This window comes from Neodiprion pinetum, chromosome 2 (assembly GCF_021155775.2).
Source record: "Neodiprion pinetum isolate iyNeoPine1 chromosome 2, iyNeoPine1.2, whole genome shotgun sequence".
NCBI classification, from domain to species: Eukaryota; Metazoa; Arthropoda; class Insecta; order Hymenoptera; family Diprionidae; genus Neodiprion; species Neodiprion pinetum.
In genome coordinates, this window is record NC_060233.1 from 12,285,013 (window position 1) to 12,390,694 (window position 105,682).

Below are 105,682 nucleotides of genomic sequence, written 5' to 3' on the forward strand. Positions count from 1 at the left end.
TGGAACCCCGGGGAAAAACGGAATCCGGGAATAAAATAAGTTCTTGGGGCAAAATGGGACTTAGGGACGAAACAGACCCCCGAAACAAAGTTATAAAAAACGAGTTGTGTGTGAATTTTTTTGAGCGTAAAGCGAGGATTCGCCGTTTTTCTCCGGTTCTACCTACATTCCTTCTGGTGTTTATTCATACAGAGTCTGATTCATTCCACTCAAACATGTTCTGCCCAATACCACCATCGTTTTCAACGCCTGTAGTACAATTTGGAAATGATATTTTCAATTCTTCTGTTTCACACCACAGAAAAAAAATTATTTATCTATTTTTCATTTCTTACGAACAGTATTTTATAGTGTGCTGTCTAACCGCCTGTTTTGGATGTTTAGATATCCTCAAAGGTATCCGAGTCCCAGAAATTATCCCGACGGAGTGGATCCGTATTACGGTATATCGTTATTCAGTCCCAACCCCTACATTTCCAATATCGAACATTTTTCTCGACCTGAACAACCTCTGCAATACGCGCCGGAACCGAGGATGGATACAACTTGCAGTGAAGAGATCGATCAATGGCACAGCTTGCCGCAGTCCCAGTCTTATGAGCACCCAGTGGCTGAAGATACACGCAAGACTGAATGGGAAGGTCCGAATAACAATAACCGAAGGGGTTTTATGGGGTTACCAATTTTGAGAAGGTTCCTGCCCATCTCCAAAAAGCCGGAACTGACATTCGAGCTCAAAGAACACAATAGGATCAGGTTGATCCGAGAGAGAGAAGCCACGGGTCGATCTGTCGAAAACACACAACTTTCCGAAACTTCTGTGCCCTCCACTTGTGGTCGATCACAACGAAGCGGAGACAACCCTACGGAAAATGTGAGTAACGTGGTCATTTTTTTTAAAAACCTGAAATACAGTCTCTCAATCTCTAAACTGTTATAAACTTTAGCATTAAGGTGATCGCAAGTGAGATGGTTCGATATTGGTACATATAACGAAAAATTTTGATATTCTACTTGGTCATTATCATATGAAATTTAGAACATTATTTTTTCACAATTTTTGAAAAAAGCTAATTCAAACTCAAAATTTTATGCATATGCCCTGTTGGAAAATGGCGTTCTTAACGCAAAAAGAGGTTGAAAGGTTAGGATTGAACAGAAAACTATCTGCACTATGAAATGGTCATCAATAAGCCGTGTTCTTCGCTTGGCAGGGCTCTTGTCTGTGTCCAAATAAGAATTCTAGCCGTAACAATAATTTTTCACAGTCGAATAATAAACTGCCACATCAAACAACAGAGGTTTTCAACCAAGTCTTGAACGAGTACGGACAACGCAGACTATCGAAAGGACCAAAGAAGGTCAAGAAAAGAATTTGTGGTCAACGAAACACGAATGTTGCCTCACAGCAGACCGACTCATTAGTTGATGTGATTGAGCTTCACCCTCCCAGAAGACGAAAAAGTGATGCTATTGCAAAAATGACGAGAAATCTCGCTAACAACTTCGGTTCAAAAGTAGGTGGTTAAAAAAATTCGCCACTCGGTATCAGTCATCAGTATTTGAATTATACTAATAAGTGAAGTTGTTTCAGATCTTGCGTTTGTTTTATACGTATTAAAAAATTTTAGTGAACCCCTGCTTGAGGTGTCTCACGGCTTTGATATTTCCGAATGCATTTTTAATAGACCGTTTTATTAGTCAACCAGATCTTAGCTACGCTGCATCGTTTTTACTTTGCGACTGAAGATCTTGAACGCTAAGCATTAAACGTACGTTTCTTGTCAGCCAAAGAAGAATAAGTCTAAAGCAAGTTCTGCTCCACGGGCCAGCGGACATTCACAGATATGGGTAGAACCATGTAAAAATCCAATTTGCGACAATGTTAAAAAGAAAAGGACGAAGCAAGGTCGTAAGCGAAGGGACGATATTATAGTACCGAAATCGAGTCGAAATCAGAGAACACAACCTCAAAATTCTCAGACCGAAATGTCCTCTGTCGATTCAAATCGTTATCGAAGAAAAAATCGACGCCGTAAATTCATCGCTAGTGAAGAAGACGAGGAAGATACCACGGATAATAACGAAACATCACACTGAAGGAGGTAGAGTAGGTAAAAACTGATCTGTTATAGTGCCAGTGAATATATAAGTTAATGACTGAGTCTCGTATTTGATTTTGAAAATGTTTTCATCGCATATTTTACACTACACCAAGTCAATGTCATAAAATGGACATCCAACAGCTTACACGAAGTTTTCTATGCTGTGGTATGCATAAAATAGACCTAAAACTATCAGCCGGGTGCCCAAGGCAACGCCATGTTGTCCCAATCCCAATCGCGGAGAAAAACTGTACAGTATTTACGTTTTCACGCCGCTTTAATCTGAAATTTATTCTCGTTTTAGGCGTGGCTATCATGCCGAATCTCGCTGAGCGCCGTAAGATGAAAAAACACCAATACTTCACCACTCCTCCACAAGTCTACAATATTTACTGCACCGAATCACTTCCTGTACAGCAGGTTCCCATCCTAGTTGAAAACTTGTCGAAATCCATTCCGCAACTCAGCTTACCAGTTTATTCACCGACGAAATTATTGCGAACCCCTCGAAGCAGCGCGGGACTTTTTCGAAGAAATCGTAACCCGAGGGAAAATCGATTAGCTGACTCCTACTTGCCTTATTTCCCAGAAGAGTATCACCGCAAACAGATTGCAAAGCAAGTCAAGCTAGCCCAAAGTCTGGAATATAAGTTGTGTAACTCATAGGTGACGTTGAATTATTACGCTCTTTCAGTTTAAACGCCAATCAATTCAAGATCCAGTCATCTGAATCGCAGAACCAGAACAACAACAATCAAATCGAAAATAACCAGCGTCAAATTTCTGGCTCCGAGTATAGACAGAATTTTTTAACACCTCACGGTTGTATGGACGCTGATTTTCGAATCAACTGTGATGGAAAGCCAATCCATTTAATCGATCATGTTCAAGACGAAGGTCCATTTCAAGACTTTCAGAATGATCTGAAAAATGCGAATATGGATTCCAACTCTCGGTTACAAAGTCAAATTTCTGTTAATTTGACTACAGATCCACTAAAAATAAACAAGAAAAAGAAGAAGAGACTCTCATTTTTAGTTGACATTGTGAGGAGGATAAGACGTAACAGCTCTCTGCAACCCACCGTCAGTGTGTATCCAACATCACAAATCTCTGTCAGTGCAAATGTAGAAGCTAAAGAATCCACCAATTTGAAGGAATGTCCAGAAAATTCAGCTGCCGCTGTAACAGACTCTGCAAGAGAAGAACAAGAGTCAAACAGAAGAATGGCTTATAGTGCTCAGGAAATATTAAGTCCCAGACAGCTAATTTCATCGACAACGAATATGTGTTCTATTAGGAAAGATGAACAGCGCACAGGTGAAACAGAATCTAAGGACAAAATAACTGATTGTACAGTTAAAGAGAAAACTTCACTACCAGTCAATAAAAGTTTCAATAGTACGCCGAGCTTTGACGAAGTTTTGGCCAAGCTTGAAGAAACTTTGCTAAGGTACAGCGAAAACAGTTTCACTCGTTTCTCTCTGTGACATAAAGTGCTATGAAGTACTATTCGATATTATTTTCAGATATCGATTTGAGACGGACGTTGATTGCAAGCTCTTTACAAATATGATAGTAAAACAATTGAAGCAACACAGCACAAAGTTGAGTTTTAATGACCAAATTATAGCTGAAATGGTGAAAAGAGAGGAAGAGAAAGAGGATTCCAATATTGTCGGAGAATCAAGTGAGCGGGAATTATCTTCTGTCAAACCGAGCACAAGGGAAAAAGTTCCCCATCTTAAATTAGATCAACGTGATAAGAGTCAGAATCTGTTGGAATTACATACCGTAAATGCAAGATCCCACGTGACCGAAGCCATGTATGGGTCAGCAGCTTCTTCCGCATCAAACATCTGCAAAAACTGCAAATGTGCAAGACAGAAAGAAAATTCGTCCTTCAGGAATGAAGAATTTGTCCAAAATACAATGAAAGAAAACGACGTCGACAGTTGCAGTCGCAAAACATTCTACGAGCGTGAATTCTTGGACCACAGCCGCTATTTTGGGTCCGAAGCAGGTAATATTTTAAAACAGTACGGAGAAGACGAGAAGAAGCGATATCAGCGGAAGTCGAAGGCCCAAAATGTAGACCGTCAGCGAAGTTGGAATCAGGAATGCTTCAGCAATGCTTGTACGATCGTCGAATAGCATTGAGAAATTTTAAATCTGAAACGTGCTGTTTTTACTCTCAAGGTACATCTTCCAGAAGCTTGAAAAGCACCACTTGGTTTGATGGGAATTTGGAGGGTTTTGTGGGCCGGGATTCACCTACCCGTCAATGCTCAAATCGAGAACATTCGCCGCCAGAGAGAGACCTTTCTGCTAGGCTGTCATTCGAGGCTAACACGAGTCGTTGCAGCTTCATGAGCCCGTCATTCCGAGGAGTTGATCACGTTTATCACGACCAAGACATAGAGCAATGTTTGTATCCACATGCAAATCTCGCTTGTTGTGGCCTTGTCATGTACGGACAAAATGGATCCACGCTAAGGTGAAACTCAATCCAGCTGATAATATATTTTCACGATACATCGTTCAATGCTCGTTATTCTTGATGATTGCAGTTTGGCCCAGGGACAATACTGTCACAGGACAATTCCAGTCTGTGGCACCGTCAGCCAGGGAATCTCACCTAGGTTCGACATCTTAACTTTTCTGTTTTTAAATATTTTCATTAGGTTCCAAACTGGGTAGAGCAATATGGCGTCGAGTTCCGCGATCAGCTGATTGCATTAGCCTCGGTTTTAGTTAGATCGCATGTATATCAAGAAGTGGAAAACTCCGTCCAACGCTTACATTCTGTTTGTAGTCTGCTGAGATGACATGAAAGATAAATAGGGCAAAAAACTTCTTTCAGGCTTATATCAAACAGGTTACGTTTTCTGACACCAGGTAAAGTCTTCGGGAAAATATTTAATCGTATATCGTGCAATGTACCATAACAGCTTCAAGCTGAATTGAACTATCAGTCAAAATCGACTTTTGAAATTAAATACGGCCCTGTTAGTTCAGGTTAATTTTACATCTCCATTTTACGATAAGTTTATTAATCTTATTTCGGGATTCACGAATAATTGATCAAGGTGCCTACCATATAATAGACAGTCACATCTCATTCACGATTTAAAGCTTTATATATACTGATTATTGTGGAGTTACCAGATTGTGCAATTTTTTACGATACTCATGTAGAAAGCAGTAATTCTCAGATTACGCCGAGAGCGTCGTTCACGAATAATAGCAGCCATCTTACGCAGAAAGTATAACAAGAAACAATAATAATTCAAATAATTTGAATTCATATACGCGATATTTGGATCCAAAATTTTGGCGTGTATAATACGGTGTCCTATTACGCGATCAGTTAATCGTCTTGGCCTGGATTTCACCCGAATTGGACTATTAAAAAGTGACGGAAAATTCCGTGCAAGTAGTTACAGTTTACCGTTTACTATTTTGTTATATTAAGTTGACGAAGAGTGGAATATGGGTCTGAAGAAAAACGCTTTTGCAATTGAAAATGAGCTGGTTGGTGTTGTACACGTTCTATTGCGTCTTTTAATGTCTTGGATTTTTGCAATAGCAATCCCGAAAGACAATTCTTAACCTCAAGTTTGACCTCCTTGATTTATCTCAGCTTGCGCCATGTTTTCGTTATCTGTCCAGGTCAGATCACTTACAGTGGATCTAGAAATAATTTATTATTAAAGTCGTATCATGTAGCGTTGATTTTTGTTTTTCATGTCACTTCTAGATACGAACCAAATTTACTTCAATCAACTCCATATCAGGAACGAGATCCATGCTCTCTACAGCGCAATCGTCACAGGAAGAAAAGTAAATGTGACTGCTGCAATCGGTTGCAGAGTACTGAGAGAGTGAATAGAAGACATCAGCATCACATTTGTGTAGGAAAATTTTATGCACTTTATAATTGTCGATGTAGGCATTTACGTTCTTGTTGCATTGTGTTTGGTGCAGAAAGCCGAAAGGAAAAGCGAGCCGGAAACAAATCGTGAAAACAGAACGGATGCGGGAATTTCACCACCTCCGGTCCTGAGGAACTTCGCTAAAGCGGCGAACACCGTTTTGGCCACAATATTTCGACGCTCCACTAATCGCGAGGTAATTAGACTCTCTGATCCGGTTAATATTAGTTGATTGTGAAATGAAATTCGTGGAATACCTACTGCAAAGCATTCGAACGCGCACCGAAATACGTCTAACGCGTAATATTCTGTGTCAATTTTATTATTCGATCTAGTTTTCAGCCATCGTGGAGTCGTTTGCCTGATAAAAGACGCTTTTCTGGGTCAGCATGGTAAAATACGGTTACAGTATACTCTAAAAAATCCTTATCAAACTTGTTGCATGTATTCTTCAGCGCCGACAAATTTTCTCGAGTCATTCCATTAATGGGGAGAACATTTTTGGAAAAATCCAACGCTAAAATTGGTGCGAAATTTATACCTAAAAACAAAGTACACACATTATATAATTGCCAATTTCTTACCGCGAAGAAATTCTAATAGTACCATAAGTAAACAGTCGTTTGTCGTTGTTTCGATACCGTTTTGTAAAGATGGCCGATCTCTAACGTAAAAAAATTATTAAACACACAAAAAAAAAGTCAACTTGCTTTTGATCAAAATTGTATAAGTAAGATTGACTCAATACCTACATTGAGGTTACACTTATCTACCGTTTGAAAAGTAAATCACGATTATTATTTGCGGTAATGAAATCCAGAAGAACGTAACATAGCCTGAAAGTCAATGTGTCGTCGTTTCATTCCAACCCACAAAAGAGTACCAAACACGAACCTTGTAATATATCGCAAACGGCGCGAAGAACGAAACGGATGACAACATTGAGTGAAGTCGTCGATCAAAATCTCCTTCAATTTTGCCATATTTACAACCTGTTATGAATTCACGAAGGTTTGACAACTTATCATTTATACATTTTCATTTCTTTTTAGTTATTATTTTTTGTTTTTGGGTTTATTGGTGTAAAATGCAACCAACTTGACTTTTGCGTGAGGTTCAATGTTTTACGAAGTAGAAGAATGTGCTCAAGTACCCAGCGATTGTTAAAATTGGTTGCATTACTGAATTAACAAATAAATGCTGAATAAAAAGAATTTGTAAAACATTTTGGTGTATAAAGAATTTAATTTATTCAATTAACTACGTATATTGATAGTTAAGCATACGTACATTCAATTGGTAGCAACAATTAGGTCACATCATATCGTTCTCTACGATCCGTATTTTTCATTGTAGCGAAAACAAGTGTCTAAACATGGTGGACGAAAACGTCACGTAGCTGGAAAATCCTAAGAGTATCGTCAATAAGCTCATAAGCCTAGAAGCAACGGGATAAAATGTCTGCCAACTTAGCGCCGAGGCAATTGAGATTGGACAAGCTGTTCAAGTGTTGCAAAAGTTTCTGTCGCCAAAGTACCAACAGCAAACAAGTATGTGGAGAAAAATCAAAGCAAGATAAGACCTCGGGAGAATTGGCTAACTCGCCACTTTCCGAATCGTTGGTAAAGTGCGATCGAGAAATAAAATCAAAGGTGTCGAGCAACGAAAATTTGTGCTGCCCGCAAAAATCACCAAAAAGAAGCATCGCCAGCAGTTCCAGCGATGTTTTATCGCAATGTGCCGGAACTCGTGGCGACAAAATCGAGAACCAAGAGGGTGTGACATTGCAGCTGTGCAGCTGTTCGCAGACTGATTCCACAGTCCAATGCAAGGATCACGCTTTTCCGGATCCCGACAAACTGACCGAAATGATAAGCAAGTCAATAAAAGCGGTCGTACAAAATTTGGCCATTGTAAAGCAGCAGGAAAATCAAAAACCTCCTGAACCCTTGGCAACGAATAAAGAGATCCTTACCAGCTCGACTCAATACTCTGAACAGGCGATGCCTTCCGTTAAGCCTGTGAATGGTTCCGGAAGTGTCTGCCGCCCTTGTGGAGACAACGCAAGTCTGAAAAATTGGAAGAGAAGCTGCGATTCCCAGCAAAGATCAACGCTGCATAAATTGCAAGAAACGTATCCGTGGTAAAAAAAAAATTATTTTTCATGTTTTCACAAATGTACCATATTTTCGGATAGTTTTGGGAAATATTCAGTACCATTTTTGGAAAAATTTGGATTAATCTGATAATGTTCGAGAAATAGAACTTATATTCTTCCGTTTCTATCTTTCTTACTTTTTCTAACCAAATTGAGTCAGAAGTGAAAATCGTATAAATTTCTATTGAAAACTTATATTTTCTCAGAACTTCATTTTTTATCACAAAACTGACGATAACTTTGAATTTTGGTATTTATGCGTATTTTCTTACGGTAACACGTTATGAAAAACTGTGATGGACTTTTCATAGAAATTCGAAATTTGTAAATTGAACTTTATTTGTATAAAAAACAACGAAAAAAATATGGGCACATTATCTGTGACGAAAATAAATATCAAATTTTTACCTCAAATCTGCGGAAATTAATTTTCTGCGTTGAAATAACCATATTTCTACAAAGTTCTCGGAAGTTATTAGATTTTTTCGGAAATTCGTACGAATATTTCAAAGATTTTGAAAATAATTTTCACCAGGGGTCGCATGCCTCTTTCGGAGTCTAGCACGGTCAGTTCGGTAATCTGCAAAGGTGAAAAGGATGTTATGTGGCCTCGAATTGTTCATGCGGCTGATAATCAGTCGGAAAAGCCTCGGAGAGCGAAGAAGACAAGCAAGCCTCGAAAACCTAGCAAGCATCTGAACACCGATAATCGAAGAATGACGGGCAATGTCAACATCTACATTTGCTCTGAGGGAAACGAGGTCAGTGGCCAAAAGAAGAAAACCTCCGAATCGAGCGCAGACAATTCAACCGTAGTAACGAACACCAGCTACGCGTATTCGTCAAGTGACGAGTCTTCTAAAACGATCCAGGACTTGTTACCAGAGAAAAAAAATCCAATAAATGTCAGCTTGAAACGGGCCTTTAGTGAAGAAGAACTGCCGCTGGATTGCGAGTGCCTCCAAGCACCTTCCAACAACGATGACAGCGATGCTTTCTGTCTCTGCAGCATCTCTAGTCTGAATCCACCTAACGAAACTCAGCCAAAATACAACACACAAGCTTGGACTGAGAATAATAATCGTAATTCACAACCCCAATTCCGTCATACTCGACGAAAGTTTGACACTGACAACGGGTCACCTGGCATCGAAAAAAATCCAACTGGCAATGGCGACGCGTCTTTTTCGAGTTACGGCGAAAGTAAATACAGCTGTTGTGAGGTTAGCAGCAAATCTTACGCACCGCAAAGTAGCAGAGACAAGGAGGGTTGCACTTGTTACGAGTACAAAAAGGAGAGCTTGAACTTCGGCAACCGGCAGAGTGACGTCTGCTGCGAAAATAACTGTCAGCCTCTGAAGAAGGACCATTCTATCAAAGCCAGCGACAGTATCAGAAGTTCAATGTGCGGCGGCAAGAAGCAACAGCCTTCGAGGTGTTCGAATTTCTGCATCGTAGAAGAAGATGAGGAGCGCGTTGGCAACGTTTGCGGGAGAGAGAGTACCGATCGTGAAATAAACAAATGTGGCCGAACTCCGACGGTTCGATCTGTTGCCACAAGAATCTCGGTCGTCGAGGTTGTGAAATCACTTTCGACTGACGTTGAAACTTGCTGCAACGTTGAGTCGCTTGTTTCCTGTGCCAAAACAAGTGTGGAACCGATAGAGTGTCCCAAAAAGGAAGCCACTACAGAATCTCGTCTAAGATGGTCATTGAACAAGGCTAAAAGCCTTCTCAGGCGAAGAAGCACGTCTGCCGAATCTAAGAAGAGTAAAAGTCCAGTATGCGTTTCGAAGAGAGATTTGTCGAGTGCAAACAACGAGTTACTTGCGAAGACCACTAAAAATGGAACCCTTTCAACCCACGGAGAAAGTAATGGCGATAAAGAGTTGCAATCTACCATATTTAAAGACTGTGCAGTTGACTGTACAAACAGTTTGGTGTTGATAAAGAGCTCAGTTGTCGATCAGGACAGGTTCAAGAAATCAGCTGACGGGAATAACAGGACCCAACCGTCCTGTTCAAAGATAGGCAGCTTAATTATGGAGACAAAGAATTCATTGCAGTCTCACTGTAACAAAACCCAAGATGACTGTGAGTGTGAGAATCGGAAACTAGGGATTCGAGAAGCGATTCAGCTGTGCAATTGCACCAGTTCAAAAAATGAGCAAAAACTGTACCAACCATCACCAGAAGATGGCGGATTTCGAGTCTGCACGCTGTGCTGCAGAGCAGAGAATGATTGCCGGTGCAATTCCGAAAGAGAAAATTGTCGACAGTCGAAATTTCCATCAAACATATCGTACAGCGAGGATAGGAAATCGCAAATTTGTGTTTATTGTGAAAAACGCCGAGAAAATTGCGTCTGCCAAGCAGCAATGAAGAAGTGCAGCTGTTGCCGGATGCCGGTTGACATCTGCAACTGCCAACGCGTCTACACCGCGACGTGCGATGATTCCAGTTACGGCGAAAACGCGTGTCAATGCGTCGGTCATGTCATTCAGAACCCCGACGGTGGCGATCAGAGCATCAGCGTCACCGCCTGGAAGCCGAAACGAGACGCGAGAAAGTATTTTTCAAAAAATCCGCGGGAAGGTGGCTACGCCGATTGTTCTTGCTGCGACAATATCCGTCCTTATGGATCTGACAATCTGCCCTATCAGAGGTTAAGCGTCTTTTCTGACGTGATGACCGAGCTGCAACAAAAAATGAACGAACTCCCGGGCTGTAATCGGTGCGGGAAAATACCCTGCCGCTGTTATATACAAGAACTTAACAATCACTCAAGGTTCGATGTACACTTTTACAGTTATGGGCTTTTACTTTAAGTATAGCTGCTGCTGCGTGGCTTGAAGGGTAAAGAAACAGTAAAATTATTTTCTTTATTCGGTTTTCAAAGAGAAAGACATCGCTGAAATTTGGTTAAAGAAGTGGAAAAATCACTCGGAATGGAAAGAAAAAGTAATTAATACGGCTGATCTTCATGGGTCACTTTACAATCTTTCCGCTCGGATGCATTTCGAGTTTAGAAAATGTTAAAAGAAATTTTGTTATCATTAATTATTGCTATCTAAATAACACAAGAACGATTAAAAAACCGGAAAGTTAAAACGGATTGAATTAAAAAATTCCTTCAAAAAAATTTAGAAACATTAATTTTCAATCATGCCTTGACCTTTAATATTTATTAGCTCAGCAACCGAAGATAAGCTAACATACCAATCGAAGCACAGAAAATCCCGGAGCAGATCGCCGCTCTGTCGTGATTACCTCGACGTTGGGCCGTGTAAATGCGGCGGGCGGAAAACACCTCTGTTAAAAATTTGCGACCGATGTAGAACAACACCGTGTAGATGCAGGAGAAGTAGATCGACTCAGAGAAAACCACAAGCGAAATGCTACTACTGCAAATCTTCGCCGTGTAGGTAAATCACTTCAATCATTTGTTGTTGCAACTAATGCAGCTACGACCAAGGGTGTAGAAGCAGAAAATTAATACACAAACTGAACTTGATTTGGGTGTATTCAAGGTGCCATAGAAATCGAACTATATACAGAGTTGTTGTGGTACAAGAGTAATTACTCTGACGATACTCATATCACGACTGACCTCCTAATTCCTCAGCTCATTCTTACACCTCTATGACACACTCACAAACATACATGCATACATTATACATGGCATCATATTGCTTGTAACATTTGTATTCCTGATTAGGGCAACATGGCGATGTTTCGGACAATCAGCTGATTATTTTAGATGAATTTCAGAAACACCAAGGCACCAAACATGCCGTGCAAGCTGTTGTACTGTTATTTTGTGACACTGAATCGATTCAGAGTGAAATATGCAGAGGAAAGACACTTTCATTATCAAATACAACGGCCATGACAGTTTGCATGATACCTATATTTACTACCAGCAGATGGCTCCCTCGAAAACAATCTCGTGGCAATCGTTTAACTCCAAAGCAGGCATTGAAAAATCGTAATTGACTACTTAATCTGAAAAAAACTTATTTTAAATCGTACGATTTGCTCCATAGATGCGAATTAAGCAAGACGAAACTACCCAAAGTCTGTAAATGCAGCGGCTCTCCATCCCGATTTCTATCAAAAACCGCTGCCCAAGCGTCCGCAAGAAGTCCCGGTAGAATTTCTCGGGGTTGTCGATGCTGCAGTTGTGGCAAGCCCAGCTGTGAATCAGCACTGCCTAACAAAAGTCAAGAGAGGCGACGCGGCTAGTATATCTCGTTTCATGAAGTACTTGCAGTTCTAAATCACGTGCCGAAAGGTTTTCGAGTTATTATTGTTATCTGTACAGCACACGAAAACTGCCAGTGTCTTCGTCGTTTAGAACCTTAAAAAGTTACGTTATCGAAAAAACAATTCCAATTTAAATAAAAGTCCTTTGTTTCTAGTGCATTTTATTTCCTATTAATTTTTTTTATCTTGTACATAATGCGTGATTAATAAAAAACAAAATAAAGTCAAAAAAATCGAAGTGGGAGCTTGCAGATTATAAAATACATATATTCATAATCCATGAATAAATATTGTTTCTCAACGACTAGAAATTATCATCATGTGATTTGATTAATTAATTACGTAACTGTATCATACACTGTGCGCATTATCAAACGCTCACACAAATTCAGCACAACGAAAGCGAATTACGAAACGTCTACGGCGCATCAAAACAATCGTACCACATGGCCTTGCGTTCTGCTTAAACATATTGTTATTTTTCTATAATTGTTGAAGTTACTCTAAGAATTTATTATTTGTCGGCGAATCTCGAGTGATTTTATACTTAACAGTTTTATCATGTTTTTTTCTCTGGATATATCTTGTTTATGATAAATGTTTTCTTAAATTTTTGTGCGACAATGCCCTCTGACATAGAATGTTGAAATTTTATTCGGTGAAATTCATATTGACACAAGTGGAATAGATATTTAGTTGTAGACTAGAAAAGTGAAAAATTTATAAAGATAAGATTGCTATAAAGAAAGTCTTGCAGGAAAATCCCAAGCCAGGTCAATGTTGTCTAGAAAACGCGAGAGTTCCACATCTGGCAAGAAAACACCGCGCTGAAGAAACTACGAATATGATAGTACATTATGTAACAAGCGAATAATCAGCTTTTGTTCCTGCGTTACATATATTATATCCGACTCAACTTTGGCCACATTATTGACTTGAAAAGAAAAGAAGGGAAAATCTAAGAACCGCATACAAGTAGTACATGGATATAGGTCGGCGGGAGTGAAAGTGCGCGAGTGGGTCCAGGGCTACAGGCTTTGGAGGGGCTGTAGGGGACGAAGACCCCCACTTAAAAAATATACTTTTTAAAAATAAAATAAAATTTGAAAAAATCTTGAATATACAATAAATATTATTCTGTGGCATTTATTCTATATCCGCAACATCAACAATTCACATGATGATCAATTACAATACCGAGAGATATAGTTCAAAATGGAAAAGACAAAGAGAAAACCAGAAAACTTGAGCAGGAAGTCTTAAAGTTGCCGCCGATTTAGTGCAACATGTAACCTCGGTAACGACCAAAATTTTTGTGAAAATATTAGAGTCGTACAGGTCCCTGGCATTCCTGTATGTTTCATATCTAATAGGGAACTATGTTCGTTTATGATCGCCCCATTTAATTGGTACCGCGTGGCGCAGGAATGATCTCCCCCTCTCCCTTTCACGGCCCAACATCCCTTGCCGGCGACGCGGAATACTGTCAGCGCCACGTAGTGGCTGGCTTCACTAATGGACAAGATTTTGGGCCGAGTACCAGGGAGCTGGAGTCGTGCATGGCAATGCTTACGTTGTTCAAGACTAAGGTTATCAGAACCACGAGCAGAACGAACGGTTGACAGCTGTCTTCTTTTTCTTTCTCCCTTTCTCTTGCTCTCTCTCTCTCTCTCTCTCTCTCTCTCTCTCTCTCTCTCTCTCTCTCTTGCACTCTCTCTCTCTCTTTTCAAACCTTATGGAAAGAAAATTTAGTGGTCACTCTGCTCGCCAACACACTGCAGCACAAATGCCAACTGTAGGCCGCACCGAAGAATCATATTATAGTAAATTAAATAAATTGAATAAATTGAATATCGTGTGCCTCTCCCAACTTCCTGTTACACATTTTCGTCGCATTTACGAAATGAGTCCCACCAAATGTCACATACCGAGAGCTAAGATGTTACACATCAATATTCGAGACATATGACCACATATTTCTCTCGCAAATGCGGGAGAAAAGTGGTACGTTTTTCCCTGCAGATGAGGGAAAAAAGTTAAGAGGGAATAATATGCCACTTTCGTCCCGCTTTTCAGTTCAACAAAGTTAACATTATGGTTGAGTTGGGAATAAACAAGAAAATCACGCCAAACAAATAACTAAATAGTCAAAGGTCGTACATGTCCTTCAACGCGGCTTGTTTCTCTTTATTATCCATGGGTTTTACCCATTTACAATTCTCAGTTAATTGCCAGATGTGAACGCTGGCCTACCTGGACTGTAGGTACGCGAAAGCGCGGAAGGGTCGCGTATTTAACTTTTACAGAAGTACCTGCATATATGTTCCCATTTTCCTCCTATGTATAAAATTTCCATTCCTGCAAACGTCATTTCCGACATAAATTCTTGACCCATCCTAAATCTTAACCAATCACAATAATCGACCAATACGAAGAATCGATCAATCAAAAAAACTCCTAGACCCTCCGCTTTTCCAAAATCTTTTAAATTCTGTTTTCGATCATCATCAAAAGGTCAAATCCTCAAACCAATAACAACTGTCTGACAAATTCAAGTATCAACCAAGTATATAAACCAAACTAACTATCAAGTCAACGAACTTGAATTATGAATCTACCTAATAAACAACTACTTCGAATTATCACGAATTCAACAAATAAATTAATAGACAATATCGGCATCGCTACTCTAACGACTCAATTTTATAAACTACTACGAACAATATTACTTGCAATCTTGTAACCGAATTTCTTATACCCAACATGTAAATATATAGTTAGTTTTTCCAATTCCTCAATTAAATACCCCCGTTCTGCTAAAGTGTCGTGCGAGACAATACAAACTTCAAAGATTCTCTGTTTCGGATAACATTTAATATTGTCACAGACGTTTTCTGGCATTTTGTAATCGTTACCTTTTTTCTCCTGAACTGCTATTATCGAAAATCTTTAACTATTCCGAAGTTTCTACTTTATGGATAACATGCCAGGGTACTTCGCTGTGTTTTCATAGCATTTAAAAAAAAAATATCAACAATGATTTCCACAACTGGTGAACGAAAAATGAAGAAAAATATAACTAAATTTTAAACAAACGTCTAAATCAAATGATAGGAAATGTCTGAGAATATTTTTCACCATGATTTTCAGCCCCACCTACAGGCGCAGTCTTCAGTCCACCTTGTTGGCCTAGACGGCGTGGCTGTTTTTCCACATGACGAACTTAGCATTAGGTTTACAAAAGTCTCAAGTTCGGATCAGACGCGTGGCGAGTGACCGAGGGGAAGGGGGCCCTCAACGCGTATAAGATGCCGTTGTGCCGCAGTTCTTGAGCTAATGTGTCTTGAAGCTTCTGGTGTGTCAGTTGTCGGTGCGTTTGACAGTATAACCAGACCGATTTTGCACGCAGAGTGAAGCCCCGTGTTAAGTGCAAAGTGAATCTGACCGTGATTAGCACCTCGGAAAATATCATTATTCGATATTACTTTTCACTTAAGTTCTTAAAATGCAAGCGGTGCAGGAACCTTTGAGAATCGGCGTTGCCGCTGTGGAGATCAACAATAACCAGCAACTGCAGATCGCCAAAGGCAGGGCGAATCAGGAGTCGCACTTTTCAATGTTTACAAAATCACCGAAACACCAAGTTTTGACTCTTCAAGAACTCATCGGCGAGTTGCATCAAGCCTTCGCCACCGATCTTGTGGACATCGATCATGTCCAGGAACTGATGGCTTCGTACAAAAGCAATCCTGCGGACTGGCGGAGATATGCTAAATTCGATAGACACAGGTAAAGGTTTCTGGATGAAATTTAGCTATTCCTAGGAATTCTTTCGTCTCCTAAAAAAAGTCTACGACTTTTGGGATGAATCAGGGTACTTTTATCGATAGATGTACTTACTTTAAAATTACACAACGTAACCATAGAAAGAAAAATTATTCTCCCAAATTTATACACCTAGAATAATTTCTAAATTATCTGAAAAAAATCTGGAATTCTCAGGGCATTTCTCGTCTCATGGAAAAACTTGGAATTTTCGGGGTCAGTTGCGGAATTTCTTCGGAAAGTATTGTAATTGAGAAAAAACACCATTGGCATGACTACCGCAAATGAAATTTTCTTCAAATTTTGAACAAGATCTTCTCAAAAAAAAAAAAAAAACCACGCGCTGCATCGAGATGTTTTATAAAATACCCGCAAAAATTTCTCAGGAAATTTTGACTTCGAATTACATGCAGTAGACAACCCGATTAGAATTCATTATTGACGAAACAGGCGAGCATCGGTAATTTCACTTGAAATTCACGTATTTCAACCATCAACACGGTTTTTTCTTCTTCTATACCTAAAATAAGAAGATACGTAGTTTTTTGTGTAGCGATTTGCTCGCTTGGTTCCGTTTAACGGCAGGTTCAAGTTCGTGGTTTTGCCGTCTGGAATTCACTCGTTCGAACAGACGTGGTAACTTGAAAATGACTGAGTTAACGGTCAAAATGAACGGGAGTAAACCTGTTGCAAATTTCACGGTTGTCACGAAAAAATAGTCCAAATTTTTTCGGTGCCTTCGAACACTCGTTTGAAAAATACAACTTTTGAGAAGATAAAAATTCGCAATTTCTTTTTAAGTCGATGAAAAAAAATCTTTTTTGCTCCAAGTGTGTGAAATTCTCAAAATAACTTCTCATTTATTTTTGCTACATCCCTTTATAATAATATGTGTAATTCAATGTAGTATTTATAATTATGTGATGAATCGTACGGAAGCAAAATTGGTGAACCTGTGAACGATTCCTATCGAGTTATTAATTTAAAAATTTCTGACTTGACTTTTGATGTGAGGTAGGCACAAAATTTCACCCTCGCAAGTTGAATTCAAGTACCGAATTTTTCGTTTTTCGTAACATCAATTATTGTATTTCATCAACATATTCGAGAGGTTGGGTGAAAATCACTACACGAAGGCATATCAACACAGGTCAATGAGGTTATCGGCCGGTTTATCATCTTCACTTTTCTATATACGTCCGTCATTATTATGCCGCCGCGAAGTAGATCAAACAGTCGAGATGTTGTCAGAAAAGATTGCAGAAGAGCAAGCGAATCATGTGGAAAATAATTTTTCCCAAATCCGATAAAAATCTTGAAACTTTTCTCCGGAATGCATCGTTAAACCGGGAAGAATTCTGTCAATTAAGGAGATCGGTAAAATTTTTCTGAAATATTAAATTTCAGAGTCTCGAAATCATTTTCGGAGAGGTCAAAAGTGTCTGTATATTTGGAGTTGCGGCACAGTCTCTATTTCTTATACTGTTATGCAAACTTGTTCAACTAGTCGGAGAAAAACTATGATTACATTCGAACAATGAATATTTCTTAATATTCCCGAAAAAAATTTCGATACATCTTAAATAGTTTGAAAAATACTGAAAATGTCTAATAAATTCTCTTTATATTTATTCTCAGTACTCTTAGGTGATATGAAATGCACTTTCAGAGATTCGATGTTGAGATTGTATCAAAAAAAATTTCGAAAGGAAACCGGTAACTTTTTAAATGCCGTAGAAGTTTTTCACAATACGTTTTCAAAATTTTTTGTAAAATTTTTGAAAGATTGTTAGCATTGATCTATTGGTGTCTTGTAATCGATTTCAAAAAAATGTTTATACACTTCTCGCAAAAATTAAGGGAACAACGAAATTTTCGAAATTTTTTGGTGATTTTCAACAGGCTGTATTTCAGTGAAAAATGGTCGTACAAAAAATAAAAAAAAAAAGCTTTTGAAGCTTGAAGACTCTAGTTTTTGAATTTTTTGGTTTAAAATTTTTCGAAGCACTATTAGCCATGCAATCCTTGGATAAAGCACGAAGAAAAAATTTTCAAAATTTTTTACGTTTTTTCTTTCGCTCTACGGGCATGGAAAAATTTTTCCGAGCTGAACCAATGCATAGGTCGCATAGCCTGTTTATTCAGCTTCAAGATGCTTTTTTTTAAACCTCGATACGACCATTTGTCTTCGAGATATCGAATTTTGAATGCCAAAGCATCCTTTTTCACTCAACTGCTGATATCTCTGGAACTACTGGTCGCACAGCGAACCGAAGGGCAGTTTCTTTTTCTGCAGAAAATTTCCTACAAAAATCTGTCAAGGTTGATGTCAAAAAAAATTTTTTTCCACCTGTAGCGTTAACGTGAAAAAAGAGCAAAAAAATGCCATTTTGCCTTTTTTTGGATAATTGACTGTATCTTCGTCAATATTGGGGGGAAAGCTTAGGTTAGAAGAAAATTTTACAGCCTAATGTACCCCAAAGGTCCCCCCAAATCGGTAGATCGATCGGTTCAGCGGTTTTCCTGGACCGATTGATTGAAATTTTGACAAAATTAAGAGAACAAGATTCCTTAAGAAACAAAAACCTTGTTCCCTTGATTTTTTTAAAATTTCAATCAATCGGTCCAGGAAAACCGCTGAACCGATCAATCTACCGATTTAGGGGGACCTTTGGGGTACATTAGGCTGCAAAATTTTCTTCTAACCTAAGCTTTCCCCCCAATATTGACGAAGATACAGTCGATTATCCAAAAATTCTTTAAGAACCAAAAACCTTGTTCCCTTAATTTTTTCAAAATTTCAATCAATCGGTCCAGGAAAACCGCTGAACCGATCGATCTACCGATTTAGGGGGACCTTTGGGGTACATTAGGCTGTAAAATTTTCTTCTAACCTAAGCTTTCCCCCCAATATTGACGAAGATACAGTCAATTATCCAAAAAAAGGCAAAATGGCATTTTTTTGCTCTTTTTTCACGTTAACGCTACAGGTGGAAAAAAAATTTTTTTGACATTAACCTTGACAGATTTTTGTAGGAAATTTTCTGCAGAAAAAGAAACTGCCCTTCGGCTCGCTGTGCGACCAGTAGTTCAAGAGATATCGGCAGTTGAGTGAAAAAGGATCCTTTGGCATTCAAAATTCGATATCTCGAAAACAAATGGTCGTATCGAGGTTTAAAAAAAAGCATCTTGAAGCTGAATAAACAGGCTATGCGACCTATGCATTGGTTCAGCTCGGAAAAATTTTTCCATGCCCGTAGAGCGAAAGAAAAAACGTAAAAAATTTTGAAAATTTTTTCTTCGTGCTTTATCCAAGGATTGCATGGCTAATAGTGCTTCGAAAAATTTTTAACCAAAAAATTCAAAAACTAGAGTCTTCAAGCTTCAAAAGCTTTGTTTTTTCATTTCTTCCACGACCATTTTTCACTGAAATACAGCCTGTTGAAAATCACCAAAAAATTGCGAAAATTTTGTTGTTCCCTTAATTTTTGCGAGAAGTATATAAAATTCCAAATTCAATTCCTCTATAAAATGGACATTGAGTTTTACTTTCTTACGAATCCAACCTCTAAATATACCTAAAAAATTTTGTAAAATCTCAAAAAGTGCTAAAATTACGTGTAAATAGTAACAATAAATTCGAATGTTCGTTTTTATCCACAACAGTAAATAATATTTTTACTTTGACATTTTTACCGCTAGTACGACTAAAACCTTCGAGCACAGTGAAATGGTGGACTAAAGCAAAGTAGCGGGAAGTGACAAATGACTGTCTACCTGTCGCACAACTGTATGCGTACTTAAACGTGTAATTGACACCGTTGCCTCGACTTTCCGCACGTTAAAATAGTTACGTACAGCGCATTCCTTGTAATGTGAATGTGAAATAATAACGAGACCGTTAGAACAAGAAAACAGGCAATTGGTTAATGGCCGGCGACAATTATCGAAATAGAAATCACTTGAATGGTGAAAATTCGTGTTTGTGAACGATGTACAATTTTATCGAAAAGCTTAATATCGGTGAAACTTTCTATGTACCTGTATTCTTGTGACGTATGAGCACCGGTTCCAGGTTTGACAAGTTTTGAAGTATTCATAAAAAGATAAAAGTAAGTTTACAGTATGGAAATTTTGAGAAAACCAAGTAAACAAATTATTATGTTATTAACAATTCAAAGCAGATCTGATATCAGGGGCGTATAAGTCGCGGTATCAAACAGAATTTGCGCAAATTTAATATAATGATAAATTTCTCAATGCAAACAGCAACAAACAAAACAAAACACTATCTGAGATGGTATGGTGGCAAGCTGTGGATTTTTATATTATATGTGTGCGTGAATTGTGAAACTGTATAATATTTACGGGCCATGAGTGTAAAGTTCAGACTTATTGTGTACCCGATAAAGTAATAACGCAGCTTGATTATTAAACTGGGTTTGGTATTTGTGAATGAAAGTTCTAGCTAACCGACAATAATAATTGCTGTAACAGTCGTACTCTTATTTCTGAATCATGGGCAAGTGCGGTTCTAGCTCAACGACTCATTGCAGGTGTTGTTATAATTCCTAGTTGCAAGGCTTTTTGACCAATCTCGGCTACATGCAATTATACCTGCAAGACCGTTCGAGGTCGCGTTCATTCGTCATGCAAATATCTGTTAAACGCAACCGATTACGGCTTTTAGATGCCTGTTTTTCTTTCAAACATCGCAAGCCTTTGGCGAAAGTTCTGAGACATTCTTAATGCTTTTATTAGCGGAGCGTCGAGAAAAATCGAAGGTAAGGACAGCTCTCGATTTATTCAACTTGCGATTGGAATATTTCCTATCATGCTATATTATTGCAACGTTGACCCCTGTTTCCAACTAAACAATTATAGATAAGGAAGCCTTGCTACAACAAACATATTAGTTTACTTTACGTGAATATCTGTTTTTTTACTTATTTTTTGTGCAGCTTCCTCCAAAAAGACAACTTAGATCATTTTAATTCATTATTTCAATTCATTTGGAAATATTTTTCTGTAAATATCATGGTGAAAAGTCAATTCAGTCTGTTATGAGAAGAAGTTAATTAGCGTCAGTATATATCTGTTCCGAAATTCCGAAAATTGAGGCCCGGCTATTAGACTGAAATCAAGATCGGTTACCATTTTTACAGAATAAGCAACAACTTTCTTATCCAATGTTCCATGTAAATGAAAATTGATAAAGTTTGATATTCCAACCAGAACCATCACTCCAAATTTTAATGATTTATGTCTAGCTGTTCGGATGTGATCGTGGTAGATATGATATAAAAAAAATCAGTAATACCTTGCTTATCCATTGCTCGTTTTTTATCATAATTGATGTGAATCGAAATTTCGTTACCAAAAACGTACTTTCCATCTTTCAAAAATTTAGGTCCAACTGTTCGACTAAAATCGTGGTCGTTACCATGTTTACAAAATTATTCATAGCTTTCTTTCCTGTTGTCGGTTTTTAACAAAAATTTATGGAGACCGAGATTTTGAGTACAAGTAATTTCCTTCCGAATTTCAAGCCAATACGTTTATCGGAACAGCTGAAATCTTGGTTGAAAAGGAAAACGAAAAAGTTGAAGATGAATTTTTTTACCTTTGGCTCTTAATAATTCAGAAACACTTCGGTCAAGCTCATTCTAATTTTACGGGTAGGATTTGATTGTTAAGCTTCGTGGTCGCGAACACTTTATCAAGAAGAAATGGGTGGTTTCGGAACTATTGTTTACGCATTATTTACGTGTAGAAATAAGTGGGATCCAATTCTCAGCCCCATCTTTCGCCATAAATCTCCGATATTGTATCAAACAGAACTTGAAATACAACTTGACATTTTTAAGGTATACAAGAAACTTAGTTGACGCAGGAAATGGGAAATTCAACCTCATCGTCCTCTGTTGGGGCGAAGGCCATGGATCCGCCATTCACGACCACGCGAATGCTCATTGTGTGATGAAAGTTCTTCAGGGCGAACTAGCCGAGGTAACTAATGAAGATTGGTTGTTTACATTCAGTTTACCTCAGTACAAAAATGAACGATCCGTCGTTATGAGATCTATAAAGCAAAATGTAACGAAATATTTTATTTCAGGTACGATACGCCTGGCCGCACGAAAAGCAACTCGATGCTAACAACCCGACCAAAGAGCCATCGGCTATTTATGAGATCGAAAGAAACACATTTGGCCAAAACTCTATCTGTTACATTAACGGTACGTATTCCATTATGATTTCCACTTTTGGATGATTGGGTTACTTATGGTTTGGGTTATCGGGTCCTTAGTGCAGGTGTCCTAAAGCCAATATGGCGTCGCAGTCGGTGATCAGCTGATCGAACATTGCCGATGTATTTCTCAAATATCAAGGCACAGAAGAGGTTGTATAAGCTGTTGAGCTGTGATTTTGTGCCATCAAGTTGATACAGACCAAAATAAATTAGCGGTGAACAATTACTTGTATAATTAAATACAACCACTATATTAGAAATCATATCATACGCGTCAGATATTGCCTATCTGCACGTGTAACACACGCTGGTTTTTGTAACACCTGTGAAGGAAAGTTTGGTTTGAGAAGTACCCAAGGTGCCACGTAATATGATGTATAAAATCGTTGTCGATCTAACTCGGAAGATTTATGGGGAATTCATCTATAAATAAAATAAGGCATTGTTCATCAGAATTGGATGAACAATATAGATTTTATCGTGAACGGAATGGCGGAACAAGACGATTTCTCCGTATTCTGTTCACAATGATTATGTGTATATAGTTCGAATTTAAAGTAGAAACTTTTTTCTTGCATCGAAGAATTTTTTTGGAAATAGATGTGACTTCATGACTTTCAGTTAGACTTTTTTCACCTGTGTTACTCATATTCTTAAAAAATACTTTCAGATTCTCTTGGATTACATCGTGTCGAAAATCCCAGTACCGTGAATCCTGCGGTATCCCTCCACTTATACTCACCACCGTTTACGACGTGTTCGGTGTTCAACAAGCAAACAGGACAGCGAACGGCCTGCAAAGTAACCTTCTGGTCAAAATTCGGAGAACGTCGCAACCGGGTAGGTCAATTGCACAGCTGCAATATCGCGAATTGGACTTGCAAGAAAGCAAAAATACATTTTTTCTTATACCTATATTAACATGGATTCACACAACGATTCACACAACGAAAATAAACGTTTGATATTGTTAATTTACTGCTAAAAGTCATTAACAGTACCTAGAAAGCCACAAACAGTAAAACGCAGTTTGAATGCGTCCCGTTATTGTGACGTCATAACATGGTGTCGAATATGGATTTCAGAGTTAGATATGAACAGTGACGTCACGCATATCGAATCATTCAAAAATGTACAACTTCAGAAAATATCATTTTCAACGCGTGATCATATTTGCGTTGTGCACTTTATTCAATCATCATGACTCATTTCACTGTTTTCTGTCGGCAGGTAATTCAAGAAGAGAGGGATCCCGAAGACAATTGAAAAACGTGCACTTCCCGTCAAAAAGAAAAGCACAACTACGGGGAGAAGGTTTCATTCGTTACGAGATATTCTACGAATCCGCGCGCTACGATTATTTATATACCTATGTTAATTTCTAGTTTTGGACGCTTCACCATTTTAGTTTTGGGTCACTGGACGTTTACTTCAAATCTATGTATAGTTCGTATGTTTAAGGCATTACAATATTCTGATAGTAAATAGTAAGTATATATAGGTTCAACTTCAAGTACCAATTTAATCCGATAACTTATAACATAAATAGTTCTCTCAAGCACTGTTACATTAGGTATAGTTTTTGTAAAACAAATGACGTTTTTGAAATGATATTTTTTTACGCCAAGTTGTAGAGCATTTTTTTTTTTTTTATTTTAAACACCCATTCCTAGCAACAATCATCGTTAAATACTTTAACTGAATGGCGAGTTATCCCATTATTGAGAAATTAAACCCAATGCACGAGATCCTGCAGGATGTGGGCCGCAAGTTATTTATCAGAGGGTGAGTCGGGTTACCAGAGCTGAATTACCTAAATATATATGCGAACAGTAAACTTTTGAACTGGTTTTAAATGAATCTACGAAATAAAGTCTACGGTTCCGAAGGAAGTATGACAAGTCTTATACAGAGATTTAGGAGTTCGCCCTTCACATCTATTATTACAATATCGTGAATTATCGAACACCTGATTTTCATCAAGTCTAGTCCCGACACTTCAGGAATTTCTTGCGGCCTGACTATAATTACATAATTATTGGTTACTTTTCTACTGATATTTGGTGCCTGAAAAATATCCATCTCGTAATCGATTTGAAGAATTCTTTTCTGACTAATTGGACTCTCAGGAATACAAAAAAGACATCAAAAAGAGCGTAAGACCAAGAGCAGAGGATTTATGGACGGAATCTTACGTTTTTCCGCTATAACGCTTGATACGTTGCTCGCAGCGTATTCCACGAAGTTCACCTATAAGCTCTATGAGTAGCTGTTCGAGATATAAGAAAATAATCTAATGCATTCTCATTATTCTAGAATCGTCATACATGTACTGCATTGAAACGAGCATTGAAATGAATCAAGTATTGATATGATTTTTATTTTCGTTAATTGTTCAGAAAAAAGGCGCTGGACACACCGCAATATTTTCAGTACGGACTATGCGGTAATAAACGTACGAAAAGGTATCTCAATTAGGCACGAGTGCACGATTCTCGATTACTGAGAATGAATTATATTATTTTTTTACCTCGAAAAAATTCTATCGTTTTCGATTTCTTTCTCATTTTTTTATTTTCACCATTTGTTCATACTTCCGATTAACAATCCTATTTTTTTTCAATTCCTAGGATGAAAACGCTACTGAGAATTACTGACTCAACTACGTAGCTCAGACTCGCGGCCTTTTGCCGTTCCATCGGTACCAATTTTCATGAGCGTCTTTTTGGCGCCGATGGTGTAGCGCTGCTGCATCAATTTGACCCGTGAAAATCCAGCCATTTACATGGTGAAAATTCAATCTCAATGGGCTAAATATTAAGTTACCATAGCAACATGCTTTTATTGATCAAATTTCCTAGATAGTATGAGAGTTTTATTCAGCTCGTCACATAGAACGGCTCGCAAGTCAACATCTTAATAAAGGCTTACACGATGGACGGCTGCTTCTCTTTTAACGACATCAAGTCCTTACAACAACTCATTGCACCCCCCACAAACAATGACTCCGATTCAGAAGACGATTTACCACAAGCTGGTGCTCGGAAATTGGGTAATTAGGGTGAATTTTAATTGTCACAAGAGCTTATAGATACGATTTCGAACCGTTGATATATCCTGCATGGAATTCCGAAACAGCTAATCGGTGCACAGTATCAATTTTAACGTACTCTAGAATACATTTTTTGCACCGAGATTGCAAGATTTTTTCATCAATCGTCTGACCATGGGCTGTTTATCGATAGAAGATACGCGAGCAGCCTGACAAAAATCCATCGATATCTTCCAAGTATTATCAAGTCGACTTAAAATTCTCGGCTTTTACACGCGTTAAATTTTATTCAAACAATGCACGAATCGTTCATCACCCGCAGTGGAATAATTTTTAGTCTTACGGTAAAAAGGGAATTCGATCCGCCCGATGAGAAGATAAAACTGCGGAACAATAAAAATAACTACGGATTTACAGGGCCCGGAGATATTGGTAAAAGAGAATCGGGGAACCTCGAACATAGTGGGCCTCATGCCGCGCTAAAGGGGGAAGGTGATAATATCTGGCATTCCTCAGAAGTTGCCGCAGCCCCAGCTGCCGCTGAAATTTTCGATCCTCGCGAAGTTCCAGAGTACGAAATGAAGTTCAAGCAGGCTGTATCCACGGAAGACGTTTTTCTCGGGGTAAGTGTCTCGCAACAAAATAAGATAGAGTTCATTCCATGATTTTGGTATTGGTGTATAAGGGGGTGATCTTGGAATATGATCTGTACAACGTTATACTCCCTCCACTGTTATCGGTGCATACGGACCACCAGTAATATCTTATTTCAGACAGCTATTTGTTTACATGGAGTTCAATCCCCTTATAGTCTTCATGCTATATGGGGTCGCGCTGGACGATCAACCTTTATTTCTATCACGTCAAGTTGTTAAAACGTAAAATATGCGGGAAAAAGAACTTTTTTTTCAACATGACTCAGTTAGCGTGGTATATTTTCGGCCGCTAAACAGCATTTTTTAATCTGTTGGATCACATAACACGTAATTCTAGAATTTTATCGAAGAAGTAATAACGAATCTATTTATCTTTCAGATGAACGGCAAGACTCCGGGAACGGCTTCTTGTGAATGGTTAACGGTCATCGTCAAACTACCCGGCGAACCGCGAGAAAAGGTAGAATTGAGCGTCGAATCAGAGCTCATTGACATCCGGAGCCCAAGGTGAAAGACAGGGCTGATTCCTCAATAAGACTTCAATATGCGTGCATGAACTAATTGTGCGCATAAAATGAACAAATCTATTCATGAAACGTGAAATTAAAATATGAACATTCGTTCAACTTCGTTTGCTCTTTTCTTTCAAGGTATCGTCTACATTTGCCAACTCCGCATACGACTGATCCGCACAATTCTACCGCCAAATGGCACACCGACTCGTCGACTCTAGAAATAACTCTAAAACTGACCAGAGAAATGGACCTAATCAATTTCTAGAGCCTACGAATATCTCAAGAAATAATCATTTCTGTTTATGATATGTGTATATAGTTATGTGTAATTATAATAACGCTACAATATTACGAAATAAATTAATTTCGATGTAAATTATTTACTCGAATAAAATACATACTCGGGGTTTTGTCGAACTTGGTGATACAAAGTCTACAATTTTTCTAGCTTAGGATTATATCCGTATGAAATGGCCATATATAAAAGATGGTCCACAGTAGTTTCTCATGTACTTTACTGTATTGAACTATACTGCAGGCCATTTCATACCTATGGCCATCTCACCCGGAATTACCCTACATGAACAATCACTTTTCTCTTCAGTCACGTTTTCAAGCAGTGTGGAGTATAGGGACAGTTCTAATAACAACGAAATAATTTTCCATTCGTTAAGTTTATCATAATTTTATACATGCATAAAGGCATTTGCGCGTGTACAGCTGAAATTCTTATTTTCCAAACAAGTTGTGGAGATTCTAAGCAAACTTTCCGATTTGTTTTTTTGTTTCATATCATTAGATATACCCACACACAGACCCACACACACATGCACACACATGCAAGTGAATCTTGCACGATCTACACTTACGTAGTAATATTATTACACTGGTGATCTGATGTTAAAAACCTACAGAAGACATCAATTTTGAAACCCAAAGTACGGGCGTAGCTTTAGAAAGATAGGTTTCCGTTAAATTATACGAATATAATGGAACAGAAGACTATACAAGAGATTAAACCTTTGGTTGGTGTTGAGTTGCTAGAGAATGACATATACATTGAAAAACTAATTTCATAACGAAATACGAGACGATAAGCATCTACCTTTCTGCTGTTAAATGATATGTTTGGATATTTCGAATCCCAATTAGTTTTTCTTATAATTAATCTGGCTGTAATCCCTTCCGATTTTCATATCGCGGGCAAAGCATGTCTCTCACTTTCTTTCAATTCCGGATGCCATACGTCAACTATCAGCACCAGCCTAGTAAAAGTTCCATTGTGCCAAACTTCGTGTTCGAAACTGTCATCGAAGATCATTACGCTCCCCTCTCGCCAGGTCCTGTAACAAATATGAAACTTCTTTACATTGTTTTCGAACCGGATTCTTGACTCATTTTAGCGCTTTTCGAACACTCGTATTCAGGACTCAGGACACATTATTACCTCGTCTCGTTTCCAACCCTTATAAATGTCCCCTCGGTCCCCGAAAGACCCAGATGAGCTCTCAAGCGGCAATTTGTAGGCCCACAATGAGGCCAAACATGTGTTCCAGGGTACATAACAGAGAACTTTATTTGTCCTCTGCGACAACCTGCCGCTGCAGGGAATCCTTCTATCAAAGAACAAGTTCGCGGCGTCTTAGTACAGTGGGCTGATATTTGGCGACCTGAAATACGGAAGTATTTTGATAAATGGAAGTCACGCTCAACCAAATACCTTTATTTATTCGAAATCGATACTTTGGGTGTCCATTTTGATAGAATTCGTGTCAGAAAGATTCAAACTTTTTTACTAATTTACTCGGAACCCCAACTTCTGACTGTTTGTCAGTTTTTCTGAAAATGCATTAGTCTGAATGGACTATATTTAATTTTAAAAGACCTGTCTCGTCGGATTCTTTGCGGTATCCCGATTCTTTACGAAATAACTAAAGCTTCCCAGCTTGCACTGAGTTTTATGTACTTTCGTATTAGCGTAATTGACTTAAAACACCTTGCTGAGAGCCCAGTTCGCGACACCATATTGCTTACCCACACCCCCATTTTTGTTCCCATTGTCTGAGATTCTGTGCCAGAGATCTGGTCAAACTCGAGGATGCAAAGATTAGCTGATCGCCCAGCGCGACACCATATTGGATTCGTTCAGTCACCACCGCTTGCTTTAATCCTCGTCCGCGTAAAAATACCTAATATGTAATGTATTTGGTTTGAACCTACCTCTAACATATAATTCGAATTGCTGCCATTTGCCTTTGTCTCTCAAATTTTCAGCTTCGTTTTTAAAATGTCCATTTTTGCCCAGTGCTCCTAATCCTTCAGCTCTGATAATCTGCCAATTATTTTCAAGAGTGACAAAAAACTCTTTGTAACCAGTTTCCTCCAGCGTCCACCAAGGACGAGCCGTCAAATGATTGACATTGTAAAGAGATCGCTGACTGACAGACGGGAACAGTCCGTTTTTTGCACCACTTTGGTAAATCTGGAATTAAGAAATATTAAAGAATTTTCAAACGGAATAATATTTTAAAAAGTAGTAAATACAGTAAAACAAAAAAAAAGAAAAAAAATCAAAGGATCAACAAACAATAAAATACAGAATAATTTAATCAACGAATTAAATATAAGAATCGCTCTCTGTTCTCCTGTTACAATAGCGGATTTTAGTTCGAATAAGAAATATATTTCTCCATATCTCTTCGTGGGCTGTTTTTCTTCAAAGTGCTTGCGACTAACCTTCTGGGCTTCTTCGGTTCTGCCTAATCTGACTAGAGCGTCGCCAAGATGGAAGAAAAATCTACCATCGATGGTACCCTCATCGCCAGTCTCTATACCAGCTTTCAGGTACATAATAGCATCGACCATATTTCCGTCCCCAGTTTTTAAAATAAAACCATAATGTACCAAAGCAAACCCGTCGTTTGGCCACCGGCCCAGTGTTTCTTGCAAAACTTTTCTAGCTTCCGATAATCTAATTAATTAAATTCAACTATAATTAGGAAATAATGTTGATGTATTCAATTTATCTCTTTTTTTATAACCCAGTAATTTTATACCAAAAACCAAGATAACGTTGCATAAAAATTTTTTGGACATATTATTCGAGTAGATTCCTGAAAACATAGCAAAACGTCCTTAATGGTCTTTGAAATTGTCACTTTTCGACTCGATAGAATTGAGGAAGAAATCAGTTTTCAATTTGTAATATAATGAAAGTTCGATTCAAATTCAAAGAAGTTTACGAATCTATAAACCGTATTTTTTACATGTATTTGTAAATACTTATTTGCACATATCGTCAAGGTTCCGTAAAAATATTCTCCATCAATCTGTCAGGAATATTGGATTTATGATTTTGCAATATAGCTTGGCTACTATTGCAGAACCATGTATAAAGATCATCAATTATTGTAACGGAGAAGAAAAGCTGCAAATTGACGAGATAAAAGTGAACAAAAAATCCTGTTTGTACAAATCATTTAAAGATATTTATAACAGAATATCTACCAAACTTGGCAAATGCTCCTATTACGATTCAGCCGTAATTGTAATAAAACTAAGAGAATGGAACGACCTACAACGGAATATTTTTTTATTTCATACTTATTCTGTATGAGGTAAGTGACGGCCAACTGATTCCTCAAGCGGGGTTCGTCGGAGAATCTTGATATCAAATTCTTGTGGACTTTTTCAGCTCCACTGTATTGCCCTGAAACAAAATCGCATCGCTGCTTTTTGAACACCAGTAAAATCTATTATATGTAGAACCCTTTATATTAATTTATGCGAAACAGAGCTCTCTGATTAATAGTTGTTTGCCTTTGTTGCTTTCAATCAAACAATTGTTTCAAGTATTAACTGATTAATCGGCTCTTTCAAATAATCGTTTTTCCTATAACTCAATTACTCAGCCCTATTTAATTAATCAATCATTTTCTCAGTCAATCCATTAATCGATTAATTGCAGGAATAATAAATTGAAGTCTACGATTAATCGATTAATCACACAATCTTAATAAGAAGTAAATTATTATCTAAACTTACCGCTGAACCTGAGTCTGTCGATGCATCGCTCTCCAACGATTCGGAAAAGTTTTGGTGGTACCCGAGTTCCCAATTCCAGAACTTTTTCATACGCAGCGATAGCTTTCCTCAGATATGTATTGTCCTTTTTTTCCTCTGCCAAGTTGTCCAGACTTCGAGCCAGCTCGTATCGCACTCTGGGTGAGGCAGGATGAATCGACACCAAGGTGGTGAAATACCCGAACCGTTTTTCTGCTGTCTTGGTGTGGAATTTTGGATGGGATATCGGAATTTGTGACGACGGGAATTCATAAGATGCGATTAGACAAATGAAAATATCCAGCAGGTCGTACATCGATGAGTTAATACAGCATTGACAAGTTTCGCATCGTGTATGTTAGGCGAAGCCAAACAAGATTATTGTGATTGAAGGGCTGCACAGTGAAAGTACCAGAGCCTTAATTCTTTTTTTTTTTACCGAAAGCCGGCTATGGGCTCAAGTATTTTCAATTTTCCACCCCGTGTTTTCTGTCTCCTAACCCGGGGTTAACAAAAAAAAAATTAGAATTCTGTTCATCCACGAGGTTTGCACGGCAAAAATACATTCACGTGTCATAAGTTCTTGAATTTAAGCTCGAAACAGTTTTATACGGAATTTCAAACACTGCAATGATTCTGTTTCAATAAATAAACTTATAGACGTTCGCATTTGAATCTAGGCATGAAATCTCATCACAGGACAGTCAAAATTAATATTTAAGGTGAAAATGGTATACAGATTTCGTTTATTACGGCATTTCACTCATCCGTCTGCTAATATGAGCAATTGTGACCGAAGAGAAGAGAGGCTTATTACATGAAACTACATATCACAGCTTCTTCATTATAGATCAAGGAAACAGCTCTCGAAGATTAAACAGAACCTATGATCCAGAGGCTTGATACTTTCTTGGTGAGTAAGCTTGTTTTACTTTTCTTTCCGCGATTCAACTTGATTCAACTAGTATAATAAACCCTATTTTTTCGAAGCATTCGGTTCTGCGAACGTTTTTTCGCTCTCTGAAAATTTCAGTTTCATTTTGACAGAGAACTAGGCACTTTTATGGTACGGCCCTTCAATTATGGTTTCGAATTATTCCGAACCAAGAATCGGACAATTTTTCAGTGAACTGGTGATGAGAACAAAGTTTTCAATCGAATTCAATAACAAGCACAAGAAATATGCATTTCGGTTCAATACCAGCACGGTTAGAAAGAAAAGGTTGTTTAAACCGTCGGATTATACATCAGTTCCAACGGAATCAACCCGAGATCCAACAGAAATATTTCTAATTCCAACGGAAATGTGTTAAGCAATTTCACTGTTGTGTATACAAGGGGTTATTCAAACTATCTAGAACGCGAAAAGGATGGGTCATGATTAAAATACACTAACAAACTTGTGAGTTATATTGAGAATAGCTATAAACAAAAATTGAAATTGCTACATTTTGTGCCCACAGTCTTCAAGTTGGTAAATGTGGGTGTAAAGAATGTGGGCATAAAATTTCTCCAATTTCAATGATGTGGAACTTCAAAAATAATAAAAGTAATATCACACACTCACACATTTCACACATATTATGTGCAGAAGAACATGCACAATGAATGATTAATATGTTGCAGTCACATCGACAGCATTTTTAATGTCAAGCTAGTCAAACAATTCATTCCAAGATTGTTTGGGTCAATTAAAAGTTACGAGTTCATTTAAATCAATGAAACAATCGTTATATTAGTGAAAGAAAAAGAAACTCTAGAGTTGGCATATTGATAAGTGATAAGTGAATGAAAATAAACACAAATAAGTGACTATCTTCAAGGTAACGTGGATAGAGTGGAAAGCGTTAAATGAGTGATAAAGTTAGTTTGAGAAACCCTAGAGACATGATGATCATACTTGTGAATTATTCAGAAGTTCTACCACTATTATAATTAGAGGCTGTTGTGCTTTTTTCAGATATGCTCTCCCATATTGTGACAAAAGTTTCAAGATGTCGGCGAAATGTCAATTAGCGTATCAAAAAAGTTTTTTTGATATTCCACAGGAAATTCGTCAAAGTTTCATCGTATACCAAAGCTTTTGACAAAAAGTTCGTTTCTTGAATCAATGGTAATGACAAGTATAAAAAGAAACTTGTAAACTGATGAAACTTTATAGAAATATTAGGGGTACTTTTGAGATGAACAGAGTTGATTGTTTCAATCAAAAGTTGAAGAAAAAATAAGAAAATCCGTTTAAAAAAATCACCGCGATGTTGTTTGCGACAATGAGCATGAATATGTGATAAAAATGAATATAAGCAAACTGGAGTAACACACGTTAAGATATCCATATTTTGAGAAGAGGCTTTTTAATTAGGACCATAAATATTATTGAGCTCTGGTACTTTTGATCCCATTACCATGTTTTGGAGCTCATTTTGTCCATTACAGAGATCTCCAAAGATCACCTAAAGTTAAAAAGCAAAATATTCGTCTTTACATTGGATTCTTATAGTACAGATTTGCATAATTACGTTGCAACAGACGTTCGTCAAAAATTAAATTTTCACGTTATACCTACACTATGATGTAATTTTTTTGAAAGTTTTTCAAACAATTCGTAAGAATCTGAGCACTGAGCAAAATGAGCTAAAAACTTTAGAATCGTATCAAAAACACCAGAGTTCAAGCCACTTCTCAAATTATTCATATATTAGCTTGTGTTATTCGAGTTTGCTTCGATTCATTTCGATAACATAGTACGAATGTTGGTTTATTTGTGCTCACTATCATTAGCACAGATAATACTGCTGAAGATTTTTTGAACGGTGTTTTCTTTTTTCTTAAATTTTGATTTAGACAACAGCGGTCATCCATTAATTACGTCACAAGACGTGACGGGGGGGAGGGGGGGTCATAAGCTTCGTGACGTCACATCTAATCTAAAATATTAATACAACTGAATATGGTCACAGGCGAAATGATTGTTACATAAGTATGTTATTTTGGAGTTTAAAATTGTTTATACTCTTTCGACACGCGTAACTTCATCCAACAAATCACGGACCGACTCATCAGTCGTTTTTTAATATTCATATATCGTAATACCGATAACGCCTTCGTTCGATGTTTACTTTAGCTCTTGGATGGTATTTTTTTTTCTTTCTTTAGTTCTGTTATTTATTTTTCATTAAAAATAAACAAATTATATAAGACTCTGTTTGATAAACAACGATGACGGTTCTCTACGGTTGGATGAAGAAGATGTTGACACTACCAATTTTCCGATCGCCATTCAAAAACATAACGAAGCGAGTACTATGTCAGTAATGGATATTGTAAAGGAAGCGTTTGAAGGTCTATGGATACAGGATAATTAATTTTTTTTAAGCCAAAAACAATATAAGGATACCTCATTTTTTTCTACTGATTTTGAATACCTTTCTATCGTCTAAGAACGTACAAATTGTTACTTTATTTGAAAATATTCAAAAATACTAATAACGTTAAAAGTGTTGTTTTGAACAAGTTCTAAATTAATGATTACTACATGAGTGACGTCACGTCAGGAGGGGGGGGGGGGGGGTCAGAAACCATGAAATTTGTGTGACGTAATTTATGGATGGCCCCGTATGGTCAAAATTCTTATCGCATTTTCTAAAATCACAGATTTGTGATTCAGAGATAAAATCTCACGGACAATTTCTATTAACGTTCGAAATCCGTAAAAATTGTGCGAAAATAACTTGTTTTGGCTTTCATACAAACCTCGCCTTGAACTACGTCAAGTTCTTCACGAATAAGCGCATCTTCCGAGTTTGTAATATCGTGATGTTCGTAGTCTCTAGCACCGCCTGGATTTGTTGCAGGTTTTTCTCGAGACGAAACAGGTCGAGATTCCGATTTGCGTTCAGCAGAGGAGGTCGTTGGGGCTGCCCGAATCGGCTTTATTCCTACACAAAACATTGTTTTATTCACTTAAAAAAGTGGATCAAAATAATTTTCATTACATGATTTCTTGGGTAAAAATGTTCGAGCTAGGTTCTGTTACAACGTGCAAAGAGACGTGAAAATTGAACAAGTCTAAGAGATTCACAACTCACCGCTTTTGTGAAACAATATTTCATATCTAACGCTACGAGACTTGTAAATTACAGAGAAAATAACATATTTTACCCCTTTTATATTGAAAAAGGAGAATAGTATGAAATTGTAAGGAAAAAGAAAAACGGAATACTCGCATGAAAAATTCTCCAAGTTCTCCAGTTCTTTTTTTTTTTTTCTCAAGACAAGTTCTGAATATGGTGAGTTACGTCATGAAACAATATATTTTGCGATAAATAATCATTGTAGAATGTGTCAGGATTGTTTTGACTAGACAGAATGGCCTTCATTTAAAGATTAAGTTGACATTGGAGTGAACTAACTTTATTATTCATAATTCGATACGTTTGAGAAATAAATATTCAGTCAGTAGGTTGAAAAATACGATTTTTAAATTCTGGCACTTTCGATGAGTATAACATCTCAAAAATATTCTTTGAAAATTTCATGCACGACCGAATAAGATTGATAAGATTTATGGAAAACCGAAATCGGTGTTTAAAATATTTTGAAAACTGCTGCATCAATTCACTTCGAATTTTGCAGACTCATTGAAGAAGAAAAAAAAAAAACATCTAATCCTTAAACGAAAGATTTTTTTCTCGTCGCGTGGTTTTTTCTTTGGTCACTAAAACGAATAATTTTGGCATCGAAAATTGAAACTTGAACTTGGACCGTCCACCACTTTGTCTGAAATAAATATTTCGAAAAATTGATCATTCGAAGACTGCTTAGTATACAGTATTGAATAAATCTTTCTCATTTTTTGACTTTAGGTGATCCGAATCCGAGTAGCAGTAATACATTACCGAACATCTTTTTCGGAGGGCCTGCAGGAGAATGGTGATGTCATTATTATTTACGAAAATTATTTATTGAAAAAATGATGTAAACTTGATTAAAATATACGTTTTTAAATACACGAACATTTCTTGGTATATGACTTGTAGTTTTTGAATAAAAAATGATTCCCAATAATCTCGTACTTTTCACCCTCCTGACCGAGCATGACCCCTTAAAGTTCAAACGAATCAATTTTGATCCATCATTTACGTTTCCAGCCTTGTATATCTTCGTCATCTTCGTTGTCATCCTCGTCCTCATTCTCTTCTTCATCTTCTTCTTCCTCATCTTCGTCCTCTTCACTGTCTGGCGGTGTGCGAAGTTTCCCATATTTGGCTTCCAGCTTGGCTACTAGATCGCTGTCGTCGATACCATCCTCTTCTTCTTCCTCTTCGTTTTCTTCCTCTTCCTCCTCATCTTCCTCCTCCTCCACTTCTTCCTCTTCGTCATCTTCTGTAACCGATATTCGCTCACCGTCTGAGGTGTCAAATGCCTCTTCATCTCTTCCGTCATCCGCTCGCTTCGTTGTTTGAATCAATCGCTCTTCGTCGTCAGTTTCAAGCTTTTTATACTTGCTCCTCAGGCTCTCATAATTCTCCGCCTTTATCACCTCGTATTCTTTACCTTCTTCCGGATCGAGTGTCGGAATTATCTGCTGGGGCCGCGGCGGAGGAACAATTGTGTTCCGCCTTGACAAATCTGGCGTTTCTCTACCTTCGATCACCCCTCGCGAGGCGTTGTTTTCGTCTATGAAAGAAATGATGGCGGGAAGTAAGTTGCTCAAAATGTATTACCGATGAGAATGTTATTTCACCAAGTTACAGTCAGTTTCACACCGTGCGTTCTGAAGCTGAACGAGTATACTTTAAAACATAAAAAAGTTAAAGGTTTTTTTGAACAATTGTACAAAATCCCATGCAATTACTTATATATTTGGAGCATGTCCCAATTTCTTAATTTTAAATTCGTGAGAGTAAAGAAATAACGGATTTCAATTGTGCCGAATTGATACTAAGTGAAATTCTGCCTCATCTCGAATTCTGCTGCAATAAAACAGTACTCGCAAAGGTGAAAAGTACATTTTCTACAACCGTGTAGTCAGATTTTAGCCAATTGAACGACACCTCGTATTTTGAAAAATAATTATACCCACTTACCTTATGACAGAAAATCTCGAAAGAATTTGAAAAATATGTGTGCACTTGATTGTGTGACGATAACACGATAAACAACGAGTTTACACTTGTTTGCTGGTCGTGAATTGGACAACGATAGTTAGTCATCGGTTAACAATGCTCTAGCATACAGCATGCCAATATTAAAACTGTTTACTCAAGCGCACTAAACAATCAAGCAACGCCTTTGCGAAATTACGACGTAAAAATTGTATGTGTATTGCAATTATACACGTGAAATATTAGACGAACGTAATTTCCTGGCGAAAATTATATTCAGAAACTTTCATAAATTTCTATAAATTTACTCAAAAGCTTGAATTTACAGCAGTCAATTTCCGACAGCTTCTAAAAAATCATAATAATTTCTATGAATTTCATAAAAAATGTCTCAATTTATATGCAAGAAATAAGAATGATAGATTTATTGAGAAACCTCGATATTTATTGAGTTCTTTCCAGAAAGTTTCCAGAATTTCTTAAAATCCCTTAGAAATTATCCGAATAATTCAAGCTCTTTCGGAAATCATGTATAGAGTATTTCTCAGAATTGTCCAAAAACGTAGTACATTTCTGAAAAATTTCTTTGAATGTTTTTCACCCAGGTTTATAAACCGGATCACAGATTATGGGTAAAATCTACGATTAGGTAAGACACAGTGTGACAGATGTTAGGTGCGCAAGAGATAGTATTGTCGGATCTTTACCATTATTCCATCGTCTAACGAGAACGAAATGCGCTGCCACAACTAGTGCAACGCCAACTCCAAACTTGACTGCCACTGGAACCACCATACTTTATTTCTCACTATTTTGCATAATCATTATCCATGTAATGCTCGTTATTCGAGCACCAAAGACTCAACAACAGGGGGACAATATACAGTTAACCACGTAAAACCACATTGGTTAAAAACGCAGACCATTCGTTATCTTGTATCATAGCTTTGGAGTTTGACCAAATAAATTAAACCATGGGTAAAGAATTGGAACGTGGAGAATGCTCAAAGTGCCTATGCATAACGTTACAGTATACAAAATGTCCCGAATCTTCTATATTGCACGTATCAACGAAGCTGTGATGCAACAATTAGATGCTATTCAACCATTCCGGACATAAATTTTTCTTCACCCCTCATTAATATGAAATTGAAAATCAGTGGTTTTTAAGGTCGCTGATTACCACTCTGAGTTCTAAATTTTGGGACTTAAGATACGCCATCTTCCAATATGATGCCCAATCAGTTCTTGGTCTGACCCGCTAAGTATTTTCACAAAATAATTGTGCGAGTAGCTTCCAGTCAGCACCTAGTTAGGCATAATTGCCCAGCTAGCACCCACTGAACTAACTTGTTGTAACAGGGCCAACCCAGACAATTTCCACACTCTTTGGGCCTTCCATTTAAATTTTTTTAAGTTAGATCGAGCCTGTAACAGAGTACTCACAAACCTCCGAGTACAAAAGTTTGATCCAAATTGAGTAATTTCGCGGATTTTCCACCACTATATCAGATATGCCATTTTAAATTCCCAAAGTTTGAGTTCAGACACGTAACCAGCGACCTTGAAATCGTAGATTTCAAATTTTGAATCAATGAGAAGTGTAAAATAATGCATGTCTCAATAGCATAGCTTCGTCAATACGCGTAATTGAGAAATTTCACCTAACTTTACTATCCTCATTTTTCATGCACAATATCTCTGGGGTCTTAACACCGAGAGTGTCTCAGGAAATTTGAAAACCCAACTGCGCATGTGTCGAATCACGTGATTTCATTAGTAGATTCTACTTATTCGAGTCGAGTATTTCATCTACTCGTTAAGTAGACCAACTCAGTTACAGCCAAAGAGACTATTTATAAAAATTCGCAGGCAACTCAAGTTTACACTGCGTTGAAAATTCAGGATAGCCAAAATATGACGGGTCGGTATTCAAGTCAAAATAATCTTAAGAAAGCTTGCCTAACAGACATAAAATGTGGCGCATGCACACTTGGGTATTGGAATATGCGCGAATTACGGGACACCCTGCACAGGTAAAAAGATGATTGATTATCATGGGAGTGTTACCCCACCAGAAGATGAGATTACAAATAAAGCAATTGCTTACCACTGCTAGATTCTTCCTCGACTTCTTCAACCACTGGTTCAATCTCCAGCTCGTTCGGAATTTCTTCTGGTTCTTCGTCGTCTACCTGATGAAATGATTTGTTTGCCATAAATTTGAGGAACATATTTGGACGGATCGCTTATGCTAATGAGTAGCTATTTTTAGAGACGTTAATCGGCAATGGTAAGACGTTGACAACGGGATAGAATACTTTTCTTAAGTATTATCCAGGAAATTACAAATGTGACTAAAATGATACTCACTTCTTCCAAAGGTTCAGCACTGTCTTCGTCGATTTCGTTAACTCCCGGTATTCCTAAGAATTCGGAAGACACATCGTCATCGTCTGTTTTATCATCGTCGCCATTAAACTTTCCTTCCGTTGCATCAACGCCTTCTATGCTGGTAGCAAGTTCATTGTCAGAATCATTTATTAAGTCGTCTTCTTTGCTCTCTATCGGCTGAAGTTCTTCTCCACTTGTATTTTCCTCTACTTCTTCCAATGCTGTGTTTTCATCATTTCCATCATCGTCATCATCATCCTCACTATCCGCTTGCTGAAAGTTTTCTTCGCTATAGTTGTTTTCCACTTCTTTACTGTCCTCTTGCTCTGTTATTAAACAAATATTGAATGATAATTAGTTGGCAGTGAATAGTTACTGATAAAAATACATTTTTCTTATCTTTGTTGTTAGTGCTCGGCTAGTCATTTGTTGATTGTCGACAGTACTTTACAGTTATTCTAGATAATGATAGTTTGAACACGTTTGAGGAGCCGCCCGACAAAACTGTCCAAGACCTATTTTTATCAATAATTGTTTTCTTGGTTGATATACTTTGAAATTTCGCATGTTTTCCTGATGATAGTGCATACCTTGGAAAAATTTGGAAGTCGGTCATCATCAAGATTCGCATGGAAAAAAAGTCATCATGCCTCTAACGGACCGTTATATATTACGCCCGTTAAATATTTAACGGATGTTCATGAATTCAGGGGTTATGCTGTTATGACATGCATTGATCTTTAATAATTTATATCTTTTGAATGATAAAAAAAAAGATAACTGATTATGAATTCTGCTGACACTTTTTGGCATATTTCTTCGGCCCAGAATATGGAGCTTCTGAAGTGTAATTTCATCTAATGGGCCTTCTTTGCTTAGAATTAGTTTACAATAGATCAGTTCATGAAAAATTCGCAGTTACTTCACGATTTCTCCAAAATAATATTTACACTTGAATTTATGAGATCCGATTACTGAAACCTCATCAGAGGGTGATGAAAATTAATATTCACGGCAGTAATACTGCACATGTTCTTTTTGTCAAGACATTTCACTTCTCAACCTGCTAATATAATCAATTTTACTCACCATTTTCCTCAGAGAGATTTTTCTTGTCACGTTCAATGGAAGCTTGCTCTTCTTCGCTTTCACCTGGCTCTTGATAAGAATCTAATTCTTGTTCATCGTCGTCTCCCTCAGTTTCGTTGTTCCCATTAGACACATCCTCGCCTGTGTCTTCTTCCTTACTCTCTCCAGGAGCTTCGTTCTCTTGGGGAACTGCCTCATCCGAAGCTTCCTCACTCGCTTCATCTGTTGGCTCTGGGTCATTGTGACTGTTGTCTTTAGTAACAGGTTTTGGCTTGTCATGTGAAACTTGGACGTCATCAATCCAGCCATCGAACACAGTTGCCCATCGCGATTCAGTGATTGGCGTATCAACTAAAAGGTGGAAATTTCGTCTGAGGTGTCGCTCTTTGGTTTTTTTAACCGATCACAAAATGTGACAAGTCAGTCCAAAGTAGGGCTGTACAATTAATCAATTGAATGTAGACTTTGAATAATGTTTTTTTCAATGAATTGATTAATTGATTAATTTTAAAAACGGTTGATTGAAAAGGCCGATTAGTCAATTAATTACAAAAAATTAATTGGTAAACCCCAATTGATCGATGAATGAAGAATGCTTGATTATTCGGAACATCAGGAATGTTGATTAACCAAGTAATTGGAAAAACGATTAATTCATTGATCAGAAACAACAATTACTCGTAGTCTTCGAGTAATTGATATTGAAGTCTACGAGTAATTGATTAATCAAACAGCCCTAATCCAAAGAGTTGAGGTATAAGAATCCTAATTCCAACAGAAAATAATTTCGATAATGATGCTTTTGGATGAATAGAGTTGCCTTGCCACATTAGAAAACTTCAATATTGGGCCACCGACATTCAGGAGAACATCATACTTACGAGGTGGCAAAAAAAATTTTTAACTCACCATCAGCAGCTCCTCTGTGCTCGATTAGAATAACACCGATTAATCCAACGAGAATGGCGAGCAGTGAGAAAAATATTATCCTGGCGCACCAGTGCCCTCCAGTTCCTCCCTCTTTATGCACGTGGATTGTTAAGTTTTCTGCAGTTGGATCTGCGGATGGACTCACAAGATTCGGTGGGGGAGTTCCGATGTCATCTTCTTCTAGAACACCAATGGTTTTTTTTTAAATTAATGATAAATTTCATAAAGGGAAATACGTTCGATTTGATTTAGGGTCAAATTTTTACAAAACCAGTGGAAGAATTTCATCGCTGGACATTTCAAGTATTTGAATAAAATATCAGAATCGTTGAGTTTGTAACAGTAACATAATAGAACTTCGTTCAAAAAACGTTGTTGGGAAACATCAAATTTGTCAGAAATGCAGTGAACCTCAAATAAGGACTTCGATAAGGCACGATATACTAATTTTGCAGCTGCAAAAATTGCAAACCGATTTAAAGGTGGTAAAATATCGTTTTTTTTTTTTGGCAATGTTTTGAGTTACGAAAAATCAAACTCAAATGTATAATAGCCTGTGAAATATTTTATATATTGTATGTAAATCAAATGTATATGAATAGTTTGTAAGGTTAATGTTATGGAATATTAAAAAAATAGTGTTTTAGCGCAGGAATTATCACAGATGTGAAAAAGCTGTAATCTGCGCAATTCTACATGCACTGCCGACTAGTAATATTTGAAACAAAGTTTCATTCTATCTGACAACAATGCCAAAAAATATATTCCTGTAATTAAATTATCACTTATTGTAGGGATACATTTCATGGCCTTATTCTCCCATAAGAGAAGAAAGTTTTATGATATTTTTGTTCAGCTGACTGCAGCATTTCCAGATCAGTGCTGCATAGTGTTTGATAGCAGTCAAAAATGGTGAGATTTTACTCGGTTGGTAAGGACTGACTATACAGCATCCTCTTAAAGTTGAAACATGTGGTCTTTTTTTTTTTTTTTTTGCTAATCAAAAATAAAATGTGCCAATGTTAAGGTACACCAGAGGGTACACCGTTTCTAATTGCACTACACAATGAAAACAAGGAATAAAGAATAAAAACCCTGAACACAAGCTTTCGGGTCAATATCAAAAACTGCAAATTGCCAATTCAAAATAGAGAACAAGCAAAAACATGTGTATAAAAATGTAAAAATGAGATTGATGAAATGAAAAAGTAATAATGATTACAATTTTGAAAAATTTATACAGAGTTTAAATATAATATACGAACGAATGCTTTTGAAATAGATGATACACTTTGATCTATTTTGGTAAAGATAGAAAGGCAGCAAGCTAGTTGGACCAGGGAATTCTGACACTATAGTTAAAATATCTAAAATAGATGGAAAAGCCTTACTGATTTCTGAATAGTACTTCCTTATTACTTGAGAGACTAGAAAAATCAGCACTTATCTCAACTTCAGGATCACTTTTCCACAAGGAAGAGAATTACTTCGAATTTTGCTTGATCTAATAGTTTTCTAAAGAATGATAAACGAACAGAGCAATATGTAATATTTGTCAATAATTTCACCATTTATTATTCCAAATGGTTGATCAGGCTTCATTTATTCTTCAAAAATATATCATTGGAACTCAGAATTAGTAGCGAATTGAGTTATCGATCGAGTTTCAGTTTGTTGAAGCCTCGAACAGACATTGAAGGAAAATTCTGTCTCCAGTTATTCCAGTAATCTAAATCACAGTTAATCTTGTCAAACATTGATTTGTGTAGCAAATATTTGACATCTCTTCATTACTCGCTCTTGATAATTTTTACAACGCAATGATCGAGAATTTTTCTCTTTGCCAGGCAGGAAAATAAATTTTAGTCTAGCTTGCTGGCTCCTTTTCTCCGTTTATAGAGAAAATGTCCCATGATATTTCTCTCTACTCCAATTTGCTAAAATGAACTTTGCTATCTTGTCTGAACAGGATTTTCAACTTGACAATATTTGGAGGGTCGCTCGCTCGATCCATAAAAATTAATACAGACAGATCAGGAGCTTCATCAATCTCCAGGAAGGTTTTTAAGGTTATGTGCAGCTGAGATCAGAATTTCTCATGAATTACATTTAATTGAGAGATGTGTGATAAATTTGCAAAGAATTATTTTATACAGAATGACAGTAGTCAAAATCATAAAAAGCAAGGGGCAAAGGCTGTAAGCTGATAAAATGAGTTTTAATAAACTATAACCATGAGTACTTTACCTTTTTTACGTCTCTTATCTTTCCGACGCCTGGGCTGAACATCCCCTGACATAACTTCAGCCAAATTTATTTAACGCTCAATCGATCTGAATCTGTGTTATGTTTAAATTTGACACTTTTCAAACTTGTCTCAATTCTAAATATCTCCACTGATGAATTCAACAAGGTGAAATTGGTCGGGAAATCACGGGATTGGATCAACGGATTGAAGAATAAAGAGAAAAGGAAAGAGATGGAATTATTACAAAACTATTTTCGTTCGCTCAAGATTAGATGTTGGTACTTCAGTCGGTTATCGACTAAGTTTTCTTACCTTTTAAGCAATAAACAACCTGGATCGAGACTTAAGGGGATGTAGGTGTCCCAATTTCACCTACCGAGCACAATTCAATTACAGCATCTCTACAATAAAAATCGTAACGGTTCGGTTACAGTATTACAGTAAATCTTAGTGATAATCTTTTTTTTAGAAACTTTCAGAAGATACCAAGAATTAACTCAGAATGTGATTTCTGACGGTTTCTTAATAATTATCAAAAAATCTGACAAACTCTGTTAATTTATAAGAATGTTATAGATGTACCTCAATTTTGATGCAGATTGATCGAAAAACCTCAAAATTTATCCGCGATTCCAGAAAAGTTTTCGTATCTCCAGTTTTATTGAAAATATTCTTTGATCAATGCGTCCAAATTTTCCTAGCGGCACTTCAGCAAAATTAATTTCAACCATTTCTTAATAAGTCACAACTTCTCTCAAAAGTCTGACCCAGTTTTCCATAATACTATATCATCAGAAAACACCCAGAAGTACCAGAACACAGTTTATAACATATTTGTGATGCAAAACGATCTTCTGAAAAATTGAATTTCTCTCAGAAATTCGTCCGATTTTTACATCTAACTCGACTTGACCAGAAATCATCAGAAGGGATGAAACTCGAAGTTTTTCAAAAAATGTTATCTATATCTATCTACACTAATATTATAAAGAGGAAAGATTTGATGTTTTGTTTGTTTATTTGTTTGTTTGAAATGAATAGGCTCCGAAACTACTGGACCGATTTAAAAAATTCTTTCACCGTTGGCAAGCTACACTATTCCCGAGTGACATAGGCTATGTTTCATTTTCAAAAAAATTAGGGATGCTTACTAAAACTTGAATAATCTAACCCTGGTTGTAAAAAAATAAACAAAAAACTTCCTTCAATCGCGTGCGCTGCGAAAACTATTAATGATAGAACAAAATGATGTATTACAATTTTTCAGGACAACTTACTGTAAACATTGTGTATTTTCTTTTATTATATTATTATATGCTCGTGCGAAACCGGGATGGGCTGCCAGTAAAGAATAAAATTCCGAAAAAATATGAGTCTTGTAGCAAGTCTTTAAAATTTCTTAAAATCCTTTTAACGTCATCAGAATAGTTCAAACTTTTCCAGAAATAATACAAATCATTTCTCACAAATGTCTGGCAACATAGAACATTTGAAGAAATTAAAGAGAAAAATTTTCACTCAGAAATTGATAATAACAACCATAATAATCATAATCGTGATGGTATAATACAACAACAATGATATAAATCATACCGTTAATAAGTAGAATTATTCTGTTTGTTTATGCAAATGATGGAAAACATGCATTACACTTTATTATAATGCATGATATGCTGACTGAAACTATAGGATATAATTATGATTGTAATTCACATTAATAATTACAAAACACGATATTTTATTTTCAATTTTTATACTGCCAAAAGCTTTTAAATGTATGGTTTTGCAATATTTTTTTGTACTAGCTCCCTGATATTAGTTTTTCAGCTACAGATAAGAACTTTAAACTTGTTTGTGTATGCAGAAACAGTTCTATGAATCGATCAGAATTTCCGATACATCATAATAATTTTATATAAAACTTCGGTGAATGAATTTTAACCAGATGATTCCAATATCTTGTTAAACACAAAATTTCAACACCACTAAAAATGCACACAAATGATTGTTATAACGGGAAAAAATTGGTAAAAGTATTATATCCGTTCTGGCATTCAAAAAATATTATCAACAGTTGTGACTCACAAATCGATTCAATTAAAAATAATTACATGTTATTTGGTTTGATTTCAAATGTCGAAATTAATATTTTTATGAAAAAGAAGTTTATTTCAGTACAAAAAAGTTGTATGAAAAAAGTGAAAGAAACAAAAAAAAGAAAAATTTGTCCCACAGATTGGCAAAAGCCTTTTTATACATATAATATGATATATATTGAGAAATGTATTGATTGTCTGTTGCGATGAGAAAAAAAAAGGAAAAAAAAAACAACACAGATTCTGAATATTAAAAAAAAGTGAAATGTTAACTCGCGTAAATGTTTTTATCATATAGACTTATGTTATACGTATTGAATATTCGTCTTATTGAGAGAACTTCCGTTAATTTCAAGTTCGTATATAAATATTCGTTAAAATAAACGCAATAAAATGTTGGGCTGAACAATGATTGTACAACTATCTATAGCGAAAATTTTCAATTTCGTTAAAAAATATTTAAATATATAATATATATAATAGTCACCTGGCGCAATTAGGTATATTAATTTCAATGGGCCTGAGAGAGAATTGTAGAATAATATCCGATCGAGGTTGAATTTTTACCATTCAACCAAGGAAGGAAGTTTACAAGCGGTTAAATTTTCTGACTTACATCTGCTCTTGCACATAGTTACAAGCTATGAGTCGTTGAGAACTAGTTATTCCACATCCGGGATAAAATTCTCCCTGACAGGGTGTATTTTAAAAACAAATATTCCTATTATTCATTTTCTAGACAAGTCACAAGTCAAGATTTCAATCAAAATATCAATATTAAAAAATGACTAAGAAATCTAACGCTCATTAACTTTGATAATTTGATACAACACCTTAAGGATAAATCGGTGGCCATACCATCTGAAATGAATCATTAGGATATGAAAAAAAAAAAAAACTTTCAAGAAATCTCTAGCAATGTCACTTGTGGCAATAATAATGAACACAAATGGAACAATGTTGCTTATTTTGTGGCAGAAACGAATCTGAGCAAATTCAAGAAATCTCAAATTATAGTAGACTTATAATACACGGATATATCAACTGACAAACATCTGTCGTAACATACTTACACAAATCTATTCCTATTCAGTCTAAAGAAAACTGTTTATGCATATTTTTTCAGACAATCTCTGGAGATCTGTATGATGAACGAAATGAGCCCAAAAACGATAGAATGGAACCAAAAACATCTGCAGAGTTTAATCAGTTTGAGCGTTCTCATTATAAAAACTTTTCTTCAATTGTTCATATGTTAAATTTTGATATTCGAATTTATCAAGATTCATGTCTAGCACATGATCGAGATGTTTCTTCATTCTTATTTACCATCATTGTCCCAAGTAACATTAATAGACATCTTTTGAATGGTTTTTTTTTTTTGCCTGAACTTTTGATTGAGACGGTCTGGCCGATTTAGCTTTAACTATGCCGCTCAAATTGTGAGTTCGACACCCAACTTGGAGGTAAATTACACCTCAAACGTGGAACAAACAGCCCTGAATGTAATAATAATAACAATAACAATAATAATAATAATAATAGTAATAATGTATGAAGGGGAACTCAGATCATTTACACGCGCAACTTAAAATACAGACACTTATAGTATTTATAACTTCAAAATCATCGTTGAAATTTGAGAAACAACAGTTATTAGGGTACAGATTAAGATTCGTATATTATTACTTAGCTCGTATTTATCAATGGAATTTACCCATGGAGTAATGTAAACATAATCGGAATCTTTTCATTCGAGATAATGAAATGAAGAGATTGTTTCGAAAGAAAAAATTCCAATATTTGGCGAACACTATCATTACATGTTTGACTGTACGTTTTGAGAACTGTAAAATGAATCCAAATGTATTTTCGCCAATGTAGTTCGCGTAAGCGCTAAAATCAAAGATCATGTATTTGGTTTATCATTTTTCCTTTTCAATACTCTGTGGATCCAATATTGCAGAATATTATTGGTATATGAATTTTAATCGACCATTGGTAAAGCGAATACCGCCACGACTTTAATAATAACAATAATAATAATGATGTTAGTGGTAATAAGTATAAGCGGTGAAAATATAAATAGACCAATGCCTTCTTTAGAGATATGTTTACATTTGAAAAATACGATTTAATGAAATTGTCCGTTTTTCATTATTAAGATTGTTTAGTTTTCAAATTATAATTTAATGCTATTTGTTTGGTGTTATTCTATTCCTATGGTGCTAGGAGCGTCCTCATGGAATTAACCTTACCATTGTTAAGAACTTACGATTTCCACTTTCCATTTTTATCCTAAAAAAACAATTTCTAAAAATAATGATAATAAAAATAACATGACGATTAACTGAGATTTCTGTACACTGTACAATATATTATTACTACCTATTTTAGTACCGATTTAAACTCTACGCATCATAATTAATTAATTATTATTTCGATTACTGTACAGTTGGTTTGTAGGTGTGGCTTATATCTCTGGTAAAAAAATATTTCCAACTGTCATTGATAAATTATCTGAAGGATTCTACAAACTTGTTTCCAACTCTGTTTATCTCTGATTTTATTCTAAATATTTTCGTGCAATACAAACATTTTTTACTGTAAATTTTTTTAGAGCTTGAAGAAGAAATCAAAATTTAAGGTGAAAATTTTATGTGGATACAGAAATAAAAAATTCGTCTAAAAATTTTCTTACAATTAACCAACGAGAATTAATAGATGATGCAAATATTTAAAAAATTTGGCACGTAAAATTTTAAGAGATTGTTTGGAGAAAGATTTCGAACGATCAAATGTTGTAACCTTTCTGAAATTTCTCAAAAATTCTCTACAAATATCTGAAAACATTTGATAAAGTCGGTATAAAATCTCGGAAAGTGTTCAAACAGGGTATAAAATAATCGAAATATAACAAAAAATAATCAGTTTATCAGAGTTGTTAGAATCTTTCAGGATTAAGTTGAAAAAAGGGGTAAGAAATGTTTTTCCACCATTGAGAGTTGTTTCAAAAATCCACGATCTTTGACAAGACAAAGCGAATTATTAACGACGAAGTGACGATAATAAAATTCTCCGTGTTAGTAGTTATTATTACACTATTTACAAAATCCTTAACGAAAGGTGAAATATCAGTGATTACCACGACCACTCAGTGAATTTGAAGAAATATCGGACGCGTCGTCCTTGATGCGCCTAGTCAAAGTGCCCTCGTCCAATTTCCTAGTGTTGTCATAATTGCTGAGTTTTCGCGACAAACTTCCTGACAAACTAATGCCATCCATTTTCAAAAGGCTCGACGTGTCCTGCAGCCTTCTGTGATTCCTGATGACAGAAAATTTCTGAAACTTTAAAAGATTGCTACAAATGTAGCCAGAATGTGAGTTTATAATGTTCCTTAATTTCCCTGAAAAACTTCTAACAAATTGCAATAATTCGTCGAAAATTCGTAGGTGTATCTTAATTTCTACACAGAAAAATAGGTCCATTCTGTCGGAGCTCTGAAAAACTTTGAGTTTTCTCTATAAATTGGTCTAATTTTCGTTGCTGACTCGACTAATTTGTCAGAAATAGTCCAAAACTTAATTACTCGGAGTTATGAAAATTTTTAATATCAAATAAAGTTTGGAAGAATACGAGTTCCTTCCAGAAACTCTCGAATTTTTTGAAATTCCTCAGACATGATTAGAATAATTCGATCTTTACCAGAAATAATACATAACATTTCTTAAAACTGTTTATATACGTGGTAAAGTTTTTTTTTAACGAAAATCGGAAAATAATTTTCACCATGGATTCTCCAAATTCTCGTTTCCATTCCTCTCCGCCAGTTTCTCCGATCGAAGAGTTCCGTGCTTCGTCAAGCTGTTGTCAAATCGAATGAGATCGGTTTCAATGCCTCTTATTCTGCTGGTATTGTTTGCTTCACAATGCCTCAACCATCCGTCATTGATTTCGTATCGACCGTCCACAGAGTCCACACATTTTCTTTGTGAATCCTCGATCCTCCGCGATGTTACACTCCCATCTGTGTGCCCGCGACCCGGACTCTCTGCCTCGTATGCACACTTTGCCAACGATGCATCTAAGCCCGGCCCTGCAGCCAAGTGGAGATAATTGTCATCCCCGATTGGAGCTTGTCTATTGGACAGAAAAAATTAAGTCGTAATTAGGAGCAAAGCGTACCCTACATTTTTACAAAAAAGACAAAAGCATTGAATAGAAAGAAAAGTTTCAATAATATAAATACAATTTACATGTAGGAGCTTTTAGAGATGTTCAAAAATTTTTAGTTGATGTTTTCTGTTTCAATATCAAAAAATACATTTTATGTCATTATTTCCCAGACAGTACATTGGTCAACACTGTCAGCTCATAGGTTTATTTTTCAGCAAAACCAATCAGTTTTTATAAGGTTGAATGAAGGGACACTGTTACATCAACTTGAGTTCGCACAACACTAATCTCTTCAGAATACATTTCGCTTAACTACGGAGATTTTCTTGCTCTTCAATTTTGGCTAAATAGTGTACAAAATAACGACACTTTGATTTCTTTCACTTTTCTTCAAAGTGTCAACAGACGATATTTCCTGTACTTAATTTTCATTCTGTGAATTCCCGAACTCAAACGGAAATAAAATATCTTTTGGAGCAAACGTTGCCTTATAAAGTCAAATTGAGCTACGGTGTACCTTCAACCATGCGTAAAACGAACTGGCTTTTCTGGTTAATGATCCCATGTCCTGACCAATGTATTACCTGTTAATTGGTGATAGAAAATATTGTTTTCGATGTTTAAACAGTAAACATAAAACAAAAATTTTCCAAAATCACCAATATTGATAGTGCTCGGAAAAAATGATATTTCCTCCCTATAATACTCAGTTTCCGTAACCCTCCGTGCCCTCAATTCCTTTATAAAGCTTCTTGAAGTTCGATCTAATTTTTTCTCAGTTCGTTTTTCACGAAAATTTCATGAAATCTTCTATAACTAAGAATAATCGTTGTGTAGTGTAATTGCAATCTGCTCATTGCTCCTTCGGTGATTGAATTTTTTAGTTTGCTGCTTACTTGCTTCCATATTTTGTTTCACGTGCCAATTTCCTTGAATAAGCTCGATGCTCCTGTTGCAGGGTGAAAGCAATTTCTCGAAGTGAGGCAAGGGTCTTGAAGCAGGACGGAACATCCTCTATAGGCGGTCCATCTCCTGGTAATACGCAGACTTTGTTTGCCCCATAAACAGCTTGGCATTCACAGGCACTTATTAAGGTTTCGAGGCGCGGCATATTTGTGAAAATCAGAGAGTGAATCCTCTGCAAATCACGGTCTGGATCCAACGACATTTTCAAACCAGCCTCCAGCCCAGGTGAAACTTCGCTGCAGCCCGGAGCACTTACAAGTGCTGCTCGACAACTGAAACAAATTTTCATCATCAGATGTTATAATTGAGAACAAACTTGGGGCACTCCGATTTGTGGAAATTTTATCCTTCGAAGCCTTGATTTGAACACTTACAACACCCTCTATAAAAATAAAAATTAAATACGACGACTGTTTTTGTAATCAGAAGTAAAGATACTATGAATTCGAAAAAGCATTGAATATGCGTACCACAGCCAATGTCCATTGATGTAGGCACTCGGATGGTATTTTTCTAGTCTATTACTATTCGTCTGACAAATTTTTGTAAGAATATCAATCCATTCTTTTTCTTCAACGCAATTACTGGCTTGAACATACAACGCTCTTTGTTTTTGGACGATTTGGAACATATTTTTCATCTTGAATGAATCCTCATGAAGTCTTTCTACAGCAAGAATTTCTCTTAATGGTATTTTACACAGCGGTTCCTTTCCTGTTGAAAATGTAAACAAAACTTGTCACAAGGTAGAAGATACAGTGTATTAGATAATACATACACGAATCAGAACTTTTACATCACTGCTGGTTGATTGCAGAGTGAGAGTTTAATTTCAGTACAAAACTTCTTTGTGTCCTTACCTTTGTTCTTGGAATAAGTCAAATCTTGTGTAGTCAGTCTGAAATATCTTTGCTTGAAGTTTTTCCTCCCAAATCTCTTTCTGCCCTGCGCTCTTTTGATCATAACTCTGCAAAAGGGCGTTCGTATTACGAAATTGAGACACACAATATGTGTAAAGTATAATTTAGGTTGAGATCCAATTTACAAACATGTTTGAAGCAATATGGCGTCGAACAAAGTGATCAACTGATTTTTTCGGCTTTGGTTTTAGCTGAATTACAAGAAAGTAAAGGGAAAGAAAGTGCTGTGCAAGCTGTCGTAATTCTGTCTTGTGACATTGAGCTAGTAAAGAGTAAAAAATGCGTTAAAAAGCGACTTTTATATTTGAATGCGAATCAAACTAGGCGTAACATTTTCTGCCATGATATGGTGATTATCGATACTTTGGATCCCAACAGATTAGGAAGTTCAAAATATGTACAGTGACAGTTATTATGAAAAAGCATAAAAAAGTGACATGATTTACAAACCTCTTGCCACAGTCAGCGGTAGGCACAAAAAGAGAATATATTCTATTAGAAAGAAAGAATGAGGAATTTATTTTGTAAATTATATGACTAACTAATGAATATTGAGCATATGATTTTCCAAAAATCAAGGAAAAATGTCTCTAGAGGAATATCAGCAGAACGTACCCTTCCTTCAGTACCACAGGCTCTTCCTGGAAAGCTGCGGGTCTCTCTTTGATAGTTCCACTTCCACTGCTAGTTGATATCAGTTCTAAGAATTGTTTCACAGCCTGAATGTGCTTCTCTGTATAAAATTCCCTATAAATTAAGTACAGGAGAGTTTTAACTCTGCAAGTTGAGCTCTATCAAGCTCATAATGACACTCCACTATATTTTTGCGCTGAGGAATGTGCAAAATGAAATTTACCTGTACACACACTCCATATATTCTTCTTTACAAACACTGCCTGCCCCACCTCGACAGCTAACCAAATTTCCTAAGCTTTGAATCGTTTTTGAAATTAGTGTCAGCGTTCTATATGTCTGGGAATCCTGAAATACCAAGTCATATTGTTTTCGATGCCTTTGGTAGGGAAAAGATGAAACCCTGGTGGAAAGTGTTTTCAGTAACTCGTAGAAATTTTCACGAATTCACTCAGAATGTGAATTACGTTATGCCAAATTATGAAAATTTTTTTCATCAGGAAATATTTAATCTTTGTTTCAGTATGCGAAAAAGAATATAGAGACAGATGAAAGTGGGGAAGAAGAAATAGTAATTGCAATAATAATTTTTTCTTGTCTTACTATTTGCTCAGTGGTAATGTCGAATAATTTTGGTCCAAGTATCGCCGGCGCGAAGAACCTGAGAAATATGAAGCCACTGATGACAGAGTACCTCACTTCTTTATTGTAGGGAAAATGTGTCACAGCCAATTCTCGCAGGCTCCAAAACATCTCGCACATTAATGGCGGGCACCGGACACCTGATGTTGTTATCGCGGTAAACACTCGTTGAACATACTCCTGCAGATACGAGTTGCGGAATGAAATAATCGGCGCAATAGAATATCTTTAGTGTTAAATGAAAACAAAAAAATTAAAACTATACAAGTTGGAGTAAAAACTTTGTTGTTGATACACTACTAACGAGTTTTCTTAACATCAACACATTGAGAACAGACAGTATATGGAATTGAAACAATTAGGCTTGATGTTCAACTCAATAACGCTGTTCTTACCTTGAGGTTCGCCAAATTCGCTTGGATAGTGTTGGCATCCTTTACTCGGGTTGGGTCTATTTCGCAAGGTTTTCTCTCCAGAAATACTTGTTCCATAGCTGGTCGAAGAGTACAATGTAAATAATGAAGTCCAGCCAGCCGCATTCCTTCGTCCATCATTTTACTGACTAGAGTATTACCTCGAAAAATTGTCGTAGGATCTCTGAAAACAATTTTAAAGCATCACTGAAGTTTACTTCTGTATGATTTCACGGATAAATAACGATGTGTAACACTCAATATCACAGGATAAGTACTAATATCTGAGGTTTGAATAGGTAAATAAAAATATTTCAACTATTTTTCAAATTATCCAATTTCGATTTCGATTCTGTGGATAAAAATTATTTCAGATCATGATTCGATGTCGTAAATGTGTGGGATAAAAGCTAAGCTTACGTCAGTTTGGAAATCTCGTAGCTGGCAAGTGCCCTCATGACTGAAACAAGCTGTTCATGATGCACAAGGACACGAACAAGTGGTTGCGCAGCCTCCATCTTACTGGCGACAATCTCACCAAGTATGTAAACAGCTGAGGAAGTGATGGGATGAACAGTAACACTCTGTAGCAGCAAACTCTCCAGTCTTTTGTACATCTCGGAAGGGAAGACATGGTCAGCTGTGTAGTGAATCTTCAGCCTCAGAGATCCTATGCATGGTATCGTCCCCGGCAGTGTAGAATTGTTGGGAATCTTGCTCGGTCTGTGCTTTGCTGACCTCGGCTGGAGAAAATACCTGAATTGTCGAATGATAATGAGACGATTACATTTACATAAACCTAAATATAGAATGATCGGAATCAATAAAAGCATTTTTGACGCACAACACGTTCGCATAATGCGCAATATACAAATCCCATGTGAGAATTTAATTCTGACTCACCAAGCCGTTGTGGGGCTTGTCGGTTGTTTTTGCAAACCGCGCAGCATAACTCGAACTTCGCCAAGGAAAGCTGGCTGTTCACCCATGCCAGACGAAGCATGCCAGACGGCGACAATAACTTCCCCAACTTCGCCCCCATCGATCGAATAATGGGAGACATCCTTGTCCTTGGATTCAGTCAACTCGGGCTGAGAGAAAGAAAACAGTGGTGATGCTCATTGTTTCAAATCATGCTTGCTGTTTTAAACTAACGTTGTTTTTCGTACGGAAATGACAGAAACAAGCTTTTAACGATAGTACAGGACAATGAAAAGCATGAACAACTGTATGTAAAAGCCATCACAGTCCTTGGAACGGTACAGCAAACGTTTTTCTTTGGATTTCGATCAAAGACACTTATAATCAAAGTTCAGCGCAGTTGCATTTGTGAAGATACACTACTTCGCTCTGTGATATAAGCAGATAGAGTACGAAATATTGTGTAAAATTAATTGGTCGAATCTAATAACATCTAGAGGTAAAATCAAGATCAATTAGGAGCAAAGATAGGAAAAGATGGAAAGAAACGTTCAAGAAGTCTCTAGCAATGATATTTGTGTCAATGATGATGAATATGAGTAAAATAACATCCTTACTATGTGATAGAAATCATTCTAAACAGATTTGTATTTCAAAAGCTATAGTATCAACATTTTGAGAAAAGGTTTTATAATTATGACGTTAAAATGAGTTTAAGATTCTAATGTTTTTGGGTTCATTTCGCTTGCTGATGAAATCCCCACAAATTGTCTAAAAACATTGAAGAAATCTTACATTATAATGTATTTATAAGATGCAAATGTAACAATTGGTGAAAATCTTACAATCCGATAAAAACTTTAATAACTTTGAAAATTTCACTTATAAAACCTTTTTTTCAATGCTAGTAGTCTTTTAACTTATGTTATTCAAGTTTTCTCAGAATTCATTTGATTAGATAGCAGGAATGTTGTTTTATCGATTTTCACCATCCTTGACACAAATAACACCGTTGGGGCTATTTTAAAAGTTGTTTTTTATCTTCTCCTAACTCTTGAATCAGACTTTTCGTCGCCGATTCGTTTTCAAGTCCGTGATTGCAATTTGCCCCAAGACTACAAATCTTATTATTATCTTACACTGACTTTCTAAATTGGAATACAAAATTGGTTATTACTGCATGATTGTCTTTCTATTTTCATGAAGCTTGATATAAAATTTGCTGAACATCTTCTCATTAATGATTTATAGGTATTTTAATATCTGGAATGTTGCAGGATCGAATTGAGAATATAATTCGTTATCGTGAGAAGAGAAGTGACTTTTATACCTCAAATACAAACGTTTCATTGAACCGAGGCGATACTGTCTTCTTCTTGACTTTGGTACGCTTCGATATTTGCTTTCCGTTACTGTAGGTCACAGTGACAGTTGCGAACGGATCACAGCCCCCGTTTTTAATCGTCAATTCACTGCACTCTATAATTCTGGAAATAAAAGAGAAAAAAAACCCACTAAAAACAGCAAGAAAATCAAAAACAATCCTGGATTGAATGAAACATATTGTTTTTCTGGTGAATTTTAAATCATTGCTGCCCTGCTAACTAATAATCATTATTTGAGCCACCGTAAAATTTTTAATGAGAGTAATAATCGACTCAGGATTAGCAAAGTAAGTTTCATGGGAACTGTCCGCCTTTCAAAGCGTAGTAAGAAATGAAGAGGCAATAATGAAACGAGGGCACGATAGATGAATAAGCAGCACATTAATTACAAAAGCATTGTAACAATGGTGGGAAATTATGCCCCAGCAGTCACAGAGCTAAACAGGTTTATCAAGCGAATTAATTTTATGCTAATACAGTTCAATTAGTCAGAACTTTTCACTGCTGGATAAAGATGAGCTACTTTCAATTATGGCAGTGTTTTTCAACCTTCTTGAATTCGCGACCCCTTTAGAAGTAAAAAAGGTCTGGCGACACCCCAGGTTCATAATAAAACTATGTCATTGATTTCAAAAACGACGGATTTAATTTTCAATGGTAAACATAAGAACTAAGAAGAGTGCAAGCAAGAAACACTTAGTGCTCCTTCGACACAGAATTTCCCCAATTTTCTGTCTTCAACAAAAGCTGCAAGGCCTTCTTTTTCCCAAAACTCACCTAACTGTTAACTTTGGATGGAACTGTCCGATCTGCGGCTGCAGTGCCAATTCTAGATGCGCTTTACCCTGCACCTCGGAATCCGCATCTACAGGCCTCAGCTGGAACCAGTGTTCCTTGTTATGGTAGGTAGCCAAGTCTTCACGTTTTATTGCCACTTTCCCAAGTATCTTGTCCTGTTTTAGATGCCGGTCTCTATCGTAAACATATATGCTAAGGTAACGGAACTTTCTAGGTACCTCAAACTGGAACTCCTCGCCAAAAAATGGGCTGAAAATAATGAGATGATCAACATCTTTATCAAACTATTTGAGCACCTGTAGAAAACACAAATTGAATAATTAAAATCGCAGCAACGAAATCAATGAAATTGCACTGAGGATTTTCGATTCTTATTATATGATGTTCGAGTCATGAATACTGAAAAATTTTTCAAAATATATTCTAACAATCCTGAACAGTCTAAAAATCTGATTTTTCATATGAAAAGAAGTCTCGCGCACATGAGAATGAAACCTAGTTTATGGGTTGAAAAAAGTTGTCATACTTGAGCGTCCGTTCCATCGTTGTAGTGCGGAAAATCTCTTCCTGGTCGAGGGACAATGCACAGTAGACATCTCTTGTGCCAGGAGATCCATGGCTTCTGCTTTGTAAATTTTTTGCCTCGCCTATAATCACCGAACAAAAAAACAGTAATGAAAAATTAATAATCTATTAAGTAGATGTCAATTAGAAGCCCAAGAAAAGCAAAACAATAGTACAAATAAGCAAATAATCAAAATTAATTTGAAACGATATTTTAAAAAAATGATAAACGGTGGCGATTGAAAGGTTCAATCAATAGATTTTTCGTATTCTTGAAAGAATAGTATTTTTTCGTTCGGTCTTCAATACATACAGTAAAGAATATTCTCTGCCACAATCTTACTCAGAATTCAATAAATATTTCTGGTAATGTTTTTTTATGATGTTAACATTTGAATTTTGATGTATTATTTATTCTGCCCATGCTGATTCTTGGTTATAAATTATCCTATTAATCCTACATCTGTATAAATATTTGTTAAAAAGATATCTCCTGGACGGTATTCAAATGAATTTGCTATCCCGTCTGCCACGACAAGCATTCCAGTTGCAAATGTAAGAATTCATTCATCTATTTAATCGAAATGAGTAAATCCGTCGAATGTGAAAGGTATATGTTTAATCGCGTTTAATGGCATATTGAAGTCATTTGATTGGCGTTTTCAAGGTTTTTACGAAGTTTACCATGTTTTTGGACATTTTGAAGACCTGTAATAAATTATAGTGTAAAACAAAACGCGAATACGATTTTTTAAATGTTTGTCCGTTCGTCCACAGTTCAAATATTCATAACGTATGCATTTAAAAAATGGACAAGTCCATATTTCGAATGAAAGCCTCATCTTTATTCGAGTGTGACAAATTTTCCCAAAGTTTACGAAATAACATGATATTTCTAGACCGGATGATGATATTTTATGAATAGCAGAGCGTTTAGAGACCAGCTACACAAGGCATAGAGGTGGGAGCAAGTAGTTTCCATTCATTTAAACGTTTTTCTAAAATTCGAATACTCGTAAAGTCCAAGTTTTAAAAATTGACATTTTTGATTGTCTTATCTTTAACAGAGAGTTAAATAATTTTTGCTGAAGTTAATGAAATTGCGTGAGATTTAGAGAAGAGAGTTTGTCATTTTAGGAATTGTAAGATACTCGTAGGCCCGCCCAAACGCAGCGTGTGAAAAGGTAGGTTTCAAATCGTTTGGATGTTTCGCTACAATTCGGATACTTGTAGCGTACTGTAAATTTAAAAAATTAAACGCGATCTTTATCATTCGGCGCGAGTGTGACGATTGGTGTTGATTTAAGAGCGATGCAGCGGCGAGTCGAACGAGGCGACAGGGAGTCTCCTGGGTGATCCATACATAGGTATAACAGATATAGTAAACGCGGGCATGGGTCTGTGCGTATGTGCGGTTGTGACACAGGCCGGCCTAGAGCGGTTCAAATCAGGAGGAGGCGCGGGCGCCGTCGGGTCCCATTGATAAAAGTTTCGCGGTGCGGCAAGCACGTAGCTTAATCGAGGTCACAAATCGCGCACGTTCCGCCTCTATTTATTCGCCTTCCGGCACATTGCTACGAGACGTGCATCCCGGGAAAAACGGACGTCAAATCATAGATAATTCCTGACACAGGTAATCGCGAATGTGTCTCTAGGATCAGTTTTAAAAATTTTAGAGTTTTACGAGGATGCTATACTCTCAGTCATTTTACCGACAGAGGAAAATGTCACTTATTTCTGCTATCGTTATATCCCATGCATCGTTGACGGTTCGTTAAACCTCGCGGCAACACAAATGTACGCAAAGAAAATTTTTCTTTGACGCAACGAAAGCGCTAGAAAATTTATTCCCGTAATTGAAATATGCACTGTAAATTGTAGGAATACATTTTTTCATAGCGTCATTCTTACACGTGAAAAATTTAAACTTTTTGGATATTTTTGTTCGGCTTGAACATTACTGAGAATCGCGCTCGCTGCCGCGGTTACATGTCAGTTATGCGTAGGCTTGATAGTGGTAAAAATAAGTGACATTTTATTCGAAATTGCGTTCGTTTTAGCCGCGTTAACAGACGCAGAGACTTCGCGCATCCCTGAAGTTTCCAGGGGGATTGAAACCGAGGAAAGATCTTTTAACCCGAGGTTCTGCAGCAGCGGTTCTTGCACGGTAAGTGAGTGAGACTTTCGTGGGAGTCTCTGCAGCCACGATTGACCATGACGACGGTTCACGATGACATCGCAGCGTTCCTTTTCGCTGTGTTGCGGCCGTTGGTAAAATCGTGGAACGGAATCCGTATCACCGCACATTTTTCACTTTACGTTAAATATTTATATTTATTGTCGATTTTCTCGTTTTCCCTCTCTCTCTCTCTCTCTCTCTCTCTCTCTCTCTCTCTCTCTCTCTCTCTCTCTCTCTCTCTCTCTCTCTCTCTCTCTCTCTTTCTCTCTCACTCCCTCCTTCTATCTCCCCGACCCGTCAACTCGACACTGGGTATAGGAATAAGAACCAGTATAAACGTATCAACTGCACCGAAAATATCTCGCGAACTTGTGCGGCTCCTTGTCGTTGTTACTGTCGTTGTTTAAGCGTGTTAAATCCGTCCGAATATTATCTCTCTTATTCTATCCTAAGGCTCTTTATTTCCGTACCAATTTTTATCTTTAGCCGCTCTTCAACGCGAACTAGGCGCGTCTCCTCAGCCATGATACCTCCATGACACCACACGGACGAAACAGTTCTGTGAATGGGTAGAGAGAACTGTGGGGCCTTCGTGACGAAGGGTCAGGGGAAGGAAACGACCGAAGTAGCGATTCTCAGCAGTCGGGGGACGCGGCTCTCCCTCTTCTCTCTCCCTCCCTCCCCCCCCCCCCCCCCCCCCACCGAAGTAGGCTGTCTCTCCCACACTACGTCCGGGCTCGCCGTCGGCTCGCCATCCTCTGACTGTACGTGTTGCCTGCCCCCCGGCGCTCAGTCCGTTTTTCGTTCGCTCCTCGTGCGTACGAGACACTCACTCGCTTTTCCATGCATTTGTGGCTATATTCACGTGCCGACATCTACCGGGTGTCCTTAAAATAATATTCAATCATTTTACAACTCAGGACGCTAATGAAACACAACTCATCGTTTATTAATTTTTTTTTTTTTTACTTTGCTGTAAATATTCCCGCCTTCGGTATTGAAATCCAAAGTATCGAAGGATGCCATCTGGCGACAGAAGATTTACTATGCTGATCCGTTCATATTTAGTTGTAAGACTTATTTTTATGACTATCTTTCAGTCTTCAGCAACATATTTTTATAAAACAGACGCTTAATCTTTTGCACAAAATCTTCTGTCCATTTATTTGCGCGTTATTCAGCTAAAACAGATGCTTGAACGATCAGCTGATCATTTAGTGCGATGCCATATTGTTTTATCCACACCCATACTTTGGATACCAATTATATTCAATCTTTTTTTTAATTCCATTTTCCTTTATGATTTCATTCATATCGGGTAGCAGCCACGTTTATTGCGTCAATATGTACACCCGTGTGTCAGCTGTTCAAAGGCTATCTTATCAACATTTTATTCTAAGTTTAGGCTCATTTGTGGCCAACTACGACTATTTCACCTATAATGGTCGTATCGAAGGTATCATTTTCACCGAATAAGTGATTACAATATTTCCTAATTATTAAGAATTTAATGGGTGAAGATAGATATCGGAATCCCTTCGACAGCTTTAAAAATCAAGCGCAAAATTTAACCACTCGCCTTAAATAATTTCCCACGGTCTTCGAATTAGGTACACCATTGAGTAACAATTTATCATTTGTTCGTTTCTTTCCTGCAAATAATCCTCTGGGAAATATACGGATCCGTCGAATGCCTCCCGGCAGCTAAAAATTTAGCACGGTAATCGGGTCGTATTTGATTATAAAAATCATTTTATGTTCTATACTTTACTCTTCATCAAATCATCGTAACAAAATAAATGTCTGACCGCTTGCACAAAGTTTTATGTCCATTTATATTCGTTTATAATAATTGATCTACAATCAAGGCTTAAATGATCAGCTGATTACCCGGTGACATGTCCTATCGATTTATCCAAGCCAATACTAGGCTTTCGATATTAATCAATTCAACCTTGTATTAAATCCTTCAACTTTTTAACCCTTTTTCGCGTCATTTCATGGTTGCCACGTAGTTCTTCAACTAGATTTTGGAAATATTAATGAAGGAAATGTTTAAAGACGACTGGCGCACGGCATGTTTCGTCGGCATTTTGTGCTTTCATATTGAAATGCAGGTTCATCTTTTTTCGATGACAATTTTTTTTACTCAAACTGTGAAATTTGTACTTTATGAACACGCTGTATGTACGAATGCGTACGAATAGTCCGGAAAGAGCGTGATTACTATAGTTTTATTTTATCACCAGTGTAAAGAAATTTGTAAATAGCTACAGCGGATAAAAAAAATTAAAGTATTATTTTTGAATTGGCTTTGTATCAGAATGAGTTGATTGATATTTAGAAAATCTCAGCAATTTCATCTCTAACCACTTTTTAGAGATGATAATTTCTTATCTTGTATAGTACACACACTCTCAAATCAGATGATGAATCAGTTTTATCAGAATTACCACTAATTTGTATGCTATCAAGTTCCATTATCGCTTACAATATATTTCTAAGCGTAAGTAACAGCCGATAGCTCACGAAATGTGTACCGAAATAATAAAGCTTACGAATTACAAAAAAAAAGGTATAACATTCGATAATGCGTGTTAAACATGTGGAAATAAATATATACCAATATTAATGTAACACAGATTTTTGTTAATGTATGCTAAGTTTAGAAAATTTACTTCTTTTTTGGGAATTAGTCTTCGTAGTAAGATATTATTAATTTCTATTGTATAACCCGCTCCCATCCCATGAAGACTGTGATTGAGCAACGCGGAGGTATTTTTGCTGCCACCGCACTTTTCCACAGTTTCCCACCAGCCAGAGAACAGCATTTATTCATAATTAATGCTATCAAAAAAATACGATTTTTGAACTTGTAGATCTCAATAGCCGTCTTGAAAGTGCGAACATCCGATAAAATTTGTGTTTGCATAGCCTTATCGGCTGAAGGGTAAATTCTCCCGGAAAATCGATTCTTTTGCCCCAGTGAACAAATAAGTGTGATTAATATGCACGGGTTCTTAGGTTTTTCCGTTGTATTTTAATCAATGACTTTATCCTATATGCTACACGTCATTCCAACAGGCAAACGGTTTATCTCATAAAATTTTCAATTGGCATAGTGCAGCCTGAATGGAATGAAGGTCTACACGTTGTTCACCGCAGATGGATGTGGTAACGGCGGAGTCGTAAAGTCAGTAAGAAGGAAAAAAAAACAGCATACCATGTAATTGTAACAGGATAATCATTTTTTATTATCACACAGAATGAAATGTTATAATTATGTCATGGAAAAATACTGGAAAACGATGATTTTTTTTCTGCAAACTTCTTTGGTCAGGTTTAAAATATCAGCATTTGCACACTTATTGTCATAGCTGAACTAAGAAGTTTCACTTGTTTCAGCAATTTCGTTTCAGCCATTAGAAAAAAAATCATTTACGTGACATCTTTTGATTTTCAATTTGAAAGTCTCCAACAGCCTCATTTAAAGCATTTGACCAGTTACTATTAGATAAATTGATTGACGCAAGAATATTAATCATTTTTCCTCGCTAATTTTAAAGGCAGATGTGCCCGTTCAACTTGTCTGCAGTCCAGCGATTCCCCGTTTCTGTGATTTTCCCACAAACTTCCTTCTCGATCCAGTAACAATTCATGAAAAAGTGAAAAATTACTCACAGGAAGTTCATTCGAATTGGAAACTTGGACCAAGGAAATATCCAGCGAAGTTTGTATGAAATGAATGTACGATTTATTGGAACACAAGAACGTGTATAGTTCGTTTCATGAATTACTATTATGTAAAAAAATGTTCAAATTACTCTGGCTATTTATAAAAATAAAAATCCAAGCTGGGGGATTTAAATTTTTTAATACCAAACAAATATGCAAATGTATTAATCTGGAAAAAAGTATTTTGAAAATATGACTACACAGATAAGTTTTTCGTTTCGTTTCATACCATAACGAAGAATTCAAAACCGAAGATAGATTCTTTCGTTAGGTATATGAAGTAAAATCTAGGAAGTAGGTATGTTGAAAAATTAATGACAAGGGGTTCATACCTTTGTTGGAGACGTTCCTGAGGGCTCAGTGAGGCGGGATATGGTTTAGAGGAGCATAGAGGAAGCGAGCCATTGCGCCATCAGGAAGTAGCTCACACATATTGGGAGGCGCATACGCGACCGGACGAACCTAACACCACGATAAGACTCGTCGTGTCTGCAGCTTAGCAGGCCGGGGTTTAACACACGCGTGGAACTTTAGGCGAGTGACAATGAAGGGTTACACGCATCTACAAGGTGTCCATTAGTAACTGGTTCACTCGAACATTGACTTGTCTCAAGATCGTAAAGGGAAACTTCCCAAAATACTGAATTCGATGACGGGTGGAAGATACCTAGAGAGGTATATTTGGCGGCAGCAACTTCACCACGCTAACTGACTTTGTTGTGTAGAAATTATTAAAGCCATTTTCTGACGTGTATTTTACTATTTATGAGTTCAATGTAACTAAACAAAAGCGCAACCACTTAAATAAAATTTTACGGCTATTCATATTTTCGTAATTTAAGCTAAAACCGACTCCGAAAAGATCAGCTGGTTACCTGATGCGACGCCATGTTGCTTTAGCCTCGCAATTTTCCGTGAATGAACGTATTATGTAATACACAATTTCAAATTTATCAGATTCATCTGTTTAAACTTATACAGATCACCGGATTGATTGAAAGACGTAAACTTAAGAAGATACTCTAGTAATTATCACTCTAGCATGTTACTGTTCTAATAGTTGAGTCAACAAAATAATACACTCTTTAAAAAATATTTTCGATAAATTATCCAAACATAGTACGTATTTTTATGAACTCTGAGGATTATTATAGCGATAAGAAATTGTTAAAACAATCACAATCAAGGTGTTTCGTCGGTGCTTCATTTTTTCTACACAGCACATTTTCTTCCGAAAAACGTATGGACCAAATTTATAGTTGTGTATGTAAATAAACGTATATTTTGCTTGTTTTACCTGAAGTTAGAGATTATGAACATGGCATTGGCGTAGATCACAAGTTCAGATTTCAAAGAACCGCCATTCCAGCTTGAAGATATTCCATCGATGCTAGATAGCGCGCGAGTGTTGCCGCCAAGTAATATCAAAGTGGGAACCAAGTGGGAACCTTACTCTTGGGCTCTGGCCCTCCGACCCTTATTTGATATCAGAAGCATTCTGGAGTCAAAACTTCAGTACTGACGGTACTAACGGTACCAACGCTCCTCGCGCGGCGGTGAATGAGGGGAAAGGGATAAAAAAATTGTAGGTAATACGCGTAGACTAGGTAATGTACCTGGTGAGTTGGCAAGATAATATCGTACAACTTGTTAATGACTATCCGTACAAATTGGCTAAAGTAAATACAGTTTATCTATTCGGTTTGGCTACAAAAAGTACTAGCATTGGTTTTCTTTCAGTGTATCGTCGCAGTAGTATTGGCTTATTTCAGTGTATCAAGAGTTGAGCTTCATGTCTTCAGCACGATATTGAAACTTTCAGATTACCTTACAACCATTACGACCGGCGAGGCGTGACTTGGTTGACCAGACGAACTGTGGACAAACTGTATTCGTTGACTAACGATAAAGATAACAACAGCTCTGGGCTAATATTTCCTGCGGCTGGGTGAGTCCCAGTGGGTCTGGGATCTATTACCCTGCACTTACCGACCCGCCTTTAAGATCCCAATGTAAAATACAGTCAGCATAGCAGGATTTGGCATTTCCCCTCACCCGGCTTCAGCTCTTAACAGAGAAATGAAACAGAATTTCGTTCTACTATTCAACGATTAAGATATTATAATCCGCAAAATGTTGCCCTTTATAGCTACCTTACCGTCAGAAGAAGCGGGGTTTTCAAAATAAAAGTTCAAAAGTTCCATACCAGCCACCATTCGATTCTAGTATATTTTTAGTTCCATAAACCTATTTCGTGTCAGAGGGCGTTACGAAATTGTGAATGCTAAGGAATCCGAAAAATGCAAACGTGGGCTCTAAGGTTTCTGTCTGTGGTTATACTAAAGGAGATTTGTGTGCCTTATATATAGCGATATTATAAACAGATTAGGCAAGATGTAGGGGTAGCATAAGTGGAAAGGTCGCGCGTATTGAACGGAGAGATAGTTGAGGGCGTGAGCTTTTATTCGTCCTTGTTTACCGATGCATTTACGCATGCGCTAGAAGCACAGGTGCCACTCACTTGCCTAAGCACTCCCGCTGATAAAGAAGATGCTCGATCGATAACGCGGTTTCTTGTGGCCCAGATCCACCCAGGCCCACTTGTTCGCAGAGAACTGGTCACAACATTTGCCACTGATTTATATACTATTTACAGGTCAGTGAAATTTGGCCACGGAGCCCATGGGGTAATCGTCATTAAGTTCTTCCGTCAAAAATCGACGCTTGAACAGACCAATTACCCATAATTCTCGAATCTTTATTGCATCGCAACGCTCCGAACGGCAATACCGTGACTATGTAATTCTTAAGGATAATTTCTGATACTTAACGTCGATTCCCGGCATTCCTTAAATTTCAGTATGCATTTCATGTATTGTCTTGTTTTCTCGGTATTGTTAACTAAAATTGGACAGGCGGAAGAATTCTGCGCGGCAAACAGCAAAGATGATTGTGAGGCAAGAAACGAATCTCTCGATAAATATTCAAAAGGTAACAGTCACAAGCGTGAAATATGATCAATTCAATAATTAGAAGCATCAAGTGAAAAAAAAATTCGTATTGGTCATACCACTCAAAATAAAATAATTATTTTCAACTATAACAATTTTAGAGTCAAACAGAAGGTACGAGAAGTATTTGAATGCGATCCGCAATGCAGAGAATCAAACTGCCTCCGGCGATGAATTTAGTCATCGAGGCTGTGCTTGTTATAAAAACGTTATCATACATGATTTAAAAGTTTTCAAGAAAACTGGAATCTCAGAAGAATCTATAACGTTAGCCAAATCCAGGCAAGTAAAATTTCAATACTTGTAATAGTTATATTACTATAATCCAAAGCACAATTCAATGGCTCATCGTGTTGTCCAGTGTTGAAAAAGAATCGATATGTTCCAGGACAGTAATTTGAATTATTATCATTATTATTATTAATGTTCTTGTTTCAGAGGGACGCTTTACCAAATAATCAATGGCAGGCTCTACAGAGAAAAAGATTGCATGTTTCCTTCAAGGTGTGCAGGGATTGAGCATTTTATTTTATCCATAATCTGGGATTTACCTGACATGGAATTAGTCATCAATACCAGAGATTACCCCCAATCTAGCAAACATTTTGGCGAACCGTTGCCTGTTTTCTCATTTAGCAAGGTGAAAATGCAAGTATAATAATGTCAAGCTCCAGTGACGCTCTACATTTTAAAAATCATTTCCAGCGCTTCTTGAATGACACTGAACAAGGCCAAAGAAATCAATACAGAATCTCATTTTCCAGACTCCTGATTACTTCGATATAACTTATCCAGCTTGGAGTTTCTGGGAAGGAGGTCCAGCGATTTCGCTCTATCCACGCGGTTTGGGACGTTGGGATCTGCACAGAATATCATTGGACAGAGCAAGTGAAAAAAAGCCATGGCATGACAAGCAGGACAAGGCCTTTTTCCGTGGCTCTCGAACCAGCTCTGAGAGAGATAATTTGGTTTTACTCAGCCGGAGGCAGCCAGACTTTGTCGATGCTCGCTATACCAAAAACCAGGCTTGGAAATCTGAAGCGGTAACGAGATCTGTTTTTGGTGCAATTTAAGCTTGAGTTAGCGTCAGTTTCTCCTTGACGATAGGCAGTTTCAGGTTTCTTTAGGATAATTGGACCATACTGTCAGAAACAAATATTAGTAAAGAGTAAAACCGTTTAAAAAATCTCCAGTGACATTATCTGTGCCAATAATGATGAAGATGAATGAAATAACATTCCTAATATAAATGAGATATTGACACTTTGAGAAAAGGTTTGACAGTAAGAACGTTCAAAATTATTAAATTTTTGTTTTTTCAATGCAATATTAATATTTTTGTTTTTACTTTGCTTACCTTAAAGATTTACACATATTGGTTGAAAACAAGGTTGAAAATAATTATCTCCAGAATGGTAAGGAATAGATTTGTTTAAGTATGATGCAACAAATATTCATTATCAATTAGATTTGCACGAATAACTATAATATTATGTAAGATTTCTTGAATGTTTTCCAAACAAGTTGCGCTGAACTGGCCAGTGATAAAAATGATCCGAAAACAGAATCAGATGAAAAATGCCAGAGGTCAATCATTTTGAACATTATAATCGTAAAAGTTTTCCCCAATTGTTGAAATCTTCATGTGGGGTTCGAATTTGCACCGATCCATTTTCATCATATGGTAGGAATGTTGTTTCATCTGCATTAACAATTATTCGCGCAAATAACATTGCTAGAGACTATTTAAACGGTTTATCTCTTTTTCTGACTTCTAATTCAGACAGTACAGTCCATTCATCGTTAATAACGGTATAAAACTTGATCATCTTATGGACTATTTCAGGACACCCTGCATATGCCCCCTGCTCAAGAAACACCTCTCGAGTCTCACTGTGATTTTAAATATCTCTTTAACTTCAGAGGTGTTGCTGCATCATTTAGGCACAAGCATCTGTTTTTATGCCGATCTCTAGTATTTCATGTTGGAGAGGAATGGACAGAGTTTTACTATACAGCCATGAAACCATGGCACCATTACATTCCTGTTCCGACAGATGCAAGCCAAGAAACTCTGCAGTAAGTGAAAAAATAAGTATAGTATTGTCTGATTCGTATTTGGCACACATTTATTTATTCTGGAATTTGAAAATCAACTATTATAAATATTCCCTGCAAAACTTACACTTCGTTCACTTGTATCCTCCAAGGAGAGATTTATTACTATTCGTTTTTATGATAAATTTTAAAGAGATTCGCCTTTTATCATTTTATATCGAGGAAAGAAATATTCCTGTTTAGTATAAGTAGTAAACCAAATGTGTACAACAATTCTGTTTTTAGGGAACTGATACTTTTTGCTAAGGAAAATGATGATATAGCCCACAAAATCGCAGATCAAGGTAGAAATTTCGTGTGGAATCATCTGAGAATGGAAGATGTCACATGTTTTTGGAAATCTTTGCTCAAGAGATATGTTAAGCTCTTGACTTACAAGCCTGTTTTGGATAAAAGACTGATAGAAATTGAGCAGAAGTAGTGTTATATACTATGAATTGTATACACAATAAACTACCTATTTTTATACTTGCGTTTTTTGTTTATTCTCATTCGTTTATAACTATAATCGTGATGAAGTGATAATATGAATAATTGATTTGAGGAAGGAAATAACAAGAGAAAACCGTTTATATTTCTTGCACGGAAACAATTAAAGAATTTATTAATAATAAATACTGGTTTAATATATATATATATATGTATATATATACACACATATATATATGTATATGCTATATAATATATAATGTAGTTCAAGATAAGACTCGTCGAGGCACCTGTAATAACAGCGTTGCCGTTACCAGTACATATAATTACATGATGAGTAAAATCTTGAACAATGAAGTACCTAATAGCGTTTACAATCATGTATAAGTACAATTAATTAAAAATTATATAATTCGATATATAAGAGGAATGGTAAATAATATTCTAGAGTCAAATAGAAGAATATTATAACGTAATACATTACAAATGATCAACAAGCAAGTGAAAAAAAACGAGCAGCGACTCGTCAAATTTTGCTGAAAGGCCTCTCCGAAGAAAACTATCTCTGGAAACTTTCATAAATTTCTACGAATTTATTCAATATGTGAATTTCCGACAATCTCCTAGTTTTCATGTAAAATATGTGACAAATACTAGTGATTGCTAAAAATTTTGATGAAATATTTCAATTCTCAAATGAACCATATTTATTATAAATGTTCCCAGTAAATTTTAAGAATAATCTCGTTAGGTTCTTTAATGTAATTATACAAGGATGTTTGGTTCATAATAATATAAACGCGACAGAGCTGCACAACGTGGTTCGATGTTGCCGTGTGTTGCTTGTAATAATCATTGCATCTTTTTTCTCATTGGTAAGTTTTCTAGTATATAATAATATTACATTATTTATATTTTATTTGGAGAGTCGCGGAGCAACGAGCTCAAGACTCGACTTAATCAGTGAAAAAATATACTCTAAAGGCACATGATACAAAGGCGTATAGATACACTATAATATAATATAATAATTACATCGAGATTGATCCTTGGATGAATATTTTCCACTGACTTTAAATTCTTTAAGTTGAGAACTCTATCGTGATTTATTAGCCCGAGGTTCATTCTCAACAATTCATAACACGTAAATAATAAGGTGTTTCGTTTGGAAGAAACATTTTTTTTTTGCTGGAACCTGAACAAATTTTTGTACATAAAAAAAAACATACTTGTGGCAGGATATCTCTCAAGATCAAATTTTAATTGGTTGCTCTTAGAATTCGACTTTTTCCGCATTTCAATTACAGGACGAGATGTCATTTTCCTGTTGAAATGCTACGACTTTTGCACATTTAATGATATAAACTCAATCCTGGGAATATTTTGTACAGAATTAAGCTCTCTAAAAAATTATAATGTGAATTTTTGGTTTAAACTCAATAGCTCTCAATAATAAAGAATTGGATTCTCTATAAAATGTCTCTATGATCACATCTATATCATGGAATGCAGTTGAGGTGTAAAAATATGAAGAAACTGACACCTACACGTGATTAAACGATAATGCGTGAAATAAAAGAACTGCAAAATCCGAGAGCGACCTTTTAATATTGGATTTGAAAGATATTCTTCAGCGCTAATCTTTTTTTCGCCTTAAGCAACAAAATTTTCAGCTGTACGTAAAAACGACAAAAAAATACAAAAAGACGAACTTTTGCCTCGAAACAAAATACCTTAGTAATTATCCCAATTAAAAATAGTTCATGATAAAATCTAACTACGTTGGTACAATCATAATTATTCATCTTCCAACGATTCATGTGTGTAACGATACAAATAATTCCACGTCGCGCATCCAAACACATGATATATGTACAATATAGGTAATTGTCATGTCGCAACGTTGCTCTAGCACCTTTGCGTGTGTATCTTGAATTGAGTGGATTGTGCGTAATACAGAAGGGATGGTTTTTCGACGACGGCGAAGAAGGCTTAAAAATATTTAACCGCAGTAATTCAAATAAGTCTGATAATAGTAATTTGCGTCCTTTCAAGTCTGTATCAACAAAACAAAAAGTAAAACATTCAAGTATGGAACTAATCGAAATGCATCGTTATACGTACATTTCCCCTTCAACGCTGACCATTATTTCCAAATCTGATCATCAATAATACCCTTGATTATTTTTTTACCATAACTTTGGCAAGATAATTTGTTTTCCAGAACTTTATAGTATATTATGTAAAGAAGTTGAAACCATTCCATTATTCTCTCCAATTATAAATCAGCTCGAAATCTCTGGTTATATACCATATGATATGAAAATAGTAACGATAATGATCCTGATGATAATAATAATAATAAAAATCGTCACAACAGTGTAACGCAGTAGAAACCCTGAATTTCGGTAGATTGAATCAAACAAAGTTTATAACACTACCTATGGAAAAATCTATATACGATTCCATCATTGAGAGAAGATGTTTGTACTGTTACTGTTGTTATTTTTATTATCATTATTATTGTTTTAGTTGGTGTTGTTATTACTATGTCACTGATATTAAAATGATTGACGTTCTTTTATATTATTATGAATGTGGTAAAAACAGGGTTTAATAATATTAAATATACTATACGTCGGTATAATCTCATTCATTGAATAATCATCTATCACTATAATATAGGTAATGATAATTGATATCCTATCTCGTATCCTATATTCATTTGATAATTGTTATATAATTATAGTTCTATGACATGACATTGTAATATGTTACATAAAAATATCACTGACTGAGCAATATGTACATAGCTTATGTAGTTTGAATTGTATAATACAGAAACTGAAATTTCATGCTCGAACCGCAAAGTTAGTAGTTCATTGTAGTATAATGTTTTTGTTATTATTTTTACCACCGCGAGATTCGTCTACTAGTACATATAATTTGAATAGTTTATAACCAATTTTTTTCGACTCACACAGCTTCTTGGCAGTATTGAACAGAGCAAAGTTCGTTACTGTAATGTGCTAATCGACTGGAAACAGAAGCTAATTACTTCATCACAATGAGTATAATTGTTTGTTTTCTGGAATTTGATGATTCTTTGAAATAAGATGAAATTGTTGTGCGATTCAAGGATAGAAGATTTATCTAACGTTTGATTTTCGATTTCGATCGAGCCTGCCAAAAATTATTTTTCAAAACATTCGCAAATGTCTTCAAATTTACTCAAAATGTGAATTTCCAACAGTTTCCCAGTTTTTCTGATAAATTTTTGGACAAATCCTGATAATTCCTAGGAATTTTGTAGAAGTATATCAATTTTTGTAGGAAAAAAAAATAACTTCACCAGATTTACGAGAAAACGCTGATATTTTCTGAAAACTTACGAAAGTTTTCTTTATTACAGGTATGTCCAGATTTTTTCAGTTAGAATTCATTCTTCCTGAGAACTGTCCGAAATCATGGTATATTTTTGAGGAACGTCTGAACTTGTTTACGATTAATTTCTAAGAATCTTTGCACCAATATCGATTTTCGGTTTTTTATATTTACCTTGCGGTTCCTGCAACCTGCGTTTCTGGGTTACAATGGTATCGACGTCGATATACCGCGCATTTTGAATTTGAAATTCGAAATTCAAACTGTCTTGGTCCCGTCAACGGTCGTTATTGGGATGTTGGCTAGACATCTCACTTTGTCACACATCTCTAGTCCAAGTTGAGATCGTAAGTTATTTCGATTCTTCTTCACTCCGCACAACGTTATACGAAGAACGAATTCTACCACGCTGGAAGCTATGAACCGGTCAAAAACTTTGCGATGAGAACTACTGCGAGCGCGGTTGCTCCCCGCCATGTTGGATTTCCGTTTACAAGATGGCCGCCCCCCGGAGCCGACGAACTCGCCGAGTCCTGATTCGATGACGTCGCTAGTTCCTCGTCGGTTCCTCCTGAGAATATTACCAACATTGTTCGAGTTTGTTCGATTGGCGGAAAATTGACGCGAAACACTGCATTCTCGCCGGAGTTTTACGGCGAAGAGAGGCGACACGTGTGGCGGTTGTGGCACGTGGTAAGAGTTTTTTTTTTTAGTTCCGTTTATGTTTGCGAATGAGTTTGAATTTGTGTTGCCGTTTTTCACGTCTTATCCTTCCGTTTGTGACTTCTGGGGTCCTCTAGATCTTTCCCTTTGACGTTAGGCAACACACACGGGGCAGGCGAGTGTTGTTTGGAACTTATTTGGCTGATTAATCACATTGCGGTAACTAGTTGCCGCGTCGTGATTTGGTTTTTCATTTTCTTTCGAATCCGTAAAACCCGAATCGAAAGTTTGGCTCCTCTGGAAATACCAGGTGAAACATCTCGTTAATTCATTGACCACTCGTCCTTGTTAGTAACTCGCGGAAAATTAGGGGAATACATTGCATCTCTTTGTTAACAAGCATCAGAACGGTTCAACATAACCTTAAAACCCTAACCTTGAGTCGTTTCGCTGTTACATTCTTAATGTTACATTCACGGTGGCGACTTTTACCGTCAATTGAACTCACATACCATTGCCTGGAAACAAACTCCTTCATGTTCGTCTCCGTCGGTAAAAAGTCATTGGAGCGCTTTTCGATCGGTATTGTACCTAATTTTGTATGTAACTGATTTCGTCAGTATTTCAGTTCAAACGCAAATCGGGTTCGATTCTAAGCTGTAAATTTCTTGTAGTCGTTCTGCACACGTGAAATTAGAATTCAACGGTTGTTTTTCCTATTTAACTAAATTCTCACAATCTTATGTATAGGAATTTTGACGTATGGAGATTTCAAGTTTCCTAGTCTTGAATAGTAACAGAAAAGATCTCGATAAGCTAGTGAACCTATTGTAAGATATTTGATTCTCGGACTCATGCAGCATCTTTGAATTTTTACAAACTTAAACTTGTTTAAACTAAAAAAAAATCGAAATTAAGTTCTCTGTTTCTCCTTTTTCAAGTTTCTACTAAAGCAATATTTTCTTTCGTTCAAGCTTACTTCATGTTTTTCAATTAAAAAAATTTGTACAATCTTTAAATTTTCGTCCGTATTCGATTTCTGATTGCTGAAGTGTTATGTGAAAAAACTGGTATTACGGTGAAATCGTTTTAAAATACGCTCCTATAAAGGTTGAATAATTTTCTTTATATGGGAGTTCAGTTTTCGAAATTGGTCAATATTCACACTATTACAAGGCCAAGCTAATTATTTGCACCAAGGCATGTATTCTGGCAGAGAAGCTTTACATGATACGTATTTTTTTTATCATTATTGTTATCATTATCATCATTAATCTGTTTACGGGGAATTTTTTTGACTTTTGTCATCACTTTAGAAGTCAACAATTACGAGGAATTGGGTTTGCCGCAACATGTTTAGTTTACCCTAAACGTTCATTCAGTTTGTGAATTAAAATCTTTTTAAATCGTTACACTATTATATGATGTTGCAAAATGTAGGTACCGATAGATTTGAAGTCAGAGGTGTTTGAGACTGTTTTTTTGTTTTTTTTGCACATAATTCTCTCAACGTCACTATCCAGTATTTCTAACCTAATCTTGCGCTAATATTTTAAGCCACTAAACAATGACGTTAGAAAAATAGTGCGCTTCAAAATGTGTTTCAACTCTTGCGACTGAAGCTATTATTGAACATGTAAAATATGGTTTTCGTTGCTTGAATTGATCTTAAGAAATGAGAGTTGAAAAATAAGAGATCGATCGTTGTTTTCCTTTGGCAAACCCAATTTTTCGGATGCAACTGCAAATCGTAAATCGTTGGCCAATGGATCAGCGAGTAGACGGCAAAAAAAAAAAAAAACCGCCCCCGTTTGAAGCAAACTCCGTGGATTGCAATTTGTAGTAATATAGAGATAGTCATGTAGACAGATAGATAATAGATAGATGAAGGTGAAAATTATAATCGATGTAACGAATATAATGTCAAACGTATATAAAAGATAGAATACTGAAGTTGCATTACGTGCCAAAAGTGATAAAGAGAATACAAGATAATGATACAGACTACATCGTGCAGGGAGTAACTTAAATTTAAAATATATAATGATAACAAGATGATATCAAAGTAGTAAAGGCTAAATAATAATTGAACGTGCGTTAATTGTTGCTAACAAAGAGATTCCGGTGGATTTTTAGAGAGCGCTAATCAATACGGGGATCAGGAATTACGAGAGCGTTTTTACGGGATTTACTGGTTAGCAGGATTACAGACACAAAATACTCATTCGATTAGATCAGAGTTCCAAACAACGCAGCAACCGCCAATTGCAATTTGCCAAGTCTCTCTTACCATGCACCACATTTTCCGCTGATTTTAAAAAAATTATTATTAGTATCTTCATCGGCAGGTATATAACATTATATAATAAACGGCTGCAGTGTCAATTCCATACCAAATTACATATTATTGTGAAATGCATTTTCGTGCGATGCTTCGCAGTATAATAGCAATAATAATACGTTCAAAACCGCTATCATATTGAAGAGTGATAGAGATAGATAGAAAATTGAAGGTCTATGTGAAATACAGAAAGAGATATAATCATGCAGGTAAATTACTGGTGGGAAGCGGAATCTACTTTTCCTACACCATTTTTTTCATTCCTTTAGCAACGAAATATTGAAACAGATAAATAAAAAAACTAAGTAATAAAAATTTGAAAATCAATAACAAAAGACAATAGAGAAAAAACTAGAATTTTGTACGATGATAAAGCTTGATATCGCAAGCATATACTGCACAAATTTGAAATTTGAAATAAAAAAAGATACGACTTATTTTTTTTAAGGTACTTAAAAATTATGTAAAACATTTCGATTGTATTAAAAAAATTGACTCTGGATCAACTCTGGATTTGGCGACGGCGACGGTGACGTCTTGGTGACACATTATTATAACATTACTATATGTATAATAGTAATAATTGCCTCATTGTTTTGTAAAGTATATAAAAAACAGATCACATTTAACAGAGTTACGTTTAATAATTATTTTTTTAAATATCTCTCTCTGCTGTTGTTTTTAAAAAAATTTGTTTAATGATCGCGTGGCGTCCACAGCGCCTGGCTAAAATACTTTTGGGCTAGATGAGAAACAGTATAGATCTATTCTAACTAAATACGAAGGGGGCCGGGGGATAATTTAAAGTACTTAACGACTGCAGAATAACCCTAATGGTAAGTGAATACTGTGACCATGATAAAAAAAAAAATTCTTCTACTCTTCAATTTGTAGAAGTAAAAATTTTAATACAAAAAGAAAAAAAAAACCTTATATGTTACTAACGAAACTCCACACGAAAATGATTGTATCAATAATTTCGGTTTTGAATTGACACAAATAGATGAAAAAAAAAAAAAATACAGAAGACAAAAGGAAATAAGATAATACAAAAATTGATCGTTTAATTCATTAGTATGAGTTTTTAGTTGGTTATTATCGTCGCTCTGGGATAACGATGCTGATTAAGACGATGATTATTATTTGTTTTCTAATGCGTTAAAATCTTGTGAAGCAATATTCATAACATCTTTTTATAAAGCGTCAAATTTACCATCACCATTGATTATTTTCTTTTTTTTTGTCACTTTTTTTTTTATACGTTGTAAAATTTTGCGCAGCGAAACAAACGTATCCACTTTGCTTTTGTCTTTGATTTTGGCATGATGACTTTGTTTTGCTCATTTTATACTATTTTATGGGATATGTTAACGTGCATGCGTTCATTTCGCTGCTGCATCTAGCCCTAGTATTTGCCAGGTGTATGAAACACCATCGTTAATCGACTGTAGAACGAAAAATACACTTATGAGAATCAAGGAGGTTGGTTAGTTGAAAATCAACAATTTCTTTCATCTTCTTTCACTGGATATTCGCACATTGAATATTTAGATAATTCATATTCACTTTTCTCATCAGATGATTTACCCAAAAATGGAAGAAAAAAGATATACATGGAGTTTTAAACGAGAACTGAGATAACAATTTTATATTTTAAAGTTGTAAAAATCTAGTATATTCGGTTTCACTCTGTAATTCCATTAAGACATTTTTTGTGGTTACTTTGGTGTTTTAAAAAAACACCAAAAACATTTAAATTTTCAAATTGACTTCGATGTCCACATTGGTAAAAGAATGGAATACTGAAATTACTATACGATGAGACAAAAAAAAAAAAATCTTCAAATCTTTCGGTTGAAAAATTATAGAAAGAGGTGCATTGTTTTAAAAGTAAAACAAATTTTTCAAAAACTGCCCGTCTCTTGCAATTATTCATCTTCCAAACTAAATATCTTTACAATAGACTAGAAAAATATATTGAACAATCTCTCGTTTGGGATTTTCGAATCGCCTTTTTCCCGACGCTCAAGCTTGGAGTCCACCTAATTAATTTGATAAATACTCAATGCGCCACTATCTCGTGACCAAAGCGGGTAAAAAATTATTGTTTTTCATATCACCGATCTTTTTGAATGAAACGTCAATTGCTCAGAAAGGCGAATAAACGAAATTCTGGGTGGTTGGCGATAGTGGTTTTTTTCCTTTCGATTCTTTACCGTCATGAAAATCTTAACAAATCATTTCGGTATTTTTTTCGACTCAGACAAAGTACCTGCGTCTAAAATGATGTCACCGACGTCTCCGTGGACGTCCTCATCGCCGAGAAGGTCGCCACCGACCTCCTCCAGGTTGCCATTGGTTAATACGGAAGGGGTTTCCCCTAACCACTGCACATTACCTAGCGTCCCTTTGCTCGCCGACCGGCACCCGAACCACCAATATCCGTTCGCCCGCGGGAAAGCCGGATCCGCCTGATCCACCTGGAAAACAAAAGAAGTCGAACAAATCCGAAGAATTCTTCAACAGTTTCGGCGGCATGCAGAAATTCCAAAATTGTAGTTTTTTTTTTTTTTTTTTTTCGACGAACACTGGTGCCTCTAGGTTTTGCAAATGGCGTATTAAGATTTTGATGCAATCCCAGGTACCAACTTTTGTGATCCCGTTTGCTATTTGCAACAGACATATCTTTGCTTAGCTATTTCGAATTTTGTTAATCTAACCTCAAATTCGTCATCAGCGAATCGAATAATCTTTAGTCGTCAAATTTCATAGAAATTGCCGAACCTTATTCCGAAACAAATGATGTGCCCGATACAGCATCAACTTCCACTAAATTACAAAGATTTTTCCGCCAAAGAGGTTAAGAACGCTTTTAGATCATATAGACTAATCGCCAGATTAGCCGTGAGGTGAAAATTCAGCGTCAACGCTGCCTGGTGAATTTCTTGTATTTTTAGAACCGCAATTAAGGCTTACCGAGAATGTCCGATCGTTGAATCGGTAGTAAGCGCCACCTTTGAAAAAGTATGTATAGCCGTGATATGCAAGAGCGGCATCTATATTGTCCGGAAGACCTTCCCAGTTCGAAATCAATTTCGGATACGTGCTCTTCACCGGAGGTTTTTGGGCCGGGTCGAATCTCCAGAATTTCGTACCCTTGTAGAAGTAAATCTTTCCATTTCCGGTCCAAACTGTAGCCGCGTCAATGTTATCCGGAATTCCGGTAAAGCCTTCGCTTATTTCTTTCGGGTAAGCTCCGTCCATTCGCCTCCCCACGTACCTCCAATACTTGGAGCCCTGATGGAAGATTGAATCGTTTCACTTTCATCAAATTTTTTACGCTTTGCGTAATGTCTGAGCCACTCCGAAAGTCATTTGTATTCTGTTGTATTACCATTTGTAATGATCAAGTTATCGAACAAATTTCATGAACAGAATTACTTGTACACGTGCGGAAATTTATTCTGTGACAGATAATTCTCCATTGCCAACTTAACTGGCTAGGGAGAAAAATTAGCTGTCGCAAAATCAATTTCCGCATGTGTACGAACCTAAATGAGAATTTGTTAATCTTTTGGTGTGCTACAGTCGGGACAACTCAACTTTTTTTTTATCGAAGAAAAACATTTTCGAACTTGCGTATTAAAAAAACGTACTTAGACATTTTTCTTGCTGATTAGGCCAATGATTAGGTGTGAAACATTATACGCATAAGAATTATTCTTCAAATTTGATATTCCCTGAAGTGTACATTTTTTTTTGTCGTGATCGATCTCGTGTCTCACCTTGAAGAAGTATGTCTTGCCATTTTTGTACGTAAAGGCAGCGTCAATGTTGCCCGGAAGACCCCGCCAGGTTGTGCTGATGAGTTTTGGATACCCAGCTGCGATTCCGTCGCTCGTCAGCTTCCAGTAATGCTCACCTGTTTACAAAAATCGGTCATTAGAACTCGTCACAAGCGTTTGTTTGATCGGAACTTATTGTTAGCAAAACGACGGATGCTTCTCACCTTTGAACGCGTAAGTGTGGCCTTCTGCGGAATTGAACATCGTATCGATCTGGGGATCCGTGCATAGTTGAGGGTCTTCTTCTCCCGGTGGAGCAATCGTCGTGTGGTGATGCTTTGTCCCGCTTCCCGAGTCCTCAGTTTTCGTTCCGTAGAGAGCCTAAAGTAGGTTACAGAAGAAAACTGTGTCAAATCAATGCTGATAAATATCCGCTGCTGTGAGTCAAAGAGACAATCGGGAATCCAACTCGATTCCAATCAACCGCTACAACAAATTACCGTATACAAATTTTAAAAGACTTGAGCCGATTTCAAGCGACTTTACGAAGTCAAAAGAGTTCAACTGAATTCAAAGACGTCCAGTGACTTCATGATGTTGAAAAACTTGTAGAATTCTTTTGATTCACCTGTATGCCTTGGATGTCATCGCTGTCGAGCATGAAGTGAGGGTCGTATCCTCTGTAGAAGGGTGCCATGAGGGCTGACTTGATGTCACTGTGGCTGAGGCCTAAGGAATGGCCGAATTCGTGGGCCGCAACTTGGAAGAGGTTTGTCCCGCGGTAGCTGTCAATGCTCCAGTGTTCGGAGTCGTCGAAGTGAGCGTCTCCTCCGTAAACCGGGAAGTAGGCGTGGGCCAGGGTGCCTCCAGGACCATCGAAAGGATCTCCGTCACCGTGCTCTCCACGCTCAAACCTGATCTCGATGTGCACCTGCCGGAATATTGTCACACAGTTAATTGCACCATTCGCGGTTGTCCGGCCTCAGTTTCTTTGAAGAATCGTTTTTTGGACTCGTCCGAACAAAGTTCCAACGCACACAGTTCAATTAGTCGAGTATCGGCGTTCACCTGACTTGGAAAAACTTCGTGAAGTTGAAAAACTTAATTTGAGTTAAAGTGACTAAGAGTGACTTTACGTAACTTGGTGAATTGAAATGACCTGAATAGTTTTCTCCAATGGTTTAAAAGTTTTGAATTGAGTATTCAAATGACTTTAAGTAACTTCAGGTAACTTTATGATGCCAAAATATTTCATTCCAATTCAAATAACTTTGTCAATTCGGAAGAGTTGAAATGGCTTCAGGAGGTCGAAAAATTAACGATTTTAGAATCTCTTACCTGTCCGCTTTTCGGCACGAATGTCAAGTCTGTGTATTCGGACCACACAGAAAATGCCTTAGCGATTTCTTTGTCCACGGCCGTTCTGTCAAGGAGTCTAGGGTACTTGCTGATCTTGTATGACAGTCGCTTAACCTTCCATCTGGACCCTGAAGATCGCAGTAATCCTCATTAATACATGCGTAAGACATTAGTTTCAACTGCAAATATTTGAACTGAACTTTTCGGTCTGTTTCAGGGTCTGAGAAATTTCTCATAATGCCGGTTTACCACGACGAAGTTGAGATCGAGGACTTTGAGTACGACGAGGACGAGGAAATGTACTACTATCCTTGCCCGTGTGGAGACCAATTTCAAATATCCAAAGCGGACCTTGTCAATGGCGAGGAAGATGCCACGTGTCCGTCCTGCTCGCTCGTCATCAAAGTCATTTACGATAAAGAGAAGTTCGTTACTGCCCAGGAAGAGATTTCCGAAAAAGACTCGGAAAAGACTGAAGTGCGACTGCAGAAGGCCTAAGAGCTTCGCGATCGCTTTTAACGTCAATTAATGCTTTCGAGTATTTCCGTTGTATTATAACGATATCCGACGAGTCAGAAAAATTCCAAACCTTGTCGTAGATCAGATAATTTATTTTACCATTGATCTTTTTTCCGAGTATTCATACGACTATTATCCGACCGAGTGATTACTTAGAAAAGAAATGAGCTAGATAAGTGTATGACTGATTACCGTTGTCTTAGCAATTCGATGCGCTGGTCGTGTTCTTATATGCTCTTACAATGTACACATAGTAAATTTTGAATGCATACATTTCTATATCATTGAATTATTCAGCAGTATGTACATATATATATTATTTTTAAAAAGTAAAATAAGTGTAAAAATAGCATAAACAGAAGAAATAAATGTCAGATTGACGAATGGAAGAAGAAAGTGAAATAAAATAACAGGTTTGTTTCTCACAAAAACACGATGTTCAAGTTATTTCACACCTCGGAAAAATTCCAACCGATCAACGCTCGGTGTGAAAACAAGAGAGAAAAAGTGAAAACGAAGAAGGAGAAAAAGAAGAACGCTCATCACGCGATAAATTCGAAGAGATAAAATCGCGTACGCGTAGAATTCAATTTAAAACACAGTGGTCAACGTCCTGCACCGTCCGACAGAGTCAAGGCCGCTGTTTCACAGCTTGACTCCACGGCCCGAGTCACATTCAGTAGAAACAATCGCACAGTTTCGCAGTCGGTGTGAAATCGTTGCAATTTTTTGGCTGTCGCTTAGAACAGAATACACTGTTTCATTTCTCCGTTTATTACACCTCTTATCCAACAATATTTTCACCAAGATTTCATACCGCAGATTGCGTTACAGTTACCCTGCATAAAAAGTTTATTAATTTACGTAACTTTCCAGGCACTATTGATAATTATTACCGCTGATTTAACTATTGCGTACTTATGTAACCGAGCTACGTGGCCGGGCAGAAAAACTGTGGAGGGATCCCAGGAATACCGGCCACTTTCAGCTTGTTGCAATTTTCAGTCGTCACGGTTATCGATGCCAAACATAACTTTCGGCAGGTTTACCACAGTTCTCGAGGCTCCTAGATTTCGTTCTATCGGTTTCTCAGGATTTTTTGTCATTAAATGGACACTTGGAATCTGATCCCGCCGTATTGCACACGTCGCAAACAAATTTACCCAAAAAATGCAATATGGCGTCGCTGTGAGCAATCAGCTGATCGAACGTATTTGGCAAATTCTTCGAACATCAATACCGAAAAAACATCGTCCAAGCTATGAGACTATTGTTTCATGACATTGAGTCAATTTCTAGTAAAATATGAGAAAAACCGCTTTTATAATAATATCCGATATTTACTGCTTCAAAACGGCAGCTTCTGAATTCGAGGTTCCGAGAAAAAAACTGATGCAGAGAAAAGGGCTGGTGAAACGATAGAAATGTTCGCCCAACACTGTAGACATTTGCATTTCAATATGAACTTCGTTATTCAGACTTTAAACAAGCGATGTCCAGTTTTCGATGTGGAGGAGGAGACACGCTCGAGTGATTATTATTTTTGTTTAGTTTGGCGTTGTTATTATTGTCATTATTACTAGGCCCCTTTCAAAGTCAGGTGCAAATTGTTGACTCGATATTTAACACGGCTCAGGCTTAGCGAGCGAATAAATAATAATTGCCGCGAGGCGCGTGCTAAGCAGAGACAGGAAGTGAACGACGAAGTTGTTACAGAGTTGTCAGTCAGGCGGTGGCTCAGCCGGTTTAGAATAGCGTGAGTCTAGCATACAAATCGATTTTTTCTTTTTGCCTCGGTTTTACTCGCTCACCCTATGACGCGGGTAACTCAATAATCGTCGTTTGCCACTCAGAATTCAATATCTGTTACTATTACTTTGGGTTAGGTAACATTGTCGAGTGACTAAACCTACGGCCGGTAAAATTTCTAACGACAGGTCATTTACCGTTACTGTGAGCCCACTAGTTAGCTAGTTTGAGTTTTAGTCAGAAGCGCATTCCACGTTCAATCACGGAGACCTTGAATTTGGAAGGAATAAACACAGGACAGCTTGTTTACTTCTTTACAACTATCCTTGCTACGATTATACGTGCGGCTTAAGACTGAGTTATGTATAATGTCCTTAAAATAATTCAAGAAAGAATTGAATTGACGTATAGGATAATTAACCGGTTTTCAGTATAATTCTGCTTAACGTACCTTGAAGAGCGTATCTCTTTGACCTGCCGTCTGTGCTTGGACCAACTTTATCCTTTACGCCACAACGCGGCAAGGACATTAGATGAGCTGTTTCACCGTCCAAGTTACCTGCGGGAAATAAATGCACGAGTGTTATTTCATCTCGGAAACATGGCAGGTACTTTTTTATGGTATAGAATTACACCCAATTATTCTCGTACACTATTAATGAATGTATAATGTAAATAACGACGAGATCTTACGTGAACTCTATAAAAAAAAATATACAAGATCTTGGGTAGGAAGATTCTTATTCTCGCAAATCACTCAGGAATCGCTCGACCGACATTGTTCGAAATCTGATCACTTCTAAGTCGAATCAAGCCAACCCAATGCACCAAATTTTATCTAACACTCGAACTACCAGACCAGTCAAAATGACCGGTATTACAATTTCATTTTAAGACTCGTACATCATGTTACATTTTGCCTCGGTAATTCTGGTGTTAAATTGGTTGATTCGTTCTCGAGTTAATGCTGAAACTAAAAACCATTCAATTTTTGGCAATGGCTCAGGTAAATGACTGGATCTATTTTTCTTAAAATTTAACCTGTTCGGGGTGAAGAAGAAGCGCTCCGTCAAGTCGAGAATCAACAAAATCTTTTCATTGGTTTTCAATATATCATGGGTCCAACAATTAAGAATACATGAAAAATTGGCTTTGGAATATTTTCAACGCTTGCAGATCCACTCTTCTCTAGCAGAGGGAGGAGCGGTGAGTTCTGAAATGACGAAAAAGTGAATAATGAGTTGAGATGGGGAACCGGGTAGAGCGAATGAAGGTCTCTCCGATTAATGTGTAATACAGGGTGCAAAATGCGTGTGGGAACATGATTCACGGCGGGAATGATTCTACGGAGATGATGAACCTCGGCTTGTTAAACGAAGCGAGATGACTCAAGTTAACGAATCGGGTGAGTCACGTGAACACGTATCAAGCCCAGGATCATCAGAGCGAATGCAAAGTCCTGCAGTTCAATGATCTGCAACGCGACGAGGCGGCGAGTCGACGCCGCGGTTGGAATTTTGATTCTGCAACTTGTACATATATGTATACATAGGTATATACAACCATAAAACACCAACCGAGTCACGTCGGCGGCTTCGCCCCAAGTAGCTGGTTTCCAATCCGCGAGATGAATTCCTCCGCAACCGATTTTTATACAATAACTTTATGCAGAAAGTTGGTCACCGACAAGTAACCGCAAACAATTGCTCGATTTAGCGAAACCGAGTCCTTTCCTGCATTGCAGGTATAAGCTGCAGCTCCACACGCAGAGTGAATGAGAAAAGTACCAAGCCTCCGGATCAAGGATTTTGGTCAAACTTCTACGGATGTTTATGGAGCTAAAAATGTGAAAATCCTGATACGTAGTTTCATCAAATCGGCCTTCTTCCATTCAATTTAAAACAGATTACTTCACCGATAATTATTTGTAGTTACTTCTCTATTGTTCTGAATTAGTGTATCCGTTCACACTTGGATCTATTAGTCTCTATCATTGAAACTTCATTAGAGGACGATGAAACATATCGAAGGAAAAAACACACAACAGGTTTTGTTTGCCGAGGTATTTTCCTCGTCAAACTGCTGATATAATGAACTTTGACCGAAGTGATTGGTAGTGAAAAGAGGCCTATTAGAAACAAACCGGCAAGTTTGACGATGTGCTGAATCCATAAACCAGAGGCCGTGGGTATACTTTTCCTGTGAGCGAGGAAATCCCTGGGAACCGCAGGACCAGAACCGAATAAAAAGAAAAAGTCCGTTCAGTGACAACTGATTCACACTCTGGTGAAATCATCCTGTACACCCCGAGCTGTACGAACGGAGAAAGAGAAAGGGAAGAACTAGAAAAAGATCAGCTAGCTCAGTGAATTCTGATCGTATAATCCGGCCTCTGACTAGGCATTGATGATGTGTATAAGTTAATTAGGGAGCATATAAAATGCGGAACCAATTCCCCTTCCGCGAGCTACGGCAATGACGATGAGAAGAACGGGAAACGGATTTATTTGCATGTAACGCCACGCGAGGAAAGGTTGAATAATTACATGCATGTAACGTAAATGCATGTACGTACATATTTACCAGTTCAACCTTGGACCGCGACTAGTTTGTAAAAATATTACTGACAATGAGTATACCATTATTTCTGTCGAAGCGCCGCGGTGATGCACTGTCTGTAAAAATAGGTACAGTTTTCGCAATTGCATAAAAAATATATAGGAAATTCTGTGACAATATCCCCACCCCTTTTTGACCTCACAATTTTCAGCCTCGTTGAAATATTTTTAAGCAATTGTAAAGCCCCTCCAGAACGCTCAAAATTTATATATATTCTTTTCTTTTGCTCATTTTATGCTGCGTGTTTGAGTTATGAGTATGCAAATTTTTTCCAAATTTTCAATATATTCTCTAAGAAAACTCAATGATATTTTTATAAATATTTTGCTTGGATGTATGTACTAAAAATACCACAACGTTGACTGTAACGGTTCGTATATGACGACAAACAAATTGAATACAAAAAGGAGAACATTTCACGGCGTGAGACTTGTAAAAAAAAAATAAAAATTTTTTTCAATATGGTCGGTCAGACGTATTTGCCTACAAAAAAAAGCTGACAGCGTTTCCTGACACTATTTTTGATTTATCTGCAAGACGATTTCAAAAACGTTTGAACAACAGCTTCTTTGAGCAAAGAATATTAAATATTTCGAACTAAATCCCGGTGATTTGGCATGGAATCCCCATTATATGTGCATCTACAACGTATTCTGTGGACTCTGGTTGAAATTTAAATTCGCGTTCCCGGATTAATAGCCGAGAGTGAATCATCAGGAGATATTGTAGCCGGAAGATAGTGCGGACTGCAGAATTAGTAACGTTTGATACATGGGCTGACACGTCGCGACGTCTTGTGTGCCATCCTGGATATCGTAAATCATATATTCATGCGTTTTATGCGCTGCTTCGTTCCGGTGCATCAGTCCAGTGACCTGAAACTGTTGTCGCGTGGTATTAGAAGCAAAAGACGCCGTAAAGTCGAATTGATAACGTCTTATGGAAGTAAAAACAATCGCCGCGAAGTCGTCGTTTTCTTTGAATTTTTCATTCATAGCGCCGATTTCTTCACAAATAGCCGCTTAAACCTTTTGAAATCATCGAAAAAATGTCAGCTTAACGTCTGTTTCGTTAAAATTTGTAATTACTTCCTTGAAAATTGTCACTTTGACGTCACTTTCCTTTAAATTTGTCGTTATTTCATCAACGTCTGTTCTTAAAAATAATCCTTCAGATGTCTTAAAACCGCGTTGAATAAAAATAGTCGAACGCGATGCTTTCACCCCTTTTTCATAAATAAACATATCTTTTCAACTGCTTTTTGCTAACAAAAATTTACGGCATAACGTGTTTTTATTTTCCGCTTTCATTTGAGTGGCATTCAACGTTGCAATATTTTGAGCGTGAATTTAACCGTTTCAGTAACACATTTATCAATTCAATATTTTGGGGGTTTTTGGGTTGTAGCTGATCACGAATCTGAAACCAGAATTTGATAATTTATGAATCCAAAATGGCGAAACCAACATGGCGGATGTAGGATCTAAAAAACAATCAAATTAGACTTTTCCGTATTTTAACAGTCATACGAAGCAACAAAGATCATTTGAAGTTGTAAACAAAAATGTGATAAGGTCAGGATATAAAAATTTTTAAGGTGGGACACCGAGCATCCCAATGTTAGTGAAAGGGTTTAAGCCAAGCCTTTGTAAAAATGAAATCAAATTACTTGGAGCAATTTAAGATGAAAAACAATAATTACATACATATAGGTATATAATCATAATTACGATGTTTCTTAAGGTCTTTTGTCGTGTTTATAAGCTTCGTATGCATTACAAATGTTTATTTATGTCTTTTACGGTAAAAGACGCCGGTTATTGGAGATTCTCGCTGCAACTCGGAGTTAGGCATAGCCTTGCCGAGAGGAGTTTCTTGTCCGCTGTACATATATACATATTATATCTATATACAGTCGGAGTGCACCGAGATGTTATCCTTGGCAGTGAACGTCTTGCCCGGGCGAATTGTTCAACAAGCTGCAGACAAACCCACCAGCAAACAAGCCATTCTCATAATTCTTTATGCTAGGGCAGGCTTTCGGCGAATTCCTTTCGTATTACAATTGCAAAACCGATCCGAATTTTCCTTTTCCTTTTTCGTATCCGACCTATCATTTACCGTTGTACATCTACCGCAATTAACCCGCCTTGTTGGGACCTTATTGACGTTTGACTAGACTAGACGGTAAAACACTCGCGACCACCGGCCTTGTAACAAAACAAAATAAAAATAAAAATTTGTAAATTGATACTTTTGATTCAAAAGTTTCGATCCATACGGTATTTTAGCTGCGTTACACTGTCGCGGGTTTCTTGTACGAAATACGAAGAAGTGTAGGTATATTAAACTTACCGGTTATATTTATCCCGGCAAAGGATTGAAATTCAGCAATAGCTTTGGCGAGGGTATCCTCGGATATAATTCCTCCGCTGGCTGGATTCACTGGCGGGAGATACCCAAACTGGGACAGGTACCGCTGTAATCAGAGAAAAGAAACTAAAATTAGAATGATATTATTACTCGTCAGCGAAGCATATTTTTTATAGTGTAGCGTATCGATTCAGGTTGAAACCATCAAAATCCATTTTTTCTTCTCTAGACATACAGCTGACCGAACGAAGAGAATTCGAGTTTTCGCAAATAACTCGGTAAAGGCTCGATCACTTTTAGCTCATAATCTCAAAAGATTAAAAAACCGCATTCATTGAATCAGTCTATTTGTTGCCGAGATATTTTTGAAAACAGAAAAGCAGGAGGCTGAAGGAAAAACTTGTTTCATCAATATCAAGAAGAAGAAAAATAAAGTGAACTTGTCAAGAAAAGGAAGCAGGAACGAGAGAAAAATTATTTTAGGGTAAAAAATTTTCTATACAATATGTATTATCAGTTATGACTGCAAAGGAAGTGCGATTATAGTTCCAAACGATTACAATATTGTGTCACGTAGCACAATTGCATGAACGAATAAAACGTTTTACGCATTCTTGTGCGGTTTGTTGCACCGTCTGGCACTGACACTTAAATTGAGGATACATAGGGTGTACAGTCTGAACAAGAAAGTAGAAAGAAACAAAGAAACGTAAAATTGAAATTTCAGAAGTTGTGACCAATGTAAGGTGAACGAAGTTGAATTCGATAAAAACGATGACTCCTATTTGAACAGAGAGACTTTTCGAATCTACGAATCTGATATAAAAAGTCGAGTTATACATATTATGTATTATATGTGTGCGTGAGTTTTTTTCCTAGTAAGTGTGGATCCTTAATCGAAACTGTTGCACAGGTCGCATCGCGATTGATTCGCGGTATTTCCTGTACTCAATTGTGTAAAAGTTTATATATAGATGCAGCTTAATTCTCAGAGTAGGACAAAGAAGACGATGTGAAGCCAGAATTAAGGAAGTCAATTCACCGTAAACAGTGGATTGTATAAATAACAATGTGGTTAAGCTCGATTCTTAAAATTGTATCCAAGATAAAAATAATATAATAAATCACGCATACAGTACAAAGGAGTAGTCGTTGCTTATTTTTTTTTTTTTTTTTTTCATTTCCTTTACCTTGAAAAAAATTTCTCAAAAAATTGGAAAAACATGCATCATTGGCGTCATTTTGCTTTCACAACGATTGCAGAAAGAGATAAAACGATTAATAATCGAACCGAACTGACTAATGCCGCAATTTTAGCTTATGTAATGGCGGGATTGATATAAACAACCGTTATTTAATGGACGTGTGCTTAATCAAGCATTATAGATATTCACGTATACAATAAGCAATATATCTTGATCTATGGCGTGCTAAAATTGTACAGTTAATATTTCGTCACCGATCCCCCACCCCTTTTCTATAAACTCCTTGGATAGTTTTGTAACTATATAGACAATATTGTTTACACAAATGAAAATCATACAAAACTAACCACATTAATATGTGGTTGATGTGATCTAATTTAGTAATTTCATGGTAATAATGAAAAAGAAATAATAATCATAGGGATTATTATAGAAACATGCAAATTCATGACTACTGGGTAGAATAAAAAAAAGAACATCATCGGAGAAAATTGTTAAAAAAAAAAAAATCGGGAAAGTTTGACAGCTCTGGTTCTTGGATTTGGCCTTGAAACGGCGCCTTCTCATCTTTCACCTGCGCGTAGTACGTCAGACTATGAATACGTTCATTCATCAGTCTTCGGTTGGTTCATTTATTGCCGAAGGTGTAATTACGCTTGAATTCTGATAAATCAGTTTCTTTGAATTTCCGCAAGATTGTCGTTCAATATCAAGGCGTTACTTCCAAGTAAAAATTATCCACTACCTGCAAGTTCGTCGATTAGACTATCCCCGGAGGCGAGTATTCGAATAACTTCTGGTGTGAATCATCAATGACTTATACTTAACGTAACAGGTATCGATACGACGAATACAATTAACACCGCGTTGCAATACGAAACGAAAGTGTTGGAGAAAAACGGACGAAAATCGCTTTACCCAATTACAAGTTGCGTCATCGATGATCGAGACGAATGCAAATTGATCAAGAACATATTTTTTAATCACATTTATCGAATAGTCGTTTCTTACTAAACTTGTGCTCTTTCGAATGTTCCCGTTTTACTAAAGAACTCAGAAATTCGTATTTCACAGTTTCTTTCTTTGCCTGATTGTAAATGAGATGTAGCTTAGAACTTTGGGAAATGATATCACTTAGAAACGTGTCGGAAATTGGTGGAAAAATTCGAACATATGGGATTCGGTTGTATGATAGTAATATGCCATTACCACAAAGTGAGAGAAAATGGATTGCAAATGTGATTTCGCCAATTTTTCGAACTTTGATACGTATTCTTCATCGTTTAAAAGCATGCTATAGTAATTCTTTACCGACTGAGCAAAATATTACTTAATTATAATATTATCAAAGCGTACTCACACTACTGATGTAGAAGTGCCGCAGTCAATGATATTCTATGCGGAATGCCAAACTAAAATATCCAAAATATTTTTCGTTTCGCGCGGGAAGCATTTCTTGGCATCGTTGTTTGAAAAAAGAAATGATATTTTGTTCGTTGATAATCGCAATCGGCTTTGCATGTAGTATTGTACCGACTGTGACATATTTGCATAAATAATGCATTATAGGCGTTACTAACAGTCACAATGAATAGCATTTGACACGGTCGGTAATTACTAACTAAAGCATCCCCTTAATTAAGATTGTCCTTTCTTGGGATTAAATTTGTGAAGAAAGTGTAATGTCTTTCAGCTCCATAAGCTTTCCAGACTCGTTATTTCACTTCCGTAGCTCTTTATCCGAAGAATTTAAAAAAAAACGAACCTTCAGCGACGATGTGTAAGTAAAACGAAATAATCTTTGGCGAGTGCGTATCTCATATCTCTGCCTCCTTATCACAGATATAATTTGTACCAAGGCGTTTCTGTAGGCATTGTAGATACGCGTTTAATGTTGCCCTGGTATAAGGCGTGGGGATTCATTAAACAAATATGTTGCATGACTGATTGTGTAGTGTAAACGAAAGGTGCAGCCTGCGCGCTCCTCGACGATTCACTGTAGAAAAAATTATCATCAGGCCGCAAGTTCCATGCCACGAGGCGAAATGACACGTGCGATTATTCCTGAGAAGACTAATCGCTCGGACGCTGCTGGCATCCGTATCTTTTCTCATTATTATCACTGCAACGAACTGATATCATGCGAGTCATTTGCGGCGTTGCAGACGCGATTTTAATATGAATCGATCCCTCCATGGAGATAGCAAACGAGTAATCGCAACAGGTAAACAGACCTGTTGTACAGTCCAGTCAAAAAGTGTTGAAAACGAAAAATCAAGAAACAGAGGTTTAGAATCAACAACTGAATTGAGTTCTGATAACTTTTATCAAAAAACTATTACCTGGGTATAAAAAAAGATTGAAAACTGTATTCTGATCAAAACAGATCAGTGATTAGTAATCTGGGACGCTTTGTATCATCGACGATCAATTATCGATGTCAAATTCTTATAGCTTGTCCGATATCAAAGAACAATAGCTCATTTCGTTGGCGAATGAATTCCGCACAAATTACCCGACGACGTGCGTTTTCTATATGTTGATGATTCTGACAAGTATTAGTTTATTATAATCAACCCTCATGTTCGTTTCATCCAAGTTGTTTTTCCGGCCAATCCGCGGAGATCTGATCAAGAGTTTAAGTTCAATTACTTTATTGTAAAAAGAGGGCGATGACATTGTTTTCACCTAATTCGACTTAAATCAACTTAAGTTGTACTTGTTCCATCCTCATTTTGTATAAACTCTATCGTTTGCACGTTGTTGTTACCGGAATGTACGCCCAATGCATAATTGATCGCTCAGCATCAAAGACAGAAACTGAAAGGTAATAGAGTTGATAACGAAAGTCTTTATGTTGACTCTTTCTTCTTTCCTGTCTTTTTAGCGTGTCTCTGGTTTGCGTAGATCTCCTCTTTGTTTTGCATTCTTTTATGATTATTCAAATTTCGGTGGGCGGCCCGGCCTTGAGTGAGAGGTCTTTGTCAATGCGATCGAACGCATCAGTATTCCACAGAACCTCGCATCTTCGAGTCAAGTACTGAATATAAAAGAGTCTTTGTCCTATCTGTTAGGCACATGTTTCTCCGCTGCTGACTTCTTCTCTTTTTCTCTCAATCTCCTCGTCGCACTTCTGCATCGGTTTCTCGCTATGTACCTTCCCGTGTGCAAAGAAAGCAAAATCTTTAGCTGACTTTCAATTTTAAACCGAAGGTTCAGAACCTGCCACTAAAGTCAATCCAGTTAGATTCATTCGAAATCCACGAATTGAAACTAAAAATTACTTTTGAATGCTACCGATTTAACTTTTTTCCCGATCTGTTGAGTTTCTTGCTATTAATAAAACTTTTAATCACAAGAGAACCGCATGCGATGATCCGAAGCTGATGGCATTCTTTCGTTTTACTGAGATAGTTACATTAGGTATACATAATTAGATTTGTGGACAAGTTTGGCACGTTCAGAAGATACGAGATAATTTATCGTTTGCAACGAGCTCGAAAGCTCGTGCGAAGACAATCACAATCTTCGCGCTATCTCGGTCTGAAGACACAGTTTTTATATTCTGCGGTAGTATTCTAAGAGAGTGCGAAACGCGACGCAAAGCTCTGATTGCATCTGAATTGTGGAGTTTCTCACTTGTTTTCGAATCCACGGTGATTCAGGATAGCGGCACGTGCGGCGCACTGAATTGGCGACACGTCGCAATTTAATCGAATCCACGCATGCAGTCTTCTTCTATTCCAATATGGAATTTAATCTTGATAAACACGAAGAGGAGATTTGAATAGGAATTTTCCTACCGCGTGTTGATGCGAAGAGGGCAGAAATCCTGGCAAACTATGCGTTGCACGTTTTTGTTCAAACAACAAGAAATAGAGTGAAAATAATATCGTAAACAGGGATTTTACACGTGTCATATGCCGCATTTGCTTCAGGCTCGCTCGCCTCACTCTTAATATTCCAATGACAGCTCATTCGTGTTCGGACTGTGGGATCTTCTCACACGAAGGCCGCTGCCTCCACGAAGACAACGATGATCTCCATCTATTTCCGCGTCAAGTCACATACATCATTAACAATTTCCTACTACGATACGAGACGATCTTTTTCAAGGGATTCCGGGATACCTTCTGTTTTACCATCAGATTCAACAAATCGAGTGTTGCTCTTTCTTCTTCTACCGAGCGACGAAGGGTGCGTCTAGAAATTAGCTCCCAGTGCTGTCGACTGCCTTTTATCTCTTCTGCGCTGTCGAGTTTGTGACTAGCTCTGCCTCTGTCCTAGGGAATTTTTAGCGCTGCCAGCTAGTTTCGGAACGCACACGAAGTCGCTTCAAATTTTCCCAAATACATAGTTTATCGTTGCACTTGTTTCGCCGCTGAGAAGAGTTCGATAAATTGATGAGAAGATACGCAAAATATGCCATAACCTCCAACTAGCGAGTGTTTCCCTCAATTTTTTGAACTTATCATAATGATCCCGCGAATGTAAACCCTAACATTTTTCAAAGTTTGAGGATACATAATACATTACTCGGAAGAACAGAAAAGTATAATTTTCAGAAGCAACAACGTTTTATAGCAAATTACTAAATATATATGTATATAATAAATGTATAAAAGTAATGTATATAATTCAAGTCGCGTCTCATTGCCACTGAGGCGGAAGAACGAGGGCGCGATTTTCAGCTGTTTCAAAAATGTTATTCTCGTCATGATCGAGTTCGACTTACAATGAGATAATGCGCGGATTTCTTAAGCATATTAGATACGTGATTTACGCACTGGTTTGCACGTATGCTTGCGTGCGTATAATCATAGAATTTGACCATCGTGATTCTCCACTTGCTCCAGCAATCGAAAAACTACTCGCTTCCGGTTTTAGACTATCATTGACCTCAACCATCGACATATTTCAACTAAATGACGGTTTACAATGTCCGTTACCGTAACCGTAACCCCTTCAGTAGGAAGTTTACAATGCCAACTGGTGACTGTTTCGTAGAATCTGTTTCCGTCGAATCTAACCAAATTTTAACTTTGTACTGAAGCGTTTCTACGGATAGCCAATCAGATTGTAGATATTTACCATATGTCTGGGTATTCGTTGTAGATGCAACCAATAACAAGGTTGTACAGTACGGAGATTGTAGATGAGCCTTTGAATTTTTACGGGAATTGAAACGTTTACTAAAGCGGTTACGGTTGCAGTCACAGACATTGTAAACCGCTAACGTACGTAAGTCAAGGTAAGCGAGAGACTGCACTTTGTATTCATATAAGATGTCAAACAGCTGCTCTACATCTTGTTATAGAGATATTTAAATTGCTGGACCAAAAATTATAAAAGGTGTTTGTGTGCACCGAAATATTCAACGATGAAAAAAAAATTATTACAAAGAGTATTTGCTTCAATCTAGAGCAATTCTTGTACCCAAGAAAAGGTTCTCAATTCCACCTAACAGAGAAAAATTGAAGCGTTCTTTCTCGCAATGGTAGAAAATAGCAGAATATTTAATTTTTTTGAGTTTTCAGTTCAAGATCTTTCCTCCCCCGCAGTTTAAGTTCGGTTATAATGAATAATAAATAATACGTTTCGAGATCACCATATAGGGTTTGAAAATATCGATGCTAAGGTCATCGTTAATGTTCGACAAATTTATTTACCTCAAGGTTGCAAAGTTCGAGATATTCGAATTGAGGTTGAAATTTATAAGCAGAGTGTAAATTCGAGCAGATAAATTTACTGACCGACAATATTCGATATTAAAATGTGCAAATCGATAGTCGCTTTCGAGTTCCGTTTTGCATTGTGAATAACAGACGGTTAAAATCGAATGTGTGCGCAATAGCGGAAGCGACCTTTATCCAGTCGGCGGAGTGTGCAAACGTTTCTCGAATCTCTGATCGATTCTGACTTGTGACGTTTTGGTCGGTTTTGGTCGTCTGGTGACTTACTCGTCGCTGCTGCGTGCAATTAACTGTTTTTGTCATCAGTGCAGGCAGGCGCGTTATGACGAGACAAAGAATCGCGTGACTCGACGGCGCAGACCTTGCCCGGGTGAAGCGTTTTATCAACCTGGCTATTATTGTTATTATCATTATCCTTCCCTGGCGGTGTAACACGCGTGTAAGTATAGTAAGCCGTCGAGTCTGACTGCGTATCGATGTTTCCACTGCTTGGCGGCCTACTGCAGCGCTTCGCTACTTCGCCTAGCTTTGCTCAAGCAGCATGGCGTCAAAGTCGATAATCAGCTGACCGTTTGAGGTTCACTTCACCGAGGTCAAGGCACGAAAGACCTTGCGCAATGTGTTACCATTCCGTTTTATCATATTAAGTTGATTTTAGTCATAAAAGGGGATGGAAAAAACTTTTCAGATTAAATACAACTGTTTTTCACGCTAGGCTAGGTTAGATTAAATTAAATCAAGCTATGATAGGGCACAATGTATTCTAACACCAGATGGCGTATTTCGATATGTTTGATCTTACAAACCAGACAAAATTACGTACTGGAATAGCTACTAAATTCAAATTTAATGTGAGATATTGTTTTCTTTGTCTAACAATAAAAAAAGTGACTGCAAATTTGTCAGGTTATATTAACTGCTGAGTGATAAAAGGAATTAATACAAGAAAATAGTTCTAACTAAGAATGCAGCGAGCGCATACATAGTATCAGGTCAAGTATCGATGTTCCCACTGCTAAGATTGATTACTTCGTCTCCATGGCTAAGTAGCATGGCGCCGAAGTGAATAATCAGCTGATTGTTCCAGGTTAATTTCACAGTTATCAAGATACAGAATAGATTGTGCAGCTGTTACGATTCCCTTGCGTTATAAATACAGAAAACAAAAAAATACCTTCAATATCAAATGCGGTCTTTTTCGAGTAGAATTTGTTTTATCTGACCAGATTTTATGTTTCGATAAGTGTACCTACACAAGATCCCAAAAGCTGACCATAAATTCTGTTACCATTGCCGCGTGAAACTGATACAGCAATAAAAACTGCGGAAAAAGTTTCAGGACAACGTCACGTGGTCAGCAAAAAAAAAATGGCCGAGTTCGCCGAGATTGTTTTCTCATACGCGTTGCGTGATTTTCAGATGCAGCCAGAAGCGTGACAATTCATTGGCAACTTTCCACTCGACTTGTTGCCTTATCGCTTTCCGCGTATCTTACAATCCGTTGTAAAGTTATCACGTTCGGTTAAATCGCTTGCGGTTGCGTCTTAGATCGTTCATTTTGTGATCATACGGACAGCCGTCTTCCGGTAGTTAGTCATTGAGATACCCGAGCACAGCCTCGGTGAAGGTGAGTGACGTTACGAGGTGGAATCTCTCGTTACGTCATATGGAAATAACCGGTCTCACTTACCAACTCACAATCAGTGTAGTAAAATAATCTCTCGATCACATTCATATCTTCCATGGTTCGTTTTTACACTACAGCGATTTTCCACCGAGTAAAGAATAATAAGAAAAAATGCTTTAAATTTGACAATTTTTACGTCGATAATTGCCCACCCAATTCGATCGGTTCTTCTTCCAAGCGAAAGTACGTTTAGTATAGTAAATTGAGAGAATTATTTATAGAATTTCACCTATAACAAGCGTTGTTATTTCATTTTACATCAAAGCAAAAACTATCGAAATGCGTCTTAACTTCGAGAATTTTTAACTACATAACTACTACTACTCACTCAATTCAGTGGCCTTTTTCACTCGGAAGTACGTTTGTTCGGGTACATTTACACTCTCTGACTATGAAAATTCGTCAACACTAAGTTTTCTTATTTTATATAACTGTAAATGTCAAGAACGATTTCAGATTTACCTTTAAACAAAAAATAATAACAATCATACAAATAATAAATGACGACTAAGTGAAATAAGTACACAGTTATTGAGATAAGAATACCCGATATTCATCTATCTACACATTTGGTAAGCAAGTATATAATTCAATTAGATTGAGTAACGTCAACACCGTATCTTTGTAATGTAGTTAACGTGCCTTTTATCAGCGGAAAGTAGACGAGGAACGTCATCCGCAAGGAATTTACTTCGACGCCTAAACTCGACGCAATTTTTACAACTATTCCACTTGGGATATACAAGTCTGAACTCTGTATTAAACTTTTCATATCGCACATATTACCCTGCTCTTTTTATCAACGAAAATAGGTTGACACGTGTTTTTTCAGTTTCCTGATTTACGGGCTTGGTTCCATTTTACCGTAGATTCAAAATCTCAGGTATGGCATCCGTAATAATTGGCTCGTTTAAAAAAAACATTCACAGTCAGATTGAACCATAAATCAAGTTTGTTCGAAATTTGATCGCGCCTTGTAAAAAAAAAGTACTTATATTTTTTCCCTGTCGTTAAACCAGCATTTTGACGAATTTAACGAGTCGATAACAAGATAGATTGAGAAACAATATTTTCTTGCAATCGTGTGTATCAAACTCTTTGAAGAGTGACAAATGTCTCCAGACCCCATAAAACATGGTTAAGAATTATTTTCTCTCATGATTTTACAACTTTTAAACATTCTTAATTAACTGAACCTCCTATAATGGTACAATCGATACAAAATAAACAATATTTTGTTTTGATTCATTAAAAATATTATTAATTAGCTGTTTTAAAATTGTTAATTTATCAGGAACAAAATTTCAAAAATTTGACATATTCCTCAAGGTGGTAAGAATTATTTGCCTTTTCTATACTTTGAAGAAATTGAAAAAAGGCGATTTTGCGATCGAACAATTCGGTGAAAATTTCATGTACTTCGTCTTTCTGAAAGAAAGTCTTTTTCAAAATATGAATATAGAAACATGTTTGATACATATTACGTATATAACACTGCTACACGTGAGCGCCAGCATTTTTCAATCATTACTCTTTCTCTGTCAGTTTAGTCTGGTTTACTTTTTTCGAAATGGTTTTTTTACGGTTCATCATCAACTTACCATGGCTCCAGTTTCCGATACAACAGGTGCAGCTTCCGCTTCGGCATTACAAAGGGCAGTGCAACAAACCAGCATGATAATCAGCGTTCCGGCAAGCCGGAGGGTACGAAGTGACGCTGACATTTCACGTCCGTTCGTCATTATCTTTCCCTCAATTTATCTCGACTTTTTTTTTTTACGAATTTGTATATTTCAATATCAAGTTGTTGCGTTATATTTACTACCGCTTTAATTTACTTTTCTGTTGACACGAAAGACAATCGCTTCCTCTTTCCTTTGGTGAGTTATTTTTTTTTTTTTTTAATCGATCTCTCAAAAACTGAGCAGTCAACGAAGTAAAAAAATCTTTATTTTCATTACGATTACTGCCACTCGCGATACGATCGCTCGGTTCTACTATTACTGTATATTAATATAGCACTAACCACTCTTCACGTTCAATACAATAAGAAGCATTATTTATTTATTTATTATCATTAATACCGTTATCGTTAATAATGTTACACCCGTCTGCTTAATACAGAAAAAAGAATTTACTACAGAGTTAGAAGCACCGGTTCTATTTTAATTAATTTATCATTCCCTTCTTCCAGACTTGGTTTATTTGTTTATTTATTTATCTAAATGTATTTCGAACGATTCTCGAACGTTTATTAATATTGTTTAACGATAAATTTATACAAGCCTGTTACGATACGCAAATAAAAACGATACTTCAACACACTTATGTATATATCACATACGTATGTGTATGTACACATACATATATATGATGCACTTATTTCCGATTCCCGTTATCTGTATGGACTAGCAGTTGTGAAATGTGAAGTAGCAACTATATACGAACGTATTTATTTGTCTGTAATAAAATGAGAAATGTGCTTTCTTCTGGTGTTTAATAAATGAAAAAAGGCGCGATCGCGAGCTGGCCTATCGAATTCCGCCGCCACTCTGACTCACGGCCTGCCAGTCATCTGGTTTTATGCTTACAGGTGGCCCCCCACCGTACGATTAGCCTGAATTTCCCCTTCTCTCGATTCGAATGAATCTCCCTTACGCTGGTATTAATCCTCAGTTCTAACAATGGCTCAAAGTTGCGGCTATTGAAATTATACAAATGTGTTGTATATCGTTCTATGCATATGTAGCGAAATTATATATTCGTCATTTTATTTCCAGCTGAATTAGAAATGGAAAACGAACGTCTTAACGAACTTGATAATCCATGAAACTTTTATTCACATTTTAAAATCACAAACAATATCGATTTTTCATTCTGATTGAGAAATATCGCGGACGCTAATCAGGCTCGTATTACGATTAGAAAACTATTTATAACAGCAGTCTCTGAAACATGTATTTTTTTTTTTATTTTTTTTTTTTATTGTTTTTTTTATTCAGAAGCGAGTTCAATACACTTTCTGTTGATGAAAATTTGTTGTCAGCGCGACGATAAAAAATCAAATATTTAACGGTACAAACGTGACGAAACAAAAAGTTTTTCTGAATAAGAAACCGATGTACAAATTAGAGAATACGTTTATTATGTATATAACCGTACAAATTTTTTTTCCGCAGTATTAAAAAAATCGTGTAAGCTTGGAAATATATAAATTCTGCAAACAAATTAAAAAAAAAAAAAACACAATAAAGTATATATACGACCACAAATATTAATAAGAAAAAATTTTTATTCCCTTCCCGAAACCTGTCAATAAAGTAATCAAAATTTTTCACTCCTTTATTTACTCCATTCATTTCTCTCTGGTTTTTCCCTACATTTCGAGAACTCTCTTCTGATATCATCTAGTATCGGACCATTTCTTTACGTGTAGTTCTAAATACGGTTTGGCTATCTCGGTTTCATTATAATTCATTGGCCCTTGATATATTTGACACATCACACCACCCCGGTGAATAAATTATCGAAATGCTTGAGTGAACAAAAATTGTGCAAAGAATGTATTATATATTATAGTATATACCGAATGACCCCGCAGTCGTTTTCACTGTGCAGCACCAGCAACGAGCAGCGCAACAACTTGCAATGTTAGCAATGTTTTATAAAATTTTAGCATCGAGTCGCAAAATAGAAGAAATGAAACAAGTGAAGGATGAAAAAGGCTGGAAATTAATTAACCTCAAGTAAAGAAAATGTTATGGAAAAAACACGACAGAGCAAATTTCTGTTAATTTGGTCATATTTTGGTTTAGCCTCACTAACTTTCGACAGTTACTTCGATGTTCACAAACGCAAACAGTAAACGCGAACAAAAATCATTCGGTATAATTGAAATTAAAAAATTAAATGAGAACTCGTAAAGTTCTGATAGAAATAAGCAAAGAAAAACACTTTCGAATAATTCGAGAAACTTATTCCGACAAAATTGTAAAATTTCAACCTTGGTGTCCGTTTTGCCCCCATTTTCCTTGCTTGTACTTTTAACTCACTTACATCAGTCCGTATCAATCAGCTGTGACCCAGTTTTTCTGGCTTGTAAACTTGTGTACACATGTATATGTATATAGGTACATACCTGTATACCTGAATCGTTGGATTGATTTTTTGTCTAATCGCTGAAACGAATTTCCTTTATCGTTCATAGGGAAAAAGTGGGATTTGTCAGTGATACGACTCTGGTTTGTGAATTACTATATAAGGGATAATGAGGAAATATTTTCTTCCGTATAATTATACTGCTTAGTTAGCCAACTCAGTTTCAGGAAAACGATATTTAAATAAGTCTAACAAAGTTTGTGGTCGCATGCTCTTTAAGAAAAAATCTGCAACGGTATTTTCTACACGGTCGTTGCATCCTATCGGCTAAATAGTAAGTCAAGTCGCTGATTTGTAGCCGAATGATAACAATGAGCATAATTTGTTAATCGAGAATTTTAGCGATGCTACCTGTGCAATGAAAAAATTGCAGCACACAACGCGTAACCATGATATATACCCACGGTCATCAGCGCATTGGTCACCTAACGAATGATAGTTTTATTAATGTTGCTGTTCTACGGCTTTTTGTTATCCAACCATACGCTTGTATATGAAGCTTTTACCCGTAGCAATAACGATATGCGCATGGTTTAATCGCTATCGGCGTCATAAAGAGTGATTATCTAACGGCCAAATGGTCCGTCGTCTGCTACAACGTAATGCGCATGCGCGTTACAGGATCTATTTTATTTGAGATGCAGATCCATCTGACGGTGAAATGTCGTACAAAAAAGACGGCCTTAAGACATCTTTTCGATGTATTAAAATCTATGTCTCAAGATTGTCCGAGATCCGAGCTTCACGATGTCTTTTTGCTTGTCCAAAAGACGTCTAAAAGACGACTTTCTCACATAATATGAGTTGTCCAGGTGATTTTCTTTCCGCATACAGAGATCGCAGTCAGATTGTAACAACTATTATCTTGGTGGATTGGGTGGAGTTGGAAAAAGGTTCACGCGACTTGTGACATTTGTCCGTGTTCTATAACGACGTGTTAACAGATATTGTTTCCTATCTTCGGTAAATATTGACTGCAAACTATCGCAAGGAACGGAATGAAATAAAATAAAGTTTATCGATGTTTTGCTATCGGGAAACCTTGAAGAAAAAATACGCGTACAATCTAGTTGGTTTTTTTTTGTCATTTTTTTCTTTTTTTGCTTTGTCAAAGAATCCTTTAAAAATTGATTCTGAATAGTAAACGTGGTACATTTTTGTGCCGAGTCGTAATATTTCAAATAATTTGGTACACCGTCGCACTGATGAGAAAATTTTGTGATCAGCAGATTTTGTTCTTTTACTAGGTTCAAAATGGTTCCAAATTTTTTTTCTTCCAACAGACGAAAAAGCTCATTATAACTTCTACGATAAAGTATTTTTTTCGTAACTACGAATTTATTAAGTTATTCGTATTATTTGAGTAGTGAAAAATTTCTCAATTGTATAATTTTTTTTCTCTTCAACAGGAATTTGAAACAATTTCAAATTTATTTTCTCAAACAAGTAAATAATTGCAATGACAATGACGTATTTTTTAATCAACTGTGAATTTATGATAACTTTTTTTTTGTAAATAATGGTATAACTTCTGGCAGATTTATCAATAAGACAGATTTCTTATAGATCAATCATAAAATAATTGCATTAGGCGTATGAAAAAATCTACTTGAAAGGATTTGATTCAGATGAAATGAGCTGAGAAAACAGAAAACGGTACAATCATACGATTTTACTGTGTTGAGCTAAATTCCTATCCAGTTTATTCGGATCCAGATATCTTTTTTTTTTTTAATTTTTATTCTGCATTGGGATTACGCCAGATGTATTATTCTACCATTGGCTCAAGTATTGCTTTTTGAATGATTTTTTTACAACAATTTTGGCCGCACACACGTCTCATGGTATCTTTTTCTCTTTCCCTGCTCTTTATAAATTTCGCAATATTTACTCAAATAAATCGAATGGTTCGCAAGTTCTGAACAGTCATGGAATAACAGCTTGTAGACTAAGGGAGTTTACCAGCCTTGACCCACCAACAAGTCGACGTTTTCAACGAATCATTACACATTTCGTAAATAAAACACTATTGTTAAATCTTCGTGCTTTTAACTATTTTTTTTTCGTCACACTTTCAATAATTTCACTAAAAATCAATTTCTTTCTAATTCTCATAGGATTTTCAGACGTAAATTCATGTTGCATTTCACCCTCAATATTGTTTTTATATTTTAATTATCACCATATTTATTTAGGTGTGTAAATAAATTTTTTTTTACAAAAATTCGCATCGTTAGCTAGTTATAATAATCAGAAGGAGCAAAAACCATTTTTCTCGTGTTATTCTTATGAAAAATAGAAAAATGTGATGGGCAACCTCTTAGAGTTAATATTAAGAGCTGAAATTTAAACAGGCGTATTTTTATTCCTGAATGAAACTTTCGAACCTGTAAACAAGGAAAAGAAAATTTGTTTTCTTGTCACATCCTAATATTTATTATTACTGAAACCACGAAAATATACGATCAAAAATATAATTTTTTCATCACTCGTTATTCGAATTAAAAAGTAGAAACAGACCAGAAACATCCTTGATTTATTTCTCTGGAAGAGAAGAACAAATAAATAATTAGTTACTAAACAGCTTTTCAATAAATTAAAACTCGTACAATAAAGTTGTTTTTTTTTCTAGGAAAGACATCCGTTGATGAATGTTTTACCGCTAAGAAATCCTGTGGAGCTTTTGTTTATACGAGGCGGAGATTATTTAGAATCTCGTATCGAGGATTAATAATTCGTGAGTCACATTTACTCGTATTGTGCACGTTTGTACGTGAATAAATTGAGGATACATTACTCATTCGTAGGATGTGGTTGAATGTAGTCTCTAAATGTCGACCGATGAATTTTCACACTTCTTGTCGAATGATACGAATCTCATTGCTCCAGAATTACTAAAGTTCCTTTGTGAACATTTTTCATGGAATCATACAAGCACAAGGTTTACATCACGTATAAACTGTTCCCTTTTTCTTTTCAATTATTACATCGCACGTATTACTCACAATCGTCACAATACAACAGTCGAATGTCTTCTCAATTTTTACGCCAAATGCTGAATAAAGCATCCAACTGAAAAATAAAGTTACGTGAGAATTATAACTAAATTTTGGCACTGTCAGGTAGTATTCGATTTAGGAGCGTTATGCGTTAGTTGTTGAACGGTACGATTATGTAATTCATTTATCCGATCAAATCGTTGAGGAGTTGGAAAATTTGAGGCTTCATTTTTGACGAATGTTAGTGAGTTGAAAATCAATTAAACTTTTTGTTAATTTAGCAAATTAATATATTCCTAGGCTTCCATAGTTTCCTTGGAAATGAAAAAAAAATGTTGATTTTTGGTTCCAAGTCGATTGAATATCGAATTTTCCAAAATTGAATTGACATTAACGTTGATCGAAAAATATCAATATTCGTTACCAATGATCGTAAAATGAAATCAAACAAATCTGCTATATTTTTCGTAACTTTGAATCAATTCGAAGAGAAAAATCAATACCCGAACTAACGTTTACTCTAGTATTTATCATTCTGCATTTTGAGAGGAAACATCGTTTCTTCCGAATACGTTAATGTTGATAAATGCTCATAGTGTTGATTTCCGACTCATCAAGCTGTGGACGTTTACCTCGTAAAGATGTAACGTTCGTCGAGATTCATTTCGCATTTCTCATCCCTCGCGATATTGCCGCAAAGCCACAATGCCGTGATTGAATTATTTCTTTATTACATACGGAGTAGTCATAATACGTGTCACCGGAGGAAGGCGATGAAATATCAACTGTGATCAAAAACCCCGCGAGTCTATTGACCATGGGTGAATCACAACAATTCAACCACATCCCATGCCTGGGAATGCCTTTTGTTTTGGCTGACAATTTTTGTATACGATATTATATGGTATATTTATCGCACATACATGGATGGGTACATGTTACGGGTATAGTAAGCAGCGTATGCATCGTTTTGGAGTGCAACTCACTCTCTCGATGAATACTTCACTTTTTCTCTGTATAAGGATAATCGGAATCGTAAGACAATGAAATGACTAACACTAAATTTTTGCAACCTTTCTCCGTTCGGCACGCGTCGAATCTAGAAAACGATCGAACAATCTAACCGAGTATTTAAAAACATTCCAAAAATATTGTCGAAAAACGCAATTTAGCGCAGGGTGCCAGCTAATTATAAACCTCTACTTTTTTAACCCATAAATTTATATCTTCGTCGATTCAATCCAACGAATAAGGAATGTGTAATCACTTGCACGAAATTTTCTATCCATTCGTATTCGGGTAAATTGGCTAAAACAAGGCTAAGATGATCAGCTGATCACTCAGTTTGCTGCCATTTTGCTTTGCATACTTTTAATTCTACAAGGCTCGATTTACATCCGTTTTTCATCAATCAACTGGCCGATTCTTTGATTTCGAGATTACAAAAATTGTACACAATGGTTTGAAATTCGGTGATAACAAAACGACCGTCGTAACGAACGTTTACATGTGTATTACCAGTCCTCCTTAATAAATACGTCGGTGACTGTGAATTTTCTCCGCCAATTCACGGTCGACAAGTTTCTCGATGAATTCTTTTTTCAGTAGCCCGAATTGTATCGCGGAATGAATCTGGCAACGCGTAGAAGAATGAGAAGAAAAGATGACAAGACTTTAATTGTAAATTAAATTATATCAATACAAGAGATCGCGCTAAGCACATTTGCGTTTCTGTCGTAATACTCAAATTCAGAAGACGCCATTTCGTGTCTCGTACCTAATTACAACAGCAACTTTTCACATCACATTTTGATTAAATCGATTATTTCCCAAACTCGCTAAATCTACCGACTCGATTATTTTCACTCGCAATCAATATCTGGTTTTTAACTCCCATGAATTACGCAATACAATATCAATTTATGTGATTACAGTATCAATTATTATCATTGTCTTACTAACTAAGTATCTATTTCATATGAATAAGTGAAAGATAAATAAATATTTTTACCTCAAGTTGAAAAATATTTTTAATGAAACTATAGATCATCAAAAAACTTTTCTGCCATTAAGACTACATACTGAAATTTATCAAATTTTGGTGTCATATGCACTGTTTGAAAAAAAATACGAAATATTCGATTAATTGATTCATTCTTACCGATTCAATCGAGTCTTATTCGATTATTTTTCTGGACTCGATTAATCGATGCAGCGATTATTTTTAGAAGCGCGGGGTATTGATAGTTGACAAATTTTTGATCTAATCGTCGAATATTACGTCGGCCAAGAGAATTTCCGACATCTCGGTCTTACCAGTGAATTGAGTATTTGAATGAAATTTGTTTATTTCATATTCTTCTAGATTGGAAAAAAATATTTTGGACATATTTTTTATTTTTTCGATTGAATCAAAATTGCCACCAATATAACAGATTGAAAACTATAACATTGCGACGTCACCCATGTTGATATATATCTATATATATTAAAATCAGTGAAATTCAATCACCTATGACATGAAAAATTATCATTTTTATCGAAAAACAAAAAATACGTCCTCA

General features: G+C 36.6%; 8 protein-coding genes and 1 long non-coding RNA gene across 18 annotated transcripts; 6 read left to right on the forward strand and 3 right to left on the reverse strand.

Annotated features, from left to right (window-relative positions):
- Positions 1-794: 794 nt before the first annotated feature.
- LOC124211317 (uncharacterized) lies at positions 795-15,740 on the forward strand. Its single transcript, XM_069134021.1, has 10 exons — positions 795-874; positions 1,269-1,517; positions 1,789-2,110; positions 2,410-3,558; positions 3,635-4,128; positions 4,305-4,602; positions 4,676-4,747; positions 5,866-6,019; positions 6,093-6,236; positions 15,615-15,740. Exons 4-10 carry the CDS (start codon positions 2,933-2,935, stop codon positions 15,738-15,740), a joined length of 1,914 nt encoding a protein of 637 aa, XP_068990122.1. The 5' UTR covers positions 795-874; positions 1,269-1,517; positions 1,789-2,110; positions 2,410-2,932.
- Positions 15,741-15,819: 79 nt separating this feature from the next.
- On the forward strand, positions 15,820-24,169 carry LOC124213122 (cysteine dioxygenase type 1). The gene is made up of 5 exons (XM_046614042.2): positions 15,820-16,253; positions 22,157-22,298; positions 22,408-22,528; positions 23,213-23,382; positions 23,773-24,169. Exons 1-5 carry the CDS (start codon positions 15,970-15,972, stop codon positions 23,806-23,808), a joined length of 753 nt encoding a protein of 250 aa, XP_046469998.1. The 5' UTR covers positions 15,820-15,969; the 3' UTR covers positions 23,809-24,169.
- Positions 24,170-24,241: 72 nt separating this feature from the next.
- Positions 24,242-27,165, forward strand: Dnaaf6 (Dynein axonemal assembly factor 6). Its single transcript, XM_069134022.1, has 6 exons — positions 24,242-24,327; positions 25,173-25,330; positions 25,404-25,594; positions 26,012-26,217; positions 26,630-26,757; positions 26,901-27,165. The coding sequence occupies exons 3-6, from the start codon at positions 25,477-25,479 to the stop codon at positions 27,028-27,030; spliced, it is 582 nt and encodes a 193-aa protein (XP_068990123.1). The 5' UTR covers positions 24,242-24,327; positions 25,173-25,330; positions 25,404-25,476; the 3' UTR covers positions 27,031-27,165.
- Positions 27,166-27,423: 258 nt separating this feature from the next.
- On the reverse strand, positions 27,424-43,853 carry LOC138190517 (aspartyl/asparaginyl beta-hydroxylase-like). Of its 3 annotated transcripts, none has more exons than XM_069134019.1 (14): positions 43,595-43,853; positions 41,327-41,524; positions 40,418-40,768; positions 39,308-39,654; positions 39,045-39,129; positions 37,642-37,716; positions 35,970-36,506; positions 34,581-34,765; positions 30,810-31,047; positions 30,369-30,474; positions 29,502-29,736; positions 28,986-29,247; positions 28,213-28,435; positions 27,424-28,108 (listed from the first exon to the last, which is right to left on the reverse strand). In XM_069134019.1, exons 1-14 carry the CDS (start codon positions 43,644-43,646, stop codon positions 27,958-27,960), a joined length of 3,045 nt encoding a protein of 1,014 aa, XP_068990120.1. In that variant the 5' UTR covers positions 43,647-43,853; the 3' UTR covers positions 27,424-27,957. The 3 variants fall into 3 exon arrangements, with proteins under 3 accessions (XP_068990120.1, XP_068990119.1, XP_068990121.1); XM_069134018.1 differs by having other exon boundaries at positions 41,327-41,527; XM_069134020.1 differs by lacking the exon at positions 37,642-37,716 and having other exon boundaries at positions 41,327-41,527.
- Positions 43,854-47,052: 3,199 nt separating this feature from the next.
- RasGAP1 (Ras GTPase activating protein 1) lies at positions 47,053-59,947 on the reverse strand. 4 transcript variants are annotated; one of them, XM_069133471.1, is made up of 17 exons: positions 59,762-59,947; positions 57,075-57,195; positions 56,528-56,797; positions 55,696-55,852; positions 54,348-54,535; positions 53,865-54,200; positions 53,427-53,628; positions 52,993-53,211; positions 52,613-52,737; positions 52,372-52,503; positions 52,207-52,248; positions 51,697-51,803; positions 51,307-51,550; positions 50,767-51,108; positions 49,484-49,834; positions 48,837-49,018; positions 47,053-47,989 (listed from the first exon to the last, which is right to left on the reverse strand). In XM_069133471.1, exons 1-17 carry the CDS (start codon positions 59,814-59,816, stop codon positions 47,985-47,987), a joined length of 3,078 nt encoding a protein of 1,025 aa, XP_068989572.1. In that variant the 5' UTR covers positions 59,817-59,947; the 3' UTR covers positions 47,053-47,984. The 4 variants fall into 4 exon arrangements, with proteins under 4 accessions (XP_068989572.1, XP_068989574.1, XP_046469997.2 ...); XM_069133473.1 differs by having other exon boundaries at positions 47,053-49,018; positions 56,528-56,722; XM_046614041.2 differs by having other exon boundaries at positions 47,053-49,018.
- LOC124213124 (uncharacterized) lies at positions 58,562-59,988 on the forward strand. Its single transcript, XR_006881821.2, has 3 exons — positions 58,562-58,745; positions 59,173-59,279; positions 59,778-59,988. It is a non-coding gene; the product is annotated as an uncharacterized lncRNA (long non-coding RNA).
- A 5,573-nt stretch (positions 59,989-65,561) lies between these two features.
- LOC124210990 (O-glucosyltransferase rumi homolog) lies at positions 65,562-69,791 on the forward strand. Its single transcript, XM_046609555.2, has 6 exons — positions 65,562-66,017; positions 66,139-66,319; positions 66,476-66,677; positions 66,802-67,080; positions 67,884-68,116; positions 68,381-69,791. Exons 1-6 carry the CDS (start codon positions 65,888-65,890, stop codon positions 68,574-68,576), a joined length of 1,221 nt encoding a protein of 406 aa, XP_046465511.1. The 5' UTR covers positions 65,562-65,887; the 3' UTR covers positions 68,577-69,791.
- On the reverse strand, positions 68,407-98,516 carry LOC124210989 (Matrix metalloproteinase 1). 4 transcript variants are annotated; one of them, XM_046609553.2, is made up of 10 exons: positions 97,563-98,516; positions 87,359-87,482; positions 82,836-82,943; positions 80,096-80,244; positions 79,386-79,688; positions 78,982-79,138; positions 78,758-78,894; positions 77,949-78,269; positions 77,371-77,452; positions 68,407-72,539 (listed from the first exon to the last, which is right to left on the reverse strand). In XM_046609553.2, exons 1-10 carry the CDS (start codon positions 97,701-97,703, stop codon positions 72,385-72,387), a joined length of 1,677 nt encoding a protein of 558 aa, XP_046465509.1. In that variant the 5' UTR covers positions 97,704-98,516; the 3' UTR covers positions 68,407-72,384. The 4 variants fall into 4 exon arrangements, with proteins under 4 accessions (XP_046465509.1, XP_046465507.1, XP_046465510.1 ...); XM_046609551.2 differs by having other exon boundaries at positions 77,245-77,452; XM_046609554.2 differs by lacking the exon at positions 68,407-72,539 and adding an exon at positions 72,656-72,928.
- On the forward strand, positions 72,522-81,156 carry Dph3 (Diphthamide biosynthesis 3). 2 transcript variants are annotated; one of them, XM_046609556.2, is made up of 2 exons: positions 72,522-72,661; positions 80,334-81,156. In XM_046609556.2, the coding sequence occupies exon 2, from the start codon at positions 80,354-80,356 to the stop codon at positions 80,612-80,614; it is 261 nt and encodes an 86-aa protein (XP_046465512.1). In that variant the 5' UTR covers positions 72,522-72,661; positions 80,334-80,353; the 3' UTR covers positions 80,615-81,156. The 2 variants fall into 2 exon arrangements, with proteins under 2 accessions (XP_046465512.1, XP_068989320.1); XM_069133219.1 differs by lacking the exon at positions 72,522-72,661 and adding an exon at positions 79,969-79,984.
- Positions 98,517-105,682: the final 7,166 nt, after the last annotated feature.

Coding starts and splice junctions, on each gene's coding strand:
- Dnaaf6 (XM_069134022.1), top strand. CDS start 25,477: ATGGACGGCTGCTTCTCTTTTAACGACATCAAGTCCTTACAACAACTC. Junction 25,595..26,011: donor AGCTGGTGCTCGGAAATTGG/GTAATTAGGGTG, acceptor ACGGATTTACAG/GGCCCGGAGATATTGGTAAA. Junction 26,758..26,900: donor ATTGACATCCGGAGCCCAAG/GTGAAAGACAGG, acceptor TTTTCTTTCAAG/GTATCGTCTACATTTGCCAA.
- LOC124213122 (XM_046614042.2), top strand. CDS start 15,970: ATGCAAGCGGTGCAGGAACCTTTGAGAATCGGCGTTGCCGCTGTGGAG. Junction 16,254..22,156: donor GCTAAATTCGATAGACACAG/GTAAAGGTTTCT, acceptor GACATTTTTAAG/GTATACAAGAAACTTAGTTG. Junction 23,383..23,772: donor TCGGAGAACGTCGCAACCGG/GTAGGTCAATTG, acceptor TTCTGTCGGCAG/GTAATTCAAGAAGAGAGGGA.
- Dph3 (XM_046609556.2), top strand. CDS start 80,354: ATGCCGGTTTACCACGACGAAGTTGAGATCGAGGACTTTGAGTACGAC.
- LOC124211317 (XM_069134021.1), top strand. CDS start 2,933: ATGGACGCTGATTTTCGAATCAACTGTGATGGAAAGCCAATCCATTTA. Junction 3,559..3,634: donor CTTGAAGAAACTTTGCTAAG/GTACAGCGAAAA, acceptor TATTATTTTCAG/ATATCGATTTGAGACGGACG. Junction 6,020..6,092: donor GACATCAGCATCACATTTGT/GTAGGAAAATTT, acceptor TGTTTGGTGCAG/AAAGCCGAAAGGAAAAGCGA.
- RasGAP1 (XM_046614041.2), bottom strand. CDS start 59,816: ATGGCTGAGGAGACGCGCCTAGTTCGCGTTGAAGAGCGGCTAAAGATA. Junction 51,551..51,696: donor GACTTATTCCAAGAACAAAG/GTAAGGACACAA, acceptor CATTTTCAACAG/GAAAGGAACCGCTGTGTAAA. Junction 51,109..51,306: donor ATCAATGGACATTGGCTGTG/GTACGCATATTC, acceptor AATTTGTTTCAG/TTGTCGAGCAGCACTTGTAA.
- LOC138190517 (XM_069134018.1), bottom strand. CDS start 43,646: ATGTCAGGGGATGTTCAGCCCAGGCGTCGGAAAGATAAGAGACGTAAA. Junction 41,528..43,594: donor AGATAAGAGACGTAAAAAAG/GTAAAGTACTCA, acceptor TTGGTGTTCTAG/AAGAAGATGACATCGGAACT. Junction 28,436..28,985: donor ATTCGAATTATATGTTAGAG/GTAGGTTCAAAC, acceptor TCCGTATTTCAG/GTCGCCAAATATCAGCCCAC.
- LOC124210989 (XM_046609551.2), bottom strand. CDS start 97,703: ATGACGAACGGACGTGAAATGTCAGCGTCACTTCGTACCCTCCGGCTT. Junction 87,483..97,562: donor TATCGGAAACTGGAGCCATG/GTAAGTTGATGA, acceptor CTCTGATTACAG/CGGTACCTGTCCCAGTTTGG. Junction 82,944..87,358: donor TGCCGGGATAAATATAACCG/GTAAGTTTAATA, acceptor TATTTCCCGCAG/GTAACTTGGACGGTGAAACA.
- LOC124210990 (XM_046609555.2), top strand. CDS start 65,888: ATGCATTTCATGTATTGTCTTGTTTTCTCGGTATTGTTAACTAAAATT. Junction 67,081..67,883: donor AGGCTTGGAAATCTGAAGCG/GTAACGAGATCT, acceptor GGACTATTTCAG/GACACCCTGCATATGCCCCC. Junction 68,117..68,380: donor GCAAGCCAAGAAACTCTGCA/GTAAGTGAAAAA, acceptor TTCTGTTTTTAG/GGAACTGATACTTTTTGCTA.